The sequence below is a fragment of the Equus caballus genome, chromosome 29 (assembly GCF_041296265.1).
Source record: "Equus caballus isolate H_3958 breed thoroughbred chromosome 29, TB-T2T, whole genome shotgun sequence".
Lineage (NCBI taxonomy): Eukaryota > Metazoa > Chordata > Mammalia > Perissodactyla > Equidae > Equus > Equus caballus.
In genome coordinates, this window is record NC_091712.1 from 39777716 (window position 1) to 39921894 (window position 144179).

The 144179-nt window shown below is 42.1% G+C and overlaps 4 protein-coding genes and 1 long non-coding RNA gene across 6 annotated transcripts in view; 3 read left to right on the plus strand and 2 right to left on the minus strand.

The window, feature by feature from the left end:
* Positions 1–13202: 13202 nt before the first annotated feature.
* On the plus strand, positions 13203–13968 carry CALML5 (calmodulin like 5). The gene has a single exon (XM_005606957.4). The coding sequence runs from the start codon at positions 13203–13205 to the stop codon at positions 13650–13652; it is 450 nt and encodes a 149-aa protein (XP_005607014.2). The 3' UTR covers positions 13653–13968.
* Positions 13969–21296: 7328 nt separating this feature from the next.
* Positions 21297–24090, plus strand: LOC138921391 (uncharacterized). The gene is made up of 2 exons (XR_011433932.1): positions 21297–22547; positions 23180–24090. It is a non-coding gene; the product is annotated as an uncharacterized lncRNA (long non-coding RNA).
* A 17194-nt stretch (positions 24091–41284) lies between these two features.
* Positions 41285–102904, minus strand: NET1 (neuroepithelial cell transforming 1). 2 transcript variants are annotated; one of them, XM_023632265.2, is made up of 12 exons: positions 102611–102904; positions 80673–80739; positions 76016–76075; positions 48453–48560; positions 47369–47536; positions 46911–46973; positions 46480–46576; positions 46266–46342; positions 45309–45566; positions 44693–44863; positions 43515–43701; positions 41285–43174 (listed from the first exon to the last, which is right to left on the minus strand). In XM_023632265.2, exons 1-12 carry the CDS (start codon positions 102736–102738, stop codon positions 42768–42770), a joined length of 1791 nt encoding a protein of 596 aa, XP_023488033.1. In that variant the 5' UTR covers positions 102739–102904; the 3' UTR covers positions 41285–42767. The 2 variants fall into 2 exon arrangements, with proteins under 2 accessions (XP_023488033.1, XP_001500157.2); XM_001500107.7 differs by lacking the exons at positions 76016–76075; positions 80673–80739; positions 102611–102904 and adding an exon at positions 53716–54110.
* Positions 102905–115477: 12573 nt separating this feature from the next.
* TUBAL3 (tubulin alpha like 3) lies at positions 115478–128834 on the plus strand. The gene is made up of 4 exons (XM_001917012.5): positions 115478–115497; positions 119055–119298; positions 125806–125958; positions 127362–128834. The coding sequence occupies exons 1-4, from the start codon at positions 115495–115497 to the stop codon at positions 128300–128302; spliced, it is 1341 nt and encodes a 446-aa protein (XP_001917047.3). The 5' UTR covers positions 115478–115494; the 3' UTR covers positions 128303–128834.
* An 11340-nt stretch (positions 128835–140174) lies between these two features.
* The window catches only part of UCN3 (urocortin 3), a 6420-nt gene continuing 2415 nt past the window's right edge, over positions 140175–144179 (minus strand). The window contains exons 2-3 of the mRNA XM_001500554.5: positions 140639–141156; positions 140175–140378 (exon numbers count right to left, since the gene is read on the minus strand). Of these exons, the coding sequence (XP_001500604.1) occupies positions 140647–141150 (504 nt within the window). The 5' untranslated portion in view covers positions 141151–141156 and the 3' untranslated portion in view covers positions 140175–140378; positions 140639–140646. The remainder of the gene's footprint in view (positions 140379–140638; positions 141157–144179) is intronic.

Genomic DNA, 144179 nt, shown 5'->3' on the forward strand with positions numbered 1-144179 from the left:
CTCCATGGAGGAATGAGAGAGGCTTCCCCTGAAGGGAGCTGACGTTCGAGTTACATGAAGTAAGTAGGAGTGAGGGCAGATCACGTAGCAGGGTGCTGGGGAAGGGCTGTGTTTACTGTCAGGCCTCAGAGGCACAGAGCATTTGGGGTGGATGGGCAGGGTGGGCTCACAGACCTGCTGGCATGACACCTGAGGAGGTTCCCATGAGAGACCCCAGACTTGTCCAATAACACTGCTGACTCTGAGAGACAGCAGGGATGAGCCCAGCATACGGTCTGTCCCATGGACCTGACGTCCCACCCCCAACCTTCCCCGCCACTGTACATTTCCTCAGCCAGACCCAAAGTCTTCGTGCCTGATCAGAGTTCTTGGGAGGGAACGGATTAGAAGCTGGGACCGCTATTTTCGCAAATAAGACACGAGCAGGTGTGGTCTCTGTGTGACCAAATGGAACGCAAGAGAGACGTTCCTCCTCTCACCTGCTGGAATCACGGTGTCTCTATCGTCAACTCTGGAGAGCAGCCGCTTTGCTCCCTGAGAAGTCGGGGCATGAACAGCAGACCCCTAGACCTGACAGGGGCAAAGGCAGTAGCAGCCTTTGCAGGGGGAAGGCTCTGGGAGAGAAGAATCTGGTGGAGCACCACTTTCATCTGAGAAAAGAACTGGAAGATATGTCACGAGTGAAGGGCTGGGTGGGGCTCTTCATGCTGGCCAATAGGAGAAAGGGGCCCCATGTTACCCTCCCCAACCCCTACCTCCATCATTTTTTAAAAAATGAAATAGGGAGGTACAAAACACTATGCCTTCTCTCTCTATGTATACAGTATACCTGGAGGAAGGAAGTTCAAAAGCATCTTAGGGGAAAGCGGCATGGCTTGAGGAAACAAACAAAATGACTATGAACCCAAATACTTACAATTGGTTTAGAAGACTTTGTTTCTACAAGAAGGTTATTTCACTGTAAATGATAACAGCTTGGAATGTACTCAAAAAAGGAAAATGGACCAGTATAAATGACGGGATTTATGTGCAAGAAAAAAAGAGAGTAACGTGCAAAAGTAAAACATCGGCCCATCTGATCCTGCACCGTAAGAGCATGGAGGCCGTGTGCTGGGAGGAGGTGGGGACGGGGAGGGGAGCTCCCCCTGCAATAGCGGAGAAAGATATTAAAACTCTAATAAAAGGGAGGATCAGGGTGGGGAAGAAGCTCTGCTCTCTTTTCAAGATGCCAGAAAGTAGTCAGACATGCTGCAAAAAATGTGAAGAAATCTCTTAAAGAAGAGTTCAAGGCTAGAGACCTTTAAAAACCAGATCATTGTCTCCACATGTTTAATGATGAGCACAGATATTAAAAACACAGATGAAGAAATTGGGAGAAAAATAGGGAAAAAATCAAAGCCAAATAAAGAGAACTGGATAAACAGAGACAAGGATATCAAGCAAGAGAGAAGGCCAAGACTCAGAGGGCAGCTTGTCCCAGAATGGTCCAGAAGTTAGGAGGATAATGGTTGCCTTAAGTGAAGACAGACTGATGAAGGTGATGCTGAAAGGATATTGCAAATAGCAGCATTCTCCGTGAAATTATTTTCAAGGATTTCATAGAAATGTATTGAGAACCACCCATGGACCAAATACATTTACTGAATTAATCTGATTTAAAATTTAGAACTGACTCTAGGGGCCGGCCTGGTGGCTTGGTGGTTAAGTTCGTGTGCTCTGCTTTGGCGGCCTAGGATTTGAGAGTTTGGATATCGGGCGGGGATCTACACACTGTTTGTCAAGCCATGCTGTGGCAGCATCCCACATACAAAATGGAGGAAGACTGGCACAGATGTTAGCTCAGGGACAATCTTCCTCAAGCAAAAAGAGGAAGATTGGAAACAGATGTTAGCTCAGGGCAAATCTTCCTCACAAAAAAACAAAACCAAACCAAACCAACTCTAGTCAGGTAAGAGTGTTGCCAAAGCCAGGTAGTTGGTGGGAGGCAGAGCAATGATTGCAACGCCACCTCCTTCTGGCACATCCTGTGGTCTTACTGTCATTCCACAGCCCCCTGCCCTTCTGCCAGATCAAAGACAGGTCCCTGACCAGTGCCGGGCACCGACTGATGCCAGGACTGTGCTTTGTCACAGTGTGCGTGGTGAGGTTGTGGCCGCAGAGTGTAATCCTTTGCTGACAGCTCTCACCAGGTCCCCAAGGGTTGCTTGAGCTGTGCTTCGGCTGTCTTCAAAGGCGTGGGAAGAATAGTTGAAGTTGTCAGACATGGAGAGGCACTATGACGCCTATTCTCTGGGGTAAGGCAACCTAGATTCAAGTTCCCAGCCTTTCCATGGATGAGTTATGTGACATCTCTAAGCCTCAGTCGCTTCATCCGTAACATAGGAATCAACAGTGAGGACAAGATGAGGTCACACATAGAAGCCCTCAGCAGAGCACCTGGCACACAGGAGGAACTCAGTATGTTAATATGAATATCACCCCCTCCCTCAGGTAAATGGGGCAGAGGCATCGGTGGCTCTACCCAGGTTAGGCAAGGAGGTGTGGTCAGGCTGGAATGGATAACTAAGTAAAAGATAACGCTGGAGTCATCTGATGTGATTGAACACTGATGCAAAAGCTTTTCAGAAATCCCATCACCAAAGGCGGCAGGAATACCAGGGGCCGGGTTACATCAGGCACAGACCTGTACTGCAATCAGGGGACTTGAGACAATTACGTAAATACACCACCATCGCTTACTGACCATGGACCAGTTAAAGCCGATGGGAGGCTCCAGAGCAGGAAAGAGCAACTTCCCCAAAGAAGGAAGCAGGATGAGAAGGAAGCTCTGGTTCTAAGAAACTCAGTTGGCTGGACAAGATGGTGGGAAAGAGCGAGAAGGCCAGCTAGGGTGGTACAGAAAGGCCTTCTAGGGTCTTATTATAAGGGAAGAGGAGACACAAGAAATCACGGCAATGAGGCTGAGAATACTCTGGGCCAGCAGACACATGAGCTCTTCTTAGAGTATAAAAGAGGTAAGAGAAGAAGTAGGTATAGGAATGGAGCCTGTCAGAGGAAAGACCGAGTTTAGAGTGAGGGGTGAAAAGTACAGGACATCTGGATTTGTAAGAAAGTGGTATTTAGCAGTTCGGAAAATTTTAGTGGTGGATAACAATTGCAAATATGTACATATCTTTTACAATTAAACATCTATCCAACAGCAGGGAGATCCAAGAAAAGACCTGAAAAAGTATTTGTGGCTTAGAGTCTTTGGCAGGAAGATGTTAAATCCAGGACAGCTGTCCTCACACCCTGGGTAGCAATAAGGGTGAGTGGGTTTCAAGAACTATGGGACATCTGATTAGGAAGTAGAGTGGAATGTATGTGGAAACTGATTAATTCATAGGGCAGTCAGGTGATGATAAATGCCAAGTGATGAGGTCACACATTTTGCATCCAGCTTAGGGGCCAGTTCTTTCTCTCCATTCCTCAGTTTCTCGGTCTCTGAAATGGGGTTAATTGTGCCTGCTGTCACTGGTGCTGGCCACAAGGGAGGAAAGCATCATTATACAGGAATGGTGAGCATTGTTCACACGAGATGAGGGAATGTTTAGTAGGAAAGCACATTTCTTCTCCTCAACCCAATCATTTCACAGTCAGAAAACTCAAGGACCAAAGAAAGGGCTGGGGTCTTTGCAGACTCCTGGCTTGGTGGTCTCGAGCCAGTGGAGAGGGGCAGCAGCTCTGGGACACATTCAGTAACAGACAGAGGAGCTGGACCCGGGACAACACGCCCTGGAAGCGAGAGCACTTAGTGTGCTGAATGCACTTGTCTTGCTCCTGAATCAGGGGCACTGGTACTTGCCTGACTGGTTTGTGTTCATTGATGCTGAGAAATCCTAGCCACAGATAAGATGTGGGCCTGGAATTAGACAAGCAAAGGGTTAGTCTTGACTCTGCTATTGACCTGATTGTGTTACTTAGTCAAGTTGCTTGGCCCCTTGAAGCTTCATCCATGACAGGAGAGTGGAAAGCCAACTCTGACCAGTTCAAGGGATCGCAGTGAGGACGACCCATCGGTCGTTGATCCTTTGTTCATTCTTTGAACATGTATTCAGCACCCATCATGTGATGAAGAAAACAGACAGCCTCCCTAGTCAGGGAGACAGGAATTCAACAGAACCCACACTATGACATGATAAAGGATACTGAGGTCATGTACCAAGTGCTATGTGTGAAGGAAGGCAGAGAACGGCCTGAGAAAGGCCTGGGGCGGGGGGGGGGGGGGGGTGGGTGTTCAATCCCAGAGGCAGGGAGGGGCCCACCTTGAGAGGACAGCAGCGGGGGGCAGTGTAGGGAGGGCAGGTATGGTGGGCTTCACTCTGAAGGTGGCAAAGCCATTTTTGGGAGGGGTGGTCCTCCTACCCTCTGCCCCCCAGGCCGTTCCAGGCCCTGCCTCCACAGTTGACATCTTATTGGGATGCATCTTGGAACCTCTTCGTTTCTGCTGCAGACATCTGGCCAGAGCTGCTAGCAAACCTCAGCTTCCCTCCCTGGGCTCCCCTGAGAGAGGAATCTCAGGGGCAGGGCCAGTCCCCTTCTTTTCTCCAGTCCTCTCTCTGGAGCATAGCACTGTCCGCTTGGTGCTCTGGCTGGTGCCTGCAGACTGTGTGAGCTCAGTGTCTGCTCTTACTCCACCCAGGCTCCCTGGAGGGGCAGGCACAGCTCCCCAAAGAGGGAGCATTTGGCAATTCCTGCTGCGTGGGATTTCCCTGCAGGCAACGGGTGTCTCTGTAGAAATAGCTTCAGCTGAGGCGGTAGGGGCGGTCTATGCTGGTCCACCTCTCCCCCGGGAACTGGCATATCAAGGACTCTCTCCTAAAGGATGACGGAGCCTTTCCAGGGGTCACCAGGAGTCACCCCTCTCTCTCAGGTGATGGAGCAGCAGCACATTGCAGAGCCCTGCCCAGGTTAGGCAATGAGGTAGTCAGGCTGGAGAGGAGCCAGTTGGTCCTGTTCTTCTGGTTCTAGGCTCTCACCTGGTTTAAGCCAGCGTGCTCTGCTGTGCCATGCCAGTGTTCCCAAGGACAAGCACAAAGAAGACCAAGTGCCACTAGTCAGTCCTTATCCTCTGTTCTGTTAGGCCCATGGGTTTGTTAGTCCATTGGGCCCATGCTCCTCCAGTCACAGACAGCATGCTGTGTCCTTTCCACTCTGACTACATATCTCAGGGTCTTTCTCTTTTCTCTGGCTCTGCATCAGATCCAAGGATCAGAATCTTTCTCCTTTGCACCATCTGTGTTAAGAAGAGCCTCATGCATCAGCCCAGGATTTGGAGGTGATGGACATGTGGAGCCTCTGAGCGTCATTCATTTACTGATGGTCGGCTGGCCCAGGGCCCATTGGCTCCTGTGAGGAGGAAGGGAAATAAATCTAAAGAGGGTGAAACTGAAGGTGGAGATGGGAAAACCAACCCCTCACCTCTGTAAGCTGCGTCACAGGCTATAAAGCCCTTCCACGAACGCTTTTCTGGCTTAATTCTCACACAGTCTCGCAAGCCATGAGGGCTGGGTATGTTTATGTCTTTTACAGTTGATGAAACTAAAGCTCTTCATAATCTTTGGGAAGCCAGTGCCTTCTCTCGAGCTCTGTTCCTCTTTCTAGACCACCTCCCCATCCACGATGGCTGACCGAGCGTTAGCCACCAAGTCCACATTCTGCTCAGCAAGCTGGAGATGGGGATGAGGAAAGTCCCAGCTCTCCCCCAGAGCCGCACACAATTCTTCTGCTTACATCTTATTGGCCATAAATTATTTGCATACTTATACTAGCAAGGGAAGATGGAAATTCATACTTTATTCTTAGAAGTCTCCAGGTGGCCATGTTTCCCGTGAAAAATAATAGGTTTTGTGATGTTAATATACTTCTACACAAGAACAGCTGTTAGGGTAAACAGTTGGCTGTCTTTGCCACAAAATCCCCAAGAAACTGTTTGCATTCTCAGCACTGCCCAGCCTTGAAATGAGATATTTAATTTCTTCTTCTGAGTTCTCACCATGAAAATGTGATTGTTAACAGATAAAGACACCAATTTTTCTTTATTTACAGTCACTTTTTGCCACTCACATAAAGGTATTTTATTTTTATCGGTGTCAAATATGTCCACGTTTTCTTTCATTACTTCTGGGTTTCCAGAATTATTTAAATATATTTCTGCTATCACACCTCTCACTTTGCATGTAGTTATTTAGATCTAAGCTCCCCTGAGGGATTTCTGTATATGTGTATCATAGAAGTTAAATATGATCGTGATGGGAATGTTGCTTATGTTGTATGTAAAAGGTAGATTATTTCTTTGTGTCCTAGAACCTCTAACAAAATGGTAAGGAAGCCACAGTTAGCTTTTGGGAACCTCTGCTTTTTGGGGGTACCCTCTTCTCCCCTCCTGCTACCACCTGCCTCTCCAGGAACCTAGAGACCCGGCTTTTCCCACCTCATAGGATTCTGGGCTCCCACTATCCCCCCTGAACCTCTCCACATTCTAGCAGCTGTGGCCCCGCTGCCTGCTAGTCTCCTGTGCTGAGCCCTCCCAGAGGATTCCCAAAAGTCAGCGCCCGGTCTGCTGCCCGGCCGGGATGAAAGGTTGACCTGCCCGGCGAGAAATGAGTATATGCAAACTTGCCAACTGATTTTTCTGGAGAAAGTCCTTTCTTAATTTTTTGTATCTTTTATAAAAATGGTGGACGGTGGGTAAAATAAAACGTAGTCATTTTTTTAAATGGCCTTAATTGGCAAAATAAAATATGGGCAGTTATGTTGTTTCCATTGTGAGTGTGCCTGTGTTCAAGCAAGCTTGAGAGAGAGACACAGGGAGAGGGAGATGGGGACGGGAAGAGAGAGAGAGAGAGATGCACCACATGTGGTCAGGTTCTGTGGGGCAGAGGGTTGTCACGTGGACATTCTGGAAGTGTTCTGTTAGACAACAAAGGACGTTCTGACCCACCTCATGTGGTCATTTACACAGGGAGGAGGGCATGTTTTTATAGAGACCCCATTACCCTCTTGCCTGGCTCTCCTCAGGGCAAAAGGAAGGATAACTTTCTGAGGTGGAGGGGTGGAGGGATGGCGGGAAAGATGTCTTGGGTTCTCCAGGCAAACCTCAGTTAACAGGGAGAGAGACCTCGTGGCCGGCTTTGTGAGCACTGTGCTATAACTCACTCTTCCCAAGCAGCCATCAGGACACTGAGATGTGTCACCATCACTCTGTTAGTCGCCAGCAGTGTCTTGGGTTCGCTCCCTTCCTTTACTTATATTTTACCAGGTGGTTGGAACTAGTAGAGACAGGAGCAGAGATGAGGGGAGAGACGCTGATACACGTGTGTCTATGTGGGAATCCCGGCTTTGATGCGGTGTTCAGGCTTCTGGCAGTCTCCACGCTTTAGGATGTCATCCTGAATCCATAAATATATTAGAAGCACCACCCTCAGAGCAATTGATTCGTTACTGTTTTTAGATTAAAGTTGATTTGCAAGCTTAGTTAACTTTTTTTTCCTGGCAACTTTGAATTCTTCCTTAAGTTTTGTCGATAATAGCTGAGAAATGAAGAGGAAACCCCCGGAAGACTAGCAGCTGAGCCAAGACAGGAGGTGGGACAATCAACTAGAAAAATTACAGCAGACCGAGACTGTGCAGTGCGTGGTAAACAGACGGCGTAAGTCCCTCTGGGTAGTGCTGCATTATGACAACAGTGATGGTCTTATTGGTCATCTCTAACCACTGGAGTCACAGCCTACCTAATTTGTTTAAAATAATAGGAAGTAAAACATATAATACACCCTAGAAAGATTTCTACCAGAGATGATTAAAGTGAAAACGCATGGTGCTTACAGGGGTAAGTTTCAGCTATCTGGGAAAATACCTTACTCAAAGCACTTCTTACAGAAAGTGTTGGATAACTAGTGCCATTGTCACTGGGGCTGGGTATGTGTGTGGACTACAAGTAGACAGCCATGTGTGTCCTGCCAAGTTGCCAGGTGTGTCACTGACTGAAAGGAGGGGAAGAACAACTCTTGCCAACAACCCCAACAAGTCTGGGCAAATTGTGGGCGCTGAATACACAGCAGCCCACGCCAGCAAGCAGTTTTGAGTGCAGAGCAATCAAGCACACAAACGCTAGAACACTCAGCCTCATGATGTTTCTCTTTTGCACGTAATCTCTGTGAGAGGGGGTTGCTGCCCTTTCCCAGTTGGCCCCCTGGAAGCCAAGGATCACACCTTTTCTTGGATGGGGATCTAAAACAGAAAGGTGATCTCCAACTTGTGAGTCCTTGAAACATGGTGTGTCCCGTAGGATGATGTTCACCTATGGAATACCCTCCCCAGCCAGGAGCACTGCTCTGTGGGGGGCACCAGGATAGACCCTGTCTCCAGGATCAGTGAGACTGGGTGTTTAACTCAGCTTAAGACTTTCTAAGAACTTAGAACACCCAGCTGGTTGGCCTCAAAGATGCTGGTCCTTTCATCTGGAAGATGCCTGGGGGAAACAGAAGTCTGATGTGGTACCCAGCAGAGAGTTGGCACTTGGGCAAAGGAGTGAAAGGAATAGCTCCTATTAATTGAGTGTTTACGTCAGGCACTGAGCTCTGCTTTCCCTCAGCTCCTTTAATCCTGTCAACACCATTAAAGCAGGTACCAGGATTGTCTCCTTTACAAGGCAGGCAGCTGATGCTGCCCCAGGCTGCACAGCCTGTGACGTGGGAAGCCAGGACTCTACCCCACAGCCACTGGGTTCCAAAGCCAGCGATGTAACCACGTGTTGTGTGACCTCCATGGAGAACGTGAGTTGTGTTTAGGGGGACGGGCACACGGGGGCTCAGAGCTGCCGTCTGGGAAGGCAGCACCATTACTCGCCATTTCTACTGCTCACTACTGAAGGGGGTGTGATGAAGGGGGTCCTGTGGAGCTGGTGTCACAGCTCTGTGTGTGATGGCCTCCCGTGACATGCAGGGATTCCCACCCGGGCTCCATTCTCGTGTCCTGGGGGTGAGATCTCCCTGGGTAGGGTCGGGGTGGTGCCAACAGGGCATCTGGCTCAGGCGTGAGGAACAAGCAGGTTCAGGCAAGTCAGAGGAGCCAGAGGCGTCTCCGCGGCCCGTCTGACTGGTTCCCACAAGTGTGTTGCCCACAGAGCCAAACAGTAATGGGAGTGCTGAGTGTGTTTTTGTTCTGTAGTCAAGCTCCTGGGAAAGCGGGAGTCGGCTCCAGCCCTGGTTCTAAACCCTGAGGAGAGGGACAGCCACCACACACCTCCTCCCAACACACACACAGCACGTTCACTCTCTCACACACATGTGCACATATGCTCACACACACTCTCTCACATAATCACACTCACAATACTAACACACTCTCACACTCATACATCTCCTCCCAACACACACACAGCACATTCACTCTCTCACACACACATGTGCACATATGCTCACACACTCTCTCACATAATCACACTCACAATACTAACACACTCCCACACTCACACATCTCCTCCCAACACACACAACTCACACTCTCATACACACTCACAATTTATACACTCACACCATCACACATATACACTCTCACACATGCTCACTCACACTCTGACACACGTCCTCCCAACACACATATTCACATACACACATCACACTCACAGATGCTCACTCACACATTCACCTTCTCACTCTTTCTCCTATACTCCTACACACCCACACTCACTCACAGCACACGTGTACACACACACGGCTATTGCACGAGGCAGTCGACGAGTGATAACTCCCCTGCCTCGAGCGGCAGTGGCCTGCTGCCTCTAAGTGCCCTCAAGGGCTCACCCAGCCCGCCGTGGGGAGGGTTTCATCCTTCCTGTAATAACTTCGGGGGTCTCAACCCCCCACAATGAAAGGGCCTCTCTTTGCCTGTGGGACCACAGTCATCTCACTAGGAAAAGTGAGAGTTTCCCTGGTAACAGTGTCAAGGAGATCAACTGAGAGGGGCAGGAGAGGGAACGCGTCCTGGGTGGGAGAGCTGACCTCCAACAGGTAACACCAAAAAGCCTCAAGGCTTTCTCCTGCAAACCTGCCCACTTCTCCCTTCTCTGCCAAACCACATCCTTCTCCTTTCTCATTGGTTCCAGGTTCTCCTTTCTCAGCAAACCCAAGTCTCCCCACTCAGGTGCCGTTACTCGGTGCCCCTCGGCTCCCTTCATTTTTCTCCCTCCCACATGGTCTGAGGAGACGACCACCCCACTAGGGCTGGCATGGGGCATTCTTCTCTTCTCTCACTTGTCCTCCTGTGCATGCTTCTTACATGGTACCTGGTGGCTCAGCTGTGGGGCACTGAGGATGTGAGCATCTCCCCAGCCTCAGGCTCCTTGGCTTGACGCACACCCTCGCTTCCATCACAGGAGGTGTGGCCGGTGGATGCGCTTAGCTATGAAGATGCCGTGAGTATGAGGCATTTCTAGTTCTCCTGGGGTCTGCACTCAGGGTGCTGTGTGTTAAGCCAGCAGAGGAAGAAAGGGGCTCGATCAAGCTTAACTAAGTTTGACAACAAATACCGTGCTGTCCCCCTTTTCCCAGCACCGAGTTCTTCTGTCAGATGCCCCATGGTGTTGGTTACCCATGAGCAGCTGTCCCTGAAGCTGGCCCAATGTAGCTGACTGCTTGCCTACCTAGGCAGGAGGCTGGGTGGGAAGGGGTAAGGAAACCATTTCAGTGTTGATTCGTGATCTGAAAAGACAAAGCACTCCACTGCAGAGGAAGCAGGATCCAAAATGGCGGCCTGAGGATGGAAACATACTCAACCAGAAGTCTGGCTCTCTCCCCAGGTTACTGGTGGCTTTGGGTATAGGACTTTACCTCCTGAGACCCCATCATGAATAATGATCATCTTCCTGTCCCATGACGACACTTCTCTAGATGCTCTTTCTAAATAGAAGCCTCTGCTCTGTGTGGAACTGTGTCTGTTAGGGCTCATCGCCAAAGCCAGCAATGTTCAGAGCCGTGGACTGCTTGATGTGACCAAAACCTCCAGGCAGGCAAGTTTATCAGTTCAATCAAGAAAAGCATCATAAGGAAATTGACAGCAAGATCCCCCTTCAAGTGGATATTTTCTTGAGTGTTGATTTACATCAAACACAGACCAGCTTGCTACTGAACATGAGGTTGATCATAGAATAATAATACCTTCTGTTGATCAAAGATACTTTGATCCTAAGTGCCCTGATCAGATATGGTGGGAGTATTATTCTATTTTATAGATGAAGATATTGAAACACAAGTTAAGTTCCCAAATCAGAGATGGAGCTAGAACCCAGCTCAAATCTCCTGACTTGAATGTGTTTCTTATTATAAATTAGCAAGTCCTGCTAATAAGATGAGAAGAAAAGGAAATTTAAAATATAGATTTATATCTTCAAATAGGCTTTAAAGAAATAAACAAAAAGGATCTGGGTTCGTCCTAGTAATTAGGAGCTCCACCCTTCCCTTGTCGCTTACAAAGCAGGAGCTTCCCCGGGCTGGTCTCCAGGTGGACCCACATTCTCTACTCGATCGTCATTTTCATTGAGAAATCAATTGCTCAATACTTATTGAGGTCTCTGTACTATTTCAGCACAAAGATGAAACAGCAATCCTTCTTCAAGATGTCTTCATAAAAGCAGTTACTTATCTGGAACATTTTCCTTTGTGTCTCTCTCTGCATCTGGGTTCCCTGGACTCAGGGTGGACTGAGGGGTAGGTGTGCAGTGCTGAGGGGTGGAGAGGTGTTCGCCTGGCTGCCCTCTAGGGAAGGAGAGAATCCTCGGCCTGTTTGATGGGTTGAACCAGAGAGAGATGGAATTTATGAAATTTCTCAGGAGAAGAGTGAAGGAGTTTATTCCTTACATGCAGGCAGAAGTGGGGGGAAGTTATGGGAATTTACAGCGATAAAGAGAGGACTTGCTTGAGAAAGTCACTGCGGGGACTCCAATGTCAATGTCCCTTCACAGCCTTGGGTCTCGCTTGCTAAGGATTTGGGGACAGTCCTCAAGGGCTGAGCTCTTGGTTTAAACTCTGCTATTCAGAGCAGTGGGCAGAGGTAATGTCCTTCCAGAAAGCAGAAGGACTGTGGGCCTGGGGGGCTCCCAGGCTGGATTTCTGTTCTTAGGGCTGACTCTTTGTAAACCCACAAGCTAGGCCAAGTTAGTAGCTTCAGCCCCTTCTTTCTACATCCTTCTATCCTCAGCGTCTTCAGGGCCACCCAGTGCTCGCCAGTCTCCCCGAGCTCTCGGGCAAGACTGTCTGTGAATGTAAACGAACCCCCACTGCTTCCTCAATGTCTGCACAGACAGCCTTGAACTTAACCATAGAACGGATTCCGAGGAACCATGGAGCTGGAGGAGAAGTATTCTGCAGGGCAGGAAGCCTGCTGCTCACCTCTGAAGCCACGCTTCGAACACTCATTTAATAAACAATTCTCAGCACCACGCGTGTGGCAGCTTCTGAATGCACCAGGCTCCTAGCTTTCTCAAAGCTAAAGGCAGCCAGCTGCAGCCTCCATCTGCTGATCTGTTGTTGGCCCTGCACTGAGAATCTGATGATGCCCCCGGTCCCACCATGGTGGAATTCCTCTCAATTCTACCACCATCTGCCCCCCAGCAGCCCTGCCCTGCCAGGCAAGAGCTGGCCAGCAGCCCCAAGAGAGAGGACAGGAACACCGGACACAGCTCTCCCACAACTCCGGGCCTGCCGTGTCTGCTGAGAGAGGCTTCCTTCCTCTTTCAGCCTCAGGCTCTGGGAATTCGGGAAGCTGTCTTGAACCCCTCGTTTGGCCAGGATCTCTGTGACAGTTACATGGGCAAAAAGCTTCTGGAGTGGCATGGTCTGTCGTGGGGGCCCGGAGAGGCTGGCTGGCTTCGACAGCCCCCACACTGGTTCCCTCCAGGCTCTCCTGGGCGAGCCCTGCCACTCCAATTCCTGCATTTCTTGTCTGCAGCTGGTCTGTCCCTCCCTGGGCGGAGGATTTTGCCTGAGGACGTGGGGAGGGCGGGGAGACTTCCTCCTCCCTTTGCTCGGTTGTAGAAAAGGAGGGGTTCCCATCCATGGCAAGGCTGCCACTGGAGCTCTGCCCTCACACAAACACAGCCTCACATCCCACCGCCGGTCCCCAGCTCTGACGTGAGTCCTTTGAACAGGTTGGCAGTAAGCAACATGGCTGAGAAGCTGTCTGAAGAGCAGGTGGCCGAGTTCAAGGAGGCCTTCTCCAGTGTTGACAAGAATGGGGATGGCACCATCAACACCCAGGAGCTGGGCGCCGTGATGCAGGCCTTGGGCCACAGTCTGTCGGAGGCCGAGTTGAACGAGCTCATCGCCAGGGTGGACTCTGATGGCGATGGCGTCATCAACTTCCAAGAGTTCCTGGCGGAGATGGTCAAGAGGAGGAAGGCCTGGGGCAGTGAGCAGGACCTGCAGGGGGTCTTCCGTGCCTTTGACCTGGACGGTGACGGCCACATCAACGTGGATGAGCTCAAGCAGGCCATAGGCAAGCTAGGGGATGAGGTTTCCGAGGAGGCGCTGGAAGTCATGATCGGCCAGGCTGACTTGGACCAGGACGGGAAGGTGAGCTACGAGGAGTTCGTGCGCATCCTCACCCAGAAGTGACGCCCTGCCCTGGCCCGGCTCCTGCCTGACTCTTGTTCCTGTGCCTTTCTGGGGTCCACCTTTGGTGGTAGGGATGTGAAGGGAACGTCTGGGTGGTGGACGGGAAGTTACCTGATCGGTGGGAAAGCCTTCTCTCTCTCGGGCCCGGGTTCTGTGCTGTTGGGGGCCTCCCTGGGAGCCCCTCTTTGCCGCTGAGACCTGGGCTGGCTCCTGCGGCTTCTCCCCCCAGTGAAATGGGGTGCTCCCTACCTCACAGGGCTGTTGTGAGAAACCCCAAAGTGATGTGGTCGTTGAAATAAAAGAACATGAGCTTGAAGGGTGATGTGCACTGGTTCTTGAATGTTTGATGGGAAGTGGAAAAAGCATCTGGGATTCTCAGAGCCTCTACCCCTTCACTCAGCCTAGCTGGAGAACCAAGCTGAGCAGGCTGGTCCTCCACCTCCTCCCCTGTGACTCCTGCGGAAGAGGGAAGGTGCAGGAGTGGGGTGGGGTTGGGAAGGGCAGGCAAGATGCATGTTTCTCTCACTCAGGGTCTGCCTGAGCTTCTGGGTCAGGACCAGAAGGCAGAGCTGGACCCTAGGACTGGGACCCCGCCTATGCCACCAACAATAAAGTTTATCACCCTTTGCGTATAGGTGACTGTTCTTTAGGCTCAAATTAAAAAGAAAAAGTGTGTGTGTGTGTCCCGTATTTGAGGTGCAAGGTCTTGTAGATGTGAAACTATAAGGGTGGGGGCCCTGGAGAGCCAAGCCTACCTCACTCGGATGCAGGCAGCACAGTGGGGAGTGGGAGGACCAGCGGGGCGTGATGGGCAAAGACAGGGAGGACGGCACTTGAGGCAGGGGCCGCTGGCCTGTCAGATTTGAGAGACACTGCTTGGGGTGGAAGGTGCTTCCAGGCTGAGCGAGGGTCACCTGTGAGAAGATTCTTTCCTCTGCTGACCCCGAAGCCAGGCACCCCGCTGCTGCCCAGACCTTCTTGGCTGCGGCCCCTTTGTGAGCTGGGGGCTCTGAGGTTGTCCCCGCAGAGAAAGACGAAGATGGGAGGTGAGGTCTGCCTATGGCCGCCCTGCCCACCCTGATGTTAAGCAGATCCACCATTTGAACTTGGGTTTGTGGTATTCTGTTTGGTTTTAAAGATTAGACCCATTTGAGGTTGCTTGTCACAACCCTGATTCTCCAAGGCTCCCTTGTCCTGGTTCTCAGAGATGATTTAACCCGAGCTCCTCATCTTGCAGGTGAGCAAATAGAGGCCCAGGATGGTCAAGGGACCAGTCAGACTTATAAGTAAGAAACAGACTCATTGGTGCCATCAGGCTGAAATCAGAGGCAGCAGGGAGACAGAATGAGCACCTGGACTCTGGATTCAGAAAACATGCATTATTTTTCCAGCACTGTCTGCAGCCAACTGTGCGACTTTGGGTGGCATTTAACGACGGGCTTCTGCTTCCTCCTTCGTGAAACGAGTTCTTCTTTTTGTTTTGCTTGGAACGAAACTGTAGCTCAACCTCTCAGTGACTTTATCTTGTCCTAGCTTGTGCCACGTCAGTGGTTCTCAGCTCAGGGTGGGGAGAGGCAGATTCAGCTTTCCTGGGCGGTTATTGCAAAATACCAGTGCCCGGCCCTTACCACTCGCCCCCTCATTCCAACACGTGTGGTGGGTGAGTGACAGAGCCCATCCCAGTTTATCCCCAGAGGTGTGGGAGTGGGCTACCGAGATGGGGCTCCTCATTGACCACTTTTTTATTTTCCCCCATTTGACGTTTTCAGTGGGTCACTCCAGTCTCCTGGGACCCTCACACCCTGCTGCCTTGTTCATCCTAGCCCTGTCCTCAGAGCCTGGCCGCAGTCCCCTCCAGGGTATGGCCTGTGGCCAGACATGGTAAGGGAAGGTCCTGAGCTTCAGGGCTGGGTGGTGGCCACTGGGCTGGGGGGAGACTGTGAGAGAAGAAGGAAGGGATTCCAAGGTCCCCAAGGGTCTTGAGGGAGGGCGGGGGACGTGTGGGGCAGAAAGATGACTCAGGCACAGGATCTAGTGCAGCTGAAGACTGGAGATAGGGAAATGGGGCAGAGGCGCTTCCAGACCTGGTGCGGGGACTTGAGGAGGGGTGAGGTAGGAGAAGCACTCCCTACCTCCAGGATGGGGGTGGATCCCTCCAGAAAGTCCCCGTCCTCCTAGGGACACGGGTCACAGAAGTCTGAGTTTCTAAATTAGTTTCTAATTGACTGAGTTTCTAAATGCCAAGCTGGTCCAAGATGGAGTTTTCCAGGCTCTGTGCGGAAATGAGAAGAATAAAGACTTTTTTGACTAACCTAATTGTGTTCAGTTTTTTAAACTCCAAGAAGGTGCTCACTCTGTATTTTCTGTGTTAGATGTCCTTTCTTTCCCGAAGCTACTGTGATGGCAGATGATGCTTTTGTGGGTCGCTTTTTTTTCCTTTTTTTCATGTTCTTACTGTGAAAAATGGAGAGTCCTACATGTGCCCCAAGTTAATTTCGACTGTCCCCTGAGGTCCACACATCTGACAACAGCTGCTCGAGCCTGTGGAGCCTAAGAGCAATTTTCTTTTCTTTTTTTTTTTTTGCTGAGAAAGCCTAGCCCTGAGCTAACACGCATGCCCATCTTCCTCTACTTTTCATATGTGGGATGCCTACCACAGCATGGCGTGCCAAGTGGTGCCATGTCTGCACCCGGGATCCGAACCAGCGAACCCGGGCCACTGAGAAGTGGAGCGTGTGAACTTAACCGCTGCGCCACCAGGCCGGCCCCAAGAGCAATTTTCTTTAAAAAAACAAAAAACAAAAAAACTTTTTTCTTGACTTCGAAGAAATACGTGGCTCATATGCGGAATTAGGAAGCTCCTTTGGAGAGGAAGGAAGGGATGAGGGAGCACATGGGGCCCTCCACTGATCCCTTAATATTTTGTTTCTTAAGTTGGCTGGTAGCTACATGGACGCTACATATTTCATCCTCCATATTTTTGTGTCTATAATACGTTATATTCAGAACAATGCATGCAATACCTGGAAGATGAGGACTTACAGAGGGCGGGAGATGGAGCCCCTGGCAGCTGGGGAGGTGGGCGATCTGGCTGGTATTAGAGATGGTGCCTTGGAGGCTTATCACTGGGGAACTGTTCCTGCAAAGGGCTTGGTGGGGCCGCAATGCAAGAAAGCAGCAGAAACTTCTTTTCATCTGTGGTGCCAGCAGCACAAAAAGGGAATCTGAGGGTCTGGGAGAGGAAGTGACTCACTTCAGGTCTGGAATGAAAGAAGGACCTGGAACTTGAGTGTTCAGAGGGCGCCTGCCCAGCAGTGCCTCGTATCACCTTCAGAGCTTCTTTCAAGCAGAGATTCGTGGGTGGCCGGCTCCGCCCCAGGAGGAACAGCCCTGGGAGGGGTCTGGTGGAGAGGGTTGGTCAGGACCCACAGTGGGGACTGTCTTCTGGAGGCTGGAAACTCTGAGTTGCAGTGACATTCTCCTTACACCTGATGCTCTGCAGGAGATACACAGAAATGGCTTCAGCATTGACTCCATCATCTTGAAGATCTTTGTGGGTGGAGCCCAGGTGACACTCTCCCGGCAGGGTCCATGAGGCGGCCCTACCCTAATCTAGGACACTGAGGAGACCTGGCGAGCGCACGAGAGGTGGCCAAGTTGCCAAGGCGTCTTAAGGTCACATCAGGCAAGCTCAGTTCTCTGAAAGCCACTTCTCTGAAAAGCAATTTGCCAAGACTAGTTCCGCGAATGGTCAATTTGCTGGTATTTCCCAATGTACAAAAAAGTTACTTTTTAAAACACTTTATAAGATTACAGAGATGCATATTGGATGAGATGTTTTAGGGGTTTTTGAGTATTTCTCTGAAGTTTTCTCTGTCCAGTGTAAGATTTAGTTTCATGCAGTTCGACCTGCGGCTTGGTAAATCATTTTAGTTGCAGTTGCATGACCTCAACACTGCTCCGTAACCCAACAAAGATGAAAGTGCTCTATTTCCTTTTAGTACGCTGGGTCTATGATTTTGGGGAAGGAGCGCTGATTCACTTCAAGATTAAGCGGTTGTACAGGTTTTGGATATCAAGAATTTTATGAGTTATAGGTACGGCAGGTTTCTCTCTTTCAACAGATTTTCAATATAGACTGTTGCTTTAGGACTTCTTTCAATTCACGGATTTATTAAGTGGCTCAATCAAATGAACATTTCGAGTGTGTTTCAAGTATTTGTTAAGTGCTCAGCGTCTGCAACATGAATCACACGCAAAACTGACCCTCAGCGGAGCAGAACTGAACTGATAAATCTACTGGAATGGGTTGAGGGGGAACAGCTCTGATGGAAACAAAACTGATCCACACTACAGTGAAATTTCCCCCAAATCCTTCAAGAAGATATTAAGTAGCACCTTGATTTTAGATGAATTATTCTACTTCTGGTCAAAACAGATGTTTCAAATCCCATACACTAAATAATACATTTTCTTCACTGAATTGCCCCTGGATCTTTTAAATCCTAATTTATATGTATTCCTGACGGGCCTTTTAAGGTCCATGTCAAACATCGCCTACTCCAGGAAGCTTTCCAGAACAGGAACTGGCACGTCATAAATCCTCAATACATACTCTCAGAGCGAACGACTAGATCTCTCCCTCTTTGTTCAATTCTCCTCAAGGTGCAGCTTGCATTATATTTCCTTGTGAACGAGGCCTAGTCTCCTTCCTCAGAATCTGAAATAATAAAATAAAACCCATCAACATTTACACGAGATCATGAACTCCTTGAGCGCAGGGCATGTAGACTCTTGGAGTGTGGTTGATGTCGTACAAACCGTCCCGCCATCCACACTAAGATGCCAGCGGGTGACGGGGTGGGCTCCCTCCCCCATGAGGCATCACCTCTACCCAGGTAGAGGTGGCTTCTTTAGTGCCGACAGGATTAAAAGGAATCTTTGTAATGTCATACTCAGCAGGAAGAGAGAAGACCTGAGGTGTGACTGAAGAGAGAAGGTGCCTCTCTTTTGTCCTACCTTCTAAGAACCATGGAAACAGTCCATGTGTGATCATAAAATTCCGAAGTTCTGTATTAGTCAGGGTTCTCCAGAGAAACAGAATCAATAGAATGTACAGGGATATAGAAGAGGAGATTTGTTATAGGAATTGGCTCGCATGATTTATGGAGGCTGAGAAGTCCCGAGATCTGCCGTCTGTGAGCTGGAGACCCAGGAGAGCCTGTGGCGTAGTTCAGTCTGAGTCCAAAGATCTGAGGACCAAGGGCTGATGGGGTGAGTTCTGATCTGAGTCTGAAAGCCCCAGAACCAGGAGCCCCAATGTCTGAGGGCAGGAGAAGATGGCTGTCTTATCTCAATGAGAGAGAATTCGCCCTTCCTCTGTCTTTTTGTTCTATTTGGGCCCAGAATGGATTGGACGATGCCCATTCATATTGGTGAGGGCCATCTGCTTTTTTTTTTTTTGAGGAAGATTAGCCCTGAGCTAACATCTGCTACCAATCTTCCTCTTTTTGCTGAGGAAGACTGGCCCTGAGCTAACATCCATGCCCATCTTCCTCTACTTTATATGTGGGATGCCTGCCATGGCATGGTTTGACAAGTGGTACGTAGGTCCATGCCTGGGATCAGAGCCAGAGAAGCCTGGGTTGGGGAAGCAGAACTTGTGCGCTTAACTGCTGTGCCACTGGGCCCACCCTGGCCATCTGCCTTACTCAGTCCACCAGTTCACATGTTAATCTCTCCTGGAAAATCCTCCTCACAGATACACCTAGAAATAATGTTTCACCTGCTCTCTGGACATCCCTTAGCCCAGCCAAGTTGACTCATAAGATTAACCATCACAATTTTTTTCCCTCTTGGTGTAGAAATACGGGGATTCCAGGGCATGTAACTCGTAGGACAAAGACTTAGATGTCGGGCCACTTGTACCAGTTTATAAGATTTCAGATCAGTGCTTCTCTCTTCACAGTACACCCCACTCCTCCCACCCTGAAAAGTCATAGAGAGCAGATTCTCAATAGATACGGAGACTGTATATTCCAGATTCTCAGGAACAATCTAGATCAATTATCCTGTCCTATTTTCTCTGTAAACTAGTCCAGGTTCTGGTTTCGAGGCCATCAAATATGGCTGCCCTCCCCCTTGTTCACAAGGACTGCCCTCTAGAGGGTGCAGGGGCGGCCTTTCCTAGCACCACACCTGTGAAGTCAGGGCCTGCCCTTACCTCAGCCCACAGATGACCTCACCTGCCCCTCCCTGCCCTTCTCTCTGGCTTCACTATAATCTGGGAAAAGGCCCAGACACCTCATCCTGCAAGCTCTTTCTTGCTTATTTGCAGTTGTTTACCATCTCGGGCGCTCTCATCTCTTTCCCCACTGCAGATGGTCCTTACCCCCCCAGGGTGTTGGCATGCGTTTTCCGTTTCCCCTCTGCCTTTCCAGCCTGCACCCACCGTTTGCTACAATTCAGTGATTACTGGTCCTGGTTGCACAACTAAAGCACTAGAGAGCTTTTGAAAAAGGCCAGATATGGGCCTTCCAATATTCTGATCCCCCGAGTTGGTGTGGGAGCCCCCGATGTTCTGATTCCCTAATTGGTCTGGGGTCCCAGGCTTAGCCATCCGGTTTATGCTCCCTGGTACTTGTGCAGCCAAGGTTGAGAAGCCGAGTAAGAAGCACTTCTCCAACCTGTCCCTGGAAACAATGACTCTACCAGATGTCCCCATGTTCAGCCCCTCCTTTGCCCCATGGACAGATGGGCACAGCATGCGGGGAGGAACTGGGGAGAAAGCACTTGGCTTTACAGATCTCCACCGTGGGAGACTGCTGGTTGCACAAGTCAAATCTGAATCACTGTTTGGGAACAGATGGTGCTCTGCTTGGTGACCTGCCAGCCCCAATACCCACTCTGCCACCCAGAGACAGTTAGTGCCAGGAACTTCAACAATCTGGGAGCGCCCTCCTTTCTGCCTGGTTGACCTCTGACCCAGATGGAAGTCAAATCTTGGGGAAGGGGATGTCAGTGCTCTCGAGGAATCGTATTTTCCTGCATCCAGAGCCTTGTGATTGTGACAGCATGGGGAGGTGCTAGTGCTTGTGATAGTGACATTAACTCATTCATTCATTCATTGCACAAATATTTTCTTGAGTGACCCACCTTATTATGGGTCTACGAGGACACAGAGGGAGGTGTCACAGCAGCCTCTGCCTTCTATGGGAGATGAGACTTAGGTATAAATGACCAAATGCAAAGACTGTGGGTGGCACGTGCCTCATCAGTGGGTTCCAACATCACGAGCGTGCACAGCAAAGGGCAGGGACTCTGGGGAGGTGGCCCTGGGCTGTGTATTGGGATTGGGGGAAGTTTTCCACAGGTGAGAGGACGTTCTTGGCAGAGGGAACCACGGAAGTGAAAGTATGGATATGGAGACATACACTGCCTTTGGGGGCATCCACACTGTCTGGGAGATGAGGGAGACGTGGGAGCCCCATTACAGACAGCTTATGGCCTGACTGTCAGGAGGGTGGATTTTTTTCAAATCCTGTCCGAGCCATTTACTAGCTGTGTGACCTTGGGCAAGTCAGTTACAATCTCTGTGACTTGGTCCTCACCTGTAAAGTGGGGGAAAATAATATCTCCCTCAATATTATTGTGAGGACTAAGTGAGTCATATGCATGAAGTGCTAAGAGTAGTCCCAGGACAGCAGGAGTGTTTTAGGGAAGTTTCACCAATTTTAGTGCTTTATTTTTTTTCCAGAAGATGAAATGGAGACTCACTGAAAGTTTGAAGTGAGAGGAGGTATATGGTCACACCTGTGCTTTGGGAAGATTGTTTTGACAGTGGAGTGCAGGACGAGCTGGAGCAGGGAGACAGGGCCTGGAGAGGCTAATCTGATGACCTGAGGCTGGGCTGGTAAATGATGGGACAGACAGGACACAGCAAGACGAGGGGAAGGCAGCTGCTGGCTGGAACAGCTGTGGGCTGAGTAGGCCCAGGGCTTGGGGATTGGGCTGACTGGCATCCAGCAGTGCCTGTGGAAGGTCTCCAGGAGGGCTCAGGGAGAAGGCTCCTGTGCTCACCAGACCACACCCTTGTCGCCCTGCTGAAGGGATTGCCCATGTTCTTGTCACTATCGGAGGACCGGCTACCCTTGGACACTTCTGGCCTCTTGCCATGTCAAATGGTGACAACATGTCCAGTTCTCAGAATCCTGGAGCCACAGGGAGCCCGAGGGGCCTCAGCCTCTGGTAGGAACAGGGCAGAGTGTGCTGTCCAGAGGCCTGTGGCCAGGCTCCAGAAATGGAGGGGAGAAAAGCCCTGGGCTGCCCTCCGGCCAGGGCCGTGCTGGCCAAAACGCAGAAGCTCCTGGGGGGAGTGACTCGGGCCTTCCTGCCCTGCCTTCCCCCTGCAACCCGTTCCCGGGAGACGGTCTGAACTCTGCACCCTACCACAACTCCAGCATCTTCAGGTGGAAGGAAGTCGGGGTTCTGATCTCCTTCAGGCATGCGCACATGGGAGACAAGGAGGAGGAGACCAGAGCTGTCCCAAGTGTGCAAACAGGAGCCCACGCCCACTTCTGAGAGCTGGCCTGTGATGGGAGGGCTGAGGATGCAGCTCAGAGTTCCTTTCTTCTCTCACCCCTCCCTTCCTCCCTTCTTTTCTTCCTTCAACAAATGTGTGTGTAGACCGGATTCTTTCCAGGCACAGAGCTGGGCACTGGTGATGCAGGAAAGCGCCTCCTTGACAGCGCTCTCCGTGGGGTCATGGACACAGCACAGATGATTGCGTTGGAGGGCAGGTGGCCGCTGGAGAGCTGTCACCACGTGGGCTTTGGGATTGATCCCACCAGAGGGCAGAGGCTGCTGGATGTTTCAGCTGAGTCTGATAGCATCCAGGTATCTTTGAAGACCACCTGAGTAGTGGGTTTTGTGGGCTCAGTGGAGAGGTTGGCGTTCGCTGAAGACCAGGCTGCAGGGCACCCCCATTTCAGGCACCCTTTCTACCTGTCTTTTGGATCCTGGTTCCTTCTGCTCAGAAGCAGACCTTTGAGAAGGGCACCCAATAGCCTGGACCCCACACTGGTGGGGAGAGGGCTGGGCGGCTTGAACTACACCTAATCCTCTTTTCTCTTCTCCATGTCATTGAATTCAATCCTGGAATTTCAGTGTGATTACCTTCGGCGGCCCCCAGAGTGGCTGAGCTGCCCCAGGGCCCACCCTTCTGGCGCTGGCCCTGCTTGGGGAATGCCTGTGATTTGGAGAGAGATAGGAGCCAGCGTGGGGCGGGAGGATCGGAGGGTGGTGGGGCCTTAGGGAAAGGGGGGTGAAGGAGGGGGTCTGTGGTGCATTAGGGACTTTGCTTTAGCTGTTCTTGTCATTCGGACCTGGGCATAAACACCAGTCCCGCAAAGAGGCTACCTGACCACTGGTCATGCTTTATGGTAGACCCCTGCTGCAGCTCTCAGAAGAGCCTCTCTCACTCTCTGATATGTTCCTTATTTGTTTCTCTCCATCCCCCACCCCCTTAGCTGGAACAGGAGCTTCAGGACAGCTGGACCCTGTCTGTCTTGCTTCCCGCTGTTATCCCAGCACTGGATTCTGTGTTACAGGATGAACAGCATGCAGACGGCCATTGTTTGCATTTCTGGGCACCCCACTTCTAAATGAAGGGGTAGAGACAAACTAGGACCTGTTCAGAGAAGGATGACCAGGAAGACCCCACCGTGTTTGCAACGGTGGGCTGGGGGCGGTGTTCACCCTGGAGCTGGGAAGACCAGAACAGTGGTTGCTAAATATCTGAAGAGCTGTCCCATGGAGAAGAGATGTGGACTTGCTCTACACGGCCCCAGGGCTAAAACTGGGCCTGAGAATGGGAGCTGCAGGTTCTGGACTGTAACTCAGCAGGACAATGTTCCTCCATGGTAGGGCGACCCAAGGACTCTATGGCTGCCTCCGGACATGGTGGATGGAGGTGTTTAGGTGGACACTAGGAAATCATTTGAGAGGGGCTTGTGGAGGAGATTCGTCTATACCGTGGGGGCTCAGCTGGATGGACACTGATGTTCTCTCCATGGTTCTCTAACTTGAGAATCATTTTCAAAGATGAGTCTAAAGATCCTTGTCTTATTGGAAATAATGAGCGTGATGGACTTCACATTTGTGTCCCCTCAAAATTCATTTGTTGAAATCTAACAACGTATGAATGTTTCTCTGGGAAACAGACCGTGAGACAGAGCAGGGGAGGCCACGTGAAATGGAGGCAGAGACTAGAGTGATGCTCCTACAAGCCAAGGATTGCTGACTGCCACTGGAGGCTAGAGAGGCATGGACAAGCTTCTCCCTCAGAGCATCCGGCAGGAACCAACCCTACCAACACCTTCGGTCCAGACTTCTGGCCTCAAGAACTGTGAGAGGATAAATGTCTATTGTTTCAAACCAAGTTTGTGGTGATTTGTTACAGCAGTCATAGGAAAGGAATATGAGTGGGTAAGAATGTCAAACAATGACTTACAAAGGAGTGTCGAGAAAGGGGATGGACGTGCAGGCTCGTGTGGGAGTCTGCAGTGCAGAACATGGCATGGGTCGTCCCCACTGCCCAGGGGTCTGATGGCTCTCACAGCCTTGGTCAGCACAAACTGAGAAAATGAAGGAAGCGTTACACAGCAATTGTGGTTTGTATGGTAAAAACACAGTTTCGGGATTAAAGGGGTCCTTGGTAGGGAAGGTGGGAGAGAAAGCCCCCTCCATGGTGAGGCCAGCACAGAAGTGAGGACAGAGGTTTCCCAGGCTGCAGAGGCAGCTAGAAGCGAGGCCCCAGGCATCTTGGCCGACCCCAGGGTTCCATCCTGAGCCTAGCTCTACCTACTGAAGTAAGACAGGGCAAGGCTTGGGGCAGGGCCTCCTGGTTTCACCTGGTCTCTTGGAAGGCCTAGGAAGGCCCCACAGCAGAAGACGGCTGCTCGAGTCATCACTCGGCATCCTTCAGGCCTCCACGCACGACCTGCTGCCCCCAGGCAGGACCCGTTCACCCCAACAGGGAGGGGGTGGGATGGGTTGGGAGGTGGCCCGGCTCAGGGTGTGCTTGGCGTGAGTGTCCGACTCTGTCACTGGGACTCAGCTGCACTCTGGGGCTGTGGCAGAGGCAAGGACTGGAGTCATGGTCCTTGAGGATAGCGAAGGCAGGACAGGGTGTGCCACTCATGTCAGGAGAGGAAGCCCTGGGAGGACTGTGTGTGGGGCAGGGGAGGGGCAGGATGGGCTGGGAGCACCAAGGCAGAGGCAGACAGGCCTTTAACACGGCCAGGTTCTCCTCCTCCTTCCCACTGCAGGCGCTCAGGCCAACCTTACTAGTGGCCTTAGAGGGCTTCTGAGTTCCAGAAGGAATCAGGCAGTAAATTCGGTGAGGCCTTATTCATGCCAACTGTGGAGGAGGAGCGGAGTCGGGCGGCAGGGGGGGGGCGGGGGGGGAGCGAAGCTGACCTTGGTCCTGACCTTGAGTTAGATCTCCGGCAGAGCCTCTTGGCTGTGGTTTTCTCATTTGCCAAACGGAGGGAGCGATACCTGTTCCTCTGCAGACTTCATCAAGTTGATGTAAGAGTCAAAACCACTGTGGACCTGGTAAGCTATGGTGCCGATGCCACCGTAAGAGGCCTGGTGTTCTGTGTGTGTCTCCTCACAGGCTGCAGTGTCCTTGTAAGTGTGGTCAGAGCCCAGGGGCTTCCAGACCCCGGCCTGAGATGATGGACCTTTTTTTACTTCTACAACGCTGGGTGGAGCCTGAACAGTCCATGGGGGCTGCTCTGCTTCCTTGTCTGGGTTTTCCATGAGGCAGAAGGGGATTTCCTGTCAGGAACCACCGAGGTATCTGTCAGGGCCAGTGGGGAGGGACATTGGAAACAGAGCCTGTTATCTCTCCCGAAACAATGCTGGTCCCTTGTTCTGTGGGCTGGTGGGAGCCAAAAAAAAAAAAAAGTCTTTTTAAGTGCAGAGGATTGTATTTGTGTGTATGTTATGATCATTACAGGGGGTTATAAAAAGCAGCTGGGAAGGAGGGGGGAGAAAGAAACATCAGTAATTGAACTGGATCCCAGAGATCTTGAATCCATGGTTGGACAAAGTTTGGGGTCTGCTCCACCAATGGCACCCGAGGTGATTTTAGGACATAGACTGGGAACGTGACAGAGGAGAGGGCAGACCTCCCTTTCGGAGGCAAAAGTGTCTCAGTGGGACTTAGGAACACTATTTTGTTTTCCAATTGTTCTTGTTTCCTTCTATTTCTAACAAGGGAAGTTGGTTTTCCACTTATAATTGTGACATAAAGTGGTCATTTAAAATACATTTACCAAACACAGAATGTGTAGATTAAAAAATTTCAAGTAGAGGACAGTACAAAAAATGCAAAATTGTGATGGGGCTTTCAAGTGACGGGACCTTTGGAAACCCGGATGTAACCCAAACCTGCCATTATACTGAGGAAGGACCGAGGCCACAGAAGGCATGGGCTTGACCAGAGTCTCCAGAGAATAAAAGGGTGTGATGGGGAACGGGGTGTGAGTCGGGGAACGGGAGAGACAGAGAATAGAAATCGTGAGGGACGCAGGGAGACAACTTACCACCAAACTCTCCTAGGGAGAGGCCGAGGCCCCGGGCCAGGAGGTGGAGTGAGAGGGGCCCTCTCTTCCCTACGGTGGCTCTCCAACCTCGAACCTCGGGAAGGGCCCAGCACCAGTTTCCTCTTGTCCCTTTCTCAAGCCCTGGGGGAGCTCAGGACTCAAGCCTGAGGCCAAAATCTGGCAGCAGCCACAGAGGGAACCTTTTAAAGATACAGCTTCCAGATCTTCTGATTCGTTTCACCAAAGGTTTTCAAAAATTCCCGGAGGCCTTGAAACTTCTGTTCTTGCTCATCAAAAAGCACCAGGTGCCCCTTTTTGTCTGGTGACCTGTGGATTTCCATCTAACCCAGAGGGACGCAGAGAAGCAGGGGACTCTGACGAGGATGAGAACTATCTGGCCTGAAGTAGGGAGAGAAGAGAGAGCGCTTATTGTCCTTTGGGACCAGGAAAGTGGAGGAGGAAGGCCCAGTTCAATGACTTCAGGAGGGATTTGGGGCAGACATTCAGGAAGCGTCCTCAGCATGGACAGATGACAGCAGACAGGCCATCTGGTAAACCTGCGGAGGCTGTGAAGCCAGGGGCTCGAGCTAAGTCAGTCCCTTCCGGACGTGTAGTTCACCGCCCAGGCTGGATGCGTAGCTTCCACTGTAGGCAGACGTCCAGATGGAAGTCTAGTGTGGAGGCGCGGAGAGAGAGTGCTCCTCCCAAGTTCTCTGCAGGGCAGCCCCTCTGCACCTTGTCAGAGGCTGGCAGACAACACTGGTTCTGAGGAAGCCCTCTTTCTAGAGACTGGAGCAGGAGAAAGGGACATCTCCAAGGACTGGGTGGTGGGAGTCCTGCCCAGGCCTGGGGGTTGGGTGGGAAGGTGCATAGTTGAGTTTAGGGGTCCCGTGGGGACCACCAGGTAAAACCTGGGGAAGATTACAAGGCTGCCCAGGCTGTGAGGCTGGTGTCACCCAGCCTGGACCTTGAGTTGGCTCCTCCATGAAATGCAAGAGCCACCAGAAGGAAGGGAGCTAAGGACAGGCCCTTGGGGGAGTGACAAGGATCCTCTGTCCCCAAGGTGGGGGTCGAAGAGGGTAGGAAGAAGCTGAGGGTGAGGGAGTCAGTCAGCCTGGAAGCCAGTCTGAGGCATCAAGGTAATTAGTGTGCACGAAAGGGAGTCTTGATTAAAATATTTTCAGGCCCACAGCCTATGCGTTCTCACGCTGTTTTAGCTGAGTTGCTGGGGAACTTTCTTTAAATTAAGCTCATGGAAATTCCCTTAGTTTTGGTTGTACAGCTTGCTACTTCAGCCTCCTTCAAACATTTTTCAGTGAAACACTTTAAAAATAAAATCCCGAGTGGATGTCCGCAGAGAGAAGAGCTTCTTAGATCATGGAAATTTACCTCCTCAGTTCAGATTTACAAGATGAGCTGAGGAAGAGCTGGCTGCCCCAGCATTGCCCTGGAGAATCCTTCAACGCAGTTCAGTAAGTCGATCCCACACCCTCTACCCTGCAGAAGCAGGCTGCCTGTGCCACAGGGCTCTGTCACAGACCTGCTCCTGCCACTCTGAGCGGAGCATCCAGGATCATGACTTCCGATCTGAGGCTAATGTTTAGAGGCCCCATTTGTTATCTCTGTCCGTGGCATCTTGACATGCACAGCACATGTGTCCCCTCACAGTCCCTTTGGCAAGGGGCTCAGCTGCTGAGAGTCACTGTCAGTCTCTTTGAGATCTCTACAAATGCCTGCCATGCTCCCTGAAGTAAATTTCAAGAATACCTAGCCTATGAGTTTAGGGCAGACCATTTCAACCCCCACCGGAAAAGTCAGTGAAAAGACCTCTCTGGGTGCCTTCTTGTGATTCGGTAACAGACAGAAACTTAATTACATTTATGAGAGTAAAGTACATAAATGGGAGAAATGAGGCATTTGGGGGCATGCACGGGGTTAAAATTGGGAGCAATTCAGGATGACCTCAGGCTCCCACATTCCTGGCTATTCATGAGTCCTCCAGAGCATAGGCCTCGTGAAGCCCCTCCCCTACAGCGGCCTTCTGTGTGTGACCTCGCTCCTGTGTCCCATGACTATGGGAAGAGGAGGATGTCTCGGCAGATGGAGGCCTCCATTAGGGACCCCGTGCAGAATCGAGGGATCCAGTTCCACTTGGGTGACTTAGTGTCCTTGGTCTTGGTTACTGTGGGTGGTGACTGTCTCTGGGCCTTCCATGCCAAGGCCAGCAGCAAGCAGTACTCAGGACAGCCCAAGGTGATGCCCTTCAATTACTTCCAGGAAGCCCACTTCTAACTTCAGCAAACACAGGTGGAGACAGGTGGTCTGGAGAGGAAGCCAGAGGAAGGACTCAGTGGGAGGCGGCCTTGCTGTCTTCCCAGAGAGCCAGGACGGCTCTCCTTGCACCCTGAGCCACAAGCTACAGGGCACTGGATGGGTAGCAAGGCTGGGTGGGGTGCCAAGCAGGGCACTGTCTGGTCCTTCCTGGGCTTCCCCTGCCCTAGCTCAGCCCTGCCTTGGGACCCTACATCCTGACCCTCGCGGGGACTCTGGCCTTAGGCTTGGTTCAGTGCTCGATGCTCGTTAGTTCTCCACCAGCGGTGCCACCATAGTCACCCGGCTTCTCCTCACCCTCCCACCCCGTGCACTGGCCAGGTCACCACAATACTGCTAGCCTGAGCTCCCAGAAGCTCAGGATGGGGTCTGCGGGCGAGCACCCTGTGGCTTCCTGCGTGATCAGACCGAGTGGTGAGCGAGTCCTGGCTCTGCCACTCGGCAAACTTGAGCAAACCTCCACATTCTATCAGTCATGAGCATTAAATCAATGAGTCATGCTTCAAGGGCCTGGAAAAGCACTGTCCTCAGGCCTGGGAGATCAGGCTGCTGCTCTGGGCTGCTGGCTTCGGGGGCTGCTGGGGCCTCTCCCACCCACTCTATGCCTGAGGCCAGGGGCTGGCCAGGCCAAGGGGGTCATGCCCGCCAGAGCTCCTGTAGCTCACTTCCAGACCACATTCCTGTGGAGAACCCTGGAATTCCTTCCCAAATGGCCCCACACTTGCTTCCAGGGCCCGTGCTTGCTTCTGACTGGGGCCTGGACCCATGCCATTGGCATACCTAGTCCCATAGGCTCAGGGACAGGCTGTTGTGGGGGTGAAGGGATGGGTAGGGTGTCGGGGGGATGTGGACAGAATGCGGACGTGTGGGCTGGGCACATGGAGGCCCCTTCCAGTGTAAGACAGAGTCGCGGTAGGAAGCAAAGGGCACAGACTTTTCTTTTTCGACCTAGAGGCCTCAGTTTATAGTGTTTTTCCAAATAGTCAGGCTGGGCTGTATGTAGATGGTGGGTACCTAATAAATAGTAGTTCTTATTGGTTGTGTTGTACCAGGATGGTCCTGTGTCTGACCAATCTTGCATTGTTGTTATGCATCCAGGATTAAGGTGATCAGGAATATTCTGTGTGGGAGAGAGAGGTGCGGGGAAGGAGGAAAGAAGGTGGGAGGAGAAGAGAGAAGAGGAGGTGGGGAGCAAGAGGGAGAGAGGAGACAGTGAGAGAGAGCCCTGTTCTTTCATCTGCCTGGGGCAGCGCAGCCAGGGGCAGAGAGCTGGAGCCAGAGGACTGGGCCCAGGTCTCAACTCTATGGCCACACATCAGCTGTACCACCGCCACCAAAGCACTTCCCTGCTGTCAAATCAAGAGGGATTGAGTAAGACTGAGGCATTCAAGGTCAGCTTAGTTGCTTTGTCCACTGGTGCGTAGGATCCCTGGACAAAGGGCAGCAGGCCTCAGGCCACAGCCACGCCTGGCCAATGTTTGTGTGACCTACTCTGCTTTGGGCCCTGGGGGATGAGCCTTGGTTTCTCTTCCTGAAATTGACTTTTTATTTGTTCCTGCTGGTTTGGTCCAAATCCCAGATCCCAGGGCACTGATGACCTCCTGCTGGCCAGGCTCTCCCTTGATTCTCCCCACAATAGCTACAACCCAGGCTGAGCTTTTAGGACTTGCATTAGTTATCTATTGCTGCTTAACAAATGGTATAAAACTCTTGTGGCTTAAAACAATGATAAACACACATTAACTCACAGATCCTCTGGGAGCAGCTTAGCTCGTAGTTCTGGTTCAGCATCTTTCTTGAGGCTGCAGTCAAGAAGACAGTGGGTGGGGCTGCCACACCTGAGGGCTTGACCTAGGCCTGAAGGGTCTGCTCGCCAGGAGGCTCCCTCCCATGGTGGGCAAGCTGATGCTGGCTGTGGGCAGCAAGCCTCAGTTCCTCCTCCCATGGACCTCTCTATAGGCCAGCTTGAGTGTCCTTATAACATGGCGTCTGGCTTCCTTCAGAACGAGTGACTCAAGGCAGAGCAAGGCAGAAGTGGCGTGGAAGTCACACATTGTTACATCCATCTCGTTCTATTGGTTACGCAGACCAACCCTGACACATTGTGGGAAGGGACTGAAGAAGGTATGAATTCCAGGAGGAGGGGATCATTGGAGGTCATCTGGAGGGCTGGCTGCCACAAGCCCCGTGCAGGTCTGAAAGTCTGTGAGTGTTTGATCAGCTAGTTCCCTGTGGCATTGACTCTTGCTAATGCAGAGCTGAAATAATTTAGACTTTCTAGTTCATTCGGCAAACACGTTTGAGCACATTCTCTGTGTCAGGAGAAGTGGTAGGTACTGGGGACACAAAGGCCAATAAACTTCCAGACTAGTAGAAAAGGTGCCACTCAAACTGGAAAGTGTTTAGAGTCACAGAGGCAGCAATAGACATCTGGGCAGGGCAGGTGGGGACCCAGAAGGGGAGGGGTCTCCAGGGAGTCAGAGAAGGCTACCTAGAACAGGTGAGGCCTGGCTGGGTCTTGAAGGTTGAGTAGGAGGTGACCAGGCAAAGGGAGGGGAGAGGAGAGAGGAATAGCATTCCAGGTGGGGAATCGTGAGGGCAAAAATGCAGAGCTGGGTCCAGCGTGGCTCCTCAGGGCAGACTCAAGGCGCTGGGCATTGCCGGGAAAGGATGTCACTTCTCCCCTGTGCTCTGATTTCAGAACCTCCCGGAAGCAATGGAAAGTTTCGCATCCTTTGAACGTGTGCTGTTAAGCAGGCAGATGCCAATGGCTGCTTGTTTATCTGTTACTGTAACAAAGAATCTCATTGGAAAATTCTCGGGAGCTTTAGCCCTGCAGGTCCCGGCTGTAAGTTAGAACAGTGGAGAACGACAGAAATATTTTCCATTTGTGGAAAAGATGGTTTCACGCTCCTTCCCCATAGGCAAACATAATCTCATGGTTTCAGGGGCCCCTCCCCAGATGCTCTCAGATACGGTGTGCAGGAGAGTGTATTTATACGCCTGTGTTATTTTCCTTTGTTTTGGAAAAGTGTGCTACCCACTGGGATCAGCCCGCACGTGTAGGTCTGAAAGGCCACACGTGACTCACAGGTCTGCCAGTACCTGGAGAGTTTTCAGCCATGTCTGCCACCCCGTAAAAGGCACTATACCTTTGATGCTGTGGAACAGTGAGATGCTGGCTATTTCTATATGTGTAGTTGTGAGGTTTGCCCTGTGGTTGGCTTCATTGCTTCTGTCTTAGATTACATATTCCTTTGGGGCCCTTCCCTCCTGTCTGGGGCATACAGAGGTGCTGCAAATGAGCATTTGAAACGTGATAGAAAACGGGGGGAGAAAGTGGGGGTTACAGTTCCACCCCAAGCCTTGTTTCCCCATATCCACGGAGTCGACCTGGGGTACTTCCTGCCTTTCCCTCCTCTCCCTCTCCACAGCCCTCATGGTGTGTTCCCTCCCTCCCTCCCCTCCCCTCCCAACCCCTTCTCCCTTCGCCCTCCCCTCCCCTCCCCTCCTGTCCTCTCCCTACCCCTCCATTCCTCTCCTCTGCCTTCCCCTCCCCTTCCCTTCCCCCAATCGTCACAGATTCCGTGTGGTTTCTTGTACAGTTGGGTGGGGAGCTGGGGGCTGAGCTCACACCTGGAAATCACCCAAGATGAAGAGAACCCACACAGGCTGGGTGGGCGGGGTTGTGTTGTGGGCCGGGGAGGAGTCTGCCAGGGAGAAGACAGGCAAGGGCTATGCTTCGTGGTTGGCAAAGGTCAGCGATGTCAGATAACAGCCTCTTTTCCAGCCCTGGAGCAGTTTCCAGGAACGGAGGGAGGCCTGACGCCAAGTTCTCAAGACATGTTCCACTGACAGCTGTGGTTTGAACTGCAGAGAACTGGGCCTGCAGGGGAGACAGAAGTCATGGAACCTGAGGGGTGCAGCCTGATCCTTCGTGAGCTCAGCACTCAGCCCTGATGGGGAGGAGGGCCTGAGCCGTAGCCCTGCCACCTTCATGCTGGATCGGGGAGAGGGCCCTGCTTCTGACTCCAGGGAGGCGGCCTGCCTCCCTCGCCCACCAGAAGACAGAGAAGAGAAGTGAGAGCCCCAAAGACAGTGGGGCTCTGCCTCCAGGTTGGTCCACCCCAGGTTAGCTGAAAGCAGAGTCCAGTCTCAGTCCCACACTCAATGGAGGAAGGACGGAAAGAAGTCAGGGGTCCCTCCCACCCAGACTGGGGGTGTTGCTGCCGACACTGTCGCCCTCGTCCCCTGCTTTGTCTCAGCTTGTGAAGGACAGGGCCACAGTCACGTTCACGCCTTAGAGCCTGACCCCTCAGGAGCTGGAGGTGCAGGCTGCTCTGGATGGGGGCCTGGAGTCAGAGCCTGAGATCCCGGCTTCAGGACGAAGCTTCCTTGAGCACCTGTGCTCTGAGAGCAAGGGTTTGTGGCCCACATCCAGACAGACAGCCCTGGGCCACTTTGCTAAGCATTTATGTGCATGCAGCGTTTGTCTGTAGATTATCTACAGAATTATTCCAGTTTGGTATCTATAGATATGACTTAAAGGATGTGTACTCCTGATATCACATTTTTGTCTGGGTCTGAGTAATTTCTTACTTTTTCAAAATAGATTTTATTTTTTTTAGCAGTTTTAGGTTCACAGCTAAATTGGGTAGAAAGTTTAGAGATTTCCCATCCACCTCCTGCCTCCGCATACCCACAGCGTCCCTGACAATGAACACCCCCCACCAGATGGTACATTTGTTACAGTTGATGAACCTGCAGTGACACGTCATCATCAACCGGAGTCTGTAGTTGACATCAGGGTTCACTCTTGGTGTTGTACCGTGTATGGGTTTGGACAAGTGTATAATGACATGTTTCCATCATTATAGTGTCATACGTAGTATTTTCAGTGCCCTAAAAATCCTCTGTGCTCTATTCATCCTTCCCTCTTCCCAAACCACTGATCATTTTACTGTCTGCCTTTTCTAAAATGTTATATAGTTGGATTCATACAGTATGTGACCTTTTCAGATTGGCTTCTTTTTCACCTAGTAATATGTATTTAAGTTTCCTCCATGGCTTTTCATGGCTTGATGGCTCATTTCTTTTTAGCACTGAATAAAATTCCGTTGTCTGGATGTAGTACAGTTTATTTATCCATTCGTTTACTAAAGGACATCTTGGTTGCTTCCAAGTTTTGGCAGTTATGAATAAAACTGCTATAAACATTCTGTGCAGGTTTTTGGGTGGACATAAGTTTTGAGCTCCTTTGAGTAAATACCAAGGAGCATGATTACTGGATCGTATGGTAGGTTTTTTAGTTTGTAGTTTGTTAAGAGTCTGCCAAACTGTCTTCCAGAGTGGCTGAACCATTTTGCATTCCCACCAGCAACGAACGAGAGTTCCTCTTGCTCCACATTCTCACCAGTAATTAGTGTTGTCAGTTTTCTGGATTTTGACCATTCTAATATGTGTGTAGTGGTATCTCATTCTTGTTTCAATTTATTATTCCCTAATGACATATGACATGGAGTATCTTTCTATATGCTTACTTGCCATCTGTATATCTTCTTTGGTGAGGTGTCTGTTCAGATCTTTTGCCCATTTTTTAACTGGTTTGTTCATTTTCTTATTGTTCAGTTTTAAGAGTTTTTGTATATTTTGAATAATAGTCCTTTATCAGATGTATCTTTTACAAACATTTTCTCTGACTCTGTAGAGTCTGGGTTGAGGGTCTTCCCATTCTCTCAAGTGGATTTCTTTTTTATACTTTCCTGAATTTTCCAAATTTTCCATGATTTATTTTTCTTTTTTTTTGCAGGGAAAGATTCACCCTGAGCTAACATTTGTTACCAATCTTCCACTTTTTTTTTTCTCCCCAAAACCCCAGTGCATGGTTGTATGTGCTAGTTGTAAGTCCTTCTAGTTCTTCTATATGCGCCATGGCCACAGCATGGCAACTGACAGACAGGTGGTGTGGTTCCACGACCGGGAAGCAAACCTGGGCCACGGAAGTGGTGAGAGCACCAAATGTTAACCAGTAGACCATCAGGGCTGGCTCCAGCATTTTCCACGATTTTTAGCATCAGAAAAAAATTATTTTTAAAGCTCTAATGTTTCACTTTGACATTTTATCATGGTCTAATTTTTGCTTTGGAAAGATCATCTGGATGCCATATGGAGGGCGGAGTGGTAAGAGGGGAGGCTTTTGCTGTTCTTCAGACCAGAGGTTACTGCAGCTAATACTATGATGGAACAATGAAGGTGGTGGGCAGTGGTAGGCTCTGAATATATTGTGGAAGTGACATGACTTATAGACGAAGTGGTCATGGAGTTTGAGTGAATTAGAGGTATCAAGGATGGACAGATGGTGGTGTCATTTACTGAGATGGGGGAAAGTTAGGGGTGGACAGGATTAGGGATGGACAAGCAGGAGTTCTCTTGGGTCAGGTCAAGTGTGAGATATATCAGACGTCCAAATGGGCATGTCAGATAGGCTGCTGGGTAGTGAGTCTACAGCTCAGGGAAGGGGTGAAAACTGGAGATGTAAATTTGGGATTTGTTGGGCATTGGTGATATTAAGGTCATGAGAATGGATCAGATTTCCCAGGAGCATAAAAGAAGTCTGGGGACTGAGCCCTGTGACTTTCCAACATTTAGAGGTCTGGAAGAGGAGAAGGGCCCAAAAGAGGGAAGATGCTGAGGAGGTAGGAAGAGGACAAGGAGAATAGGCTGGACAGGAGCTGGAGCAGAAGGTGTGTCAAGAAGGAAGGAGGCATATGCTGCTGGGAGATTGAATCTGGTGAATTAACCTCGGCAGACATAGGCCACTGGAGATGGGAGGCATGGTGGGTTTGGTTAAATTTTCTTAGAGGGAGCTGATGAGTTATGATGCAGAATGAGCTGGGACAACTGGGCAATAGTGCGGTAGTAGTGCAGTAGTGTAAGCTCAAGACGCTCGCGGCCAGGGAGACAGACAGTCTTTTCCACCAGAGGAGCATCCCTGAATGGTGGCAGCTTGCAGGGGGTATGCTAGGGTGACAAGCAAGCTTGGTCAAAGGGCTGGGGCCAGCTGGCCTGCCCCTGGGTGTGGGGCTGATTTTGCAGAGCATTTGGAGCACAGCAAGAGTGAAGAGAGTCTTGAGTCTCCTATTTGGGATAGGTCAGGGTGGGGTGGGAGAGGCAAGGAAGTCGCCCCTCCAACAGGAGCAGCTGGTGTCCCGGAGGGAAACCTGGAGGAGGCTCCATACACTAGGGTTGAGGGAGGGTAGGTTGGTTGGGAGTGTAGAGGCTTGTCCTAGCAGGGAGGGGTTGGCGTGGAGACCAGGCAGCAGAATCATTTGGCCAGAATCTCGAGAGATGAAATTGGGCCTCAGTGTTCAGTGGCTGGTTGTGTCATGGAATTAGGGAGCCACCTCATCACACAGGCTGAGTGTCACTGGGAGTGAATGACACTAGGCAGTAGCCAAATCTGAGGGTCCCCCTGAAAGTCCCAGAGAAGCCAGGAGTTTGAGGAGAAAGAAAGGGCAAGCAACAGGATGTCCAGGTAAGCCTTTGTTTTCTAGTTTAGGAGGGCTAGTGCCCTGGTTTGAGGGCCGGGACCTGCTGATCATTAACGTCAGTGCAAGCTGGAGAGCTCCTTTCAGCAGTAGATTGCAGAGCCCAGGTCAAATCTCCTCTTATCTAAACCAGGGGAAATGGGGGTCCAAATATTTTCCTGTTCACTCCTGCTGCTTCTGCCAACCCTGTGCCCCTCTCCTCCACTTCACATTGAAAGAGCACCTACCTCCAGCCACTCTGGGAGGGGCAGTGCCAGTCAGCAACACCGCAGGGTACACTGAGGCTGCCTTCTGCCCACTCCCCCAATCAGGGCAGCAGAGATCCAGCTTTAAAACATTCCCCCTCCCCACTTAGACCTCCTGGGACCGGAACTTGTGAATACCCTGAGTGGAGAAATAGGACCAGGAGTCTGACCTGGTTTCTAGTTCCATCTCTGTCACTTGTTAGCTATGTGGCCTTGGGTGAGGGCTTGAACTCTGAGCCTGCATTTGTGTAACAGGGAAGATGGCACCCGTTCTGCCCTTCTCCGAGTCCTTGTAAATGAGATACTTGCTTTGGGAAACGTAAGGCATCAGGAGGATGGAAAGGGCTCTGAGTTTTGGTTTCCAATTTGAGAATAGTGTTTAGCTCCTGGAAACAGAATGAAATCATTTCCTGTAGAGCTGTCGAAAGAAGTAAATTGATCAGGGTAATACGGGCTGCCTATTCAATGGAAACCAGACATGAACTTCCCCATATTCTCCATTCATCATATACTCATTTCCAAGTCTGTCTGCAGAAGTCCAATAACAGGCGGGTGAACTAAGACCAGCTTTACGGTGGGCTGGTAGCAGAGGGAGTGTCTTCAGTGGAACGAACACAAGCCTGGCATGTAGCTGCCTTTAATCTCAGCTTTGTCACCCACCGGCTGTGTGATCCTGGGGAAGTCACCTGATGCTTTTAGATTTCAGACGCCTCAGCTGGTAAAGAGGGGATCAGACTAAAAACTCTGCATGGGTTTCCAGGCCTAACGTGATCAATCTGTCCGTGCTTGCCCTGCCCACTAAGGGAGGGAAACAAAAACCCTTCTCCCTGCCCCCAGCAGCCGCTCTGGAGAAATCTGAATTCTACTGGAGATTATCTGAATTCTTGGAATGTGGCTAATTTTGTTTTACTTCCTGGTGTACTCAACAGGACAAACATTACCAGAAATTATAATGCTCTCTCCTTTCTAAAAAGGCAGGACCGTGGTTAACAAAGTGGCCCTTGCTGGAAATTCTCAGGGTCGAGCTGCATAGAGTTGCTTCACTGGGAGAGCTGGAAACACGTCTTTCATCACCTCAGCTCACAGAGCCTCGTATACATGTTTCTGTGTCAGAGAAAAGGGTGGGTGAAGGAAGCAGACAATGGTAGAGGGAGAGAGAGAGAGGGACGAGGAGAGTAGAGGGGGAAAAGGGCTGTATGAACTAAGCCAGAATCCAGATTAGCCTGACACTACTGCTGAGCTGTCATGGAGAGCGCACGGGTGTCGAATGGAGGCAAGAGGTTTGAGTTTCTGTGAGGGCAGACAACAAAGGCAGCTGTATTTGATGAACATCGGCCTTTATTTTGAAAAGTGAAGGCGGAGGGTTCAGAGGGGGTTAAGAGGTTGAGAAGTTGGAAACTTACCAGATACCTGGAATTCCCTAAGTTCTTTTTCTTTTTAACTTTTGCTCTTTTCAGTGGAAAATTTCAAACATATAAAAAAAGACATGCAAGGAGTATAATGAATTCTATCTCCCATTCATCCTCAGCAATTCTCAATTTAGGACTCGTTTCATTTTTATTCCCAACCATGCTCCTGCCCATAATTTTGAAGGAAATCCCAGACATCATACATTTTTATCCATAAATATTTCAGTATGTGTCTCTAAAGGGACTGTAATCATAGTACCACCGTCAAACACGAAAACATAATAACTACTGGACTTCAAATATTCGGTCAATACTGGATAGTTTGGATTGTCTTATTTAAAAAGTTTCTTTGATTTAGGATCCAAATAAGTCCATATATTGTGGTTGTTTGATATGTCTTATAGATTCCTCCATCTTTCTCTTTTTCTCAATTTTATTTTGTTGAAGAAACTATGCCATTTGTCTTATGGTTTCCTGCAGATCCAATTCAGGCTGATTTTCTTGGTGAGACACCTTAGGTTGTGGGATGCACTTCCATCACAAGGCACGTTGTGTCGGAGGTCTTTATTAACGATTGACATCTAGATGCATCAATTCATGAGGGCCTACAAAATGGTGATACTCTATCGTTCCTTCTTCATTGATTAGCTGGGCTACTGCTATAAAGAAAATCTTCCCTTCTTCAGCTATTTGGTTACCCTGAGGTATAGTTTGTAAAGGAAAGGGTGGAATGAATGCTTGATTCTTTTCCTTTATTTATCAGTTTTCAAAGTAGTAAGTTGGTTTCCTGAGATACTCCAAAGGGGATTAAAAGCTTTTTGTTTTTTTTTTTTACAGAATCATTACGAAGCTATGGATTTAAATACATTTGTTCATTATCCTAACTGATGCTCCCACTGTCTCAGGCACTTCTAGGTCAACGCTCCACTATGAGACACCTGCGGATTTGCAGTTACTTGACAGTGTCCCTTCACGCTGGGAAAGAATTGGTTTTATCCAAGTCCATATTCCTACATCTCACGGGTAACCCATCTTCTGGGAAAGCAGAGCAGGATATTTCTGGAGAGAAAAGGGCTGAGAACAGGGAAGCAATTTATAGTACTAAGTGACACCAAATTGAAAGTACTTACAAAAAGCATACTCAACATTTATATATTATCTCAAAGAAAATTATACTCAGATCAGTCAAATGTGTCACAAGTGTGAGAATAGTGGTTAAAAGTGTGGAATATGATAGTTTTCAACTATTATTTATAAAAGTCTTTGAGAATCCATAGAAAAAAGTGAATCCTTGCTTTCCAGCATGTTTCCCTAAAAAAATCCTAGTCAGGACAGACTTGAGTGAATATTGATGTGGAGTCCACAGACAGGCTTGGGGAACATCCCTGAACCCCCTAATTTGTGTGGATGTGTATATATGCATACACATTTTTCTGGGGAGCAGGTCCATAGTTTTTACTGGAGTCTCAAAGTACCCATGCTGTAAATAAGATCACATACAACCAGACCTGAGGAACCACCCACATCTGAGACATCTCAGACTTGTGGTTTGTTCTGGAGTTGCTCAAATGTGCAGGCAAAACCCCAAACTCCCCTGGATCTAGGAAGTCCCAGACTCCTGTGGACTGAGGGAGATTTTCTTGGTTATGACATTCCTCTCATGAGATTTAGGTTCAATGGACAAAGGGATAGTATTCTTTCAGAGGTGTTCTCTAACATCAATTAAGAAAAGCCCAAGTTTGCAGTTGAGATATTATCTACTTCGAATCTCTACAACTTCTAAACATAATGAAGACAACAGTACTAGCCAGTTTCAACCCTAGGGACAGGCAGGTTGAATTGAGAAGTATGATGAAGACAAACTGTAAGATATCTACTTTATGTCTTTCTGCATTTCAGTCATCAAGATTGACAGACGGAAGCCTTCACTAGGCATTTGCTGATATTTGTAAAATTAACTTAGTAACATTATAGTTAGCCATATATATTTAAAAATATATATAGACACACATATATAAAAAGTAGTATGCTACATCTGCATATTCAGAAAGCATTAAACATACAGTAGACCTAGCTGGCACAAGAGTAGCTAGGCACCTCCTGGGTCAGTCGAGGAAACGTCAGTCTTACTAGATTCAAGGGTGACTTAGTGACACTGGCATCCCCCTGACGTTGCACTGACTGCTTGAGTTAATTCTGCCTTAGCTTCCCTTACCACTTGTGTGCACACACCCTGAGACTAAGCACTCAGTTTAAAAAGACCTTCCTAGGTAGAGGCTATCCCATGCTCAAAATATACAAGCACACTCACTGAAAGAAGTTAAAAAAGAGAAGAAGAGCCAGCCCCTATGGCCTAGTGGTTAAGTTTGGTGCGCTCTGCTTTGGTGGCCGGGGTTTGGTTCCTGGGTGTGGGCTTACACCACTCATCAGGCCATGCTGTGGCGATGGCCCACATACAAATTACAGAAAGACTGGCAACAGACGTTAGCTCAGGGTGAATCCTTCTCAGCAAAAACAAAGGAAAAGAAAGAAAAATCAGACTAACTTCAACTCAGACTGCCTAGTTTAAGGCAAACTGAGAAGATAGTAGATATGTGTCAATACTTACTATATGTCATTTACATAATGGCTATTGGCTAGATCAATGATTACTAAGTGCTGTGTCATAATTACTAGGAGGGAGTGTCTACAAATCTAAATTATCAGCCCTCTACTCCCACCCCCTACTCCCCTCATATTGATTCAGTGACATGGGTGTGTGTGTGGGGGGGGAAGCGAGGGGGTGAGGCCCAGTTACCCTTATTTTTTTAAAGCACCTCTGGTGATTCTGATGCCCAAATGGGTTTGAGAACTACTGGGCTAGATCATCAAATTCTCTCAAATACAGACGGTATTTCTGAAGAGTGTTCATTCTATATAATTACTCAGTTTCTGGGTCTTATTTTCTCCCTTGAAGGAACCAAAGGAAGATACAGTTTTTGATAAAAGATCATTCCATTAACAACATTTGAACTACCACTGGTTTCTATAACTTCAGAAGCTGATTAAGGTAACTCTGGAAGGAAGGATATTCTACATAACATCTTCAGAAATGATTAGAAATCTTGTTTTCTGATTTTTCAGACCACAACCATCAGTGTTATCTATACTTTCGACTTTAAATTTCCTAAGTTAGAAAACTGAGATACCTAAATGAAAATCTGAAGTTAATCAGGATGCTTTGCTATTACCTTTACTATCATAACCAGAAAGTGGCCAGATGTTTAGCTGTCTTCAATCCAATTGCTATTTCTGATTATACTGCATTCTAAATGGTTTTAATAAGATTCATAAAACTTGACGTAACTGATTCTTTCTCTTACTCATCAATGAATTTCAAAGGTTTAAGTATTTATGATTTTCTAAAACTTTTGTGAGGCTTGCTGTTACCTCCTTTGCCATACCAACATATTCTGGCAAATGTCCCCAAATATCCACAGGCAAGAAACCTTTAAGGGTGATTATGTGTGTGCTTGTTTTAATTGTATAATTCATTTATACAGAGAAATCACTCGGATTGATCTATTTACAGTCTTTTCCAATTTTCATTTCCACTGGCCAAATATAGTTCACAGAAGAGTCAATGTTTACGGAACTGATCACCACTATAAATCTGCCACGACACAGGGATTGTTGTCCTCCCTTAGAGACATGATCTCATTCGGACAGGAACATTTTACAGGAAAAGATTCATCAGTCTTTTTCTCTCTTAAGAATAAATCCACCACAATTGATCTAATATGGTCAAATTTTCAATACATTTCATTGTTTCTTTTCAAACCCATTATTCGCAGGTTATTATAAACCAAGGCAAATAAAGCTCACATCCCCCAACCTTCTACAACTTACTACACGCCCTCAGGTTTAGCTCTTGCTATCTCTTTCACGTTCTGGCACAGCCAGACATTTTTACTTTAAGACAAACCTACTCTCTTGTTCCCTCTTTTTTTCTTTTACTTACTACCAGTCAATTGCCTTCCCTTTTGCTTTTCAGACAACACTAAAACTGTCAACAAAATCCTTAAGGTGGTTTTCTTGCAGTAGTCCAGAACATACTGAGTCATTTCATGTGTGTTCACCACCCTGAAATGCTACACGTTAAAAATTGTAATTTTCTTAATTGGCTCAAAAACAGTATGGCTTGGTTTCACTTGGTAAAGTTAATATGATCAAAAAAATTTTATATATATACACACACACACACACATACACACACATTTTTAATCAAGAAAGAAAAATACTTTAAAGACATGCCAATTTGAAAAGGCATCAAAGTAAAAAAATAAAAGCAAATACTAAAAACTACTTTACAATAAAAAACTTAAATATTGGCCGGTTAAATGAATGAAAAAATGAGGAATGTGCAGTGAAAAAAAAACTAATATAAAGCATTCCAGTTGATAAAATGGAAAACCTATTAAGTTTTATGGTTCGTTTTCCAAGGAAGGTCTGTTTCAATGTAAATTCCGAAATATTACAAACACATATTCCATGTAGATTTTAGGTGCCAATGTTAAAATTTCAAATTCTGCATGCAAAGTTTATCAAATAAAGTCTGGTAAAATCCCAGTATCTGCAACATTTTAAGTTTTGGCAAAAACTGTATCACTACTGGTTGATACTGGAAAGTCATGATGAATTTGAATGAGGAGAAATTTCATAAATATTTCATTTGATTAAAAATACCAGGTTTGCATGTTCTAAATAATCTGAGGAAATACCTAAAAAAAAAGGATTTTAACAATAATCTGTATATATATCTTTAGCTGCCATTAAAAAAAAAAAGGAACAACCCAAACCAACTAAAAACATAGCAAATGTTAAGACTACTATTAAGCAACCCTGCAATGCCCCATGCTCACATAGCAAGAAACAACAAACTGTACACATTTATAAATAAGCAGTCTCTCCACCAGCGAACACAGAGCTTCCTTTACACCAGAGTCTCTTTCCGTTTGCCACTCAGCTGGGCTTTGTCCCTTGCTTTACGGAAGCTGGACTGTGTTCGGGGTGCTTTTACACTCTTAATGTCATCTGCTGTGTGTACTGGGGAGCCACATTCTGAAGCATCTCCATCAACTTCGACCTGAGTCACACTAGATGCTGTGGACACCCTTCTCTGGGCTCTGACGTTCCCGGCTGAGGGGTTGTTCTCTGTGTACTCCTCGTGGAGCTCTGGCAGACCCTGCAGCTCGGAGGGACTGGCGGCCTGCTGGAAGGGGGCAATGGCGGTTCGAATACAATTGAACCACTGCTGCTTGTGGAACACATCATTGGCTTGCAGAGTGTGAGACTGGCCTGGAGAGGGGTCTTGGAAGCGAACTCTAAAGATATTTTTAGCTAGAAAAATAAAAATGGAAAAGAAGGAAATCAGACGTAAGAAAAAAGTTTATTCTACATAAAGTGGTCATAGAATCTTAGGACGGGGGCTGGTATTTACGCAATGTGCATTCTGTTAGGTCGATACATTAAATGAAGGCTACACGTTACTTATTAGACACACCTGCTGGTGTTACAGCAGTGAACCACCTGACAACTTAATGGGCATAACAGGTAGAGGACAACGGAACCCATTTCATTCATCTTTTATGTAGGGACAGAATTCTTAAAGATCAAAACAAAAATCATTTAGGTTCTGAGTTCACGTTTACTTAAACTATTTTAAAGCTTGTAGTTTTACCTTTATCTGAGTTGCTGAAAGCCCCTCGAAAGGACCCTCCCATTCTCACATCTCCATCCTGCAGGTCTTCTAAGACCAGCTCTTGGACTGGGATTGGTTGGCGGTAAACTTGGTAAGAGTGACGCTCATTTCGTGTAACAGGCCGAGTCAAAACCAAGATGTCTTGAAACAGGAAAATGTAAAGTTTCTGGAGAAACAGGAAACAAATCCTTCCTAAATATGAAACTTTGTAATTTTAAGTGATTCAAATCCATTGTTTAAATAGCTTGATTTGACATTAATTTCATCAAATTTATTTACTAAGGTCCCCCTTACAAATGACCCCATAAAGATGTGATTTCAAGGCTGTGCGTGCTATACTTGGAGAGCTTTTCTAATTTCAGACCATATAACACTTTTTTTATGGGTGTGTAACATTAGATTAAGCAGTAGCTGAGTAAACGCTAAGCACCACAAAGACCTGACTATCAGTAGTAACATGAACGGAAACACCAGTATTGTATACCACAGTTTCCTAACAAAGCAAGGATTAAAAAATGCAAGCTGGTAAAAATGTTAATGATGCTATTTTGTCCCACACAAATTTAAGCTTTTAAAGAATAATTAGGCCTCATGATAGAAATCAGATTTCAGCTTTTTCCAAAAAAACCCTCAACTTATAAACTGGGCTTCTGAAAAGCACATAATGAAACAAAAATACCATTCCATGATTATACTTAGTTCTAGCCAGTACTTTTGTGATTAAGATTTTAAAAATAGGTTTGCTTTCATTCAGTCCGCTGCAGAAATTTGTTCAGTAGTGCTAAAAACTACTTCCATCACTATAAAGTTAACTCTTCAAACTTTCTAAAGGATATGCTGTTTTATTAAACATTATGGAACTAACAATTTATTTAGAAAGGAATCTCTAGCTAAATAAGTTGATTTATGCTTCAAAACTAAGAAAGAAAGTATTACTGATTCTCCACTGAGACATTTAAGTCCTTCTGTAACAACAGCAACCAAATGTTTGCTTTATCAAAGCTGCTAACATAAAAAGAAAACCAGTAACCTTCCTTCATTATGTGATGAATTTATTTTACAAATCTGCTTCATAATTTATGTGGAAAAATTTAAACAGGATGGGAAGGGGAAAGTAAAAGCTCACTTCACATCAGTATCCAAATAAACATACTTACATGTCCATTTTTATTCTTCAGTTCCCCGTGGCAAAGCAGCACCTTGCTTGCTTCAATTCTAGGATCCTTCTGCTTTTCATCCAGATACTCCAGTTTGTCAATGTAATACTGGCATTCTGATTCGCCTTTCTTCAAGTTGATATCAGAAAGAACTCCTTGTATTATCAGTATCTAAAAATTATCAAAAAATTGATAGAGCATTTTCAGCAGATTAACTTATCCTGTTTCGTACAGGGCTAAAACTTCACATTAAAATGATAGAATTTTAAAGCTTGAAGGGACTCTAGAATCAGTTAATTCAGTTAGTCCCTTCGTTTCACAGAAGAAGAAACAGCCTCAGCCAAATTGAGAGATTTTCCCAAAGTCACACTTCTAGCTAGCGGAAGTGATCAGATTAGAATCGAGCCTTTTGATTAAAATATAAATATAAAATGCGTTACATCTCTGTATTGCTTAGCGCACAGTGCACTAACGTATGGGGAACTTAAAATGACAACAGAACACTTCACTATGCAGATTCAATAGGCATAAGATTTGAGAGTATGACTGTATACCTTCTACGGCAAGCTAATAGATAAACTTGAAAAACGTAAGAATCATTTATTGGACTACTTACAGCTTCCTCCAGAAGCTGAACATCAGGGTGGTCTTTTGGAGTATGTCTAAGAATTTCTTTCAACAGTAAAGGGTATTTGACTAGGCGACTTCGAGGAATATCCAGGAAGCTCCAAAGATCTAGTTTTCGACTGAAGGGAGACTCCAGACACCGCTGGAGGAAGTCTTGGACTCTTGGATCCTGTTTCTTTTGATCGAGAAGAGCTTTGGCTGCCAGCTGGTTACTACAGTAGCCTTTGTAGGCATTCAAGCCTGGCAACTGGAGAGTCATAAGAGAAAACAAAGTACAATAAGGTCCTCTTACAATTGAGTCCATTAGTAAGCCCATGATCTCAAAAATAAAACATACAGCTATTCTTGAACATTTTAACAAGGTGCGGAAATTTTCCTGCAGGTGATAATGGGAGTAGGAGAGTATTCTGGGCCAACATCAGGATGCCCTTTTCCAATTTCCCCAATTCAGCCAAAGATTCATAACTTCCACTTCCCCCAAGCTCAGTCAGATGCTAGTCTTCTGTATTGCCAGGACCCCCGAGCATTTCTCTATCATGGTCACCACCGACCTTGAGACTGTTTATTTACTAGACTATTCTCTCACTAGATTATAAATGTAGAGACTGTCTTTCATCAGTGAATCCCTGAGTGATCCCTCCTAGAACAGTGCCTCGCATCTGGCAGGCACTCAAATGTTAACTGAAAGAGTGAAACAGACAATTAATGGAATATAATATGAGAAGGCTGTCTAGGGAGGAACATATTTTTATAACAAATAAAACTGTATCATTCATGAAGTATTTTTTAAAACAGCCTGTAACTTCTTATAGCTATGTAAATTTAATGCCCTGGTTATTTGTTTTTAGAATCCAGTTACTGGATCAAATGGATATGATATTCATCACAAATGACAAGTGTGGCATATCTGTAAGAAACTGTCTGGAGTAAACAACCCGCTACATACCCAGCTCACAAGGATGTGACCAATATGCTCCACTGTTCCACCAGGCTTAGTTGCTTCTCCTATTCTTGCCAACAAATCTGAAGTGTGAAAAAGCAGAAATACCAATAATAGGTTTATTTAAAAAATAATTCAGCACTAAATTAGAAGTTTAGATTTAAAATTACTTGTGTTACTGCTGTTCAGATACTAATGAAAATTATGTAGCATATCTTACCTTCATGCAGAGGTATGTAAGCATCCAAATCACCAAATATATGTGTGAGTTCCTCCTCTGACATAATAGACAACTTTAACATGGGGTCATGGTAGGCCTGTCAGAGAGGGAGAAATGTGTCACACAAAGAGATCAAGCAAATAAAACATGATGACGGATCTTTGAATGCAAGCATGACTAACTACATAAAAGCTATAGTGGGTTCTATTTGTGACACATAAAGGAAATTAAAGCAATGTTAATCCCCAAATAGACTCTCTTACTGATATTCATATTTGAAGAGATGTCTCTAATAAACCTAATCTAAAAAAAGGATTCGCCAATAGATATCTTCTACTTTTCTACTTCTAAAGGTAAGAAAACTATCCTTTAGGATTTGTAAAATATAATTTTTAAAAACTAGAATATATGATAAAAAGTTATTTACTGACCTTTCTTGCAAGCTTGAGATCCTCGATTAAATCCTGTTCACCTCGGGACATTTCATATATTGCCTAAAAGAAATTCAGCAAACATCATTGGCCATTTCTTCCTTTGAGAAAAGAAAATTATATACAACTGATATTTACCATCACTTATGTTCTAAATGGCACTTTTTTAAAGTGACTCAATCTGAAAATTATAATTCAGAATGGAATCTCAAATAAAAGGTTGCCGTATGTTTTATAATTTTACCCCATTTGAGTTGTTAAATTTGATGATTACCACCTATCACAAAGTGTTGCTCAGCATGCGTTATGAATTAATGCTCAAATACAAAAACGCAAGTTGATTTTGACATAGCCATTAGTTTGCTATTCTTCTGGTAAAACATACGTTTAAAAAAGGGGACTACTTTTTTTTTAATATAAGCTAATAAATACGGTCTTGCTATTGAATGCCAGCATACCTCCTGACGTTTGATTTCTTTGGTAGTTAAAGACTCCTTCATACTGACGTCTAACATCTCTGACCACAGTACACTACTTCTCCTTTTGGCAGGCGTTGGGATTGTTGATCTGCTCGATGACTTCTGGGCAGAAGCTGGGGATCTGTTGTCACCACGAAGGGTAAATGACTTAAAAGAAAAAGCAAAGAGGTGAATAAAAGAGAAAAGATTTGGAGGCTACAGTAATTATTCTCTTTTTTTCCTTAAAAATATTAGAAAGACAAATTAAGAACAAAGTTCTGAGGATTTCTCAATGCATTAAACAATCATTTATCCAAGCTTCAATCTATCATTCTAAAATATTTATTAGGGTTGGCCCAGTGGCATAGTGGTTAAGTTCATGTGCTCTGCTTCAGCGGCCCAGGGTTTGTGGGTTTGGATCCTGGGCATGGCCCTACACACTGCTCATCAAGCCATCCTGTGGCAGTGTCCCACATACAAAATAGAGGAAGACTGGCACAGATGTTAGCTCAGCAACAATCTTCCTCAAGCAAAAAGAGGAAGATTGGCAACAGGATGTTAGCTCAGGGCCAATTTTTCTCACACACACAGAGTATATACATATTTATCAGCCAAAATTACTTTTTGGGAATAAAAACTATCCAAGACCATGCTTTGATATAAGATGGAAACTAACATAATGAGGCTATATAAATATTATTCTGGTAACAGTATTTCTTACCAGCATATTCCAAAAGGGAAAGTTATGTTTAAGTATAATAGCACAAACCTGTTTCAACTCAAAGAAAAATACAAATTTTAGGTTTCTATAAAAAACCCCCCGGGGCTGGCCCTGTGGCCGAGTGGTTAAGTTTGCATGCTCCGCTTTGGTGTCCCAGGGTTTTGCTGGTTTGGTCCTGGGGGCGGACATGGCACTGCTCGTCAGGCCATGCTGAGGCGGCGTCCCACATGCCACATCTAGAAGGACCCACAACTAAAAAAAATATACAACTGTGTACTGGGGTGCTTTGGGGAGAAAAGGGAAAAATAAAATCTTTAGGGGAAAAAAAAAAACCCTCACTACATTCCCTCCGACCCCCCTTACCTGTATTGTTTGACCAAAGCGTCTGACTGCTCCATTTCTTACAGGAGAGATTAAATTTGCTAAGGATGTGACCCGAGCTAGAGGTCGAACTCTTTTATTGCTTGGCTCCTATAAAAACAAAAACAGGTTATACTAAATGTGTGTTTAGGTGTAATAATTTCAAACAAGTTTGGACAAAGTTGAGCCCTCTCAAAAACCAATATTTGTACATTATGAAATACAGAAACATGGAACTCTGAAAATGAATGTTGTTCTTCATTGTTAAAACACTAAGAACACTGCTGAGTTGCAGTAATTTATTAAAAAATAAATGGTATAGAAAAGACCAGTTGAATAGCTGAATAGCACTCTGAGAATATAACAAATATTATCATTAAACAGAAGAAAAACTAAAATTAAAACAAAGAAATTAGATTCTAAAATCCTATAGAACTTTTAAGTTTAATATAGAGAGTAACTTTAAAAAAATTATTATTATGAAAAATTTCAAACATACACAAAAGTGGAGAATAGCATAATGGATTCTATGTCCTTATGTCACTCAGCTTCAATAGGTTTTGGTGTAACAATCTGTTTCATCTCTGCCCCAACTGGAATATTTTAAAGCAAATCCCAGACATTATATCATTTCATTCTTAAATACTTTAGTTAGAGAAGTGCTTTTAAAGAACATGTTTGACACTGGAATGGATTAACTTTTAAGGCAGTGAGGTCCCTGTCAGGTGAGGTGTTCAAGCAGAGGCAAGACAATGGTTAAAAGAGCACTCAGGCTCTGGAATCAGACTGACTGGGCCCAAATCCTGGTTCTAGCACTTGCTAGGGAACACCTGGGGTCTCAGTTTCCTCATCTGTAAAATGGGATTAATATTAGAATGTCTCTATAAAGTTGTTAGGAAGATTAAGATATGTTTAAAAGGCTCAGAACAGTGCTGGGAACATATTAAGTTTTAGCTATTACTAACATTCTTTCTTAGGAATATTCCCACTTTACATAAATATTTGTATTTATAAATAATTGGATCCTCTCTCATACATTTAATGTATTAACTTAAAGGAAAAATATATATAAATTTAGAAGAAATAGTTATTACTCTACACATATTGTTTTTAAAATAACAGTACAGCAAACATATCAATCATTCAAGGATCTTGAAACTTCAAAAATTGCATTATTCAAATTTTATTGCTAGGAAAATGGAGGCATACCATTAGGTGACTCATACAGCTATTGAAATAAAGAAGGCTAGATCACAAACCAGGCCTATCCCTTATAATGTCCATGGAGTATAACTGTTGGTTTGTATTTAGTGCCTTTGATAATTGTAGCATACTTGATAAAATAATTTTGCTAAGAATTCAGAAGGACATATAATTAAAAATTATACTAAAATTACCACTTAAAAATAAAAATTATTTTAAAGTGACAGATGAAACATTTTTTCTAAAAATCCTTTGATATGACTAAAGTTATATAAACAAGGGGTGAGGAAATTGAATAAAAATAATCCCCTTAGAATAATTTAAGAATATAGCGACAGAAAGAGTTAAAATTCTCTGGAAAGAAACTTAAATGATTCAAATAGCCAAAGAAGCAACAAGACGCCTTCGTGCCCTAAAGGTCTACATACATGTCAGAAAGGAGCGTGACCCACTAAGCAGACTTCAGATGGCCAAGGAGAATTCAGGCCTTTGAAAGCCTTAAGAGGTGGAGTTGTAGATCAACCCTCCCCTGCCAAAATAATTAACTCCAAAGTCAAACTTTGAATATAAAGCCACTAATGTGAAAATGTTAAGTGAACTGAAAAAGAAACCTTCAAGATATGTAGTTAAATGACACACTGTGTGGTCAAGGACATGTGTGAATGCCTCTACAATATACATCTGTGCAAGACTGAAGTGACACATGCATGGCAGAAGGTCCAGCATAAGGCATTCCTTTCTATTTAGCAAAGACAGCACAAAGAGTCTTCTGTTTGAAGAGAGATATAATTACCTCACAAAGTAAGATATGGTAACGTTAACTAGAAACAAAGCAGTTGTCAGAAAATTCTGTTTCACTTTTTGGAAACAGAGGTTAATTCTGCTTCTTTGTTTAAAGCATAACAAACTTGACTTCCTAGTAAATCACAAAATATTTAATTTCAATTTAAAAGTCTTTGGAAAGGTGCTCTTCCCAGTGAATTTGAAAGGAAAGGTTAGTTTAGCTGGGAGGAAAGGAATTTTTGATTCCTATTTTATTACATAATATCAAATTAATAATAAAAAATTCTTGCCTTTGTAGGATCAGTTACAGTACAACTACTAATTTCCTGGTGACTCAAAATTATGTGTTTAAAATTAAAACTACAGAATTTAGATTTAGATAACAAAATGTAAATATATCTAAAACATCTTTAATGTGGATTTTGTTTATGGAGTCTCTTTAGGGTGGCAGGATACATATGTCCCACAGTCTTTTAGAAACCCATCTATAGCCTCACTTCTTCACAAAGAACATGTTAGTCTTAAGAGTTTATCTAATCTAAGATGTCTTGTTAAGAATGCCTCTAGCTCAGTCAGTACAGCACGAGAGTCTTAAAATGTCTTGGTAAGAGAGTATGGTACTAAATCTGGAAATATGGGTGGTGGGGGGAAAGGGAGGGTGGGAGGACAACTTCGTATTTTTCACACATGCTTTTGGGGATTCAATAAAACTTTGCTGCCTTACTAAAAGGATATATGTGAAGAACGCTTGGCAGACGACACAAACTTTTAGCATATATATTCAAAAGTATAAAAAATTTTAATGAATAAAATCACTTAAATGTGATTGAAATGTAAAGGTGTAATATCGAATATGGTTCATCACTAATTTCAGGATACATACACTATTTGAAAAAAATGTCATACAGAAAACCTTTGTGGAAAAGTGATATAGAGTAGGCATTCATGGGTCACGTATAAGTGTGGGACAAAAATTTGTCTCTTAAAATACAGGTTAGGATTTGGTCCACATGAGCTACGACCAAAAGCAGTTTTTCGTTAGAGGTCTAGATGAACCATTTTAGTTATCTTGGTTTGGCTACTAAGAACCTAAAAATGTACACTGTCAGAAACATAGTTCTAAGACAAAATTTTTCGAGAACTGGTATTACACCCATATCTGTCCCTCCACGCACACAGGACACAGGACACAGGTACAGCGTCTGGAGATGAAGGAAGAGAGGGCTAGGCGTCTACCTATCTTAGATAATGGTTTTGTTGCTGTTGTTGCTTATTTCTGTTTTGGAGGGTTATTAAGAGTGTTATGGTGAATACAAGACACTTAAAGAATGGGTACAGATATTCAAATTATGCACTCTCTTCAAAAGACAACCTGAAAATCTATGGGAATAAACAAATACCAACAAGTTTTACATGCTTGAGGAACTTTCCACTGTAGGCAACCTTTCACCAGGGCTAAAGTTCACTTAGATGGGAAAAAACCCCAACACCCTCTAACATAAATTTATGTTGTTTATTTACATTACCTTTTAACCAGACTATCTAGTTTAGCTAGGTAATCACATGTATTATTACAGGGAATCTGCCTTGAGACCAAGTTTTTAATCAATCTCTTTGTTTTACTAATCCACTTGCAGTCAAATTTTATGCCTTAAAATATTCTATAAAGAGAAAATTATTAAGATCAATTTAAAGTCTTTCATTGGGATGTACCCTGCACATAAAAGCAACAACATGGAACAACTCTGTTGTAAACTCTGTTTTTTTTGTAAGAAGTTTTTTCCTACTAATGATGTCACGTAAGAGGATATAATTTAGGACGGTCACTTCTATAGTCAACCAAATCAAGACACTTAAAAAAACAAACCAGTACATGTCTAGGTTTATTCGTTTGGGTTACTGGATAAACAATTTTCTCTATCTGGCAAAAACTTTAAGAAGAATAAAAAGAAAAAGTTATTTATAAAAAGGTAGAACTAAGTTATGATCACATAGTATTTCTTCCTTTTCTACTTAGCAACAGAAACAGTCAAATTTAGTTATTTACTTAAGGCTGTGTTGCTACTACTAAAATCCCGACAACATTCCTGGTGTTTTTAATCTTTGGAATAAAGGTATGCCAGAAACACGGCTAACGCTTGATATCAAGCAAAAAAGACTAGTTCTTGATGGTCCCAAAGAGGATCAGTTTCAGTATTTACACTGACGACCACATGTGACTCGCAACTCAAAGGAAGTGCTTATACATTTTGAGAAAACTGAAACATATGAGCAAAACCCAAAACCAAACAAACATAAAATAAAAACCAAAGCCAAACCACACCAAATGAAAGCATACCTCCTAAAGATGGCAGCTATTTTAACTACCAAAAGGTGTATGTATGATACAAAGCTTTACTGAGGTATACAATAAACTGCACATATCTAAAATATATAATTAGATACATTTTGATATATGTATATAGCCACAAAACCATCACCACAATCAAGATAAGTATATAGTTAATTGAATACAGGAACACTATTTCTATCATGTGATAATATAGTATCTATCATAGAGTATATTTTTTGTATTATGCAGTATAAATACAATACCCATATAGTATTAAATTAACTGTCAAAATTAAATAAAATGGCATAAAAATCACTTATTTTGATAAATGTTCATAAAGACTTTTAAAAATCACAATGACTTCAGACAATTAAGGCAAGGAGGATAGAAGTACCTAAATAATGATTCATTGGTTTAAATATTTTTACGTGTTTTTCTTTCTGAAGAAACAAACTTGCAAACAATGGACTTAGATGTGGAAAGAAAGATAAAAATGAGCACTAGGTCAGAGAGTACTTTAGCTGCAACGTGTTCACCAGCATTCACTTACAAGGAAGGGATTCTTATTTTCCTCTTATTCTCTGAGGCAATTCCTAAGACTAGGAAATATAAACGCAAGTTACAAAAAAACAACTGTGTGAAGCATCAGAAACACGACCTATTTAACCAAATTGAGAAGCATATACATTTAAAATCTTTTTCTTTTTGTATAAAAGTTTGTGTACACTCAGGCTATGCTATGTAAAAACCTTATCACAGTTCCTAAACTTATACCATAGTTCCTACACACATTTCAAACTTGCATATAAATCAAAGGCATACATTTTAACATTCAGTAAGATCAAAAGTTGAGTTTAAAATTACACTGTTAATAAATTGTTAAAAATCTGAAAAGTTCCATGGAATTAGAAAACATTCCTTTAGCTTAATTTTCTCTTAAAGTCTTACCTCTTGTTCTCTGAAGGACTGATTATTAACATCTAGGACTCGTATAGTCCTTTTAATAGGTAGAAGACCTCCAATCTCATCATGCGCCACCATGCTTTACCAAGTATCCCTCAAAGTCTTTAGAATTAATCCACATCCGAGTCAGCCCTATAAGGAAGCTCTAAACCAGCACACAAGCTTCTCCTCGGAGCGCTCGGCCACCCTGGGCAGCCATTTGCCCATGCCTCTTCCCTGTGGTGGAGCGGCTTCTACAAGCAGCAGTGAAAAAGCACAGACCTCAAGGCTCTGTGGGAGGGACCAACTGCGGACCCGGCTCTAGTGGGCGGGCACCTAAGGGACACATGACTCCAGTTAACTGACAGCTGGGCACACCTAAGCTTCTCAGTTTTCGCTCTGCAAGAGAAAGCTCTTTATCAAGAGGTTTGGAATTTCTATAGTAAGACAAGAAGGGAAAAGGAAACTGGGTTAAAGTAAGGCTTTTCCTGATTTAAAAGACATTCCCAAAGGGAAACTAATTGCTTATCTAGGTTACCTACTCTAGTACTTAGTTACAGACAGGATACTTTTCCTATAAAGCCCTATTACCTAGAAAGGAACTTAGTATGGACAACGTGACAACTTTAAGTAAAACAGTCGTAATTCAGTGTCAGGTGAGTGTGTATACTAAAGAAAAGCCCAATTATCCAGGGACCTTGCTCTTGTTTCACATCAGTGCAAGAATACTCACAATTGTAAAATCATCTGAGTCTTTACATACTGGTTCCCGTCATTTTTTCTTAAGACTAACAGAGTAAGGACAGGAGGCACACTTCAGGTCACTCTTCCTAAAGTAACCCTCCCAAAGGGCTATGGGTAAAGTATAATTGGGCTACCTCAGATTTTAAAGTTCAGAATTTCTTAGACTTAAATGTAGACATTTTTTCTACATGTTTTAAAAACTTGCTATCTGTGTAATAGATGTTTTATAACAAATACACAAAAGGTGATTTCTGTTCTGAAAGGTCCTTCTCTGTTCTGAATTAAACAATTTTGATGTAGTCCTAATAGGGTCAAAAGACCTACTTAAGAAGTCTTCCATTTTACAGATGAAGAAATGAGGTTCACAGAGGTGAAGTCACCTGCCCAAAGTCATGTACTAGTGACAGTCTCTAAATTTCTAGTCTAAATTCCTTTCTCCTCAATGGAAAAGCACTACTATGTCCTTTCGTTTGGTAGGCCTGCTATGAAGCAGATTTTCTTCTTTAACAGAAAGTACTGTATTCTATTTTGAAAGGTAGGATTTTATCTTAACTGTATACTACTATGAATAATATGATGCTGGTAATTTGCAAAAAAAAGTTTCTATTCTTAGGATTTATTAGGATCAGAGAAATCTACTACATGGAAGGCATTATTCTAGATACTATGGGTGATACAAAAAAACAGGTTTCATATCTGCTGCTAAAGTGCTAATAGACCATTGTGTAAAGGTAGGCCACACAAAGAGATAACTAATACAAGGCAGCTTTTGAAAATTCCAAAATAAGTTGTATAGCTAGTAAATGCTACAGGAGTTTAGGAGGAGAAACCACTTCTGAGATGGGGCTGGGAAAGACGCTAGGGAAGAGGCTGTAAGATGTTATTTCAGTGGTGCCTTGAAGGCCGTGTTATGTTTTCTGTAGGTCTGAGCAAGGAAAAAGTGTGAGCCTTTACGAAAGGAGCATGAGGGAGTAAAGAGTAAACTTGCAGTGTGTAGTCACAGGCTGTGGGTAAAGACAGAGAGGCAGATGGTTTTATTGAGCAGGTAAGAGAGATAATGAATGTTATGTTGTAAGCTGGTGTTTGAGATGATCTGAAAGATGACTGGAAATTTAATGCAAAAATCACAATCAGGTATCAAGAACTTTGCCTAAAGTAAGGACAGTAGGAAAGGAAAAGGACATATTCGAGAGACAAAATATGCAAGAAGTCAAAGATGCCTACGATTTTAAAGCTAGGATGGGTAACTATTAATGCAAATAAAGAAATAAGGAAGAAAAAGCTTTGAAAGAAACTTCTGAGTTTCATTTCAGATATACTGAGTCTGAAGTGGTAGAAGAAAATGCAAATGAAAATACTGAGCTAGTGCTTGGAAATGTTGAACAAGGATTTAGAAGATGCCAGAGGGTAGATTTAGATTGGGGAGTCAGATACACAGAAATCAGAGTTTAAGTTTTGGGAGTGAATGACATGCCTGGGAGAGAAAAAAGAACAGGGCTCCAAGGATCTAACTTAGGAGAAATGCCAAGGAAAAAGAATTTTGCAAAAGGAATAGTCAGAAGGAAAGAAACAAAGCAAGATGCCAAGGGAAGAAAAGGTGTTAAACAGGCAAAAAGGTTAGGAAGGGTAAGAAAAGATTCGTGGATTTAGCGATTACAAGTTTAATGACCTCAAGTGTGCTAATTCAGTGAAATAAAGACAGAAGAGAAATGACAGAGGCTGAAGAGTGAATAGAGCAGAATAAACAGTGGGTACAGATTATTTATAATGACAATCTATAAAAAAACAGTTTACTAAGATTTGTAGCACAGTGTTACTTCTTGCAGGAAGGACCAACACTACCCTTCTGTAAACACCAGTGTGTTTTGTATTCACACTGATGTTAATAATTCATTTTTCTGCTTTGAGATCTTTTAAAAAATAATGGTTGTTGGTTAGTTACATTTCCTCTATCTACCCTTTATTACTCACTCACATCTGGGCAATGTGTGTAGTGTGGTTGGCCTTAAGAGTGGCTAACTATTTGTGGAAGATAGTTCTACAAAGCGTTAAAGGAGAGGCACCTCAGAGACCATGGAATCTAGTTTCCTAATTTTACAGCTAAGAACACTGATCTGCCTAAGCCCTCAGAGATAATAAGAGGCTAGGCTAGAACTCAGCAGTCTGGTTCAGTTACTTTTGTCAGATAAAAAATGGTGCAAGGTCAACAATTTATGGCCACTAGTTTCATAAGGGAATAAAGGACTTATGCCCAGCGAGAGTTAGGAAAGAAGCTGCTAGGGCATTCTCATGGGTCTCTTATCTGACGTCTTTCTCCAAATTATGTTTTTCCATTTAGTTCTGATAGAGTTGTAAAGTCAAGATAATGAGTGGAGGGGAGATCTCTCATTTCTCTCCTTTAGCTGAGGACCCAAGAGGTAAAGGTAGAAGTCTTTATATGTAAAATCAGAAAGTGTACAGGAGCCAAATAAGGTCTAAAGGTGATAGTCACAGCACAAAAATCCTAGCTCACCAACCCTAAAAATCTTAGTTTCATTTTGAATGTTCAGGTTTGTGGTCTAAATATAATTTAGACAACTGTAGATAGCATCTAAAAAGGCAACAATGAAGATGGGGTGTTCAATTAGCACTCTGAGTGATGAGCCTGAGAGACTCTTGAGTCTTAGCAACACTCCATAAAATCAGACAGCTGAAAAGGTCCTTTGAGATCAATAACTCATCCTCGCCAGTTTTCTTAGGAGGAAACTGAAGGACAGCAGTGAAAAGAAAAGAGAAATTTGAGTCCTTATTCTGTGCTAGGAGTTTTATGTATGTAATCTATTTAACTAACTTTAAGAAGTATGTACTATTACCTCCATTTTACAGATGGAGGAAACCAGGACTCAGAACGTTTAAGAAACTTGTCCAAAATTGCATGGTTAATCAATGGCTGGACAGGTTTGAATCTGGGCTGCTCAACTCCTATTACAATATACCTTCCAGGTAAGACAAGACATGTCACACCTTTAGCACATGTTCAGTACATCCTCAGTGCTCAAACAGTGCTAGTTGTCATTCTGTGAGTTGGGAGCAGAGCTAGGTTTAAAAGTCTCCTTAGAGCTTTTAAGATGTTTTAAATTTATAAATTAAAAAACTTAACCGAATTATCTAAAAGTAATAATGTAGCTTTGTAAAAGATATCCAATTTTTGGGGTAAATTATTGGTTTCCAAAGACCAAAGGTGTAGTTATAACCTCTGTTCTTCGGCTTGTATGGAGTCTTCAATGCTTTCTTTCCTAAAACATGAATAAAGTAAAGAGAAAGATAACCTTGCTTCCTTTCTCTATAGAAAAAGGACTGTTAGGCTATTTCCTTTTTTTTCTTTTAATGTGAAATTAGAATTCTGGAATTTAGAAATAAATTAGAGCTGGAGAAAAATTACTTTGGTCTAGATACTATTTGTTTTTATTTACTTTTGTCTGGAACAATAACAAGCAATTGGAAATTAGGCTAGGAAAGCCATATAATGGGTAAAGAGAAAACAAAATTTAAGTTCTCTGCTGCCCTCTACATGGGATATTGTGAAATGCAATCGCTAACCTGCTTTGCTTTTTTCAACTTTGTAAGGACGTTATATAGATGACTACATAAACAACATTTTAACCTGTAGAGAAATATGGATGACAGTAAAATTTGTATCTTCAGCCCTTGTGGAGCGCTGTTTTATATATTAAATTAAACATATATTTAAAAATCATACAAGTGTATGAAAAGATTCCACAGTTCCTAAGAAGTATTTTAAGGACTTTTTCTAAAAAAAGAAAACTATGTTCCACTTTAAAACTCTAGAGTTCAAAATTACAAATAACTTCCATGAATCTCACTAAAATTAGGTTAGTTAAAAACAAAATTTCAAATTTTACTAAAAAAGGAAGCGTTGATTGAAACAGTAACAAAATAGAACTTCTGAGAAACCAGAGTTCTAAAGTATCTAGTAATGAGTTAAAAAGACAACAAAAAAACGGAGTTACAGTTGGACTAGATGAGTATGAAAGAAGTTAGTCATAAAGTTACACGTGGATTTGAGTTTTTAAATATCATTTGGATTAAAACTTGAGTGTCTCAGGGCCAGCCCAGCGAGGTAGTGGTTAAGTTCATGCGCTCTGCGTCAGTGGCCCAGGGTTTGGAGGTTCGGATCCCAGATGCAGACCTAGCACCACTCGTCAAGCTGTGCTGTGGCAGTGTCCCACACGAAAAATAGAGGAAGATTGGCATGGATGTTAGCTTAGGACCAATCTTACACACACACACATACAAATTTGAGTGTCTCCAAGCTTTAGTAAATTTGGTTTGGGAAAAGATCAATTCAGATCAATTAAACACTACTAGAAAGACAGTAAACAGAATAGCTGACAGGCTAAGAAGTTTGGTATTATCAAAACCATGGTTCTTTTTGCAATGACAATACAAATAGCGAATAAAACAGGGTATTGGTGCTGTTAGTGGTGACTTTCAATCTCAAGTACACAGGATAACAAATAATTTCCAGTATAATGTAGGATTACTTATGCTTATGTAACAGGAAGTTGATTGGGATTTTTCCCGGCAACTCGGCTAAGGCCAAAACCTGAAGACAAACGATACAGTGCCTTGTGCCCAGCCTATTTTCTCAGCCCACTTTTTACTTCAGTCATTGCTGCAGTAGCCAGCTCCAGGACAGCACCTTGCCTCAGGTGCACCGTGTCTCTCTTGCTTTTCACCCTGGGCTTCTTGGATGCTAGAGTGTGGGATTTACATGTAGGTAGTGAGGGAATAATACCCTACAGGGCAATGGCTGACTAATGGAGCACAGGAGCCGGTGGATAAAAGTTCCCTCTTCAGTCCCTTGAGAAGACAATTCAGCAGTGTATTTTACACAGCTCTTCAGAAGGTCCCAGTGAGATCAAGACTCCGTTGCTCACAGTGACCAGCCTAATTACAGACACTTGCATTACTGCCTCCTTCTATTTTGCTTCCCTATTCCTGTTTCCTGGGACCAAACCTCAAAATAGACTACCTGTCAATAAGCTCATGTTTCAGGCTCTGATTTCTGGAGGGAACCTGGGCTAAGACATTGACACTGAGACTGGCCCTGGAGATTAGATACACAGGATGAGATTCTGGGAGTGGGTCACTCATTGGTAAAATGGTGATAAGGACTATAGGTATGTATTGGATAAAGATGGAGCAGTGGCAATGGTGGCAAATGAGCAACATAGGAGGCAATGGTAACTGTAAGGATAGTAGAGTTGGCTGGCTTTTGTTAATTGCCTTAAAAGCCTTGACAAAGCAGCAGGAAACCTTTATAATGTTCTTAGAGTCATTATGACGGGAAGGGCCAAGTGGCAGCCCCTGAAATTTCACCTCCTACACTTGAGCCAAAATAAGAAATAGAAGCAAGATTGTACACCAAGAAAAAATACAGAGATAACCATCAAAGTTACAGCAGGGAGAAGTGGAAGTCTCGACCATATCTCCATTCAAATAATCTGTCTGCTTCCTACCATGAGATGGACTGTGATGGGTAACAGTGGACTATTGTAAACTTAACTCAAGTGGTAGCTTTAAATCTCAGCTGTTGTGCAAGATGTAGAATCTTTACTGGAATAGATCGACACATCCTCTAGCATTTGGTATATGGCTACTGATCTGGCTCTTGTGTTCTTTTCAATTCCCATTAGTAAGGGGGATCAAAAGTAGTTAGCTTTTACATGGAAAGGACAGCAGTCTGTATTTCATGTCCTGAGGCTGTTAACTTTTCTGATCTCTTTCACAGAGAATCCACAAGGACCTCGATATCCACAGAATATTATGCTAGTCCAGTATACTGATGACATTATACTAACAGGACCTGGTGAACGGGAAATGGCAAGATGCTGGACACCCCAGGAAGTCAAATGCGTGCCATGAAAATTCAGGGGCTGCCGTAGTAGAAAAGTTCTAATAGGTCGAACGGTCTGAGGCTTTCTGGGATCTCCCCTCCAAGGTAAAGGACAAGTTGTTGCACCTTGCATCCACTAGCACTAAGGAAGTGGCACGGCACTATGTAGGACTCTTTACCTGTTGAAGGGAGCATATGTTGCACTTGCAAATTCTGCTCTGACTCACTAATGGAATAATCTGAAATGCTCATAGTTTTGAGTGGGATTCAGAGCCAGAGAAGTCTCTGCAGCAGTTTCAGGCTGTGGTGCAAGCTGCGCTGCTGCTCAGGCCATGTGACCCAACATACCTGATCCAGCTTGAGGTATCTATGCACAAGGATGCTGCATGATGTCTCTGGTAAGGCCAGGAAGAGAACTGCAATGAAGATTCCTAGGGTTATGAAGCCAGGCTACATCTTTCATGGCAGGAGACTACTTGCTGTTTGAACAGCAGCTCCTGGTGTGCTAGTGGCCCTAGTAAAGACTGAGGACCTGCTCACAGGACACCATGTGACTAATGCAAGCAGAGCTGCCCAAATGAACAAGGTCAGGTCTATGGAGTTATAAGGTTAGGCAGGTATAGTGGCAATCTATTATATGACAGAAATAGTCTATCTGGAATCAGGCCTGAGCAAGACCAAAGGGCATAAGTAAATTACACATGAACAGATGTCCCAGAATGCCACTTACCCAGTATATTACACTGATATTTCCCCTTCAGTTCTTCATTTGGTGATTGAGGTAGACATGGTTCTAGATAACCAATTGATAGAGGAGAAAAACTTGGTCCTAGTTCCTGGGTGGATTAGCTTCATCTGTTGTTATGAGCACTACTATGGACCACTACTGCACTGCAATCATTTAGGGATAATTCTGAAGGACAGTGGTAACGGGAAACACTTCTAATGGGCAGAGCTGTAAGCAGTACACTTGGTTGTCACTTTGTATGGAGGGAGAAAGGGCCTGAAGTACAGATATATATAGGCTTCTGAGATGTGGTGAATGACTTGGCTGACTGGCCAAGGGGCTGGAAGAAGCAAGATTGGAAATGTTGAGACATCAAATTTTGGAAAAGAGGTATATAGATGAACCTATGGAGTGTGCACAAAGTGGGAGGATCTTTGTCTTGTGTTAATGCTTATCAAGAGTACAAAGCTACTGGTGTCTTAGAGTCACTAACTAAACAGAATGATTTATCCTGTGCCTATCAGCACATCTCTCTCCTGGACCATTCCAGTGCTTATGCAATAGGCCCGGGGAAAGAATAGCTATGATGGTAGGTATGGAGGTTATGTTTGGGTCCACCAGCAGGGCTCTCTCTTACCAAGGCTGATCTAGCCATTGCTACTGATGAATACCCAACCTGCCAGCAGTTAAGAAATGATGCTGAAGCCTGGACACATAGACTTGAGTAGACCCGGTGGCTAGGTGATTACCTCAGACCCCCTGCTTCTACAGTGGGCAGTGATTCATCCTTGCTGGAACAGACATCTCACCTGGATATTGAATTTCCTTCTCTATCTTCAGGGTCTCTGGTAGCACCATCATGTGATGGGCTTGTATAGTGCCTGCTTTACTTGCCTGACATCCCCCACAACCTTGCCTCAGTCTTAGGGACCCATTTTATAACAAAGGAGTTACAACAATGGAAAGATAATCACTTGGTCTACTGGTTCTTCCATACACTCCCTTATCCAGAAGCAGATAGCTTGACGGAATGATAGATTTGTTTATTTAAGGTTTAGCTATTGGACCAGCTCAGGGACAAAATTCTGAAGGGTTGGAGCACTGTCCTTCAGAATGCAATACACATGAAACAGCCTATATATGGTGCTATGTTCTCAACAGCTATAACTCTTGGTACCAGGAATCAAGGGGTGGAAGCAGAATTGGTCCTTCTCATCATGATTCCCAGATGTGGTGTTTCCATTGCTATAACCTGGCTCTGTTGCAAAGAGGCAACTGTAGTTATCACAGCTAAACAAAGATAAAGAAACTAAGAGCTCAGATCCCTCAAGGATGAAGGTGGAGCAAGCATCTTAGATCCCATTGAATTGCTGGCCATTGGTGAGGGAAATCTATTATAGAGGTAGAGGAGTGAGATGTTTATCAATTATGGCTTCATGCAGGAGCAGAGATTGTAGCTTGTTTCCTGTATTAAAATGTTTGCAGAGATTGTGGCTGACCACTACCTGAAAGCCTCTGTGCAGACTGGATTTAATGGAGCATAAGAGCACATGCGAATAGTGCAAGGAGTGTACAGTATCAAACATCACTTGTATTCTCCTCCTCACATACCCTCACCTTATCTTTTAATCAGTTGCACTACAAATCACTCATTTTCTGTTCTAGGGCTTCTTTAATGTTTCATGAATGTACAACTTGCAAATACTAGGGAGTATATACGCACCCTATGGGGCAACTCTGAACTCAAAGGGGATGGAAACTGCTCCTCCTTCACCTGTGAGGACATTCTATATGCCTCCTCAGAGGGCCCAACCTGCCAAGTCAACAACACATCCTGGCATTGGTTTTTCCTTCTTCCTTGTTTCCTTCTCCTCAGTCCTCTATTTCCTCAAATAAACTACCTGCATGCAAGCCTTGCCTCAGGTTCTACCTTCTGGGGGAAACCTAGGCTAAGGCATCCACATGTTTAATTCAAAGGAGTCTTTAGCAAGTGGCACCAGCTGAGAGTAAGAGAAATCTATTATGGGTGGTAGAGGAGTAAGATAAAGTGTTTTAATTATGGCTTCCCTATAGGATTTACTCATAAGAGCCTGATCAGGGAATGAACCATTCATACCTGCTATAGACATCTCCACTTCATCCCTCCAAGCAAAAGAGGAAAAGGCAGAGAAATAAAGTTGGTGTTTGGCGGCCTGTGGTTTTCATGGAAAGAGGGCCCAGGTGGCACTGACCTCACATGAGTTTCTGATTGTACAAGGAATAGAGAAAAGATTGGGGATATGATCTTGCTGGGATAGTTGTACCAGTGTAGGCAAAGAGTAGGATGTACTGGAAGGGTACATGGTAGGCTACCTGCTAGAGGTCATTCAAAAGACGTAGCTAAATCTTACAAGAGACTACCAATACCTAGGGGAGTTTCAGAGAAATGGATTCCTCATTAGCAGGGTAAGATGGAGTCATCACTCATTCTCATTGATCCTAGAGAGGACAAGTTAGAACAGAAGTTACAGCCAACAATGAAAAGGATTGTAATCTCATCCAATAAGGTAAAGAGACTCTATTCTAGTTTTATTCCTTTCTTCCCAGCTAACATGCTGGAGGAGCCTGGGTCTCAAGGATGTGGGAAGAAGAGGTATGCAAAGAGTAGAATACATATCTTCCCTACAAATTTCTAGAGTCCCAGGCAGATGTAATCTATGTCCCCACTAGAATGTAAGCTCCATGAGGGCAAAGACTTTCTTTTGTTCTCGGTGTCTGGCACATAGCAGGAACTCAGTGATACAGGATTGAATGAATGAAGGAATGAATGAAGACCAAATGTACTAAGGAGTGGAGAAGAAGAGCGATAAATCAAGTTTGACATTAAAATTTTATCATTAAATACAGAAATCAGAGGCTTAGAATGGTTATATAATTTACACAAAGCTACGCAATGAGTAACACACAACTGACAAATCCAAAAGTTAGAGTTCGTAACCCTGAAGCAATCTTTACTGGCCCTAGCATATGTTCATTTGATTTATGGCTTATTTTATATTAGTTAACAGAAAAAACAGAAGGAAATGTTAAAAGGAACATAATTAGTATCCCCAGAATGGTAATAGAGGATAATATGTTAATGAAAATAAAGACTACTGTAGTAATACAGAACAAAGACCTACAGATCCTGGGGAAAAAACTGTCAAAATAAAAATATCAATGGTTAGGCTAAATAGCAGAACAGACACTTATGAGAAATTGGCAAGCTAGAAGATGAAGTTGAGGAATTCTCTCAGAAAACAGCACAGGAGACTAAAGAGATAGAAAGAATAAAAGAGAGTTAATAAACACATCAAATAATTCCAGATGTTCCAACATCTTCCTAATAGGAGTTCTAGAAGCAAAGACTAGAGACTAAGAGGGTAAAAATAATCTAAAAAACAAGAAAATTTCACAAGGCTAAAATAAATACGAATCTTTAGCTTAAGAAGGTCCAAAGAACATGAAACAGGATGAACAAAAAATCTAACAAAAAACCTCAAACTACGAAAAATATTAGATAAATGATCTCACAAAGAGACAAGACAAACAAAATCTACAACATATATAGTAGACCTATTATTTAAAGAACTCTACTTTTTTCCTGTGTTTAAAAAATTGGGGTGAAATATAGAACATAAAAGTTGCCATTTTAACAGTGCAGTACAGTAAGGTTCAGAGACATTAAGTACATTCACATTGCTGTGCAACCATCACCACCATCCATCTCTAGAACTTCTGTCATCTTTCCAAACTGAAACTTTGTACCCATCAAACAGTAACTCCCTAGTGCCCCTCTCCACAGCACCTGGTAACCATTCTTCTACCTTTCATCTCTATGAATTTGACTATTCTAGGTACCTCATATAAGCAACATCATACATTTATCCTTCTGTGTCCGGCTTATTTCACTTGGCATGTTTGCAAGGTTCATCCACGTTGTAGCATGTATCAGAATTTCTTTCCTTTTTAAGGCTGAATAATATTCCATTGTGTGTATATACCACATCTTGTTTATCATCAGGAAGTTTCTTTCTATTCCTAGGTTTCTTGGGTGGTTTTATTTTTTTAATCATGAAAGGGTGTTGGATTTTGTCTAATGCTTTTTCTGTGTCAATTGAGATGATCATATGGTTTTCCCCCCTTATTTCTGTTAATATGGTGTTATTAAATTGACTGATTTTCATTTGTTGAACCATCCTTACATTCCAGGAATAAACCTCACTTAGTCATAGTGTATGATCCTATTAATATGCTGCTGAATCCATTTTGCTAGTATTTTCTTGAGGATTTTTGCATCAATATTCATAAGGGATACTGGTCTATAGCTTTCTTTTCTTGTTGTATCTTTGTCTGGCTTTGGTATCAGGGTAATGTTGGCCTCACAGAATGAGTTAGGAAGTGTTCCCTCCTCTTCAACTTTCTGGAAGAATTTGAGAAGAATTTGTGTTAATTCTTCTTTAAATGTTTGGTAGAATTCACCAGTGAAGCCATCTGGTCCAAGGTTTTTCTTTGTTGGGAGGTTTTTGATTACTTATTCAATCCCTTTGCTATAGCTATTCAGATTCTCTCCACGATTCAGTCTTGGTAGATTGTGTGCTTCTAGAAAGTTGTCCATTTTATCTAGGTTATCCAATCTGTTAGTGTATGACAGTTCACAGTATTCTCATAATCCTTTTTACTTCTGTAAATTAGTAGTAATGTCTCCACTTTTATTTCTGATTTTAGTAATTTGAGTCTTCTCTTTTTTTTTTTTAGTCAATTTACCTAAAGGCTTGTCAATTTTGTTGATCTTTTCAAAGAACCACATTTTGATTTATGTCTACTCTAATCTAATCTCTATGATTGCCTTACTTCTGCTAGTTTTTGAGTTTGCTTGTCTTTTTCTAGTTCTTTAAAGTGTGAAATTAGGTTGCTGATTTCAGACCTTTCTTCCTTTTTTAATGTAAGCATTTAAAGTTACAAATTTTCCTCTTAGCACTGCTTTTGCCACATCCTATTAGTTTTGGGTATGTTGCATTTTCATTTTCATTTGTCTCAAGGTATTTTCTAATTTCCCTTGTGATTTCTTCTTTGACGCACTGGTTGTTTAATAGTGTGTTTTTTAATTCCTACATACTTGTGAATTTTCCAGTTTTCCTTCTGTTAGCGATTTCTAGTTTCATTTCAATGTGATCAAAAAAATAATCTGTATTTGTTGGTATTGTATAATTTCAATCTTTTCAAATTTATTAAGCTTTGTTTTGTGGCCTAATGTATGGTCTATCCTGAAGAATGTTCTATGTGCACTTGAGAAAAATGTATACTCTGCTGTTGTTGGGTAGAGTGCTCTATGTATGTCTGTTAGGTTCAGTTGGTTTATAATGTTCAAGTCCTCTGTTTCCTTAATTTTATGTTTGGTTGTCTATCACAACAATTGGCAAAATTTTAAAAGATTAATAAAATCCAAGGTTGACAAGAGAGTAGGGATACATTTATTATCATAAACTGATGGAGAAGTATAAATTTATCAAACTTTTTGTAAGGCAAATTAACAATATTATCAAAACTGAAACTTTCAACCCAGCAATTCCACTTCCAGCTATCTATATTAGAGATATAAAAATGGTCCCTCCTGGGGGAAGGCCCCGTGGCCGAGTGGTTGGGTTCGCACACTCCGCTGCGGGCGGCCCAGTGTTTCATTGGTTCGAGTCCTGGGCTTTGGGGAGAAAAAGGAAAAAATAAAATCTTTAAAAAAAAAAAAAAAAGGTAGACTGAAGCATTATTTTTAACACTGAGAAAAAGGGAAAATAGACTAAAGAGCCATTCTTAAAGGACTGGTTGGTTAGATAATGGTACTTTAATATTATGGAATACTATATGGCAACCAAAAACAATGAGGTAGCTCTATATGTATTGATAAGATATAAACAGAAAAAAGCAAGCTATAGCACAAATATAGTATGATCATATATAGGTCATCATTATGCACAGTGTACGAATGTATGTAAATAAACAGAAATGGACCTGGAACATATCAAATAATAACTCGTTACTTCAGAGGATGGAAGCAGTAAAAGGGCACTTAAAAAATTTAATTTTGTACAAAGACAATAATTTGTGTATTACTTTTACAATTAAGCTGACATAAGTATTTAAATGCAATAGCAGTCTAGGAGTGATTAAGCTTAAGGACAAACAGCTCTGGATACTTCAATGGCTTCTCAGAGCACTATCAGGAATAATTCTTTTACATTTAACTTTTATACTTTTGGTAAGAAGAACTATTTTCTTATACCTATCTTTGGTTTCTCTTAACTTTCATCACCTGTACCAGTAGTTGGTTTTATTTCCTGGACCTCTGTCACAGAGAAACAATGTTTTATTATTTTACAGAGCAACTAGTAGAGATCATAAGTTACATCAAAATGTAAGATGAAGGGCAGTAAGCTAGCCTTATAAGTTAAGTCACTAGCTTTAGTATGCCTGCTAGTTTCAAACTATTCAAATCTGTGTCTCAGGAAAATTACCAGTTACCTGTCACAGTTCTAAAGAGGTGGTTTCTCAAAAGTGGTATTTTGAATGTTAAATCAGGAACTGCCAAAGGACTATTATAATTCAAAACAATCACAAATGCGTTTAAAATCATTTTTATTTTATTGAGAATAAAATACACAATTCATTATTACATTTAATCTAAAATTTCAGAGTACATCAATACTCAAAATATAACCTTAAACATACTATTTAGCTTTTAAGAAAATGAGATTCCCCAATCTGAACATTTGGAAAAGGAACCAACCATTTATATATTTAAAAACATTTATTTTGAAGTGTTCCGGTTTGTTTTTTGATCATTGACTATCAGAGTTAAAGAACTTCAGTCATAAAAATATGACTCAGTATTACTCATCCCAGTATTATTTCACATTAATAAAGTAAACAGTCACTTTTGACTCTTCCTATCAGAAGAAAAAGGCAAGCTTATAGTTGCTAAAAGAGCAGAGAAACACCTTTGGAAAACAAATATTGTGTTCTTTTTAAAATGAATAATTTTATACATAATATAGTAGTAAGGCAACCAGATAAAAGATAGTGCTGAAATTTTATTTAGAGACAAATTTGATAATCACAGCTTCAAGACTAAATAGCCAATGATCCATTACATGACAATTCAATGAACATCAATAGTAAATTCTTAATATAAGATATCCAAAGTCAAAATACATAACACAATGTTCATGTTACATGCTTACCTAAGTCCAAGGTCTTATTTCATTCATTTGACCTATATTACTTCACCTGTTCACTCTCCAAATATTTACTGAGTACCTATTATGTGGCCATGTAGCTAGGGGATTGAAATAGAGGTAAAAAAAGGAGAACGGTTCCTAGCAACGGTCATCAAATGATCATACAAACCGATTATATTTAATTATATACTAACTGTTGTACTTAGATGAAGGTCCATGCAAAAACCAGGGGTGGGGGAGTTGGCAAAGTGTCTGTTTTCAGGGTGTGTTTTTTTGTGGGGGAGGGATAACTTTAAGAATGCCACATTCTAACCCAGTGTTTTTCAACTCTGACTTTACATAAGAATCACTTGGACATCTTAAAACCAGGTCCCAGTGTTAACCATCCTAATTCCCCACTCCATCTCCCCACATTCATATAGTCTGGGATAGGGCCCAGCAGCACATTTCCTCTCCCAAAAGCTCCCCAGGTGACCTACAGCCAGGGTTGAATGACCTGTTTTAACCAGTCATTATTTTCAAGGTATAAATACGGCTTAATGTTAATGTGATTATCAGAGCTTCACTGCTGACTTTTTTCCTTCTCATGAAACCCTAATTTGCTACTTCTCCATGCAATTCTCCTTACCTAGAGGGCATATAGGAGGCCTAACCAGCCCAGGTTGGTGGGGGTGGGATACAGAGAGCGGGGTGAGATCCTGGGAAGGGTTCCTGGAGATAATGCCTGAGTGGAGGACAAGGAGGCATTAGCCAGGTAAACAAAAGGGACAAGGATGTACAAGGCAAAGAGAAACAGGAAGTATGATAAGAGAGAAATTTGAGAGATGGAGTAGTGGAGCTCATTACAAAGGGGTTTATATGTTAACTGAAAGGTATTTTGGATTTTATTCTTTAAAGCAATTAGTAGCTATTGAGAGAACTTAAGCAAGGAAGTGAAAAGACCAAATTATGAAGAAAGATCAATATGGCATCATAAAGAGGCTACGGGCGGGGAGGCCAGTTACAGGGCTATATCTCTAGAAGCAAGTGGTTAAAAGGATCTGAAAATCAGGACTGCCATCTGGCTTAAGGATTCAGATTAGGGAGTCATCAGTTATAGACAGTTGAATCCATTGAGTGAACAGTTCTCCAAAGAAAGACAATAAGTAAGAAGAAAAGATTGATGCAGATGGAACCTTAAGAATGCTCTTTTCATTTCCACAGCCATTATTCATTATTCTAACTCAAGGCCACTAGACTCTATACTAGGCCCTCACTAACCAATACTTTCTACATAGATGGAAGGACTATACATCACAAATCCAGTTCACAAATGCAGAATGTTATTTCTGATGATTTTCATAGGAGATCAATAAATTCTAGAGTCTATCATTTATAGCCTTCAACTAAGAGGCCAATTAACACCCTACACTACTTCATTTCTTAGTTCTTCCTCATATATTTCTTTAACTCTTTCCAAATAGTTTTCTTATCATTCCTTACACATAACTGATTGTAATTCTTGGTATTCATAGATGTCCCTCCTCTATCTGGGTTGGTTTTCCCCAGTTCATGTTCACTTTCTTATAGTCTTATCTCAAAAAGTCTAGTATAGTACCTGGAACATTGTGGGTACTCCATAAATGTTTGTGGAATTTAAATCAAAAAAAAAAAAAAGAATAAAAGGAAGAACTTAGACCAGACCCTAGTGAAGTTTTGAGTAGACAAAGATGATACTCAATAAATAATTATTTCAAATTCATTCTTTTCTTATCATAGTTGTAGGATTCTTTAGCTTTGGAAGAAATGGAGACTATATATATATAATGTTATATATATATCGTAGCATTATGCTCTTTGTAGTTGAGTATGTGTTTAATGTAACCAAAATTTTATAAGGACTTACTTTTTAATATAATTCCTCAATTTCAAGAACTTAACAATAGTATATGCAAATGTATGACTACTGCCCCAAGCTTACTAAATTCTAAAAGACAATAGAAGCCTATCTTTGGATAGTTCATAATATAGTATCCACCTTAAAGGTTATAGTAATTCAAATAATTCCAGTAAATCCAATGTCAATAAAATGCGATAAAATGACTTTAGGTTTAGAAGAAAGCTGAATTTGCCTTTTACCACATTGGGAATAAAATAACATGAGGCAGAATTCTGGGAATAAGGCAGTGACAGTGGCATAGTTTCACAACTTTTCCCAATCTTTCCATAAAAACATACAGAACAAGAACAGCAAAATTAAAAACCCAAAGTCAATATGTACATTACTATGTAACAAGGTACACAACCCCATGAATCCAAAAATACAAGTTAATATGGATAAACTACCAACAACTGTAAGACCTACTATATGGTATTGGAAGAGAAAGCAGAGAAAAACAACAAAGCACCTGCCAGATTTGCAAAGAGAAGAATCCCAAAACTATCAACAGCTATTCACTGCTGTTGTGAGGCAGGCCATTTTGATAATAGTAATTGAAACTAGGAAGAGTTTTATATACTTAAAGGTGACAGTAAGGGGTTTGTAGCTGGAACACCTGAGCCATAGGAACTTTCAAAGCTGACACCAGGACAAAGCCCTATACTATGGAGAAAGTTCTGGGAACAGATTTCAAATAGAGTAGAATAGAAGTGACAGATACACAGGAAAGAGAAAGTTTAGATAAAAGCTGAGGAGGTAAACAGATCCTGCAGAACTCAGAAAGTATATCTATATCATTTCTTAAAGACAACAGAAGAGGGAGCTTTAGAATCATGAAGGTAAAAAAGCTCTCCTGATTCATTTCTCCCTTCTAAAACTACTGCCATATAATAATGACCAATAGAAAAGAACCACAGTCAAATCCCATACAAAGTTTTCATAAGAAAAAAAGGTGTAAGGTAAAAAAATAACATCTCTACAAAACATAAAAGCATGGTAGAAAAACATGCTCACAAAACACTATAATATCCCCAAATTAGCTATGAAAGAACATAAATCAGAATTAGAAACATGATAAAATTAAGGAAAGAATCAGAAATAAAGAAAATATCCAAAACTTGAAATCATACAAAAAGGATGGCTGAATTCCCTTTCAATGGATATCTCCTTTTGTAGGGTCACATACCTTTTGTATGATTCACTATTTGTTACTGATTAGGTCTTTTTTACAACTCCATGAGGGTAGATGTTATCTGTGCAGAAAACTGAAAGCAATGCAAATACATTTCATAGGCAGAGATGTAGATGAAGATATTAATTTGTTTTGCATCTAATTTAGCAATCTTATTCCCCATTCTTTCAGTGATTAGACTACTTCAGTGTTTCCTATAGTTCTTTTAACAACTTTACCATTCTGTTGGTCTACTCATCACGTTAATTAAATCTTTGACAGGTCTTCACTCTTTAAAGAAAAAAAAAGCAGACAGAGCAACCAGCATAGCCAAACAGAAAATACAGTCTACAGCAAAACAAAGAGACAACATTTCCTCCAAAACCTTTTGTTTGTCAGATAGTGACAAACCAGACAGCTATGAGACCCACATGGTGTCAGTAATTGTTCATGACGAAGCAGAGGGAAGGCAACTGGGCTTCTCTGATGGCCCTGAGAATAAGGGCACCGCCCTCCAAGTGGCATACGAGTCAGAGAACAGTAGCCTAACTTGAGAAGGACTGCGAGGATTAAATTCTTAGGATGAGGGCAAGAACACTGCTAAGCAATAAGGTTTGTTGGTGCTAAAGCCGTCTGGACCATATAAACTCTCTAAACTAACACTGCTCTGAGAAAAACTGTCAGGAGTAGGATCCAAATTGAGCAGAATAGGGCAACAGAAGTAAAGATAAGAAAAAGTCCAGCTAGAAAGGGATCAGAAAAGAAAGATCTCAGAAAGCATGAGGCCGAATTTTTTTTTTCTTGCAGTAACATTGGTTTATAAAATTATATAACTTTCAGGTGTACATCATAATTCTATTTCGAATTCTGTGTAGATTACATCACATTCACCACCCAAGACTAATTACTACCCAAGAGGCCATTATTTTTTAAAATGACTTTGTGAAAGCAACCGAAGAGGAAGCGCTAGAGTCATGAAGTTGCAGACAGGCTGTCTTAGCCCACTCCTCTCACCTGAGACAGGAAAACCTACAGCACTTACAAAAAGAGCAACAAAAAGAATGGCGAATCCCATTTACAACTGTTATAAGAAAACAGAAAATGTGTAGAATAATGTCTCCATAGCATAATATTAATTAAGAAAATTATAGAAGCTATGAAAGAACATAAAATTCAGAAATTAGGTGAGTGGAGAAAGGAAGATTTGAAATGAGGTGACAGAACCACAGAAAGAATTAAAAATAAAAGAAAAATTATTTCAAAATGAAAAAAAATGACTAATGCATTAAGAGGAAAAGAAGACAAAAAGGAAGATGAGTTTAAAAATAAAAAAGACAGATAAAAAAATGTTCTGAGAGAAAGTGATAAATATTAAAGATAAACAGAGAAGATCCAACCTAAGTATCAACGGCAAGGAGGGGAGACAAAACAACAGAATAGCCAAAACACCAACAACTATTGTTCAAGAAAAAATGTTCCTAAAATAAAAGATGACTCAAAACTATGTATTTATTATAATTTTTCAACAGTGGTGCTTTTATGCCAGAACACAATGGAGTAAAATATTTAATATAGTCAAGGAAAGAAAATGGAAGCCATGGATTTCGTATCCATCCAAACTAATCTTCAAGTATAAAGGTTGCAATTAAACGGATATGAACATTCAATAACTCAGAGAATATTGTTCCCATGAACACTTCCTCTGAATTTACACAACTCTAGAGAAGGGGTCAGCAAACTTTTTCTGTAAAAGGTCAAATAGTAAATATTTTAGTTTTTACAGGTCATATGGTCTCTGTCATAACTACTCAACTTCTGCCACACTGTAGTATTTATAAAAGCAGCCATAAACACTATGGGAGGGTCAGATATGGCTTGTGGGCCACAGTTTGATCCCTGTGCTAGAGAATGAAAAAAAAATTGCTGGGGAAAAAAAATATTAAATCTTAAAAATTGAAAATATAAACAAGTGAGTTGGCATAATTACTCATAGAAAAGAACTAGTTCAACAATTTAAAAACATAGTAATTTGCACGTCCTTACTATAACCCTTATGTAAAAACAAAACAAAAATCCTAAAAAATAAATCATAAAATGTTTTTGGTAATAGTATGATTTGTAGTAATTTGTAGTAATGTAGACTGTTGTCTTTGAACCTTGGGTAAATCAAGTGAGTAATGATGTCAATGTCCTTGAGAACCCAGATTTTTGGTGTGGTTGAAAGAGATCCAGATAGTAAGATTGAAGAGATTAAGTAAAAAAATCCTTTAGGCTTGAATTTGAAATAATTTATTGTATCTTTAAAAAAACTATATATATTTCCTAGCTCTGTCCATTACAAAGGCCTAGAAACAGTGATCAATCCAGTAGCCATAATGCCCAGATTTTAGCCTCTACCATTTCCTAAGGAAACCAGGGCTTTTGAGAAATGACTGATTCCATGTGGGGAGCAGGAAAAAAAAAGTGCAAGTGGGCCTGGAATAAGTTGTCATCCTGGAAGAAAAGGTGGCTATTAAGCCTGCAGATATGAGGTGAGAGTCATGTCAAAAGGACACAGAAAATCAACAAGTTGTATACCTTAAACTTACTCTATCTTATATGTCAAATATATCTTTGTAAAGCTAGGGGGAAAAAAAGACATAAGAGCTATCCTGAAATAGCATCCACTAGCCAGAGATAGGATAATTTGAGCACAGTAAGAGTAATAACTGAAATGGATCAAAACACAACAAATGTGTTCATATCCATGAGTCTATCATAATGTTAAAAAATGAAAAATATCATTAGTTACTTTTAGAAAATTTTAATGAAGAAAACTTATTATTCTTGAAAACGGATAAAGGAAAGGAATCAAGCACTTGACCTGCCTTCATTATAAATCAGTACCTCGGAGTAACCAAATGGTTGACGACGGGAATTTTCTCTTTATAGAAGAAGTATTCCAGTTAATAAACAGAGGACTGATAAAGGTACAATATCACCATTATGCAACTTCCAATGAATAAATGGATGTAGGCAATGATAATTAATTTTGAGAAATCATAAAAAGACATTATATACCTCCTGCAGGAAGTACATAGCTCCAAACAACCTCTAGATCTAGCTACCAATTTATCAGAAATACAGAGAATAGAGGAACATAGAAAATGATACCATGGGGATACAATCATGAATAGTCAGGCTGTGTAAAGATCTACAGGAAAAAAGATGTGGTTTATTCAACAACAAAAAACTTGCAAGGAAAAAAGAGCTAGAGAGGAAACTCATAGATTAAAAGATACTTCAGAGATATAATCAATCACAATGTTTGCATCTTGTATGAGTTCCAATTCAAACAGACAAAACGCACAAAAACAAAGATAAAAAAACATATAAGACAATCAAGAAAAGTGTAAACATTAAATCTGATGACATAGATGAAATGATATAATGTCTAGGATTTGCTCAAAATAATCCAGGGAAGGGTAGGTGAATGGATAGATGAAGTGAGACTTATCTGATCATATACTGATAATTGCTGAAGCTGGGGTGAAGAAAAGGAGGATTATCTTTAAGTAGATTTGACCATGGATTTTATTGTGGCAAACTATAAATATTGCCTTATTTCTGTATATGATTTGATTTGAAGCATACCTAACAATACTCAGGGTTGCTATTTCACATTTCATCCTTTCTTTGAATACAACATTTTTAAAATGTAACTAAAATTGTTTTTCAAAAAGTCTAACACTTAAAATATGATTCTTCTATAAAGACATTATGTACACACACACACATACAACCTGGCTTGCTGGATTTGCCAAAATGCTGATGGGCACATCTATAAAAATTAATTTTTAGAAAATACCTTGTCTTTAAAAAGAAGCAGCAGCTGCCATCATTAAACACGATGTCAAACATTTTTTAAAATCTCCCTTAAAAACTATATAACTTTTTCATGACAATTTAAAAAAGATTCCTGAAAACCAAGATAGTTTTCTAAAATCTGCCAACTGACAAAAATGGAATAAGTAATTCCAAAGATACCAGGTTTTTGGACTTAATTATAATTTTACATAAAAGGATATATAATTATTTTTACGTGTGCATTGAGTTTTAGTTTATCATAGATCACACATTGGAATCCATGGGCCATATTTGACTTGTAGACGAGTTGTTTGGCTTGCACGGTTTTTTAGAAAAAATTTGATCTGACATTTAAAATTCAGGAGATTTTACGTAAAATTCCAGATTTCCACAGTCCTACACACAGCAATGGGCTATAGCACAGTAGCAGCTGCCTGTTACGGGAGGGGCTTGGTTCTTTCCTTTTCCCCACAGTCCCCATCCTACCTCCCTTCTTTGCACATATTATTAGGCTTGGTCTCCTTAGGCATTTCAGTTTGTAATCACTAGTTATAGCCTAACAATGTTTTGAGGGAGGTTTTCTCCTCATTTTTAAAGTAGTAGAACAGAAAAGAGGATATCTATAAGAGCCAATACTATTCAGTTTTGCACTAAAAAAATCAGCATTCATTATTTGTATAGTACAGAAATAAAAATGCTATCTGCATATTTTTAAATGACTTCCTTCGACAGAGTTAAAAGTAAGGCTTACCTTCAGATCAAGGCTGCTAAGGCTTATGACATCATCATCTTTCTCTCTTCGTTTTCTTTTCTATAAGAAAAAAGATTTCATTCTTATATAGAAGGAATGCATGTTACTCCATTAAACAAAGACTCCACACAACTAGAAAAATCACTTTAAAGAAGCGAAGCCTTTGGCTGTATTCATAAGAAAATTATTTTTATGAGGGATGCTCATAAATTATCCCTAGCATATATATTATCTAAATAGTACCTGCTGACTAAATCATCTCTTGTTGTGAAGTGATTCCACCTTACTAAAAAATTAATTATGTAAGTTTTTTAGAAGAGAACTCTTATGTAAGTCAAGGGCTGTCTGTAGCTGTTAGAGAAAAATTAAAAATATTTATACATAAAGGCAACAAGTTTATTTTTAGAAAAGCAACCCATAATTTACCCTATGGGGGAGAGGGGTCCTCACTAGATAAGAAATAGCCTTCTCTCAGGGTCCAGTGTGATTAGGGTTTGCTGCTTACAGCAGGGTTTATCAGCTGGAAGATGAACACACGCCTCCCTGGAGGACCTTCCAGTAACGGCGCATCACCTTCATTTAGCCCCAGTGGCACCAACAGTGGCAAAACTGTGTAAATAGCTTTAATTTCTGGTCCTTAATCAATACTGAAGAATCCTTAAGTGACACTTCATTCTCCCACATCTCAAAATGACTTTTCAGATTACTTGTGATGCAGTCTAGTTCTTGTGAACTCTCAAAATAGACTAGCCAGGGCTCCTTTCCAGGATCTGGCCCCACACCCGAAAGAGAAACTGGTGGGAATAGAATAAAAGTTAAGCAGCATAGGGACAACAGACAAAAGGAAAGATAAAGTCCAGAAAGAAGTGGGGAAAATATATGGAGCCTGAATGTCTCAAAAGTAAGCTACTGTGAAAACAACAAAAGAGTGGGCTCTGTGAAGTTAGAAGAGGTATCTGAACCAAGCCTCTTTGGAAACGTTCAGGAAAACTAAATTCATATAAAAATGAACAGAAAATTTTCCAAGTCAAATCCTACACAAAATAACTCTAAGAAAAAAGAGAATAAGGGGCAGAACAAAATCACTACAGGGAATGAAGTCACCTCAGAAGGAAATGCTCAAAGAAGCAGAGCAAAACTAAAACATACTATTTCAAATTTAGCTAAAAGACATTAAGAAAATAATACAAGACATGAAAGAACAATATAAATCAGAATTGGAAAAAACTAAAAAATGAGGTGATGGAACTCAAGAAATCTTTATTGATCCTAAGGTCCTATCTAGAAGATGCAGAAAATATGAATAATATGATCCTAATTTTGAAAAGCAAACTAAGCAAAACTCCTGCATATGTGTATCTTATCTGTGAGGATGTGTGTGTATTTATAAATAATTATACAAGCAAAATGTAGAGGGATACATACAACAGTGTTGTTGACATGCTTTAGAGTGGAGGTTGGGGGATAAAAGGACTTACATGGGGTGAAAACTGCCAAGCAAAAAGAAGACTGTACTGAGGGAAAAAGGCATGTATATGATCATTCTCAGGCATTTATATAAAATCGTACATGTGCGGGCATATGCATAAAGAAATTTAACAGATTTTAAAACATTCTACTATTTTTTTCTTTTAAATATTTTAGAGTTTTGCTTTTCACATTTATCTATTCAATCCATCTAGTATTTATTTTTGTATGTATGTGGTATGAGGTAACACAGCCAATTGCTCCCATGCCTGACACCATTTGTTGAGAGCACCAGTTCTTCACAATGCCTGTGATACAGTAAGTTCATACATATGTGGGTCAGGTTTGAGTTCTTTATTTTATTCCATTTGTCTATTTATCTATAGCTGTACGCATATTATGCTGTGTAATTACTGTGCGTTTTGATAAGTCGTCTTAGCCAATACAGTAAGCCACATGCTTCCCGACTTGTACACTACTTTTCCTGTTCTGGGTCTTCTACTTTTACACATGAATCATAGAAGAAGAGCTATTAAAACTTAACGGGAGTTCTATCAAAACTGCACTGAACTTATGAATTAATTTGGAGAGAACTGACATTTTTAACTATTGAGTCTTTCCTTGCACGAATATGGTATATTTCTCCATTTAATTAGGTGTCCTATGTTCTTTATTAATGCTTTCCAATTTTTCCCATAAACGTCTCACAGATCTTTTCATAGATTTATTCAGTTTTTAAAATTGTTTTTATTTCAATAAAAGCATCTTTAATAATTACATTTAATTGTTTATTGCTAGTATACATACATTCTGTTGATTTCTTTTTATAACTTTCATAGCCAGCAAACTTGCGTGAACTCTTATTACTTCTAATAGCTATTACAATTCTCTCAGGTATTCTATGTAGACAATCATATCTCTAAGTAATGAAGTCATTCTGTCTCTTCCTTTCTAATCTATATACCACTTGTTTTCCTGTCTTACTGTGTTGACTAGGAACACTATAGTACAATGCTGAAACACTTGGTGACAGTGGGCTTTTTTCTAAATTTAAAGGGAATGTTTCTAACATGTTATCATTATACATGTTGTTTGCAGTAGGTCTCGGGCTAAAGAAGTTCTAGTCTATTCCTGGTTTGCCAAGAATTTTATAATGACTGGGTACTGATTTTATTTTTTTCCACTCTTACCTTTCCTTCTACTTTCTTTGGTTTACTCTATTGCTTTTTCTATCCTCTTGAGTTAGACGCGTAAGTTTTGTTCTTTTCCTTTCTTAAACTATGTATTTAAAAGCTATAAATCTCCCCCTTAGTACTCCTTAATTAAGGCCTTCCAAAAGTTTTAATACATGAACCATGAGGTATTTCTTTTGTACGGTAGACCTCTACAAAAGAGCTTTCTCAAGTGGGATGCACCAATCCCAGAGGATACGAAAGATACCTTCTCTGGAGTGCAGAAGGAAAATGTTAGAACTTTTATTTTTATGTACTTTTTAATCCTTAAAAATAAGCTTTACTAATATTTAATATACAGCTGATGAGCTCACCATTACGCACATTATAAGGTTAAAGACAATGGTAATCTAATCAGATCCAATGGGAAGTCAGCCCCAAACTGTGAAATTATCATGATTATTTGAAATACAGATTTACATCCACTATCATTAACCTCAGTATAACTGAGTTTTGTGCTTTGAGATATTAGCTAATAACAGTGGTGCATGCATAAAAATTATAAATAAATATATCAGGAGTACATGATCAAAATATTTTTGCTCAGGCCTGCCCTCTGGCCGAGTGGCTTTTTGCACACTCCGCTCTGGCAGCCCAGGGTTTCACCTGGGCATGGACAAGGCACCACTCATCAGGCCATGTTGAGGCGGGGTCCCACATGCCACAACTAGAAGGGCCCACAACTAAAATATACAACTATGTACTGGGGGGATTTGGGGAAAAAAAGAAAAATATATATATTTTTGTTGATAGGCTTGGAAAAATCAATTTTGGTGACACTTCCCTACCCAAGTTCTTCTGTTTAAGTTTAGGCTTGTCAACTAGTAAGGGAAAGGGACCAAGATGAAAAAGGTTTCAAAGGGAAATGCAGAATTGCATTAAAATTAGGAGACTCTTGCTATGAAGGCTTTATTGACCAATTAACACATGCAATAAATAAAGAAGACAGAAATCTTAAACAGAAGTCCTCAACAGAAATATACATTAAATACAAAAGAACAGAATACAAATTAAATAAGTTTTGTTAAACCCATCAGCACATCAATACATGCACACAAACTTGGCAAACTAGAAACAGAATCATTTTTGCTATTTCCCTCAAATAAGAAAAACATTAAGAATCATGCTCTATTGTGCATACTTTATTTATATGAGTTTTATAAGGTAATAAGTTTTTAATCTTTTTTTTTTTCTTTGAGGAAGATCAGCTCTGAGCTAACTACTGCCAATCCTCCTCTTTTTGCTGAGGAAGACTGGCCCTGAGCTAACAACCGTGCCCATCTTCCTCCACTTTATATGTGGGGCGCCTGCTACAGCACAGCTTGCCAAGTGGTGCCACATCCTCACCCAGGATCCAAACCTCGAACCCCGGGCTTCCAAGAAGCAGAATGTTCAAACTTAACTGCTGCACCACGGGGCCGGCCCCAGGTAATGAGTTTTTAATTACAAAAAGAATCAATTTTCTGGTGTCACTTTGCACAAAGTTAGAGGCTTCTGTAAAGTTTCATTCTAAAAATAATGAAATAGTCCCTCTACACTAGGATGATTAATAATAGAAAATAATTCATTCGTTAAATAGTTATCTGCAATCATTTTAATATTTTTCAATCAAGAAAAACAGCTGTTAAAGTATGTACATAAAATTAACTTCATGTTTCATAATATATTCTGAATTTTAACACTGGTAGGAATATGAGAAAGGATTGCATAGAGTTAAAGATGAATAGATCTGATACTTTTCAAAACATGTTTTATATTTAATTAAAATAAAAACTTCTTTCAGCTTGTTAGCAGAAAAGAAAATAATTAAATTAAGCTGCCAAAGATAGCAATAGAAATTCTGTACCTCAAGATTTTCAGAGAAGTACAGAGAACTGAGCTGTATACCAGACTGAAAGACAACCCAGGAAGTAACTATATCTAATGTCTTGAAATAAAAAACTCAAATATCTACTCACCAAAGTGAAGTCCCAATGGGGGCCAGGTGTTAAAAATGTGAAGGAGCTACCTCTCCGAAGGGAATATCTGTTAAGAGAAAATTCAAACATTAAACAAATTGAGAGTAACTTCAGTAAAATAAAGCACTAGACAGATTAAAAGCTACCTTTTTCAGTTTCAAAACTGTTTAAAGTAGCCTTATTCAAGTGCAGAACTAAGGAGAGAGTATGGAAAACAAAAAATCAGGGTATTTAGGTTCTGGTCACTTTCAGAATCTTTACAAAAGTTAAAGAGCCTTTATAAAATTAGTGAAAAGAGTTAGAAGATTAAAAAAAAAATAATTCATCAACCCAAGCCAAGTTTATTTTAGAAACAGATACATGATTCAATAATATGAAAGGTATTTATTTAATACATTGTTCTAATAGCTTAAATAAAAAACAGCAAATGATGCAAAAAATTATTTGATAAAACTCAACATTCATGCCTAATATTTTAAAAACAAGAATAAAAGGAGGGCCCAGCCCAGTACATAGTGGTTAAGTTTGCAAACTCCAGGGTTCGCAGGTTCAGATTGCCAGTGCAGACCCAGCACCACTCGGTGAGCCACACTGTGGCGGCATCCCACATAAAATAGAGGAAGATTGGAACAGATGTTAGCTCAGTGACAATCTTCTTCAAGCAAAAAGAGGAAGATTGGCAACAGATGTTAGCTCAGGGCCAATATTCTTCAAAATAAAAGAATAAAAGGATACTCAACGTAAAAAGCAAAACCTAAAAGCATTTAATTTGCATTTCATGTTTACATATCTTCCATGTACTGATTTTTTAAAAAAATTATGACTTAAACCAAATAAAAAGTTTTAAATAACTACATATGAGACAAAGGTCTCAAGTAAGATTAAATTTGACAAGGATTTTGTTCTTTACTATCGACAGATTTTTCTTCTGTGTCACCTTTCCATTCAATGTAAAGAAATAAAGGAAGAGAATTCTTGTGACAAAAATCTATCTTCACCTTTATAAAACACAAACTCTATGTTTATAAAACAAGTAGAAAATCACAAAACAAAGCTAGCACAGGAAATAAAGACAGTTTATAAACTATACTTATTGTTAATTGCTTCAGATGTAAATAAATAGGTTTTTCCCCCTTGTGGAAATAAATGAAGACCAACCAAACAAAAAAAAGCAAAGGCCATTTGTTCAGAGCTTGCTATAGCAAAGGGAGTCAGCCACCATCACTTGTGTTTAGGCAAACTGAAAGGCAGGCTGAGGAGTGGGAAAGCTTTAGAGGGGAAAAAACGGTGTGCCCTGACTGGAGGATGTTGGCAAAGAGGAAGCTGCAGGCAGAACTAGGAGCAGGGCATCCTATGTGATTGATTAGGGTGCATATTTGGCTTTTTGTGGTTGGTTCTAAGTTGGAATAAAGGACAAAAATTAGGGAAGCTGGCAGTTGTTCAAGTCCTGGCCATTTTGGGCTGACTGTTACAGAAGTTGTTTAGTTTCCTGGATTGTAAGGCCATCATCCATTTGTATATCTGTCTCTCACTCTGACTGTCCAAGTATGATCTTCTTTTCATTCTAAGTTACAGAAACACCACAGATAGCTGTTATTCCTACAAAAATTTACAAGCTTCAATCAAACAGAAGGGTTTCTGTAGTTTTCTAAGCTATTTAAATATAAAGCAGAAGTCTGTTTGTATTTTGACAAGGAACACAAGGGAAAATGGCTACAAGGAGAAAGAGGGGATGAAACCAACTTCATGGAAGAATTAATTCTTAAGTAATTCTAAAGCTGAATAAAAGAGAAATAGCAATTAGTAAAGTGTGCAAGAGCCAGGAAGGCTCTCTGGGCAAAGGGAATAGCACATGTTAAGGGGTTGTGAAATGAATTACATTCAGGAAACTGCAAGTAGTTCCTTATGTTTGAGTATCAAAATAAATAAGGAAGGGCTAGATCATGATAAAAGGCCTTCTGTACAACCTTTAAAGAGTATGGACTTGATCTTGAATACGTATGGCAGCTATCAGCTATTGAATTCTGTCACGAGGATGGATTGGAAGAAGGTAAGACTGGTTAGGAAGACTAGTTACGAGGCAGCTCCAGTTTTGCTTACAATAGACAGATGGTAACCGGCTGAGGCAATAGCAGCAGGGTTAGAGATTAGAAAGAGGGCTCAGGGCCCGGCCCCATGACTGAGTGGTTAAGTTCGTACCCTCCGCTCCGGCGACCCAGGGTGTCGCTGGTTGGGATCCTGAGCGTGGACATGGCACCGCTCGTCAAGTGATACTGAGGCAGTGTCCCACATAGCACAACCAGAGGCACTCACAACTAGAATACACAACTATGTTCTGGGGGGCTTTGGGGAGAAAAAGAGGAAAAAAAAAAAAAAAGATTGGCAACAGTTGTTAGCTCAGGTGTCAATCTTTAAAAAAAAAAGAAGGAGACAATGACAAAATTGGTAGATTTTTCCTTTTCCTCCCTATGCCTGTTCAGTTACTACCAAGGTTCCTGGCCTAGTGAAGTATGATGTCACTAATAGTAATTAGAAACAGAGAAAGATCTTTAGGTATTTAAAGCAAACATTTCCTAAATAATTATTTGGGAAAGATTAAAACACAGTAAGCCTTTTATTACTCCTAGAGCTCAAATTTTTTTTTGAGAGCCTCTTTAGTGGAACAAGATAACTTAAGGAATTGATTTTTCTTGCCACTGCAGAAAAGTCAAGCAACAATAAAGAAAACAGTATGATTTCTTGATAGAACACTAGGACAAAAAGACATCTGAAATAAATCATAATTCATATGACTAAACAATACATATATATATAATAAACAAATGCTTAAAGATTATAGGGAAAACGGACCTTCAGACCATGAGTCCATAGACCACACTCTTCAAAAACACTGCTCTAGGTAAGTGCTAGCATATACTACATGATTAAAAAGAGCCATCAGTGGGGACTGGGTAGAGAAGCAGCAACTATAATTTCTCAGAAGATTATTTTTAATCTAATATAAAAATTCATTGCAAAGTAGGAATCACAGTGGCATTTAAAGTAGTCAATAAACACTTCCTTTCAGGTATAAGACAAGTGTTAAGGAGAACACAAAACCAAAGCTGTTCATTTCTTTATTCCCTAGAATCGACCATACTGACCCTCAGAATGAACTTGATGTCTGAAAGCTAGACAGAAAAATAGCTCTCAGGAATTTTAAATAGGGCAACAAATTGAAAAAGTATTTCCAATTGGATGGCAAGATTCTTTCCAGCACGAGCTGAAATCAGCTTTACACTAATGCTATTTTTTCCCATTTCAATAACAAGTACCTATTTATTTTGATTACTCATGGAAAAAAGGAACCCAAAAAACAAACTGTGCCCAGAACACATGTGAGACAGTGCCAACTTTCAAAAATCTTGGAAAGACATACAGTCATTTTTCACAGAGGTCTGACTCAAAATGGAATAGCTATTTTAAATCCTTGTGGGAAAAAATTTTTGATTTCACAAAACATTAAGATTATAAGTGGCCTTACTAGAAGGTACCCAGTATAATCTATTTAAAGGGGGTTTAAAGGCTAAAATAAGTGACGGTCCTTCATTTTTTCAAGAATTTTTGTCCAATCCCCTTTTCTCATATATCCAAATAATTATAACATTTAAGGCATAAAATAAACTAATACCTGAAGGAACTAGCTTGGTATATTAAATTACATTTCCTATCAACTCCATTGTGATTATTCCTTGGCCTCCAAAATACTTCCTTTCGTATCATTTGATGCGTTTTCAAACAACGTAAATTATTTTTACACTAAACTAGTTTTAGTCTAAACAAAGCATAATTACAATGGTAAAGTTGATGTTCAAAAACCTAATCCTTCTGTTGATTCATTCTTTAACTAAATTATATTTGCAGCGATTATGATTTGTGTCACTGCCCTCCTCCATCACAGCAGATAATTAAGAGCTGAACTGGAATTATAAATGGCAGAAAGGTAGCTCAATGAACATTTTCATAAGGTGTACCAGACAATATAAGTGAGATAACTCTTCCAATTCAAAAGGAAAATAAATCACAAAGATATAAAGATACAGGCTTATAATAAGGTAGATATTTAGAGGCTTACAATGAAAAACAACCAAAATGAGTGAGCAAAGTAATATTTTTTAAAAGCAAGTGAAACAGAAAGACTAATGATAGGAATATAGCAGAGGAGGTCATTGACATTAGCAAGAAAGATGACTTGAGGCATAGGGACACCTGAAATATGACAAAGTATAATTTAAAATTGTTTGGAATTCCTCTGGATCTTTTAACAATGACTTCCTATGTGAAAACAAGAAAAGAATACAATAGCACTGAAAAACTAGCTGCTGGGCTAAGGAAGTTGCTCCCACACATCAGCAGTGCACCTCAAATAAACGCCTCAGCCTAATTACAAACTACTACACGTAACTCACAAATAGCAAAAATTAAAAACGTTAATCTGTAAATGCCAAGGGTACCATGAATGTAGGAAAAATGATGTAAACTATTCTCTGTAGTTAACATTTGTTGATATTTGGAGTGTTGAACTACTCAGATTCCCAATTTCTTTGCAAATTAGGCAAAAAACAATGAATATTATTACAGAAATAATCCATTTATGTACGTCAAATATCTGATGTAGTAGACATCTACTGTTTTGACTGCTCAGTGTCTTTGCTATAATTGCCTCCTCTTCTAGTTCATAAAGATTCCGGAGGAGCTGATAATCAAGTAGACTATTTCCCCTACCATACCAGAGTTTTCTCACTTGTATCTGAGAGTCCCAAATAATAGATACATTTTGAAACATCTCTAGTCTAGAATACAGCTGAACATCTAGAAACCAGCAGATACACACCATTCCAGACAATATCCTACACTAATACTCAGACCAACCTTTAATGCCTTTGTATTATGCAATTCGAATACACGTATCAGGGTGCCTTGCCCACAGCATCAAATTCAGGGGGAAGGATAAAGGGCAAAACAGCAGCAGCAAGTTAACAGTGAGCGAAGAGAAAAATATCCAAAAGCATACATCATTAAAAATGCAGTAGCATAAGCTTACCATATTACCCAGCAATTCTACTCCTATAAATCTACCCAAGAGAAATGAAAACATATGTTCACACAAAGACTTGTGTCTAAATGGTCATAGCAGCATTATCCATAATAGCTCCAAACTGGAAACAATTCAAATCTTCAACAGCTGGTAAATGGCAAACCAAAACATGGAATATTCATTCCATATAATGGAATACTATTCAGCAATAAAAAGGACGAAATATTGATGCATGCTATAATACGAATGAACTGCAAAAACATGCAGAATCAAAAGATTACATATTGTATGATTCCATTTATATGAGATGACCAGAAATAGAAATTTATAAAGGTGGAGAGGAGATCAGTGGCTGCCCAGCCCTAGGGGGTGGGAGCGGAGACTGAGGTAATATTTTGGGTGATGAAATGTTCTAAAAGTAGACTGTGGTGATGGTTGTATAACTCTATAAATTTGCTAATAATCATTGAATTGCACATGTACAATGGGTGAATGTTATGATATAAAAATTGTATCTCAATAACACTGTTAAAAAGTGTGGGAGCCAACAGCCTTAGGAGCTGACATGCGCATCCTCTTATTTTTAGCAACTATTAATATAAATGGCAATAACAAAGACAATTATTGAGTTACCAAGAATGGACTCAATTACTTATGTTTATATGCTCTAATTTAGTTTAAAATACGTTCTGAAAAATATCCCATCTAAAAAGTTAAATTCCCTTAAAGGGAATAGGAATCTTCAGATCTGAGTGTACAACAGCTAGCCTGGCTTAAGACTGTACCTTTAACCCTGGATATCCATTCTACGAATTCATCAATTTTACTGGAAAAATGAACTTCAAAGAGTATATTATAAAATACTTAAAAAGACCAGTATGTATTTATATTCCCACCATACAGGTAATGTGTAATGTTCTTAAATGTGGCTATGTGAGTGATAGTAATTGTTTCACTGATTAATATTGATATATCTCTTCAGAGACATTAAGTGGAGGAAGCATGGCAAATGGAGATACAAGACAAAATTCTTCGAGTATCTAGCTGTGAGATTTCATCGAGCTTTAAGGGTTTCATATATAAAAGAGACTATACTAGGGGGCTGGCCCCGTGGCCGAGTGGTTAGGTTCGCATGCTCCGCTGCAGGCGGCCCAGTGTTTTGTTGGTTCGAATCCTGGGCGCGGACACGGCACTGCTCATCAGACCACGCTGAGGCAGCGTCCCACATGCCACAACTAGAAGGACCCACAACGAAGAATATACAACTATGTACTGGGGGGCTTTGGGGAGAAAAAGGAAAAAAATAAAATCTTAAAAAAAAAAAAAAAGAGACTATACTAATTTTGAAGGCCTTCTCTTTCAGTCCTAAAATGCATGTCAATGGTTATTTATAATAACAGCAACAAAAAAATTTATTGAATGTTTATTATGTACCAGGCACTACTTATTCTAAGCATTTTAGATGCTTATATGAGTTATATGCATTAATTCATAATCCTCATGGCAACTCCATAAGGTAGGTACTAATATTATTCCCGCCTTCTTTAACTAACTTGGTCTAAGTCCTGAAGCTGGGTACTTAAGGGTTACTGTAAATACTCAATTAAGAACATGATTACCCTTCAACCTTGTTCCCCACACAGACACAGATGAAAAGAAGTTAATCTTGTTAATTTGCTGTTTTCTTGTTTAACCTGAGGGATGATGCAACTGTCACAAGGATTTATGAGCTTGCTTTGCAGAAGAAAAAGAATGCCTTTAAAGAAGTTACAACCATCAAATAACCAGCCCCCAGTTGCTGCTGACCCCAGAAGTCTCATTGCCCAAGGGCTTATCTGGAATGAAAGAAATACCGATTTCCCCTTGTTTCGCCGAAACTCCTCCTCCCAAGCCCCTTAGCTCTATAAAGAACCCCTGCTTTCTTCTTTGTTAAGGCATATTTGAGAGAACCTATCCTCTTGCCTTCTCACTTTGGCCAACTTGAACAAACCTTTCTCCATCTCCAAGCACCAGTGTCTTAGTGATTGGCTTACTGTGCATCAGGTACACAATTTAAGATTAAGAGGTTTGGTATCAGTCTCAAAGTAGCCAATCAGTAATCAGGATTCACATCCAAGCAGCCTGGCTCCAGCATTGTGCTGTTAACAATTACATTACACCACCTCAACAAGAGCTGGTAATAGAGCTAATTGCTAAATATTCTTTGATAGAAGGTATGTAAGAGATAACTCTAGTGTTTCCTGCAGAAAGTAAAAATAATACCTAAAATTTATGGAGTATATGCTATGTTTAGGTAGTGTTCTAATGCTTTACAAGAATTATCTCACATAATTTTCACAACCTTATGAGATAGATATTATGACATGAGATTTAAAGAGATTAAGTCCTCAGCAGCCAGAGTTTGAACCCAGGAAGTCCGATTGTAAAGACTAAGCTCTTTAAACACTACAGTTTTATTTGGCTGTGAGTCTCAGTCTAAAGGAATGTACATTCCCAGAGAAAATAATTAGGTGAATCAAAGCTCAGGCCATTCAGTGTCAGGAAAACGAGGCCAGAAATGCAGGCCTTCTGAGCTCTGAATCATGTCGTGGGGCCCAGGGCTGTCTATGGACAAGACCCTTGCCTACTACCCAGAACAAAAAGGGAGAAAAGGGGAGAAAAGAGTTAAGAGGCCTATCGTATAACATGAAGCACCTACTTTGAAAGCTTACATCCCACTGGATATCAGATGTTTCTACTCTTTTCTCTCCCTAATTATCTTTCCTCTGTCATATCCTTTAGCAGTCAGCGCACATATATTATGGACAAAAACTTTTTTTACCTCAGTGTGAAACAATCCCAAGTATCAACATTTAGCAGAGACCAATCAGCTTCATAATCCTTCTTTTAACTTGGTACAGATTGACAAGAGATTTTCACATATTGATGTATATGGGGTAGCTATTCTGGTTCAAAACTGATTCGGCTTGAACTAAAGAAGCCTGACTTATGGCCAATCAAACATACATTGCACATCTGCTTTAACCATTAGAGTAAAGAATGCACTCTCTTCAGATGAGAATGCATACTTCCCTTCCTACAAGCCAGTACTGGTAATGCCCTATGGGTACAGTGTATTAGTACTCTTGAAGATAAGTTCCCTTTCCTGGACATCAGGGTCATGTTGACCTGCTAATTTGCAACTGAATACCTCTTTGAAACTTTGATGAGTATGTATCCTGGGTGTGTTTAATGTATGTTCTTTGTTCTAAAAAGGTATAAAACTGTACTGAAAACCATGCTTCTCTGGAATGCTTTCTTCCTTTGTGGAAACTGCCTTCGTAGGTTATAATGCTTACCCTGAGTCAGGTAAAACTCACCTTATCTCTCTTACCTATAGAACGGTCATTGGTTATTTTGCGTTGACATTTCTTGGCACAGTGTGGCAAGATTTCAGAGAAACCCACTGGAGACCATGTGAAATCTACATTTGATTGGTGCTTGGTTCAGCATGGGCCCATTGAGCACCCTCCCCTCCCTCTAGCTTCACTGCACTCTTTGGGTGCCCTGATGAATTCCTCCTGAAACCCCGACCTCCTTATTAAAGTTGTAGGTCCTGACTTTCACTTGAGCTGTTTCAAGTCTTAACACTAGGTGTCTTAAGCGGGTACTGGTACATATCCTAGGTAAGAGGAACCTAGGGGGAATTTACTAGGTAAGAGGAACTTAAGGAGAATTTCCTAGGCCAGGAGAGCCTAAGGGGAACTTTGGAGTGTATGGGGCAGGCTGACCTTTTAATTTGGCTTTAAACTGGAAAGAACTGTGTCTATATAAAGTCTGAGCAAATTGTTTAATAGCAAAATGAGAGACTGAAAACTCCAACTCTGGAGAGATGGGACACCTGTCACAGGCTATTTTAGGATGTGACATTCACAAACAGCACATCTCTCACCTATCACACTGTCCTTAGAAATTGTTCAGACTTTATAGTAAAGTGAAATGAAACTAAAATGAGAAATTGCACTTCTAAAAGCCAACCAGTTCTGGAATAGGCAGCTTCCCTCTGGGAACTGTGGCTGGCTTCATGTACAATATGTACAGAGCCAATACTTGCAAGTGCTTAACAAAATGGAGGTAACTGTAAATGGCTGGATCTTTGGAAGAGGATAGCCCAGGATAATTTAAAATTACAGTGGCCACTTGGGGGCTCTTTTGAGCTCCCAAAACTTGTCTTTTTTGTGTACTAAATTTAAGAGCTGCAGAGCGGAGATTAAATACAATCTTTAATCTCCAAAGAGCCAAGTGCGCCACCTTCTGGCACAAGTGATCAAAAACTAAAGGTTCCAGAACCTGTAAATATTTATAAAGAACAGCAAAATCTTCCCGAGCTTGTTTTGTGTCCTGAGAGCTTAGACGATAATCCTCAGGTTGGGGGCCCCAAAACACAGTCAGACAAACATTGGGTTGCCCTCAACTGCGGTCTGAGATGGTTGGACAGAAATGTGCATTGCACTCCATTTGCAGCTAGAGTTCCACCAAACTGATGTCAGCCTCAGGGAAATGACATTGGCCATTAGAAGGAATGTTCCAATTAGATAAGATCATTTTAAGAAGTGCACTTAAAAGCAACGCCTTTAAGTTTCCGAAATAGCCTTATTGGAAGTTTTGTTGCAAAAAGCTAACAAAAAATTAGGTTATAAGGGGTACCTAAAAGAAGTCTACTACGTCAAAGCTTTACAGACGCGCTCTACCTTAGAAGGAGGGCCCACTATGAACCCCTCCCAGAGTTAACAAGACTGATTTTCTGGGAAAGTGCTACCCTTAAATAGTCAAAGGAAAACCAAAATTAAAAATCAATAGAGTTGTTTAATGCTGCCAAGTATAGTTACTGTTTGTCCTGGCTGAAACCTGACAAGATATTTGAAAGAATTTAGCAATTTATGATCAGAAATTTGGCCAAATTGGAAGCTGATATTCAAAGCCCAGTAGGAACTTTTTAGGCCTTCTTTCCTAAATTAAGATAAAACTAAGTATCTAGAAAGAATGAAGAAAATTAAGGGTAATATAATTGGGTAGACATGTCAGTCCTTTGATAACTAACTAACGTCCACTGTTTATCTCTCTGGGAGCTATTATCTAGACAATCCCAGATTCCCAAGACTGAAAGAAAAAGAAAGGGGAGGAAAGCAGCTTTGGACATGTAGACTGCTACGAAAGCAGCACTGCCCAAAAATCTCAGGAAAAATTTAAAAATGGAGGCTATAAAATCTTTCTTGCATCTGTGTATTTATGTGTTTGTCTATATATGTATATTATAAATATGCGATATTTTTCTACCACCAAATGGTATTATTAAAGACCAGTTTATAAGAGAGTGCTATCCAATCGGCTTAAATATGTGCTTACATAAATTATTTCTAAATCTAATAGAAACTAACCCAAAGATTTTTCAAGTTAACATGTTATAAAATAATCCTTGGTAAACAAAAACTTATTTAAGCTTGTTGGTTTGGTTGAAATAAACATGCTTCCACGGTTATTAGCATTGGATATGATACAGACACGTTACCTCTGTTACAAAATTTGCCAGCAAAAATAATAGCTTAGAATGATAGGTGATTTTCTCTAATGTCTCATGAAGTTTTTCTAGGCAATCTAAACATAATAATTGGAAACAAACTAAATGGATGTAAGTAAGAGAAAAGTTTTTGGGTAAACTTTCTAAGAATAATGATTCTTATGGTATATGTATTTAAAATAACTTCAAGATCTTTTGATAACAAATCTTAAGAGTTTTGTTAAAGGAAGTTAAATGATAGAAATTTATTGAGTATCTAGGTCATTTCCACATAAGACAAAATTTAGACATTAATTACTAAACATAGGTTTATCTACCTTTGTCTTATTATAGAGAAACTAGAAAAATGCTTGGGTTTATTAATAAATATGCTTTGTGCCACACTGAGAAATTTTCTATGAAGACGCACATATTTCTAGACAGTATTTGTGGGTCTACCAATCCACAGGGTGATAATGTAAAATATAGGGAAAATGTCTTTGTATACAAGAAAAGTAAATGTATGTTCCCAGTAAAGCAGACAAGTATAAGGAATGGAGATATTTCTGTTCTAGAGTACCAAGAAGGAGGGCAGGCATGGGACAAATTCTGGACGTGAAAAGAAAGTTATAGAAAGATTGTGGACGAGGAACCCTGAGGAAGGAATTCTGTGCATGATCAAGTTGGCTAAGACTAAAATGAATTTAAGTTTTAATATCAAAAGCAAGCTGATACAAAAATCAGAACTTGGTTTTTCTTTCCTTTAAAAGGATAATTTTCTTGGACTTTAAGTCTGCTCTTGATAAAGAGATGATGAAGTATCTTTTGAGTAGTCTACCAGAAGGGTAGGGATTTTATCTTTTATCAAAATAAGTTTCCTGTATTGTCTTTATCAGGTCTTTAATCATAGGAGCTAAGGTTTTCTTTACAGCTATTTAATTTTCTGCATTTGCCTGAAAATCTTTAATAGTCATCATGGTTAAACGGATAACTAAGCATTTTTTCACAGTGACTTAGGATCTTGTTTAAGGGTTTAAGACCTTTTGAGGGGCTGGCCCTGTGGCCGAGTGGTAAAATTTGCACACTCTGCTTTGGATCCTGGGCGCAGACCTACATACTGCTCATCAAGCCATGCTGTGGTGACATCCCACACCTACTGCTAAAGCTGTTGCCCTTCTGCAAGGAAAGGCCTCAACCCAATGTGAGAACACACAGATCATTACTAAGATATACTCATATCCTTGAGACAGTGGCATTTGAACAAAGTTGAGTTAGCCATACCTCAAAGGATCCTTTAGGAAGGGGTAAGTGACCTTGCAGTAGGATAATTCCTGTTAGAAGAATTCCTACCAAGTTAACCAGTGACTGGGGAACTCATTTCCCTGGACCAGTAGTTAAACCCATCTGTGACATTTGGCCACTAATGCAGACTTTCTCAGGTCTTATTATGCCCAGTCCTTGGGATTAATGGAAAGAACTAGTGGCACTACCAAAACTCAATTCGCAAAACTTTCAGAAGCATTTACTCTCTCATGCTCAAAAGTTCTTCCACTAGTACTTCTCAATCTTAGATCTATACCTTTTGGTAAACATTGGCTGTCTCCTTTTGAAAGAATTAACAGGAGAGCCTATGCAATTAGATGAGGGACCATATGAACCAACTTTGCTTAAGAGATATATATTACATTGTTGTCAGGGTCTCACTGAGGTGCTTAACAGAAATGAAAGCTTGGTAGCTGATTCCTTTCACAAAGAGCTCCCGGGAGATGAAGATCTTAAGGATCATGGACTACAACCTGGAGAATTTGCTTACTGGAAGAAGCATCAAATAAAAGACTCTCTGAAGCCCTGTTGGAAAGAACCACAACAGGCACTTTTAACCAATCCATGGGCTGCAAAATTAAAGGGCAAAGACTCACAATTCACATTTCTCATTTAAAAAGGCCGCTCGCCAAAGTGGATTTTTCTTTTTTTAATGTCTCTCTCTTTTTATTTTTGGTGAGGAAGATTGGCCCTGAGCTAACATCTGTGCCAGTCTTCTTCTACTTCGTATGTGGGATGGTACCAGAGCATGGCTAAGATGAGTGGTGTGTAGGTCTGCACCTGGGATCTGAACTCGCAAACCCCTGGCTGAAGAGGTGGAGTGCACGAACTTAACCACTACACCACCAGGCCAGCCCATAGAGTGGATTTCAACTCCTGTTTCTGACACCTGACTTTGACTGACCAAGACAAATACTTCCAAACCAGGATGAGAAGATAGCACCTGTTGTAGACAGTTGTCCCAAGACTCTGGACCAGGCCTGTATTTTCAACCTTCTATCTCCTCATTTAAACCCTTTGGTATAAGACTGGAATGCAGCCTAGAGTGATGGTAACTCTGTAAGAATTTCTTTTCCTGATAAAGACCATACCCAAAACTCATCCTTCTAACCTAATCATTTCAAATATTAAGTTTATTACCATTGTTATAAACAATGTAACCATAAGTTATGTAAAAGCACACATACGTTTGTGCAATAACCTAAGGATAATTGATAAATTACATAACCTATGAAATGCTTCCCCTGTCAATATATACGTCTATGCTTATCCACTATATCCAACTATTTCCCCTCAATGTGGATAACCAGGCAATCAAAGAAAGAAAAGCCTAGCACCAATGGACATGATGGACCTAGGGCAGGTAGCAACCACCCTGGCACTGATGGCCAATATCTTGATCATCAGTGCTTGTTATCAAAAGATTATTGATCAAAAGGGAAAATGACAAGAGATTTTCACATTTTGAGGTACATAGGGTAGCTATTCTGGTTCAAAACTGATTCGGCTTGAACTAAAGAAGCCTGACTTATGGCCAATCAAACATGCATTGTATATCTGCTTTAACCATTAGAGTAAAGAATGCACTCTCTTCAGATAAGAATGCATACTTCCCCTCCTACAAGCCAGTACTGGTAATGCCCTATGGGTACAGTGTATTAGTACTCTTGAAGATAAGTTCCCTTTCCTGGACATCAGGGTCATGTTGACCTGCTAATTTGCAACTGAATACCTCTTTGAAACTTTGATGAGTATGTATCCTGGGTGTGTTTAATGTATGTTCTTTGTTCTAAAAAGGTATAAAACTGTACTGAAAACCATGCTTCTCTGGAATGCTTTCTTCCTTTGTGGAAACTGCCTTTGTAGGTTATAATCTTTACCCTGGCTCAAGCAAAACTCACCTTCTCTCTCTTATCTACAGAATGGTTATTAGTTATTTTGCATTGACAATATTTAAAACAGTAAGCCATCTCTCCTAGGTTCTGCACATCCTAGCCACTTCTATTTCCTAGCTTATACTCTAGTCTAGCTCCTGCTTCTTGCTTGGATGGTCAGGATTAACAATTAGCAATGAGTGTGGCTGGAAATGAGGTCCAATCATGGGTCAAGTTGATTAAAGGGCAGGCCCAGTAAACAGCAGCACGTGAACACACAAACCCATGCTGACTAGCTTCATTTTAAATTCCTGACCACAAATTTCAAGAGGGTCTCCAGTTCTACCCAGCAACACCATTACATTCCCCTTGTCATTTCCTCTCCTATCCTCTAAAATAACTATTTCAAGTCTTTCTCTCATTACTCTTCCAATACTCCCTCCCTACCCCCACCTCACTTTTAGCTTATGACTTTGCATCTCATTATATAATATCCCACATACTTATACTGTCCAATCTACCAATATACCTTAAACTTTTCCTTCTCTTTTGTTATAATGGATAAGCTGTATTTTCTAAGGCCAAACTCTCCATTTGTACACTGGGTCATATCCTGTCTTCCCTAACTCTTTAAAAGCAGCCAGAGACAAAACTCATTAACTCTAAAGGAATGAGAATTAAGAAGTGTAAATGTATGAAACGTAACAATTTAGTGACACAAATTGCCAAGGGAAGATCCTTTCTGAGCAAGGAAACATGGGCAGTGAAACGAGGTTTTCATAAGGAAAAGTAATTGTGCAATCAATCTAGTGAGCTGAAGTTAGCTGTTTATTTTCATAGAACAATATTTTTATTTGAGAGAAAGATAAAGAAATCATTATTATTTGGACTTACGTATTTTGCAGACATTTATTCTATAATGAAGCATTGCTGCCAAAGATAAAATCTGAGCTTTCAAATGAAAATTCAAATTTTTGAAAACTGGTATCCATCACTGTGGGCGTGACATCTTCCTAAGACTCAACAAGCTTGTCATATGAGATTGGTGGTGACATTAATGATGGTGATTTTTGATAGCTTTTTTGATATGCAACAAAGTGTTTCAAATTTTGGAAGATCTGCATAACTCAGTGCATCAATATTTTCCAAATGACAAATGTCACAAAATCATGAATGGGTAAAAAAAAAAGAAATCTATTCACAAGTTATGCAGACCAGGGGCTGACCCTGTGGCCGAATGGTCAAGTTCACGTGTTATGCTTCAGCAGCCCAGGGTTTCACCAGTTTGGATCCTGGGCGCAGACATGGCACCGCTCATCAGGCCATGCTGAGGTAGCATCCCATATAGCACAACCAGAGGCATTCACAATTAGAATATACAACTATGTACTGCGGGGCTTTGGGAAGAAGAATTAAAAAAAAAGAAGATTGCCAACAGTTGTTAGCTCAGGTACCAATCTTCAAAAAAAAAAGTTAAGCAGACCAAAGCATTTTAACATAACAGAGAAGGAAAAGTTCACTGATATGGTTTCAGATTACAAACTGCAGCCAATCATTAAGAAACTACCACATGTCAAGTTCTAGTGTATTATCAAAGATTATCCACAATTATCTGAAAAGACTCTTAAAGTATTCATGCCTTTTTGAACTAAAAATACACATCAGGGCAGATTTTCTTTATATACTCATATTTCATTCTTTACATACTTCAACTTTATGTACTGCAACACATTAAATGCAGAGGGGAGACATAAGAATCCAGCTCTCTTCTGTTAAGCTAGATATTCGACATTTGTGAAACTTAGAAAACAATGCCTCTCTTCTAATTTTGATTTTGAAAATCACTGTTTCAAAAAATATGCTGTTTATGCTAAAATGTAATGGGTCTTTTCAAAGTAAATATTTAAAAAATTAATCAGTTTTAATTCCTAATATGATAACTAGAATTCACATAAACAAAAGCTCTTTGGTGTCCTCAACAATTTTAAAGAGTGTAAAGAGGTCCTGAAGCCACAAAAATAAGAACTGCTGCCCTAGAGAAAACCTGCACAGGCGCACAGAGGAAATGTACCCTCCACCTCACAAAAGAAATGAACTTAAAAACCAAATATACCTTAAATACCAAATAAACTCCATCTGAATTATGGAAAGAGATTTTAAAAACTATTATAGCTAATGATATTTCACTGTATAAAAGTACCATGGAGTTTAATTTTCTCCCACTGTTTTTCTAAGCTTTTTACTATAAAAATATATTGTCATATACTTCTTTGTACAACCACCCACATATGCTTATGCAATTACTTTCTGAAGATAAAATTCTATAAGTAAAGCTGCTTGGTTTAAATATATGCATTATTATTTTTTTTTTCCTTAAAGATTGACCCTGAGCTAACATCTGTTGCCAATCTCTTTTTTCCCCTTCTTCTTCCCAAAGCCCCTCAGTACATAGTTGTATATTAGAGTTGTATGTCCCTCTAGTTCTGCTATGTGTGGCATTGCCTTAGCAGGGCTTGATTAGTGGTACTAGGTCCATGCCCAGGATCCAAACTGGCAAAACCCTGGGCCACCAAAGTGGAGTGCGTGAACTTAACCACTCGGCTGTGGGGCCAGCCCCAATGTATGCCTTATTAAAATCTTGTTTTATCCAACAGATTTCCCTCCTACATATGCGTAATGGGAGTACCAAAAGGAGAAAAAGAATATGCCAATAAATAATGGCTGAAAACTTCTCAAATTCACTGAAAAACAATAACCTACACATCCAGAAAGTGCAATGAACTCCAAGGAGGATAAACACAGAGATCTCAGGCATTTCACAGTAAAAATGGCCAAAGATAGGAGGAAACCTTAAAAGCAGCAAGAGACACATGACTTGCTACTTACAAGGGAATCCCAACAAGATTAACGCCTGAGGGGCTGGCCTGGTGGTGTAGTGGTTAAGTTTGCCTGCTCTGCTTATACGGCCCAGGATTTGTGGGTTCAGATCCCAGGTGCAGACCTACACACTGCTCATCAAGCCATGCTGTGGCAGCATCCTACATACGAAATGCAGGAAGATTGGCACAGATGTTAGCTCAGGGCCAATCTTTTTCACACACACACAAATAAATAAAAATAAAAATTAATGGCTGACTTATCAGCAGAAACAGTGGAAACCAGAAAGTAGTGGGATAACACTTCCAAAGTGCTCAAAGAAAAAAAGACTATCAACAAAGAATCCTAAATCAAGCAAAACTATCTTTCAAATATGAAGACATTCCCAGATAAACAAAAACTGAGAAAATGTGTTGCTAGTAGACCTATCTTGCAAGAAGTACTAAAGGAAGTACTTCAGGCTAAAAGCAAGTGAGGCCAGATGATAATCTGAATCCACACACACACAAAAAAGAGCACCAACAAAATCAGTTTAAATGAAGAAGAAAAGTAGAGAAATTAAATGCTATAAATTAGAAATGTTCATTTAATGCAAAAGAAAGCAATAAAGGAGGAATAGAGAAACAAAAGACATATAAAACAAAAGGTAAAACAGCAGACAAATAAAACTATATCAATAAATAACATTAAATATGGAGTAAAGAAAACAATCAAAAGATAGACTGTTAGAATAGATTAAAAAAACAAAGAAATATGATCCAGCTATGTGCTGTCTATAGGAGATGTATGTTAGCTTCAAAGATACAAATAGCTTGAAAGTAAAAGGATAGAGAAATATATCATGCAAACAGCAAGCTGGAAGAAAGCTACAGTGGCTATATTAATATCAGACAAAATAGACTTTAAAACAAAAAAAAGTTACCAAAGATAAATAGGGACATTTTATATTGATAAAAAGCTCAATCCATCAGGAAAATATAATAATTATAAACATATAAGCACCTAACAACAAAACAAAATACATGAAGCAAAAATTGACAGAAATGAAGGGAAAAATAGACAATTCAATAAAACCAGCTTTAACACCTCATATTCAATAATGGCAGAATAACTAGACAGAAGATCAACGAGGAAATACAAGACATGGACAACCCTATAAACCAACCAGATCTAACAGACATCTAGAGAACACTACATCCAACAACAGAATATAAATTCAAGTGTACACGCAGCATTCTCCTTGATAGACCATATTCTAGGGCATAAAACAAAACTCAATATATTTAAAAGGATATAAATAATAAAAAATATCTTCTCCAACCATAATGGAATGAAATTGGAAGTCAACAGCAGGAAAAAAATTGGGAAACTCACAAATATGTGGAAATTAAATAACACACTCCTAAATAATCAATGGGTCAAAGCAGAAATCAAAGGGAAATCAGAAAATAATTTGAGATTAATGATAACCAAGACACAAAATATCAAAACTTACAGGATGCAGCTAAAGCAGAGCTTAAAGGGAAATTTATATCTATAAATGCCTATATTGAGAAAGAAAAAGATTTCAAATAAGTAACAACCTTCTATCTTAAGATGCTGGAAAAAGAAGGGCAAACTAGAGCAAGCAGAAGGATGGAAATAATAAAGGCTAAAGTAGAAATTAATTAAACACAGATGAGAAAAACAGTAGAGAAAAATTAGTGAAGCCAAAAGATCAAGATTGACAGCAGTTTAGATAGACTGACCAAGACAAAAAGAAAGACGACTCAAATTACTATAATCAGAAATAAGAGGGGATACTACTTACCTTACAAAGTTAAAAAGCATTATAAAGAAATACTATGAATAACTGTATACCAACAAATGAAATAACTTAGATGAAATGAACAAATTCCGAAAAAGACACAAACTACTGAAACTCACTTGAGAAGAAATAGATCTGTAACAAAGGAAGAGACTGAATGAGTAATCAAAAAACTACCCACAAAGAAAAGCCCAGGCCCATTTTGCTTTACCCCTGAATCCTACTAAACATTTAAAAAATTAATTCCAATTTTTCTCTAATTTTTCCAAAAAATAAAATACCTAAAAAATTAAACAATTCCCAAATTTTTATCTGGTTACACAGATGGGTTCACTTTATGAACTCTCCTTGAGCTAAACACTGGTGATTCATGCACTCTTTCATTTGAGAGTTATACTTCAATAAAAGCTTTAAAAAAAGAAAAAAGCAAAAAAGAGAAAAGAAAAATTGTTGTGATGAACTTGTTAACAGGACTCTCATTAATACATCCCAAGGCAAACTTCTATCCTAGTCTTTCGTTTCGGAGAACATGGGGACCTATCTTTTGATGCTTAGGCCAATCTCTTGGGGTTATCCTTCATTCCACTTTTTCTCTTAACTCCACATTTAACCCATCTGCAAATCCTATCAGCTCTAGTTTCAAAATACATCCCCAAATAGGAACATTTTTCACCACAACTACCACTCTCATAAGATGTCACAACTGCAATAATAACTTCCTAATTGGTCTCCCTGATTCTATCCTTGCCACATAACAGACTGATCCCTTTAAACTATAGATCACATCATTTCCTCTTGTTTCTCAACTCATTCATTCACACTTAGTCTTTTCAACGGTCTACGAGGTACTACATGATCTGGCTCCAGCCATTTCTCTGACTTCATCTTCTACCATTCTCCCTTTTGTTTCACTCCACTCCAGTCATCTTGGCTTCTTTGCGGTTCCTTAAACACAGCAAATAGGATTCTACTTCAAAACCTTTGCACTTGCTGCCCCTCTCTCCAAATATTCACATGACTTACTTCCTTAATTTCTTCAGATCTCTGCTCAAATGTCATCATTATCAACAGAGGCTTTTCCTTCTGAATTTTCCTAAAATAGCAACATCACTCTCTCCTTACTTCTATCCCCTGTACCATGCCTTAATCCTCTTCACAGCATGACCACCTGCTATGTTATATATTTATTTGATTACTATCCTCTTCCCCCAACCAGAATTTAAGCTTCAGGAGAGCAGGGACTTCATCTTCATTTGTAAGGCAGAATTCCCAGTATTTGCAACAAGGCCTGGCATTAGGCAGGTGCTCAATAGTATTACCGAATGAACGCAGAATGAATGTAACATTACCTTTGTCTGATTTTTTTTTCTTGAGAAGATTAGCCCTGAGCTAACTACTGCCAATCCTCCTCTTTTTGCTGAGGAAGACTGGCCCCGAGCTAACATCCATGCCCATCTTCCTCTACTTTATACGTGGGATGCCTACCACAGCATGGCGTGCCAAGTGGTGCCATGTCCGCACCCGGGATCAGAACCCGTGAACCCCAGGCCACCGAAGCAGAATATGCGCACTTAACTGCTGCGCCACCGAGCCGGCCCCCCTTTGTCTGATGTTTTTGAAATCCATTTTCCTTTTCTCTTAACCTGTCTTTCCTGGTTCTCCTATTTCTCATTCTCAGAGATGAAGACTTCCTTCTCTCTGCTCTTTGATCTACCTCTTAAATATAGGGTGTGATCTGTACAAAGGCATCACAAAGGTATATTCAGGCAAGGATTACCCTAAACTTCAAAATAATAAAAACCAGTATCTAACAAAAAAGTCTAGCTTTATAAATGCCTTGTTGATGAAAGCAAGGTGTTTTCCTATCTCTTAAAAAAAGATTGGCACATCTAGGCATGACTGGAAAGTAGTTTATCTAAAGTAATAATGTGAAACAGATTACAGGGACTTTGGAAAAGATAAAGCAGATGTGGAATTATTCTTATAAAAATCAACAAATAACAGTTTAACATTTATTGAGCGCTCTCTGTATACAAGTACTGTGTATGCAGCTTACAGGCATTATCACGGAATTTCACAACTTATAGGAAGTGAGTCTATTATGATGCCCATGGTACAGATGAAGACATAGCCTTAGAGATGTAAGGTCCAACAACCAGTGATTGGAACCTACCACCTCCAACACCGTGATGGGAAAGCAATGTCTTCAGTACTTTCTTACACCGCTCCTCTTCCAGAAACAGCCTCCTGAACCCTCATCTAGCGTCCACCGGTTCCGGACACACGAGACGCAAGGTGAAATGTGTCAACAGTTAACGTCAGCGACCGTCCTCTTCCGTCTCTTCACTTCGGAGGCTGGACTCTCCCGAGCTGTGCTCTGTTCACCGACTTGGCCAGTTCTCAACAAGAAAGATTCTGGCCTCGGCCAAACATTTCGTTTTAAAGCTCTCTTTTAGGCTAAAAGTCTAGCGTCTGTGAGAAGTTATCGCGGCCCGGGTGACAGTTCCTCTCCCCCTACCCTGGAAGGCTCCAGCAGTTTCTGTGTGTCCTTTGCGTTTAGGAACCGCCCACACTCCAGCCGGTACCCCAGGGTGTGGAGAGCTCACCTCTACTGGTGAACCCGTGTAGCGCCCCCCACCAAGGGTTTGAGGAGGACGAGGGGGAGCAGCCCGCGCCCCAACAGTAGGAAGGTCTGGAGGAGGGTGAAATCCCAGCACTCCTACCAAGGAAAGGTGGGGAGGAGAGGGAGGAGGGTGCCCATCCCGCACCCCAGCCTGAGGAAGGGCCAGAGGAGGAGGGGGAGGAGGATGACCTCCCGCGCCCCCCTGAGGAAGGGCCGGAGGAGGAGGGGGAGGAGGATGACCTCCCGCGCCCCCCTGAGGAAGGGCCAGAGGAGGAGGAGGAGGAGGAGGAGGGGGAGGAGGGGGAGGAGGATGACCTCCCGCGCCCCCCCTGAGGAAGGACCGGAGGAGGAAGAGGAGGGGGAGGGGGAGGGGGAGGAGGAGGAGGAGGAGGATGACCTCCCGCGGCCCCCTGAGGAAGGGCCAGAGGAGGAGGGGGAGGATGACCTCCCACGACCCCCTGAGGAAGGGCCAGAGGACAAGGAGGGGGAGGAGGATGACCTCCCGCGCCCCCCTGAGGAAGGGCCGGAGGAGGAGGGGGAGGGGGAGGAGGGTGACCTCCCGCGCCCCCGCCTGAGGAAAGGCTGGAGGAGGAGGGGGAGGAGGGGGAGGAGGGGGAGGAGGGGGAGGGGGGAGGGGGAGGAGGGTGACCTCCCGCGCCCCCGCCTGAGGAAAGGCCGGAGGAGGAGGAGGAGGAGCAGCCTGCGCCTCGCCCCTCCCCTCCGTCTCCCCCGCCCCCTTCTATCCCCCATTCTCGCTTCCCCCACCCCCGAGCCTCGGACCGGACGCCCAGGGCCCCGCCGCTGCAGCCCCCCGCGCTCACCTCCCGTCCGGCCCCGGCCCAGGGGTGGCGGCCGAAGGCCCTGCGGTGCCGTCCGCGCTGAGCTGGGAGGCCCGGCGGCTTCGCCTCCGCGGCCGGGGCTGCTTCGGGGCCGCCAGCTCGGGCTCCATGGCGCGGAGGGGGCTGGGGCGGTGGCCCGGTGCCCGGGACGCCCGCAGGGACGGGCACGGCGCCCGACCGCTTCTGCCCGGAGAGGAGTTTCTGTCAGGAAGGCGCCGCCACCGCCGCCATCTTCCGGGGTTTGAAAATGGCGGCCGCGCGGCGACCAGCCAATCAGGGGACAGCGGGAGGTTGCTAGGAAACGTGAGTCCCGCCCCTTTCCCCCGGCGTGCCCCTCCAGGCTCTTAAATGAGGGCAGGAAAAGGAGCTTGGAGCTTGGTGGGAGGGGGTGGTCCTGCAGATAAGTGGGTGGCCTCGGACTGAATTCTGACTCCGTTCCTAAATTTCCAAGCCCTGGTACCTACCACACTGTTTAGTAGGACTTTCACCGAATGCCAAGAAAATTGGAAGCATTGTAGGTCTTAGCATTTGGGGAGAAAAGAGGCTGAAAGTAATGACCTAAATGAGGTTTGGTTTTTGGCCCCTTACGTGCTAAATTATTCATGTGCGATAAATCCCAGTTACCAGAGGGAGTGGAAATCTGTTATCAGGGCTGTCTTTAGGAAACCAGTGATATCTAATTATGAGCCCTCCTGTCTCCCAGTGCTGAAGACAGTCTCTCCTTAGCAAAAGAGAGTGAAAGTGCCTTCATCCTCTGATTATAATAAGGCAGCAAAAGGCACAGCGTCACATAAAGGACCTTATTAAATAAAAAGACAGTTGTTAAATGAGCACATTCTTTGATTTTAAATATTTCGTATGTGTCAAAGGCTTTAAAAAAATCTCTCGTTTGACACTATGATTCCATTTCTGGGAATCTATCCTAAGAAATAAAATTATATTTGCATTGAAGGGTGGCAGAATATACCACTTTGGCATGAGGATTATTTTGAGCTACAGGCCCTTGAAAAACAGCAGGTGCGAGAAGGACGTTCTGACCCCCGCTTTGCTTCCTGAGAGCAAGAGATGAAACAGTTGTGAGAGATGCCCTCCCTGTACCGGGAGGAAAGAAAGTTCTTATCACCAGAGATGGGGAGTCAAGGCATAGAGAATTCTGTACGAACAGACCTTACTAAAATAATTCTTGTCCTTCTTTGGTCTCCTTATATGATTTAGTTACTTTTCCACAATTACCTCTCTTTATTTGACCTAGTCTATCAGCACTTAGGTTTTGACACTTCTTTGGGTCTTCATTTTCCTGTCATCTACGTGCGAAAATCTGTATGCTTTTCTCCTGTTAATCTGGCTTCTGTTATTTTCATTCTTATGACCTGCCGCTGACCCCTAAGAAAGTCAAAGTAAATTTTTCTCTCCTCTACAACATGAAGATATTAATGACGTTTATAATATCAGAAAAAGTAAAGATAATCTAAATAAACAGTGATAGTGAAATGGTTAACTATGGTTGGTCCACTGGAAAGAATATTTTTTTTATTGAGTTCGTAATAGTTTGTATCAGTGTAAGATTTCAGTTGTACATTATTTCTTGACTGTCACCACATAAGTGCTCCCTTTCACCCCCTGTGTCCCCCCACTACCCCTTCTCCTTCCCCTGGTAACCACTGAAGTGTTTTCTTTGTCCGAGTACTTGTTTATACTCCACATATGAGTGAAATCATCTGGCGTTTGTCTTTCTCAGACTGGCTTATTTCGCTTAGCATAATTCTCTCTAGGTCCTTCCATATTATTGAAAATGGGATGAATTTGTCTTTTTTCTGGCTGAGTAGTATTCTATTGTGTATATATACCACATCTTCTTTATCCAATCATTGGTCACTGGGCACATGGGTTGTTTCCATGTCTTGGCTATTGTAAACAGTGCTGCAACGAACATAGGGGTGCATATGATACTGTGGATTGTTGCTTCCAAATTGTTTGGGTAGATACCCAGTAGTGGGATAGCTAGGTCATATGGTAGTTCTATTTTTAGTTTTTTGAGGAATCTCCATACTGTTTTCCATCGTGGTTGCACCAGTTTGCATTCCCACCAGCAGTGTGTGAGGGTTCCCTTCTCTCCAACACTTGTTATTTTTGTCTTAGTGATTATAGCCATTTTAACAGGTGTAAGGTGGTATCTCAGTGTAGTTGTGATTTGCATTTCCCTGATGATTAGTGATGTTGAACATCTTTTCATGTGTTTATTGGCTAACTATATATCTTCTTTGGAAAAATGTCTGTTCATTTCCTCTGCCCACCTTTTGACCAGGTTGTTTGCTTTCTTATTGTTCATTTGTGTGAGTTCCTTATATATTATAGAGATTAAACCCTTGTCAGATATATGATTTGCAAATATTTTCTCCCAATTGGTGGGTTGTTGGAAAGAATATTTCCAGCCAGTAAAAATTAACTATGAAGTGTGTAATAAAATAGCATATTGTAATTTTTAAATAAAAACATGGAATTTAGAGATATATTCAGAGTTATGAATTATAAGAGATTTAATAGAGAAAAAAGATGAAATGTATGAAAATGTCTCTAACTGATCAGACTTCCGGTATTTAAAATTTTTTCTTTACTCTCTTGTATTTTATATATATATTTAATAGAGAGGTACTGAGCTTGCATTACCTTTATGACACAAAGGAGAAAATATTTTAGTTTTAAAAAGATAAGGAGTTAGGGAGTAAGATGCCCTTAGTTAAGAAGCACCTCTATTCCATGTTATCCTACCCCTCCCAAAAAGTAAGAAAGTAACTGCTTTGTAGCAGTTAGAGTGAAATAATACAGAAATGTCATCTGGGGAGCTGGTCTCCACCCAGACAGAGCTTCATAGGATGCACATATTTAGTTCGAACCATATGAAATCACTGACATTTAATATTTTCCCTCACAGACACAGCAATTTCGTGGTGTCAACCTAATATTTTGGTACAGTTAGAGTCTTTCTGCAGCTCTGCAGGCCCTGAGACTGGTTTTGATGGTGTAATTAGAGGTGGTCAGTCCTTTGGAAATTTGTCATAATCAGTTCCCAAAGTAATAGGTAATCCAGGTGGTTGATGTGGGGATTCTCAGTGGGGAGGGATTTCTTTCCAGTGATCAGGATACTGTCATTTTTTGCAGATGTCAACAAACGAGAGGGATAAATTGCAAGAGAAGCAAAAAGTTTATTTGGGGTTTCAAGAACTGCAATTCAGGAGACACAAATTGAAGTAGAAACTCAAATGTGCTCCAGTTCCAGGAGATGGCTCTGGATTTTTGTGGGAAAAAAAGGAGGAAGATGAGGTAAGTCTTATTAAGGAAGAGTTCATTGGTGGTAGATGAGCTAAGGCTAGGTTTGTACTTCATAGATTGGCTTGAGATTCAGTCATCAGGCAAAAAGCTAGACTTGTACTTCATTGATTGGTTGGCAATTCAGTGATCAGCAAAGTGCAATTTTATCATTCCTTACAAACAAGATATTCTTGTCCTTACTGACTTCTTGGAATGTTGATGGTTTGGTCCAGTTTGGAAGATAAAGAAAACAAGAAATGCAAGGCAATTCCTCTGAAATGGCTACCCCAGCTCTATTTTAATTGACTCCACTCATGTCATCTTGCACACAGAGCACCCTTTTCTAATTTTCAGATACTTGGGAACTTATTATTTTTTTAAATTATTCACAAGTATTTATTGAATAAATAAAACTATAATATGCCAGTCCCTGTGCTAGATACTAGGGAACAATGAATAGAAGACAAATTTTTAATCAGAAAATTGCTGGTACCATAGAAGCAGAGCAAAGGGATGTGGACCATTTTGAGGGTTGGTCATTCAGGACATGGAGAAGTCTGGGGAAGTGTCTTGACCCTATAAGAGCTAAACTTTCTGGTGTCGATACCAAGCAATGGACTCACTCTAGTCACCGTGATCTCAGCCAATCAATCACAATAAGTTAGGAATTGAGAAACGAAGTTTTAATTTGATTATCCAGCACAATCGGGAAGATGACAGACTAATGTCTCAAAAAAACCATCTGCAAAAATTACAGAATCTTGAGGCAGTTATATAGGAAAAATGGGCATTAAGGAGGGGGTCCAGGGATGTTGGTTTCCAGGCATGATGGGCTCCAGGCATCACATTGTTCCGTTCGTTCTTCTGTCAGCTGTGATGGATAAGTTGTAGGTGTGTTTCCCACCTGTGGTCAGCGTGTTCCTGGAGAGAAACTCATAGAACAAAGTTTTAATTTATCAAGCTATTAGGGAGTACATACGTAAGTGGAGGCCATAAATCAAGAGAGCATGTAACTGTTTTTAGCGTATGTGCAGAGCAGCAAGTAGTCATGCAGAGGAGGGGCTGGGGCCTTTTAGTGTAACAAGATAGCCTTGCTTATGCTCACTTACAAATTGCCCCCCTGTCAGTAGTAACCTATAATCTTATGGTCAAGGGGGAGACAGGGCGTCATACTTTCTCTAGCTACTTCCTGCTGAATCAGGATGTTGTGGGGGGACCATAGCATGGAAAAGTTACTTTCCTTTTGAATTTATAGAAGAAAGTTTTCTTTTAAAGACATATTTTAGTTTTCCAAGGGGTTCTGCGACCCACTTTCCCCTCAAAACCGGTGGGATACTTTCCTGTGATTTGGGGGCTGCCTTGATCCAGGAGTGACGTATCCAGGGTTTCATGCCTTTAAGTGTTACAGACGAGTGAGTGGTGAGAAGAATCTCAAAGGGGCCTGTCCATTTGGGTGACAACTGTTTTCCGGGTCCCTGGTCTGTCCAAGTTTTTAGCAAAACAAGATCACCAGGTGGAAAGGCATGTAGAGAGATGTCAGACAGATATGCAGACCTATGAGAAGCAAGCTCATGGACAGAAGTTAATACAGAGCTTGATGATTTAACATAATTAGCAAACCTGACATTCCTGAAAATGTCCAAAGATTCAGTCCCCGGGGGCGATGCCTGAAAAGGTCTCTCATGTAGAATTTTGAAAGGACTCAACACCACTTTGGAGAGCTACTCTAACCTGTAGCAGAGAAGGGGCAGTGCCTTATCCCGAGGTAGTTGTGTTTCCTGACAAATTTTGGCAGTAGTCTTCTTTAAGGTGTGATTCATTTTCTCCATCTTTCCAGCTGATTGAGGTCTCCAAGCTGGGTGTAGTATCCAGCAGATGCCTAAGCTTTTGGACACTGGTTGGGTTATTTGGGAGACAAAAGCTGGTCCCTTATCACTTTGCAAGGTATTAGGCAGATCAAACCTAGGGATGATTTTTTAGTAACATGTGAGTGACTTCTGATGCTTTTTCAGTCTGATTGGGGAAGGCTTGTACCCAACCAGTGAAGGTGTTCACAAACCCTAACACATCCCTGAAATTTCCAGTTGCCCGGGGCATCTGGTAAAGTCTATTTGTCAGTGCTTAGTACGCCAATGTTTTTATGTTGGGTGCCCAGATGTGGGGGGACCGGATGCAGTCTTGGGGTTGTTCTTTGCACGGATTATGCAATTTTTAGACACCTGTTGTGTAGTCTTTTGTAGGTGGCACCCTATGATGTACTTCTGGACCCATTAGATTCTCCCTCGGGTGGCCAGGACAATGCACCATAGCTACCTGAGCAGGCTTATTAATAGCACCAAGCAGTTTTAGGATTTTAGGGCCATGTCCGATTTCCTTTTTTCCTGCTGTTAAGAATCCCCTTTCTTTCCAGGTTGTCCGATGAGCACGAACCACAGCAAAGGCATATCAGGAATCTGTATAGATAGTTACTCTCTTCCCTCGGGCTAGATGTAAAGCCTGAGTGAGGACGATGATTTCCGCCTTTTGAGCCGATGTCCCTGCGGGTAGATCTTTAGCCTCTAAAGCCTCCTGTAAAGTTGTGACTGCATATCCTGCATGTCTCTTACCTTGATCCATGAAGCTACTGCCATCTGGGAAGAGTTCCAAGTCCGGTTCTTCCAATGGACAGTCCAACAAATCAGCTCAGCTAGAATACACCATCTCGATAACTTGTAAGCAGTCATGTCCTAAGGCTTCTGATATCTCAGTAGGGAGCAAGGAGGCTGGGTCTAGGGAGGATGATGCTTGCATCTGTACGTTTGGATTGTCCAAAAAGATGGTCTAGTATTTGTCCATCTGTCCTCCACTGCGCCAGGATCCCCCTTTTCATTTCAATAGTGTACTTGATATGGCACATATACTGTGGTGGGTTGGCCCAGGGTAAATCGTTCAGCTTCTTGAGGATGTCGCACGTAGCAGCCACTGCCCTGAGGCAGCAGGGCTAGCCCTTGACCGTCTGGTCCAATTACTTGGAAAAATAAGCCACTGGCCAGGGGGTCATGCCCAGTTTTTGGGTTAAAAGCCTCAAACTTATTTCTTGCCTTTCATGTACATATAGGCTGAAGGGCTTGTCCAAGTTAGGAAGCCCCAAGGCTGGAGCTGAAATTCACTTTCTCTTGACGGTATCAAAGGCCACCTGAGATTCCTTTGTCCATTCTAGTGGTTCTTGGTCTAGCCCTTTTAGAGCCTCACAGAGGGGCTTTACTATGAGACCATAGTTAGGAATCCAGATCTGACAGAAACAAGCCCTGCCCAAGAATCCTCGCAGTTGTTGCGGGCTGGTGGGAGGACTTAGGCATGCTATAGCTTTCTTTTGGTCTGGCAGTAGTTCCCTCAGGCCTTTTGTTTGTTTGTTTCATTTTGTTTTTGATGGGGAAGACTGGCCCTAAGCTAACATTTGTGCCAATCTTCCTGTATTTTGTATGTGAGATGCCACCTCAGCATGGTTCGATGAGCCGTGCGTAGGTCTGCACCTGGGATCAGAACCTGCAAACCCCAGGTGTGTGAACTTAACCACTACACCATGGGGCTGGCCCCCTCTCTGGCCTTATGATAAGGTAAATCCTAAGTATGTAACTTTCTTTTGGCAGATCTGTGCTTTCTTTTGTGAGACCTTATACCCACATTCAGCCAAATGATTCAGGGTCTTTATCGTGTTGGCCAGGTACTGCTCGTAAGTGGGGCTCACTATCAACAAGTCATCCACGTGTTGTAACAGCAATCCTTCTTGTAATTGTAAGTGGCACAGGTCTTTAGCTAGGGCCGTCCCAAATAGCATAGGGAAGTTTTTGAAGCCCTGGGGGAGCACTGTCCAACAACAGTGTTGAGTGGTCTGAATATCTGGGTCATGCCATTCAAAGTCAAAAAGTTGTGATTCTTCTGCAAGCAGTATGCAGAACAATGCATCCTGTAAGTCCAAAACTGAAAACCAGCCGTATTCACCTGGAATGTTGGTTATCAAAGTATAAGGGCTGGGCACCACAGGGTGCAAGTCCTGAACCCCCTCATTTATGGCACGAAGGTCCTGAACAAACTGATATTTCTCTGAATTGGGTTTTTTGACCAGGAGAATAGGAGTATTATATGGTGACTGGCAAGGTCTGGTTAATCCTGCCACCAGGAATTTCTGCAACACTGGCTGGATGTCTTTCTGAGCCTCCTGTATTAGCAGATATTGTTTCAGGCTGTATGTATTGGATGGACGTTCTTTGCTTTCCCAGGCTTCCCATCTGCCCACACATCCGGTCTTATCTCCTGGAGAATCTCTGGTGGCAGCAGGTCCGGTGGTGGTGTTTGAACATCTAGCAGGGCCATCTGGAACCATAAGGATTGTTCTGGCAGCACTTGCACCTCTGGCTGGCCTGGAGCAAAAGTCACATGAGCATTCAGGCATATAAAATTTTTCCAGTTAAAAGATCTGAGGTAGAGAAAGGAGAGTGCATCCAAACAAAGCCAGCCAGTTGCCCTTGTCCTTTTAAGGCTGTGGGATATTGTTGCAGTGAACATTGCCCCACTCCAGGAAGGGCCCCCTGACCAAATTGTGTCCCTTGCTGGGTTCGAGAAGGAGAGAGTCCCTCTCTCAGACTTGGCAATCCCTCAGGCATTTCCCCTTGGGCGAGTGGTGGGCCTAGAAAAGGGAGAGGAGGGGGAGGAGCCAGGAGACTCCTCCATCCATTTTCCTCTCTTCCCTGATCTAGATATAGCAGCATAAACGCTTGACCATAGGGGATTTTATCTTCCTTTCCTCCCTTCAGAATAATTCTGGCTGCAAGATGGTATCATAATTAAGTGACCCATTTCGGGGCCACTTTTCTGCTAAGCCCAGTGTATACTGGGGCCAGGCTACATTACTGTAAAAGATCATCCTTTTCTTTGTCATGGGCTCATAAGTGAAATCAGCCCAATTGGCCAGCATGCACCATGTACCCTAGTGGGCCTTTTTTGGGGAACAGACAGAGTGGTGCACATAGATAAAGTTTGTGTCCGACAATTAATGGACCTGGAGAAGGGTGCTGGGCTTGACTCCAGGCGTCCAAATAACTATGGGACTTATCCAAATCCCACTCTGCGTGGGCACACAGTTCTCACACCAGTGCTAAACAAGCCAGAGAGACAGGCAGTAGAGGCTCAAGGCGGGGTAAAGATCTAACTTCCCAGCGCCAGTGTATGGGGTCAGGTGCCTGGAGGAAAGTTTTAAAATCTTCTATTTTGCAGGAAGTCCAAGTCTGGCTTACTTTAAATCCAAACCTAACTTCCACACAATGACGGCAAAGAAGATGCCAGACAAGACAGATGAAGAGGGGGAGAAGATGGTCAGACTGGGGTCTCATGGTTTCCTCCCAAGGGTTAGCACACAAACAGCAGCACCCACATGGAGGCATACAATTCCGGCTTGACCCTTGACAGAAAAGTTCGAAAATTTCACATCCCCACAGATGATGTATACCGGAAGTATGCTGTGGGATTCTGACATAAAATAAAACTGGCACACAGACTGTTGGAACGACACACACACTCAGGAGAACAAACCATACAGGTGTGCATGCCACAAGCAAAACCAGACTAGTCTTCTAGATAATATGCTAGGTAGTCTGTACTTTCCTTTATTCCTAAGCAACGGTGCCTAAATCAGATGGACCTTGACCTGACCAAGGCCCCCAGACAAGGAAAAAGGAATGTAGTGCCCAGGAGTGCACTCCCGATGACTCACCTAGCTGCACGCTCGTCAGCTCAGGATCCAGTCCTTCATTTCCTGATCACTGAAGCATTAGAGGCAGTCACAAGTGAGGAAGCCACAAGGGAATTCCCTAGGCAGAATAAAAGAAAAAGGAAAAGAAAAAGCTCCTGGCAGCTGTGGGGAAAAATCCCAAACAGCTTCCTCCAAGTTCACTAGCCCTGGGCAGAAGCTATGGTCCTATCTGGGTGCCAGAATTGATAGCAAGCAATGGGCCTACTCTGCTCGCCATGATCTGAGCCAATCAATCACAAGGAGTTAGGGATTTAGAAAGGAAGTTTTAATTTGATTAGCTGGCACAATTGGGAAGATGGCAGACTAATGTTTCAAAAAAGCCGTCTGCAAAAATTGCAGAATCTTGAGGCAGTTATTTAGGGAAAATGGGCAGTGAGGAGGGGATCCAGGGATTTTGGTCCCCAGGCGTGATGGGTTCCAGGCATCACATTGTTCCATTCTTCTGTCAGCTGTGATGGATACCTTGTAGGTGTGTTTCCCACCTGTGGTCAGCCTGTTCCTGGAGAGAAACTTAATTTATTAAGCTATCGGGGAGTACATATATAGTAGAGGCCATAAATCAGGAGAGCATGCGACTGTTTTTAGAGTATGTGCAGAGGAGCAAGCAGTCACACAGAGGAGGGGCTGGTGCCATTTAGCGTAATGAGATGGCCTCCCTTATGCACCCTTACGGTGTCTGAATGCCCTGCCCCTAAATGCAATGTCTTACTCTGCCTGAGACAGTACCACATACATGACAAACGTTCCCTGAATCCTCTTTTACCCAGGTCCATGCAAACTGTACCCTCCATTAACATATTCCTCAGGACAGGGTTTGAGGAAATTGATTTATATATATGTACATAAAAGCAGACTAGATCTCGCTTGCTGAGAAGATATTCCTGTTATCTTGTTTGGACCTAAATGTTAGTTACCCAAATTTCTTCAACCATAGATTTACAACTATTCTCTTTATGGGGTCTCCCTCAAAGATTCTTTTCAAAATTGTCAGCCATATACAATGACGTCAATCAATATGCAAGTTGATATTAAATACATTGACAACCACTATACTAATATAAATTAATATGTAAATCAGTAATTCTAAAATCTATTCTCTTACATTATCCAAATAAATCAAATTCTATGTTTGTAAAAGTGCTTACCAGTGATACGTATCATGCTGGTTTTAGCACCCCATAAGGTCACACTGGTATGTACCAGATGTATATAACTCAGGTTCTGGAGGAAAAATGCTAGGAATGCACAGTTCCTCCTGCCAGCTCTGGGTTCTTTTTCTTTTGCCACTTCCAAGCATCTGGTTTCCCACTCTGCGTCATAGGTACTTCGGTTCTTTCATCAAGCCCTCAGACTCATGTTATGCAGAAAAATCAGAAATAGGAGAATGCCTTAAAGTTACTGAAGCTCTGATTTCTTAAGCTGCCAATGGGAAGGTTCCTCTTATGGTAAACTTATTTTATGAAGAAAAATTTCAGTAATCTTATCTGACAAGCAGAAGAGTGTTTATAGGCACAAAGGGGCAGAATATTTGAAATCAGGTTTGTTGTTCCTTAAAATCTATTATGTGTGTGTATGAGGGGAGGGGAAGTTGTTTCATTCTTTTGCATCTATCTATCTAGCTGTCAATCATCTATTTCCTATACTGGTTTGCTGTCTGATATTCCAATGAGAAAAACAGAAAAATTAGAAACTAGAGTGTTAGCTGTAGGGTTTAAGAAGGAGAATAAAACTTGAGAAGAAAAATGTGTGGCCAGAAAAAGCACTGTTAATTAGAAGTAGATTGAGACTAATTTCTTGTATGCTTAGACTATCTTTCGAAGAGGCCAGTGAAGCTTTGCAATACTGACTCATGTTAGTCGTGGGAGAGGAGGCTGGAGGAGGAAAAGGGAGGGATGAGGGAATTGCAGGGGCGGGAATGACAATGGAAAGTGACTTTGGTTATGGCAGTGATTGCTGCCAACAGAGAATGAGCAAAGATAACTTAAGAAATGTCAGAACATCAATCAGAATCATTTCTTAGAACTGAAATATTTTTGATATAAGAATTCCCTGCTTAGAAGTTTTTCTTTTTTCCATTACTTAAGCAGTGAATTGACTGGCCTATATGAAAAAGTACTTAAGAAAGGAACTTTGAAAAGAAAGGAAATCCTGAGTGTAAACACGGCGCTTTTATACTTGCGCATTTTTTCACTCTCAGGACCTAAGGACAGCCACTCCATGTGTCAGTGAGGGTTCCATCAGAGAAACAGTCACTAATATATATACACACACACACACACATATACATACATACATACAATACACATATATATGGAGACTTATTTATGCATTTATTTGTATATACATGATGTAATGGAATAGTGTATATATATATGGAGATTTATTTCAAGGAATTGGTTTATGTGATTGTGGGTGCTGTAAAGTCTGACATTGGAAGGGCAGACTGGAAACTCAGGTAGGAGTTGAAGCTGAAGGTGCTATTTTGCTCTTAAAGCCTTTCAACTGATTAGATGAGGCACACCCAGAATATCTAGGGTAGGCTTTACTTAAAGTCAACTGACTGTCATTGTTAACCACATCTACAAAATACCTTCACAGCAATACCTAGATTAGTGTTTGATTGAATAACAGCACTGTAGGCTAGCCAAGTTGACACATAAAACTAGCCATCTCACAAGAAGACTTCTCTAGACTTGAAATCCCAATTATTATTACTTGAGGAAACTTTTTTCCTTTAAGACTTAGTTTTTCAAGGAAAAAAGGAATTACTAAAAAAAAAAAGATGCATTTCTTATATTACAAAAGAGGTTTTTCTAATTTTCTTCTAATTCCTTTGCAAATCTAAGTTAATCATACCTCTAAGTGAGGTTGAGAACTTTAAAAAATTAATGAAAAATATGGAACATGTCAGTAGACCAGAAATGAGATACTCAAATCATCTGATTTTTCCTTATCTTGTTTCAAATTAAAAATACCAAAGGTTGGGGCCAGCCCGGTGGCGCAGTGGTTAAGTTTGCACGTTCTGCTTTGGCGGCCTGGGGTTTGCTGGTTTGGATCCTGGGTGTGGACATGGCACCGCTTGGCAAGCCATGCTGTGGTAGGCATCCCACATATGAAGTGGAGGAAGATGGGCACAGATGTTAGCTCAGGGCCAGTCTTCCTCAGCAAAAAAGAGGAAGATTGGCAGCAGATGTTAGCTCAGAGCTAATCTTCCTCAAAAAAAAAAAAAGAGAAAAAAATTATACCAAAGGCCAATGGGAGAAATTTGATACAGCTAGAAATAAAAAGATTCTAATTTCATAAAATGGAGCTAGCTTACCCATTCTCTTTATTATACAGAACTGCCAGAACCCTAAAAATTGGGGGCATTATTGGCAGTCAGAGATAGACAGGATTGACTTTATGAAGATCAAGTTCAGAGAGACAAGTAGAACTCATAATAAGTTCAGGAGAAAATTGCCAAAGAACAGTATGATTGAGGCACTCCCCAAGCAGAATCAACAGATAGAAGATGCAGAAGGAGTTCGGGGGGGCATGATTAAACTCGGGTTAATTCATCTATAGTTGTGCACAAATCTTATCTCAGGGTGTTCAGGCCCACCTCAGCTTCTTTGAGAATAGAGAACTGAGCAACTGAAAAGAGGCTGTGCTGCTTTAAGTGGAGAAGCGTCTCAGCCCTCAGGTGGAGTCGTTTCCTGCCCTGTGATAAAGCTTACCTGGGCGTGCTCCACCCTCACTACCACAGGCCTACGGGCACCTTCAGATCAGCATGGTGAGTGGCTACGGTGCTTGTATATTGTTGACAGTGTTGCTTCGGTGTCATAGCAAATTTTACTCATCATCTTTGACCCTTTTCCCCACCAAAGTCTTAGTAGATTCTTAATACGAGAGAAGAAATTTTAAGGCACCTTTGTTTCTTTCAATATCCATGTTTGAAGTGGGTTTGGATGAGCTCTCCTGTGTTCATCTGTGGTTTGGCTGCTTTTAGGAAAAGCTCAGTTGATTGGCAGTTGTCCCTGCCTTTACTTGCAGCCCTGAGGCAAACATCTCTCCCTCCTTTAGTTTTACGTTTGTTTTAGACCTGCTGTGCTGATTTTTCCGTAGAACTCAGTTGCTTCGGTTTCAGTTGTGCTTTCAGAGTTTCTGGGGACTTCAGACCCAGGTTCCATTGCTAAACTCATAAATGCATGGCTGGGTAAAGTCCACAGACTTCTTCTTAGTCCTGTCTTGAGTTTAGTTCCTTGGGGGTGATAAGGAATATGGTTATTTACAATGATTCTGTTTGGGGTCAACCTTTTAAGCTCCACTTTCCCTTTAATCTCTTATGTGCCACTCACGGTAAGTTTTAGTATCTTAGAATTTTTAATTCTTAAATGGAACCAGCCTCTCCAACTGCTTTTTCATCTTTGATCTCTCCCCGTTGGAGTCTCTCTCCAACATTTTAAGGATGTACAAATGGTTTTGCTCTTTTTGTTTGTTTGTTTTGAGGAAGATCAGCCCTGAGCTAACTGCTGCCAATCCTCCTCTTTTTGTGGAGGAAGACTGGCCCTGAGCTAACATCCATGCCCATCTTCCTCTACTTTATATGTGGGACGCCTACCACAGCATGGCGTGCCAAGCGGTGCCATGTCCACACCCGGGAACCGACCTGGCGAACCCCAGGCCGCTGAAGCGGAGTGTGCGCACTTAACCGCTGTGCCACCGGGCCGGCCCCTGGTTTTGCTCTTGAAAATTATGCCTCCCTACATGGAGGATCCTTGTGGTATGGAAAGGTTCTATGTCTTGACTGTATATATTTTGGTATTCTGGCTGTGATATTGTACTAGAGTCTTGAAAGATATTTCCATTGGGGAAAATGGGTAAAGAGTACATGAGATCTTTATTATTTCTTACAACTGCTTGTGAATCTACAATTCATATTTATCTCAAAATAAAAAGTTAATTAGAAAATTATGGCTTCCTAGTAATTCAAATAAACTTTGTAGCAGCATTTATTAACATGCTGTGACTTACCATTATTGATATTCAGTGGGTATTTTACAGTCTTATTTTATAGTGGGACTAATATTTTAACAGATAGTTTGGGGAGTAAGGAAAGGCTAAGAGATAAATAAGGTGAAGGTAGCCTTCTGTACCCTGGAACACAGTCATGTTACAAACTAACTCAGCTGTTTCTCAAACCAGGAAGGGCAAGATTGGTCCTTCTTGAGCCAAGTATTCCTGCCGAGTTCCAAAAGGACTCTTATGTCTGAACCACTTGGGTAACAGACCACATGAAGAGCAGCAATTGTTTTTATTGGTGATTATTATTACCGTGATTATTGTGAGCAAATGCCACGTGTGCATCCCACACGGACTGGGTGGTAAATAGCTGAGGAGGGATGTTGTGAGGGAAATCTACATGTAAGTGATTTTAATGATGTAAAAACAGTGAATTTCCCATCTCTTTTAAATTTTTCCATAAATCTAGGGATTTAGGTAAGTTTTGATCTGATCATGGTAGCTAATGTCCTGAGACCATTTTAAGTCCAGCAGGAGGGGAGAGGGACGAAACTGCTTTGCAGATAAGGGTGTTAGAAGGCTATTTATGATGGAATACGTTGACTTGATTTTTATGTGCCTGATAGAGGTTGGAATATTTGTTGGACTAAGTGAAGGGCTTTCTAAATTGAGCTCACAGCCTTTGTCCTGAGAGACCGATAGTTGCACAGAGAAGAAACAAGAGGGAAGTTCTACTCAAGTGGTGAACTTGAATTCCCCGTAAAGTAAAGAGGGCTGTGTCATGCTTTGCGAATCAAGGAGACAAAGTAGAATGGTTTGATGCTACTGAGCAGGAACAGAGTCCAAGTCAGATTGGAGGGGTGTGACCAGCCAGAGCTCCGTCTCCCGCACCCTCCGACAGCGGTCTTTTTGTAATTGAATCTCAGAGCCTGGGAAAGTGCAGCCATGGACAAGGACGAGGTTGCCTATTACCTTATCAGGCAATGAGCTTGAAGGGCCCTGATAATGCAGAAAGCAGGCTTCTCACCCTGTAAGACACCCAGCACAGACTTGTTGTATGACCATTGGCGATCAAAACTCAACAATATTAATATCAGCGGTTGTGGCCCCTTTAGATTTTTAGGATTTAACTTTTTCTTTCCCTCTCTTAGATGAGTAGATATTGTGTCTGTCTAAATTACCAAAAAAGTTGTTTCCCTTTTGGAAAAAAAATGTGAATGATGATTTAAAAATGGGATAGTGGAGCGGAGGCTGATGAGGGTGAGGGAAAACAGGAAAGTTTAAACGAGAAAAACATCGCTTACTGTCCAGATGTAACTAGAGGTAATATTTTGATGCATTTTTAAAGGCTGTTTTCTATGCTTATTTTTAAATATATTTGACATCATACTTTATATGCAATTATGCAAATTATATACACTTTACTTAATATTTTATCATAAGCACTTCCCGTGTCATAAATTATTTTTGGTAAATATTTAAAAGTTGTATAATATGCCGTTGTATTGATGTACCTTTCTTTAAATGCCCAACAAAAGGTAAATAGTTAAGTAGATTGGTTTTTGGTTTTCACTATTATAAATAATAATACTGTGAGTGCTATTCTGCCTAAATCTTTGCATTTTAGATTATTTCTTTCCTTTGTGATTCACTTGTTTATGTAATTTGCCTTTTTATCTAGCAGATGTCTCGAAGTCTTTTTTTTTTAATTGGTGTATATAAAATTTCTTATATATAGTCCTTACATATGAAAGGCTATATATACGGTAATTCTTACATACATCAGTATTTTTGTTTGTTATGGTATAGAGTTTTTACATTTTGGGGTTGTGAAATCTATTGCATGTTTCCTCCGTAAATTTCCCACACTCTTAAGCTTAGAACATCTTTCCTTATTTAGAGCACATATGAATAGTAAATGTAAAATCTCAAGATATGAAAAGGTGACATCTTTATCAGCAGTGGGTTTTAATATATGTCAAGGCTATACATTGATTTTGGTTTTATTTCTTTCCAATAGCTAGCTAATTTTTTTCTGGGTGAGACAACTTGATTCATTCTTATCCTGTCACCTAATGGGTGCTTAATTTACATTGTTGAAAGAAACCTTTTGATGGAATTGGAGTCCTTGGTTCAGTTGTTCCTAAAGCTTGACTGTACCCTTGTTTTTGCTTTCTGTGAGACACTTGTAATTAGCCTTATAATAGATTTCTCTTGTTGGTTTAAGATAGCTTGGTTTCTGTCAGTTGGTAGCAGAAGTGCTGAGTGACATAGCTCATGGTACCTAAGAAGGCCTGCTCGGTTCTAACTTACCATGGCTTATTTCAGAGGGAGTGCCTTTCCATTCACATTGGCCAAGCTGGCATCCAGATTGGGGATGCTTGTTGGGAACTCTATTGCCTGGAACATGGAATCCAGCCAGATGGTGGTGTTCTCGACAGTAAAAAGGATCAGTTGGAAAATGCTAACGTGGAGCACATGGATGCATCTTTCGATACCTTCTTTTGTGAGACCAGAGCTGGGAAGTATGTGCCCAGAGCACTCTTCATGGACCTGGAGCCAACCGTTGTAGGTAATGTAAGTTTTCCATTCTGCTTAACCAGGTCCACAATCAAAACAGATAAATTAAGTATCAGTGCGTGGGATTTATCAGATCATATGAATCTCTCTGAACAGGATCATGTGGACCTTTTCCACATAGACAAGGTCACTCAGTGGCCACTTAGGGTGGTGATCAGCGTGACATATGTACCCAAAGGGAAGAGGAGCTTAGCCTTCTTTTTCTGTATGATAAAACGAAGTAAAACCTTGCTGATTTCTCCACACACATCTGTTGTAACAGAACATTAAATCTCTTCCTGGATTTGAAAGCCAGTTGCTAGAAGCTTCTGACAAAAAATCTGAAATTTGGCATTACTTGCTTATAAAGAGTAGTATATTTGAAAATGATTCCAAAGAAGCAAGGAGCCAAATAAGTCTTCAAATTATGGGGAAAATCAGTACATTGTTATGATTATTAATGGCAAACTTTGTAGTATCTTGTGCAAAAACACTTGAAATGGAGCTAGAGAAATGCTGGGGAGAGAAGGGGTCTTACTTAAGAGAAAAGTGGTGGGGGGACAGAATTTGGGTTTGATACTATGTATCAGTTATTTATTGCTGTGTAATAAACTACCTCCAAATTTAGTGGTTTAAAACAATAGCAGTCATTACTTTGTCCAGTAATCTGCAATTTGTACAGGGTTCAGAGGGAAGAGCTCCTCTCTGCCTCACAGGATGTCAGCTAAGAAGGCTCAAATGACAGCTGGAGGGTCCACTTTCAAAGTGGCTCACTTGCATGGCTGGCAAGTTGATGCTGGCTGTTAGGGGATATGGGCCTCTCTATGGGCTGCTTGTGCTTCCTCACAGAGTGGTGGCTGAGTTCCAAGAGCAAGCATCTCATGAGAACAAGGCAGAAGTCCATGGCATTTTTATAATCAAGACTTGACGGTCACATAGTGTCACTTCAGCTGTTCTCAGTGGGTCAAGGCAGTTACAAGGATCCACTCAGGGAGGGGACATAGACCCAACATCTTGATATGGAAATAGTGAGATGGGAAATATCGTTGTGGCCATCTTGGGAAAATACAATCTGTACATACTGGATTCGGGTTCATTTCCTTATCAGAACAAAGTCAGAACCAAGTAAGAAACTGATGGGGAAAATAGATTGATGTCAATGTGAAGGAAAAGATAGAAAGTTTTATTAAAAGGGGGAAGCTAAGAATTGTGGAGGCCATGATGCCTATATATAGATTCAGCATTACTCTGCTAGATGTTGTGAAAGAATTAAAAATAAGGAGGTACTGATGGCTTCAAGAACAGGTAAGACTAGTATGGAGGCTAAAAGAGGCAAATACCTTGTATTCTGACTTGAGTTATAATGGTGCGAAGAGAATATCTGAATTTTTGTTGCAGATAAATAAGAGTTTGCAAGTGTGAGCCCTGGCTGGAGTCTGGTGTCCCAGGAACCTGGGTGGGGTGGAATATGTCCCCAGATGACATTGGTAGCAGAAGGAGCATCATAAGAGGCCATAGCCCAGTACCATGGATATTTGTAGCAGATATTTTAACTCATGCCAAACCAAAGATGCTAGGCAAATAGGAAGTTTAAGGCCCAAGATCAATGGTAAGCAAGTCAGAGGAGAGATAGATAGCAGGCAAAGACCAGAAGAAATGTCCCAATCCTCTAGAACACAGCCTGGATGGAGGGCAATTTTAGGGTCCTGAGCTGGTCAAAACAAAGAGACATAAGCTCCAGGATTTAGGTAGAAGGCACTGATTTTCCTTGTTTTATTCAACAAATAAGAGAGCCTCACATATGCTAGGCACTCTTCTTGACAGTAGTCTTCACGGAGCCTACTTTCTCGTGGGGTGCAGACCTATAAAAACTAAATAGTGTGCCCAATGGCAATCTGCAGTATGGAGAAGAATAAAGAAGGGCCATTGGGGTAGGGAATGTTGTGTGTGGGTGGAGGGGGTTCTTTTTCTAAAGGCATGTCAAGGAAGGCCTTACTGAGAAGGGGACGTGTAGGGATGTGAAAGAAGTGGGGACGTGAGACTTACCTCTCTGGAAGAGATCAGAAAAGACTTTATGGACAAGGTGATATTCCTTCTAAGTCTTGAAGACTGAGTGGGAGGATTTTAAGAGTTCACAGTTGAGGGAAAATGGAAAACATGGACAAAGACACATTCGGATACTTGTGAATATTGTATCAGCTTGAAAATGGGGAGGATGTTGATTTAGGGGAGTCATGAAAGGCTTAAACTGGAATGGAGGCAGACCATGGAACTGCCTTGAATAAGATGCTTGGTGTGAATTTGATAGGAAATAGGGGGCCAGTAATGATTTTAGAGCAGGGGAAAGGCAGATTTAGAGCTATACTTGAGTAATTAATCACAGAGATTTATTCATTAATTTATTCAACATTTATTTAGCACCTGCTGTGTGCTAAGTACTGATCTAGAAAGAGAGAATGGATTGGAGAAAGTTATGAGATTGTTGTAATGTGTGGGCTTCATCTAGGGTTGTGACACTGAGAACGGAAAAGAGAACATTGGCTGATTTGAGAGATGTCTGTTTAAAATAGACAGAGCAACTGATTACAAGTCAGTGAGTATTCCAGAGAGAAGTCAGAGATGCCACCCAGATTTTACTGGTTCACTAATGAGATTGATAAATGAAATAGGAATTCCAGAGGGGGACTCAGTTCTGTAAGAGTAAAAATAAGTTCGGTTTTGGGCATGAGGAATTTCAAGTGTTAGCAGGTTGGTCCCAGGAGAAATTGTGGAACCAGAGGTCTTAAGTGAGAAGTTAGAGGTGCAGAATTATCCAATAGAGATGATGCTGAAAGCTGGGAAAGTGGATGATCTTCCTGACCAAAGTCAGTCTGAGTGGTTTTAGAATAAAGGAAAGATAGGTTTGGGTTACATTTTTCAAGTAGAATTCTATTGATGATATTTGTAGCCAGAAACAAAGGAGAGAGAGTGAGTGAGAGGCGGAGGTATCAGAGAGGGAGGGAGGGATCAGAGGCACTCAGGGAGGGTGAGTTGCTTTGTACATCTCCCTTCTTTCTCTATTTTCTGCGAGGTAGAGGACAGAGGGATTTCGTGGCAAGGAGGGAGGTGTTCATTCAGGCATCCTACGATTGGAATAATGAGGGTGATAGTGTGTGAGAATTTAAAGAGGTTTAGAACACTCATTTTGAGAAATAGAATAGAGGGTCGAAGTGCAGAGTGAAGGGTCTGCTGAGTGTCGGTTCGAAGGGGACCCAGAGAGCAAAGTTCCTGCCTGTCTGCAGCTGCACGGGAGTGGATGGTGGTGCTTAGTCAGGCTTGCATATGAGGTAGGGACAGGGCGAGGAGGGCTCTGCGCTGGCAGTGCCCCTGTGGCTCTGATCGTGGAACCAGGCTGTGTGAGGAGTCAAATGAAAATAATGTGAAGGGAGGTGGAAAAAAGAAAAGGCTGAGAGATTCAAGGTCATGATGAGCAAGAATTTAACATACTCCAATAAGCATCTACTTCAGCAAGGTGATGGGAGTATAAAGATGAATAAACACTGATCCCTTCCCTCCTACTGTCTTAGTCAATTCAGGCTGTTTTAACAAAATATTGTAGACTGAGTGGCTTAAACAGAAATTTATGTCTCCCAGTTATGGAAGCTGGAAGTCCAAGATTAGGGTGGCATCATGGTCGGTTTCTGGTGAGAGCCTTCTTCCTGCTTTGCAGATGGCACCTTCTTGCTGTGTCTGCACATGAGAGAGAGAGGGGGGGAGATCATCTCTCTGGCCTCTTCTTATAAGGGTTCTAATCCCATTCGTAAAGGCACCACTTTCATGTCCTAAGGCCTCACCTCCAAATACCATCATATTGGAGATTAGGGCTTCAACATTTCAACATGTGAATTTGGAGGAGACACAAACTTCCAGTCCATAGCAGCTACTATTTATTAGTTGAGGAGCTGCACAGATATTTCCCTTTAATCTTTTCAGCAACTCTATTATCCTTAATTTGTAGACGAGGAAACTGAGTCTTGGGGATGTTAAGGAACTTGCCTTAGATCATCGAGTTATTGAGGGTAGAACTGGTTTTGATCCCAGGTTTGCCTTCTCATAAAAGCCATTCTCTTAAAAAGAGAAAAGCAGGATAATTTAGTGGAGAAGAAAATGTAAATAATTATCACAACACTAATAAATGTATTAAGTTGAGCCATATAAAATTGCCACATAAAGTTGCCAATAGATGACCATTTTTCATCTAAAAAGGTGAATTTCATATAATGCAACTTAATAATAACAGAAATTTCTGCAAGGTGCAAGGGTATTACTGAGGAAGGAATGATTGACTGGGGGTCATCAAACGACTCCTGTGAGGGAGCAGCATTAGTAAATTCACAGAGGGAGGAGGGACCTTTAACAGGAGCTCAGTGAGGCTGGAACTTAGGGTGTGAGTAGGAGAGCAATGGGAGAGGAGGCTGGAAAGATCATCAGGGCTAGTCATGGGCCCAGGTTGGGGGAAGTAAGGAAGTGTGGTCAGAGAAGGGATTTTGCAAGTGTGAGATTTTGGGGCGGAGAGTTGTGAGTGATGGTGACTCAAGTGGAGTGGAGCTGAATGGCATTGAAGGCAAGCAAGCTAAGGAACCGTCAAATAATTGTGTTTAAAAACCATGGAAATCCCTGAGGATGCTGGTTAAGGATGCTGTGCCAGGTGCTGAAGTCAGAGAAAAGTGGAAAAGTGTCAGGAAGTTAGAGTGGATGATTTGGGCATGCTTATGAATGGCGGTGCTATAATCACTGATCCCTGAGAAAGTGGATTTTACTGAAAGAATTTATGGACCTAACTACACTCAAGGTCTCAACTGGATATTGTCATGAAGAAGCAGGTTTCCATAAATTCCAGAAATTCCTTCCTTACCCTGAACTCAGCCTTACAGCTTCAGGTGAGAAGCATAGTCTACCCAGAATTATATGCCCTCTTATATCCTGTTTATATATTTATCTTTTAAAAATCCCAACTTTTCTGTTTTTTTTTTTTTTGGTGTGTATATGTTAGTTAAAAATAATTTAAACTCAATTTTAGTAAATTTAAACATTGTGGTTTAGAAATTCATTGTCATATACAGGAGAGCAAGGTGAATTGAGAGAACCATCTTGCTTTTAGAAAATTAGTGCATTTTTCCTTAGGTAGTGAACTTCTAGGACTAACTATAGGTATCTGGTGCCAATGAAGTAAATCTGCGTACATACATGTCATGAGGCCAATTTTATCAGTATTATTTATAATTGTTGTTATCTGGGGCCTGCATCATGCCCTATGACCTCATTTAATCCTCATGGTAACTCAGTGGGGTAGGTCTTCTTATCATCCTTACTAGTGAGATGAAGTAACTGAAGCTTAGAGAACTAGGCAAGTGCTCTATGGCTAAGAGGGGAAGGCAAGATGTGAGCCCAGGAAATTGATTCTTGAACACATGCTCTTTACTATGCAGTGTAACCGGGACAACATTCCACAGCCTGCTTAGCCCTCAAACACCACTGCATAATTCTTCAGGAATTGTGCTATCTGGGTAATTCTGAGGTCGGGGTAGTGGGGCATGGGCCTCAGACATGCTGTGTGTTGATGTTTTCTCGTGCTGCCCAGGGTTTTAAAAGCCAGTGAAACCAGGCAAGGCTTGCACTTGGTTGTATTGAACACTGCCGACATCTACACACTGATTTCCCTGCTTCACACGTTTGTACGTTTGAATTGTCTGGGCCTTTGAGTTGGCCATGCCTTGTTTGTTAAAGCCTCTTTTAAAACACACTACTAATAATTTACGTTGGCATGCTTTTCCAGCACACAGTTGGCTATTTGTAGATAGAGATACTTGTCCTAAAATGTCAAAGTGCCACAGGGTGTGTGGTAGGTTGAATAGTGTCTCCCAAAAATCTGTGTCTGCCTAGAACCCCAGAATATGATTTATTTGGAAATAGGGTCTTTGCAGATGTACTTAGTTAAGATGAGGTCATACTGGATTAGGGTAGGCCCTAAATCCAATGATCTGTGTCCTTAGAAGAAGAAGAGAGGACACATAGACAGGGGAAAAGGGCATGTATGATGGAGGCAGAGACTGGAATGATGCAGCTATAAGCCAAGGAGCTCTAAGAAGTGTCAGCAGTCACCAGAAGCAGTCACGAGAGACAGGCGTGGAGCAGTTTCTCCCTCGGAGCTTCCACAAGGAACCAACCCTGCCAACACCTTGATTTTGGCCTTTTAAACTTTTAGAGAATAAATTTCTCTCATTTTAAACCAACAGGTTTGTTGTAATTTGTTACAGCAGCCCTAAAAAACTAACAAAGAGTGTTTGATGGAAAAACCTACTTTTAATTTATATGAAAATAATAATACCTCTTTCTAGAGTAAGGAAGGCCAATTCAGCACAATTCCTTTACCACAACACCGGGGAAAGTATGGGGATCGGAGCACAGGGCTGTGCGAGAATTAGCCGAGGGTTAGCAGTTGAATGCAGTGGAGCGCACTGACCTCCTTTCCCCTCTGCAGATGGGATCCGTACAGGCAAGTACCGCTCACTCTTCCACCCAGAGCAGCTTGTTAGTGGAAAGGAAGATGCTGCAAACAACTACGCCCGAGGTCACTACTCTGTGGGGTCGGAGATCATCGACCTTGTGCTAGAGAGGATCCGAAAGCTGGCAAGTGGCTCACTTCTCCTTAGATGGGGCCAGGCCTGTGTGCCTGGGATCCTGCGGGACACCTCCCAAGCATCACCAGCATTGTCTACCACCAACATCATCACCACCCAGCCTCTCACCTGGGGACCTCCTGTGGATGCTCAGACCTGGGAAGTGTCCTGATGTTGGCTTTGATTACGCTTTCCATAGGAAGGGCAAAAGAAGCTTTCATAGTTACTGTATAGCCCTTGTCTACTCTTTGTTTTTTTTTAGATTTATAAGGAAATGTTTTGTTTTATTTTTCCCCTGCTTTGTTGAGATATAATTTACATATAACATTGTGTAAATTTAAGGTGTACAGTGTGATGATTTGTTACATGTATATATTGCAAAATGATTACTGCAATAAGGATAGTTAACACATCTACCCCCTCACATAATTACATTTTTTTGGTAGTGACAACATTTCAGGCCTACTTTCTTAGCAGCTTTCAAATATGCAATACAGTATTGTTAACTATAGTCACCATGCTGTACATTAGATCCCCAGAACTTACTAATTTTCTAACTGAAAGTTTCTGCCCTTTGACCAATGTCTCTCCATTTACTCCACCACCCAGCCCCTGGCAACTACTGTTCTACTCTCTGTTTCTATGAATTTGGCTTTTTTAGATTCCACGTTTAAGAGAGATCATACAGTATTTGTCCTTCTCTGTCTAACTTATTTCACTTAACATAATTCCCTCAAGTTTCATCTATGTTGTCAAAAATGGCAGGATTTCCTCCCTTTAATAATTAGCCTCCATCTACTCTTGCTTCGGCTAACTCATGGTTTGTCTTATCAGAGACTTCCAAAGCATTGTACACTTGTCATTTTTGATAGTACCACTATTTGTGAAGTTAACAGGAAGTACATCCTACCTGGAGATTAGTTACTCTATTTACTGACAGTTAATTCTTCTTTAAGGACTTGTGTCTGGAGAATCCTTTGTTTAGCCAATGTTTTGGTGTTTGGCATAATCATTAGGTAATACACTACCTTTAGACCCCCCATAGTAGATTGGATGCTTCATCTGTTGTGGGGCGGCGGGGGGGGGGGGGAAATTATATTGCTTCAATATTTTGCTAGTCATTTTGTTATTGATAAAGACCTTGCTTTAGATCACATACAAATAAATTCAGGGGGGCAGTGAAAAACAGTTGAATGTTTGTGCTTTCCTTATAGTAAAATTCTATAGTGCTTCCCGCACTCCAGAAGTAACCATTCAAGTATGTTTCAAAGTAGATAGATTTGTTGCGGAGTTAATAATGGTAAACCAGTCCTGTCTGAAAGTTTTTGCTTGTTTTTGCGAACTTGATCCCACCATGACCACTGCTTCTGGGTTTGTTTGGCTGAGTTCTCCCTTATCACTTATTCTCCCCAGGCAGAACAGTGCAGTGGACTTCAAGGATTTTTGATTTTCCGAAGCTTTGGAGGAGGCACTGGCTCAGGATTTACATCTCTGTTAATGGAGCAGCTCTCGATAGAATATAGCAGGAAGACTAAATTGGAGTTCTCTGTCTATCCAGCCCCTAGGATCTCCACTGCTGTCGTAGAGCCTTACAACTCCATCCTCACCACCCATTCCACCATAGAGCACTCAGACTGTTCCTTCATGGTGGACAATGAAGCCATCTTTGACATATGCCATCGTAAACTTGGTGTGGAACGCCCCTCTTACGCCAGCATTAATAGGCTGATAGGTCAAGCTGTATCTTCCATTACTGCATCCCTCCGGTTTAAAGGGCCCTTGAATGTGGACCTAATTGAATTCCAGACCAACCTGGTACCTTATCCGAGAATACATTTCCCCATGACCACCTTTGCCCCCATCATCTCTGCTGACAAAGCCTACCACGAGGAGCTCTCCGTGTCAGACATCACTGCGGCTTGCTTTGAGTTCTCCAACCAGCTGGTCAAGTGTGATCCTCGACTGGGGAAGTACATGGCCTGCTGCCTACTCTACAGAGGGGATGTGGTCCCTAAGGATGTGAATGCAGCGATTGCAGCCATGAAGTCAAGGAACTCTGTTCGGTTTGTAGATTGGTGTCCAACTGGTTTCAAGGTAGGCATCAACAATCAACCCCCCGTGGCGATGCCAGGAGGGGACCTGGCCAAGGTCCAGAGGGCTGTCTGCATGCTGAGCAACACCACAGCAATTGTGGAGGCGTGGGCCCGCCTGGACCACAAGTTTGACCTCATGTATGCCAAGAGGGCATTTCTACATTGGTACATCAGAGAAGGCATGGAAGAAGGCGAGTTCTCAGAAGCCAGGGAAGATTTGGCAGCCCTGGAGAAGGATTATGAAGAAGTGGGGCAAAGTTTCTGATGCAAATATGACTGGTGAAAATGACTGTTAAGTTGAGGTGTCATGCTTTCTTTTCAAGACGTTATACACTTAGTGGGTAGAGTTCCCTTGATGAGAAGAAAAAGGAAATCAAATCAAGCAAGACCTGAAGTCCCAAACTGAATCAAACGGGTCAATATTAGCAATGATCACATGCTTCCTTGTCCGTTTTGTAATTCAGCCTGCTACCTGGGAACCTTCTCAGGCTCGCAGTCCTTTGAACTTCTGGATCCTGTCTATGTTGGTTTTTTTTTTTGTCGGATGGCAACTTGGATTTATTCTTTGCTTTCTAAACCGAGAGACTGTGAAACGCTAACGTTAATGCTTTCTCCTTCTTGTACCTGAGGTGGAAGCACATATTGATTATTGTTATGTCTCCATGTTTATATTTTTTACATTGATCAAATAATAAATATTTTCAGTATGACTCTTTTCCTTCTTCCAAATATGGGCCTTAAGGTCTCAGTTTGCTTTTTATACAGACAAACAAACAAACAAACAAACAAAAGAAAAACAAGAATATTCTTGAGTCTTTCAAAAATTTGAATCTATGTGTCCTGCAGCTCAGAAGATGAAAGTGGTCTCTTTCAGCTCCCCTGTGCTTGAGGAGGTGTTCTCAAAGTGTGGTCAGCAGAACCCTGCATCAGAACCGTTTAAGAGGTTTAGAAAACTCGCAGATTCTTGAACTTCACTACGGTCTTGCTAAATGAGAAGCCCTGGGGATTGCAGGAGGTGTGACCTGAGGATTTGAAAGTTTAAAAAACACTTAAAGGAACTAATTTTTGGTATTAAACTGTCCCATTTTCAAACATGTTAATAATTTAAAATGGACAAAACAGCTATAAATACGTTAAAACCACTAGCCAGATTTTTAAAATCCATGATGTCTAGATTGACTAATAGTTGGAATTAAGGTGAACTAGCTACTGCAAAGATGCTCACGTAGGCTTAGGTTGCTCTTAAGTTGATGGTAGATAGTTTTCAGATGCCTCATTCATCTATAGTGTTGACCTTTCAGCCTTAGTCCTCCACTTATACTCTCTTTTGGCCCAGCATGGTCAGTGCTTTTGGTCCAGCTAGACATCTAAGGCAGTGGGCTCTAAAGTCTTGACAGGAGGCAAAAAGTTGTGTGTCCTCTTGTGAAATATACCAGACTACAACACTACCACCTTCTTCTTGCATGGGCAACCTGGACCCCAGAACTGGCACTCCATCTTTAACAGTTCCTTTGTAGATGCTTTTTTTGTACTAGAATCACTGCCCTGAGAAGTGGCCTTCAAGAGCTCAACTCAAGCAATATATTTTTTTTTGCCTGTTTTCAATTCAAACCGTTGTCACCATGGAGGTCAATGATCACAGTTTGGTGGAAATGATATTTAGATACCCTTCAATGCCTGTGAAGGTTTGGTTTTCTAGCCCATTCACCTATCAGTGAGTTGTTGCTCAGTCCTCAAGTCTCTAAGTATTTGGCTGGATCCCCTTTATAATCTACTTCCAAGGCCTCTGCCAAGGGCTTTGTCTATGCCGACACTAAAACAGCTTCGTACCGGAGTTCCCTTTGGAATCTGAGACCTGTTTTTCCTAAGATATGCCAGGACTCCCAGTATGGTAACAGGGAAAGGAATATGATTCTCATTCTCATGTGTCTGACTTGCCATGATCAAACATTTGGAAGAAAGTAAAAAAAAAAAAAAAAAAAAATTTTTCTTCAAATAAAAGGAGTGATTTAGTGAGCCTCACTGCCACTTGACCAGATCCAACATAGACCAATAGTGGACTGTCTGGCTCTTTAAATGTGGAAGAAAATCTCTTCAATGATTGAAGGAGCCTATGCTAGTGTCCAAATTACTAGGGGGCTCTATTTTTCAATTAACCAATGTCTCTCAGATTTGCATTTCAAAATCATATCTGTCTTATTGAGTAGTAAATAAAGCTATTTGGTGAACTAAATACTATGGACGTTTCCCATACTTGTGAACTTTAGGATTAGGTCTCCTAAAGAGTAGTCATCAAGACTCGAATAGCTTTCTTTAGGCTGTTTTCTTTTAATCAAATTTATCACCATAAAATGGTAATGAATAACAAGGAAGAAATATTTAACTAGATATTAGGAATGATGGATCCAAGTCATGGCACTGTTACAATTATATGATCTTGTACCTAGCTTCTCCATACCTTAAATTCCTCATCCTGGACAAGGTTATTTCTAGGGCCCTTTCTAGTTCCAAGATTTTGTGAGTCTAAGAATTGATTAACTTGCGATGCTATTTGCCTCTACATACCATACATAAATATTAGATTTACCAAGTATTTTTCTTTATAATTTATGTATTCTCTCAATTAGCTCATTAAACAGTCACTATTTTTAAAAAATTCTTTTAGTGGATACCCTAGCAATTACAATATTCGATCTTGACTTATTAGCATCTACCATGCCTTCGTGGTTTTACCACTTCCTGGACAATGAAAAGACCATAGAACACTTCAACTTCATTTACTGTCCTCCTGCCTTTGGTGTATTGTTACTCTGTATTTCAATGACACATACATTTTACTCCCACAAGACGCTGGTTATTGTTTTAAACAGTAGGTGTTTGCTTAGATTTACCCTCATGGTCATCCTTTCTGGTACTCTTCATCCCTTCTTGTATTATCATACTTCCATCTGGGATCATTTTCATTCTGACAAAATAACTCCCTTTACTATTCTTTTAATGTAGATATGGGGTTGAGAGGGAATGATATTTTCTTATTTTTTCTCAAAGAGTGAGATCATGATTGAACTAACTCTGAGGACTCTAAGTGCTAATTAAATGTGATCTTGAGGCAAGGACTATCTTATTCATCTGTGCATCTGCAGTGTCAGGCCTAGAGTAGGTACTCAAATATTTATTAAATTGAAAAGCTCCAGGAAATGACCTGATTTCCTACTTTATTGAAATCACATCCATCTGACTTTAACTTCTTAAATTCCTCTTCGATCTCCCCCTTAAAATTACTCTGAATCTTGATATATCCTCTACTATCCCAGAGGAAAAATGCTCTCCTTTCCAAGCCCGTTTATTATTTTTGCACCTTCTCCCCTTGGCACTTATTTTCTAGAAGACTTTGCCCCTTCAATCTCCCTTGAATATTCTGTCTCTCTTTCTCCATTGTTTTTTTTTTTCTTTTTTCCTACTTACAAGTCCAGGTCTCCTCCTCCAAAAAATCAACACCCTTTTCTGGATTCTGCTACTCCCATCTTTCCACTCTCCAACTTGTCAAAAGAATATTCACTGGTGCCTTCACCTCACCTTCTGCTCACTCCTCAACCTTTGTAATTTTGTGTCCTCCCCACCATCCTATGAAATGATTGTCTCAAAGATCACTGATTATACCTTATTTATCAAAACAACGACTTTATTGACCTTCAGCATTTGGTAATTCTTTTTTCTTGAAACTTTCCCATTGATTCCTGTAGCACTACTTGATTCTCCTACATCTGACATTTCTTCTTCTCCATCATCTGCCCATAATGGAGATACCCTGGGTTGTCTTCTCTGCCTGTTGTTTATCTTATTCACAACCACATTAGCTCTACATAAGTAACTATGGAAACTTTTGTTTCCCTTCTCTTTGAGTTTTACTTTCGAATTTCCACCTACTTGCTCGAGCTGTCTTCTCAGATGTATTGCCTACACTTAAATTTAACTTCTTCGAAGAACTACCTCATTTTCCTCAAAAGAAACCTGCTCTTCCTTTGGTGCTTTCTATCTTGTTTATTTATGTCATCATCTTCCCACTTAGGCAGATTCTAAACAACGCCATCATTTTTGACTTCTCTCTCTTTCTTGCTGTCTACATAGAATCAAGTCCTACCAATTCTACTTCTGTAATGTTTCCAGAATCCATTCCCTTCCTTTTCTTCCCACTGAAGCCATCCTATCTCAGGTCATCAAATCCTCTCCCCGTAACCAGCACCCTAGCATCTAAATGCGTTTCTGCCTTTCTCTTTGTCATGCTGATCCATCCTGCATGCTACGCTGTGACTGAGCATTCTGAAGCACAGCTTCGATCATTCCCCCCGACACACAGCTCTAGTGACTCCCCACTGTCTTCACCGAAAGGGTGAACTCCTGCACACGACATGCAGAACCCGTCCCAACCAGTTCCAACTGAAATTTCCAGTCCTGTCCTTCACTGTGCTGTCAGGCAGTCCGTTCGGGCTAGGCTGCTCACTATTCCCAGCGCGTATTTCTGTCTCTGCTCTGCCTTCGCTCCTCTCACTGCTTTCTCTCTCCTCTCTCTCTGTGACCGTGTGATGTAATTCCCACTCCAAACCTAGTTCAAATGTCACCTGTTCCCTGTAGCCTCTTGGGATTCTTCCTTGTGCTCTCCATGAGTTACCAGAGCCATCTATATCATCCCGTTTACTCCCACCCCAGGATTTATGGATAGTTGAGATACTACGAAATCTCTCACTATATTGAAAGTATTGTAGTAAATACTCATTGATGAGAATTTTTTTTCCTGTGCGTATCTTACATAGTGCTTTGAACTTTTATTAGGCTTTTACTAAATATTTAAAAATTTTCTTTAGTGTACATGTGCTGTTTCTCTCTTCAGACACTGGAGGGCACTAATGAAATGCTTAAATAACTGCTCAGTTCATGAGTTTTTGGTGTTCGGAAGGGCATTGTGTATTTGTGTGTATGTGTCTGTGCATGTGTGTGCATTCACACATCCAGAAAAGGCTATTTAGAGGTTTTCTTTTGTTTTTAAAAGTTAACAATCTACTAAAATGAAGATAAACAGCGTAGTTACTCTTAAACATTTAAGTTCAGATTGTGAATCTTATTATTTCTAAGTTTAGCAAATTTAAATAGTCGCTTTGAAAGAGAATACACATGAATTTTTGGTCCCCTTTGCCATCTTAGATAAATACTCTTAAACATTTTAGATCGCATTTATAAATTTAATATATTTTATTTTCTTTTAAGAACTATAATTGTCTGAAAAATTTTCTCAAGTATCCTGAGTAAATCTTTTAAAATCTAATAAATTAAATTATAAATGTGACTAAGTACTCTTGTGTTCCAAAACTGTCTATAAACTAGTACGATTTTTACTTATTATCACAAGTATAAATTATGTACTCAATTTATATATTTTAAAATTGGAATTATAAAGCTGAGTATGATTCCATTAGGCCAAATTCTCTTAAGTATTATAAAAACTGTACTTTAAATGCTAAGTTTGGACAGATTCCTTATCACCAAAACTTTAATACCCTCTTATTTAATTTATGTTTTCCCCAATTACTTACTGAGCACCTATCATGTGCTGCTCGTTATTCTGATCACTACACAGAACATGAATGATCCCTGCCATCGTGGAGTTTGTGTGGGAGTGAAGGCGGGGGTGAGAGACAATAAACATAATAATTAAGTTATATTTCATGTTGAAAGGTGATAGGAAATATTGGAACAACAGGGAGCATGGTAAGGGGAAAAGGGGGCCACAGATTTAAATAGGGTGGTCCCTTGAGGCCTCCATGAGAAAGAGGCATTCGACATAGACTTGAAGGAAGTAACAGAGGGAGAATGCAGCTATCTGGTGGAAGAATGTACCTGGCAAAAGGGGCCAGAAAAAGAGATTTAGAAAGAGTGGCCGTTAAGACAGAAGGAAAACAGAGTATGGTGTCCTGAAAGGCAGACTGGAAAACGTGTGTCAAGGGGGAGGTGGTGGTCCACTGTGCCAAATGATGATATAGGTCAAGAAAGATGAAGGCTGTGGTTTGACCGTTGAATTTAGCGATGTAGAGGTTTTGGCGGACCTTGGTGAGCAGTTTCAGTGGAACATAGGGATGGAAGCCTGACTAAAGTGGATTTCATGGAGAATGAAAGAAGGGTGCGTACAGGGAGATTCGTCAAAGAGAGTTGCTGTAAAAGGAAGCAGAGTAATGGGCACTATCTGGAAGAGGTGGCTGGTCAAGAGTCTGTGTGCTCTCGTGTAGATTTGTATGTGATGTGAATGATGCAGTGGGGGGCAGTGTTGATGACGCGGGGGAAAGAAGGGAAGGTTGTTGGATCAATGTCTTTAAGTAGGCAGGAAGGGATGGGAACTTAGTGCATAAGACAGGGTTGTCCTTAATGAGGCGCATGGATCGTTCATCTAACTCAGAAAGGAAGGCAGAGTGTATGAGTACAGATGCTTTTAGGTAGCTGGACGTGGTGGTGGAATTTTGTGAAATTTTGCTTCTGAAGCATCCAATTTCCTTAGAGAAATAGGCAGTAAGATCACCAGCTGAGATTGGGTAGGGGAGGATATGCTAAGAAAATGAGTGAAAGTCTAGGCTGGCAGGAGTGTGAATGGTGTGTGCAAACGTGATGTAATTGCTGCACGGTGTAAAGCGCCCACTTAAAGAGTCTTGTCAGGATTTTAAAGTGAGATCAATCAGCATGTGCACGTATGTGTGTGAATGTGCTTGTGTGTGTGTTTTAAGGTGTGTTCAGCTTCGGGGTGCAGGGGCAGAATAGTGGAGTGTTTGAAGTGATCAGGGCTTAGTCAACAAGGCAAGGCAAAAGTGGAACAAGCGGATTAGAGACGTATAGAAGAGAACAATGCTAATGATTGACCGCGCATTTTGATTGGCAAGGAGTGAGGAGAAGTTATAAGTGGGGGTGAGGGACAGTGAAAAGGCAGCAGGATCAACCGATTACCTGTCTCTGTGGGGTTGAATGATTGTTGGAGTTGCATCCTAGAAAGAGCCTGCTGGAAAGTAGGCGGGGGTAATCAGACAGTTTATGATTTGTAACAACAAATCTTGGGTGTGGCCGTGGGAGTGAGTGGCTTGGGGAGGGAGAGCACGGGCAGGGAGTAGAAATGAGACCCAGGGTGTTGGCCAGGTCATCTGTGTGTATGTTGAAATCCCAAAACTTTAAGCAGGAGTGATGTCAGAAAGATTGATGAGCCAAGGACTGAAATGATCAGGAAATGAGGTAGACTGACCCAGGTGTTGGTAAGTGACAGCAACAATGGGACAGTGAGGATGATTCAATATGAGGACATGAGGTTCAAACTAGGAGGTGATGGCTTAGGGGGAAGGAGGGAGAACTATCTGCTGGGACTAAATATGCTTACCCTTTAAGAGAGCACTGTGTCATCCCATATGTTTGGGGTTACCTTCCCAAGATAATTTATTTTGTCTTTTGCTTTCCCAGCTTGCTGAGGCTTTTTAGTGATGTTGACCAGGCTGTGCCAGGTTCTTTGTGACTCTAGTGGAACATGCTGCACCCTAGCAATAGTTTGTAATGGGAACTTCCTTAATTAAAGAATGAGGTGCCCCATAGCCCGTGCTTAGATTTGAGTCACGTGATTATCTAAGTTCAAGTCAGATCACATCTGTAATTCTTACTAAGGTAGCTAGCTACTCCATTTGATTAGATTTTGTATTTCTTTGGCTGGTATATGTAAATGTCTTTTTAGTTTAATACTATGTACTTTTGAACTTGTGTACCTCCCTTTTCTTAGAATTCTATAAAATATCTAATTGAATTCTGGATATCACTCAGCTTTCCCTGATTATTTGGTTAAAGTTTCCAAAATTATCCTTCTGTCATGAAGGAGGCACCTTTGTCTGCTGTTGGCATTTGTTTTCAGGATTTCTTGTTAGGTAGAACATTTAGAGATCATGTTTTCCATGTGTGCATCTTATCTCCTGGGAGGAGGTTCAGCTTGGCTTTTGAGCCTTATTTTATTATTATTATTATTATTATTATTATTTTTGGTGAGGAAGATTGGCCCTGAGCTAACATCTGTTGTCAATCTTTCTCTTTTTTGCTTGAGGAAGATTGTCTCCGAGCCAATCTGTGCCAATCTTCCTCCATTTTATATGTGAGATGCCACCACAGCATGGCCTGATGACTGGTGTGTAGGTTCGTGCCTGGGTTCTGAACCTGTGAACCCTGGGTTGCCAAAGTGGAGCACGTGAACCTAACCGCTATGCCACTGGGCCAGCCCCCAGCCTTATTTTATTTTTAAAAGAGATCTTAAACGAGATTTTCCAAGGAGGCTCAAACCAACACAAATAATCTGACAGAGATTGTGATGAGAATTTTCACTCACATGAACTCATTTTTATCTCCCCAAAAAATCTCTTCCAAAATTTTGTATTTTTCTTTATACTATTTTTATTACATCTTTTTCTCTTTTCGATGGTGTGATTTCCTTTCCTGACTGTAAGGAATCGATACTTTAGTGTTTTCTGTGGCCCCACCATTCTTACTGATCCTTGACAAGGAAAGATCGCCATCCTCTTTGTTATCATTCATTCCAGGGTCTCTATGCTGACCCAGCCAAAGCATTATTATTATTATTATTTAAATTTGCTTCAGAGAAGGGTCCTGAGTGCTAACATAGCATAATCCTTCATAAACTCTTCTGATTGTTAGGAAACACACTAATCTTTATAGGATAACTTAACCTCTTTATTTTTTAATTTTTAAAAATATATTTATTATACAATATATGTGAATCCTATTATCCTTTCCTCTTTGAGTGTTCCCTCCTTGACTATTTCTAACGTGTCTGTGCATTACAGTTGTAGGACATAGGGTCATGTGTGGCTCTCTGATGTGTTCCTAAAACAGAATCAGAGAGAGTCTATGCTGAAGACATTTGAGCATCGCCACATTCATCAGTAATCTCCTCCACAAAATGCTGTATTGCATAACTCAAGGCACCTGGGCAGCCTTCTTCAGGCCTTTAATAATACAGGGCATCCGCGATAATTAGTGGAGAGCACCGCCATCTGCCTGGAGATGCAAATGCTAGGTAATTGACGGGGCTCATAACCACGCAAGCAACCTGTTTGTGCACATCTGCCTTGCAGAATAATTCAGAATTGCATCTCAGGAAAGTGACAAATTATTGCATATCAAGGAGTCACAGATGTCCCAATCACAGTGATAAATCCTTGTGTTCCAAGGGCCTGATGTGTCACCCAGGGATTACCAGGGGCTTACCATATTCTAGTAAAATACTCTGGCCACAGCTCCTTGCATTAAAGTGGAATGTTAGATCCCTGGGGCTGGCGAGGCTGTGCCTTCTCCATGTATCTATTCTTCCCTGAGGAGAAGGCCGGGGGCCTGGGGATTTTCTTGCTTTTAAGACAATAAAGATTGACAGCAGTTCTCCTTTATTTCCCCCCAAAATGTTCCAAAGCGAAATCAAGGGTGGCAGACAGAAGTGGAGGTGATCTCTAAAGTGGCCGTCTCTGCCTCCCATGCATTGTGGACGTGACTGTGGACACGTGCTTGGAGGTGCTGCTTGCACTCAAATCGGGGCCTGATTCTGGGTGCTCGAGCTCAGATTGTGGGGCGCTGGACTTGACCTGTGCTTTCTGCTGTTGTCGGTGGGTCTGGTTTTGGCAAACTTCTCCTGGTTCATTAACTGTATGCTTATACTCACATTTAAATCATTGGTGAAACTGTAAAAGCCTTCTAAACACCAGACTCACCTGCTGGAGACATAATAAGCATAAGTCCGAACGCCTGTGGTGCTTTTCCTGCTGCTTCCACATTCGTGGTTCATTGGGGCTCATGCTGTGAGGCAGGGATATGGCTGGATTCTTTTTGTTTTGTTTTGTTTTTTAAGATTGTCGCCTGAGCTAACATCTGCTGCCAATCTTTTTTTTCTTCTTCTTCTTCTTCTCCCCAAAGTCCCCTGGTAGGTAGTTGTATATTCTAGTTGTGAGTGCCTCTGCTTGTGCTGTGTGGGACGCTGCCTCAGCATGGCCTGATGAGTGCTGCCATGTCGGCGCCCGGGATCTGAACCAGCGAAACCCTGGGCCACTGAAGTGGAGCGCGCGAACTTAACCACTTGGCGACGGGGCCAGCCCCATGGCTGGTTTTTTATGTCCTTTGTACACAGGAAGGGTTGGCTGTGCGTGGAGGGGTGAGCAGGGGCTTGGTGGCCAGACAGACCTGACTCTGTCGCTAACAGCCGGGAGAACTTGGACGTGTTCCCTCACTTCTCTGGGCCTCCCTCTCTTCTTTTGCTTCAGGTGGAAAGCTGCCTCACTTGGTGTCCCGTCTAGGATTCTACCCCATGTGCAACTTTAGGTCCAAAATTTAGGCTGGGCGTGCTTTGTGGTGCCAGCTGCAACTTTTAAATTCTCCTAGTTGTAGGTTGTTTGTGAAACTAGAAATGTCACCCCTGCTTGATTTTTCCTCAGCCAAGTTCATGCCCTGCTTCCTGCCCTTTGTACCTTTAGTGTGAACAGAATATGCATTATTAAAGCAAAAATAAATAAAGGTAAATGCAAATAAAAAATCTTCAAAATGGAAAAAATAGTAGCTACCTTAGAATATTCTTGTGAGAACTCAATGAGATAATGTTCGTAAAGCAGGGATCCTGGCACATCAGCATTCTGGGAAGTAAAGGATTTGCTCAGAGACACGTAAGAAAAAGAAGAATCTAGACTCACACGTAGGTATCCTGAGTCTCAGGCCAGGATTCTTCCTGCTCTACCATGTGGCTTTTCCCAGGATGGAAATGACAGTTACAATTTGAGCATTGGTCCTGTCAAGAGATGGGTATTTTTCATTTCAAGTTTAACTTAACATTTTTTAAAACATAAAGTTTCACTTTTTCCAATCATGCCTGCCAGAAGCAGGATTCCTGAGTTAAAGGCAAAATGAATTTGTAATTTTGATGAATATTTCCAAGTTGCCTCTCTAGAGTTGATACTCCCACCTGCCAGTAATGGATGAGGGTGGCTATTCAGCTCATCGATGGAGTGTGGACTGATTGTCACACTTATGAACTTTTGCCGTTCTAATAGATGAGAAATTGTATGTGAGTTCAGTTTTTATTTGTTTCCTTAGGAATGAAGTTTAGCATCTTTTCATACATTTAAGGGTCATTGGTATTTGTGTGTGTGCGAGATCTATGCATATCCTTGCTTATGTTTCTCTTGGGTTTCTTCTTTTCCTTCTCAATGTTTAGTTGCCCTTTATACATTTGATCAATAAGCCATCTGTCTTTTGTATGAGCAGCAAACATTTTTCTGGATTTGTCCCTCTTTTGTCTTTGATTTTGCTTCTGGTGGTGGTAGTAGTTGCCGGTGTGTGTGTGTATTGTACCGTGCAGAAGTTTATTTTATGTGTTTACAACTCATCGCCATGCAGAAGTGAGTGGAACATGGGCCGTCTTCTGGGAATCTGGCCCTCAGGCTTTGCTGCCAGAAAGCCATCAGAGTTCTTGCTGATGTCCATCTTTAGTGAACTTTTACTCATATTAAACATTCTCATTTCTGAATTCCTCATGTATACTTTTTACACTAATTGCTATCACTTCACAGTGCATCACTTACACACTCCCTGGTGGTATCTTCTTTTCAGATTTTGGTTTTGTCTATTCACTTAGGTTGTTGACTCATGGAGATCAGAGGCCTTGCCTCACACGTCAGTATCTCTCACCATGCCCAGCATGTGCTGGGTAGTTACCGTGGGTTCAACAGGCACTTGTTAAAGAATTAGCAGCCCCATGCCCTAGAGAGCCATGGAGGAGCTCGGGATATGACAAGGGGGATAATTGAAATCTCCATCTCCCTCCTAGCCCAGGTGCCCATTCTGCAGCAGATCCCAGGCTGTGCCACTTGGGTGGGATGGCCATGGGGATGGCGCTAGATCAAGTGACAGCTGACAGAATCCTGCCAGCTTGGCCTTTCTCAGGCTCGTCTGTACTCATCCCAAGACCTCCCGTCCTGGGAGAGATCAGGAATCGACTCATCAGTAACATCCCTCCTTCATCTTAGCTCAGAGGTTTGAAGGCAGCTAAGTGAAGGAGGAAGAATGAGACAGGCCAGGAATTCAAAAGCCATTGGTTTTAATGGGGGCGAGAGGGCAGGGAAGGCATCTGGTGGGAGGATGGTGAGCAATGAGTCACCTTGTCTTCCAGCCTTGGCAGGAGTTGATGTGCGGAGAGAAGAGGAGCCCTGTGCTTCCTCTTCTCAGACATGGTGTCGTCAGGGAGAAGCGTGGAGGACAGGAATGCATGACCTTTGCCTCTCATCCTGGGGAAGGAGAAAGGAGACACAGAACATAAGGAGAGACATTAACAGCCTCGTACCTGTGAAAGTGGGACAGTACTGCCGTTCTGTGTATATGTACAGAGGAGGAGGGAGCTGGGCTGGAGGCAGGAAAGGATCAGAGGGGATGAGCAGTGAAGCAGCCTTTAACCCTCAAAATACAAACGGGCTGGATGGGCAAACCCTTGGTCTCCCCTCACCCTCCACTGTGACCTCTGGCCTTGATGGGTGGCGCTCCTGCTGACCTCTGCTTCTACTTCTTCCGCCCAATCTGTGCCATCAGGTGGGCGTTGGCAGCTGCCTTAGCTCGCAAGTTCTTGGCCTTGGCGATGTTGAAAAGGATGTTCATGATGTTAGTGGGGACGTCGAGGGACAGAGTGAGCTTGGTGCGCCTGTCACTCTTGGCCTTGTCCTGGTACAGCTTCCCCCTGAGCTGTGCTTGGGACAGGTATTTGTACCTAGCGCTTCCAGCTCCACCGCCACCCCCAGAGGCAGGGAAGGTTCTTTTCTCCTTGTCCTCTTCCTCCTCCTCTTTCTCCTCATCCTCCCCTGAGGAGGGGTCTTGGCTGGGCAGGTAGGGGAAGCTTCTCTTGCTCAGCAGGGGTGCATCCTCCAGCTGGCTCTTCCTGGCCTCAGACAGGGCTGTGTTGATGCAGCTGAAGAGGGACTCAGCTTTGTAGAACTTATGGGAGAGACCTGTCCGGGGGGCCCCGAGGAGCAGCAGCAGTAGCAGCAGGAAGTGGGCTGGCAGCAGCATCTCTCCCTGCAGTAGAGAAGAAGAATATGGGGAGGGGTGTGAGAAGGGCTTAAGGCTCAGACTAAAATCCAGTAGGGCCTTGTTAATATTCTACTACAACAGTTCTTAAAGTGTGGCCCCTGGACCAGCAGCAGCAGCAGCATGTGGAAATTTGTTAGAAATGCAAGTAATTCTTAGATCTTGCCCCAGAACTAGTAAATTAAAAATTCTGGGGCCAGCAATCTGTGTTTTAACAAATGGTTCAGATGATTCTGATGATCACTAAAGTTTGAGAATCATTACTCTACTAGTATTGATTAGTTTTATCTAATTCATCTTGCAGGTAACCACTGGCCCTGAAAAATGAACAACAAATATTCTAAGTAAGCATTTAGTAGCCTAATTTGGTTGATTTTAGTGGCCAAGTGACTTTTAATTCTCTTATCACTGATGAGGCTGATTCATTGCACCCCTATCGCTTCAAGACCTTTGTTGGTGGTGCAGTCAGTGTTTCTGAGGCAGATCTTCGAGTCTCGTCCCCTCCTAGGCTGTCGGAGTTTCTTAAGAGCAATGGAGTTGGTTAATTTGGTTGGTTTTCCTATAGAATTTATGAAGTGGAAGTCAGTTTGGTCTCTATGCGAGACTCTAAGTATCTTGCAAAGAACACCTATCGTCTCCCGTGCTTAGGATTCATGGGACCTCAATCCTAAAACTATCAGTTACTTCTAATATCTGTGTGTTCTTGGTTATCAGTTGGACTGAATGAGAGCGATTGTCTGGGACTCAATCCAAGGACACTGATGTTCAAGGACATGCTTTATTGGGAGTGACTCAATGTCTTCTTTAGGTGCCTATTCATTGGCATTTCTAAATGAAAGGTAGGTTGTGCAATGTCCAGGGCTAGCATGAGATACTAGAGGCATGAAAGGATCATAGTCTATAGTGACCTTTTGAATCTACTCTTTTATTTAAAAAAAGAAAATGAAAAAAATCTAAGCCTTACTGTATAAAGTATGTTGTGGCGTCAAAAACATCTGGATCAGTGGCCTTCCCATAGCTGGGACTGTTCAAGCTTTAAGCCATCATAGTTATCAGCCCACTGATCAATAGGGCACAAGAAGACTTTAAATTGCTTTTCAGCGGGGGCGAAGAGCTCTGCCTAGTCTCCGTTGTAGGAACAATTCACAATTGTGTCAGAAGATAATCAGAATTGGGGTATCTGTGGTCACTGGGCCTTAGGAAAATTGTGAGTGAGCAGAATTTACCTCTTGTGTCCTTGAACTCAACCCACCTCGCACCCCGGTCCCCTTTGCCTATTCTGTGGGCACATTCTCTTTCCAGCTCTGAAATAAGGACATAAAGTTCATTTACATCCCTTCATTATGCATGAGAAAAAATGTGAGGTCCAAATGTCTGGGATTTCATCTCATCTTCTCCTGGCATAAGCACAGCTGTCTGTTCTGTCTGCCCCTACATCCTGATACCCCGACATACTCTTGTTCTTGAGTTGCGTCATCAGAATGAACAGTCCTCGGACTATGCTAGGAGACACAGAGAGTGAAAGCTGAACTGCTCCCATTTGGGTGCTTTATCTGAACTTGGAGTTTATGTCATTATCTGTATGAGACATCCTTGGCCTCCACAAAAGAAAACAAGAAAGATGTGATTAGCTATGGAACTTGGGAGAATTCTTTTATTAAGGTAGATTTTCAGTAAACAAGAAAAATTGGACAAGTAAATCAGCATGGGATTCTTCTGGGCTTTAAGCAGTGCTAGGCTAGCTTAGGATCACTTTGTTTTCTGTGGTGACAGTGTGGAGTAGAGGCAAGGAGGGGCTGGCAGTCAGAGGCTGAGTTCTAGCCTCAGCTCTGTAGCTTATTGTCAACAAGACCTTGAGCAGGTCATTTCCCAAGAAACGAGTGGGAATGAACTCAAGCCCGCTTCCAAATTGTTTATACTGAATGGATGGGACTAGAATCAACCCTTTATAAAAATCTTAGCCTAGTTCTCTTTCTAAAGGAGAATCATATAAATCCTTGTGCTTTCACTTACCCTGGACACACACATACACACACCCCAACTTGGCAAGTTTTCTGTAGAAACTTGTGTTTTCCTAGGTGCACTCTACATTGCAGCTACTGCCTTCCTTTTCTTTCTTTCTTATTTTTTTTAAGAAACCAGGTTGTTTTGTTGGCTTGTTCATTTGTCTCGTATTAAAAAATTTTGGAGTTTATTTTATCTAAACTATCTATGTGATCCAAGTGTATGAACTAGCTTCATGTGGGCCTGTTGTGTTGTGCAGTGAAAGCAATGCAGACTTGTGTTAGATAGACGTAGCTTCTGATTCCATCTTTGTCCTTATTCACCTGACAGCCTTGGGCAGATTACTTAACTTCTGTGAATTTCAACTTCCTCATCTGTTAAATGGGGACACCAATAACTCCCTCATAAAGGTTAAGTGAAAAATTAAATTAAAAAGGAAAAGCTTTTGGTCTAACCACATACTTAATAAAGAAGGCTGGTTCATATCAGTTTATACATAAATAATCCCCAGGTCCTAATAGGATGAGATTCAGTTCACACAAAATCATTTCAGAAGTGATATATCTCCATCTCCATCTCGATCTCCATCTCCATCATCTCCATCTCTATCTCTATCTATCTAAATCAACTATATCTACATCTAAAGCTACATCTACGTCTTCATCTATATTTGCCAGGTAATTTGATCCAGTAATTTGATCCTGCAGACCAATATCCTTCTTGTGTTGTACTTCTGGCTTTTATTTTTGGCTATACATTACCCTCTCCACCCTAATCCAGGCAGGTTCTTCTTGCCTTGAACTCAGTCTAAGTAAAGGTTCTCCAGCCTCAGAGTGATTCAGAATCATGTGAAGGGATTGTTCAAACACAGACTGCTGGGTCCCATCCCAAGAGTTTCCGAATCAGTAGGTTTGGGACGAGGGCTGAGAATTTGCATTTCTAACACGTTCCTAGAGGAGGCTGATGCTGGGGGTCCACGGACACACTTTGAGTACCACCTTTCTCAC

Coding starts and splice junctions, on each gene's coding strand:
- CALML5 (XM_005606957.4), top strand. CDS start 13,203: ATGGCTGAGAAGCTGTCTGAAGAGCAGGTGGCCGAGTTCAAGGAGGCC.
- NET1 (XM_023632265.2), bottom strand. CDS start 102,738: ATGGAGCCCGAGCTGGCGGCCCCGAAGCAGCCCCGGCCGCGGAGGCGA. Junction 46,343..46,479: donor TTACATACCTCTGCATGAAG/GTAAGATATGCT, acceptor TTCACACTTCAG/ATTTGTTGGCAAGAATAGGA. Junction 45,567..46,265: donor GTCACATCCTTGTGAGCTGG/GTATGTAGCGGG, acceptor ATGACTCTCCAG/TTGCCAGGCTTGAATGCCTA.
- TUBAL3 (XM_001917012.5), top strand. Junction 119,299..125,805: donor CCTGGAGCCAACCGTTGTAG/GTAATGTAAGTT, acceptor TCCCCTCTGCAG/ATGGGATCCGTACAGGCAAG. Junction 125,959..127,361: donor GAGGATCCGAAAGCTGGCAA/GTGGCTCACTTC, acceptor CTCCCCAGGCAG/AACAGTGCAGTGGACTTCAA.